Source organism: Elgaria multicarinata, chromosome 16, assembly GCF_023053635.1.
Source record: "Elgaria multicarinata webbii isolate HBS135686 ecotype San Diego chromosome 16, rElgMul1.1.pri, whole genome shotgun sequence".
NCBI classification, from domain to species: domain Eukaryota; kingdom Metazoa; phylum Chordata; class Lepidosauria; order Squamata; family Anguidae; genus Elgaria; species Elgaria multicarinata.
Genome location: NC_086186.1, coordinates 9,842,188 through 9,985,653, shown reverse-complemented (window position 1 = coordinate 9,985,653; position 143,466 = coordinate 9,842,188). Strand labels below are relative to the sequence as shown.

The window sequence follows — 143,466 nt, the reverse complement described above, 5'->3', positions numbered from 1 at the left end:
ACCCCAGATAATCTCCAGGTGCTACAGTGGGAGTTAGAAGTGCCAGGCAAGGGTGACCTTGGCAGGCGCTCCCAGCTCCTTTCCTCCCACCCGAGCCTGGGACAGTGAAGCTCGAAGCCCAATGAAATACACATTCTGGTAGACACAAAAAGCAACATTAAATCAGAACAGAACAAAAAAACATTTCAGACCCCTTGTCCTTCACATCGCCATTCTAAAAAGGGTGAAATGTCTCTCCAAATGCTTACTTACCAGCAGTAAGATCGCTCAGTTAAAATATGGCGGTGTTTTCTGCCCGCCTCCTTTTGCCTTTGGCTCCACCCACCAGTGGAATGTGGCCCTCTGAGAGTTCTCTGGAATGCAATGCGGCCCCCGGGCCGAAAGAGGTCGAACACAACTGACCATTGGTCTGTGTCTATCAAAGGCAGCCTCCTTCCTCCCTTTCTCCTTCCTCATGTCAACGCCAGCCGATTAATAGGAAATGACTGAAGTCAGAAGGAGGGGGGTGAATGCAGTTCTATTAATTATTGAATTCATAGAAAAGGATGCATGAGAGGCCCAGCTTGTGCGGTGCTTCAGCACCCTCGCAAACTCCGACGTCCCATCGCCATGTAGCCTATATTTCCCTGCGACCGCATGCTTTGGCATTCTAATTAATCTCCATTCAGCACTGGAGCTTATAAAATATTCAACACCATCGCATGTTAACCATGCGCCTATAAATAACTTATTTCCTAGGCTCAGCATGGAGCCGCATGGCCCAGGCACAGGATGTTCCTGAGGCATGCTTCTCTCCTACCACCACCACCCCATGAACACTTCCCCCATCCCAACTCTCACTCGCAATGAATAGTTGCAACAAACCTCGCTGGGAAAAAGCCAAACACACCGGCCACGCACCAAGATTCACAACAGGAGCATCCCAGTATGAGTTGAACTCACAAATGAACTTCTCCTCCACAAATTTCTCTAACCCCCTTTTTAAATCATCCAGATCGGTAGTGTCACCACATCTTATGGTAGCAAATTACAAATTTAACAATGCACTGTGTGAAGAAGCCCTTCCTTTTATCTGTCCTGAATCTACCACCAATCTCTCTCACACAGAGAGAGATATACAGTTCCATCTTCCAGGGGGGATATCAGGATTACCCCCAATTTACCCAAAGAATCAATGGGGTGGGAGACGGAGACGTCAAATTTGGAAGTGAAGTTGGGGGGGTTACTTTGAGGTCGAAGTTCACCTTGGCCATGAAAAGGGTTGCTTTTTAAACCAGCGTGGCAGAAAGTTTGAGGAGAGGGAATCCTCCGTGGCCTTTGTTAGCAGCTTGTACAAGTTCATGGAACACGACGACTCTGGGGCTTGTAAAACAGAATGATATCACAGAGACCGGCTCGTAATTGGTGCCTCTGGTGTGAACTTATTGGGCACACTGCAACAACAACAAAAAGTCATACGGCACTCAGAGGAATCTGTACCGACAAGCACTCGGACGAATCCGCAAGGACAAGGCCCTGTAATTGTACGAGAGGTTCACTGCTAAAGATGGCCAATAAACTATCACAGAACCATGTGGTGTTCTAAAGCATTCCAGATAGCCAGATCCGAGTGGGATTTAGGGTCTAATAAACTTACAAGTCACTCCATTAATACAAAAGTACATGTGAAGTCCAAGTGCTGGTACTAACATTCAAAGCCCTAAATGGCTTGGGGCCAGGTTATTTGAAGGAACGCCTCCTCCCATATGTGCCTGCCCAGACCTTAAGATCATCCACAGAGGACCTTCTCCTTGAGCCCCTGCCAAAGGAAGTGAGGCAGGTGGCTACAAGGAGGAGGGCCTTCTTCCCTGTGGCACCCCGGCTGTGGAATGAGCTCCCCAGAGAGGTTCACCTGGCGCCTACGCTATATTCCTTCTGTTTTTATTTTCTCCGTATATTAACACCTAATTTAACTTAAATTTAAACTTTGCTGTTTTAATTCCGTATTTTAACCTATATCAATTTCTGCTGTGTGGTTTTATCCTGGTTGTGCTTTTTATATTGTATTTTGTATTTGTGTTTTTAGACTGTTGGTTGTTGTATTATGCTTTTCATGGTTTTCATTTTTGTGAACCGCCTAGAGAGCTTCGGCTATTGGGAGGTATGTAATAAATAAATAAATCAATAAAGCAACCATGAGCACAGCCTTGGAAGATACAACCCTCAGTAGAAGAAGGGTGTTACAATCCCATGATCCTAAAGGCCAAACTAGAAGTTAAGCTTACTGTATGGCTTGTAGCTCAGAAATGAAGAGCCTATTTGGATCTGGGGTCCAAATTCTCCTTCTCCTCCCCCCGAGACCAATGAAGTGGGCCAGATGGTGCCAGAAGTTGGGGTCACACCAAGAAACCTCACCATTTCCCCCTGGATTCATCCGTCACCCACCCATTCTGCCTTTCCCCATGCAGAGGGAGACTTGGGGCTCATCTACACCAAGCAGGATATTCCACTATGAAAGTGGTATGAAAGCGGTATATAAAAGGCAGGAGCCACACGACTGCTTTATAGTGGTAATGAAGTGCACTGACAACTGGTGGCTCCCATGACCCATCTACACCAAGCAGGATATAGCACTATGAAAGTGGTATGAAAGCAGTATATGGTCTGTGTCAATGGGCCCCAACAGTTCTCAGTGCACTTCAATACCACTATAAAGCAGTAGTGTGGCTCCTGCCTTTTATATATCACTTTCATACCACTTTCATAGTGGAATATCTGGTTGGTGTAGATGAGCCCTTGGAGTTCCTCCAGGTGCCAACTGAGCCAGGTGCCTCCATTGCGCGGAATGTGCCGTTCTGATAAGGGCAGCGGGTGGCCCATGAATGGACTTGGATGGCACATAGTAGGGGAGCAGTTTGGACAATGAAGGGAGCATAGAGGGGGGTGGAGTCTGGTCTCTAATAACAGCAGGGTTCAGCTTTCCCAGTTGGGAAGGTGAGTGGTGCATGAAGCTGACCACTCAACCAACACTGGGAGAAGCCACTCCTTCAAATGCAGTATGAGATCCGTTTCATGCCGCTCTCCACCGCCCCAAGTGCGATGGCAAGTCGCATGCAAAAGAGGCAAGCCCCTGCCCCTGGATGAATCCAAAGAAGCCCTGTGGGCTAAGGGACACCTCCACAGGCAGAATAGACCATGGCCCAGGGTTCCCTATTCCTTTTGAAGCTACCTCTTGGAGTTTCGTTCATTAAATTACAGGTGTGTGGGGTGCAATTTCTATCGCAAATGTGGCACATGGTAAGGGAGGTTTAAATCTACCCTCCCCAGCAACCATCAGAAGTGAAAGGTCCCCTCTCGCACAGCTAAAGGCTTTCAGGGAAAAGTCATCATTGGGGCCAATACAATTTCTTTTTATAGAACCCCCCACTAGCCAGGTGGGATGGGTGATTTCCATTCTGATAGGGGGCTGGGGAGGGATAAGGTAAGGACCCCATCACTGTGTGCAAGGTTGATGGTGGGAACTGAACACAAACACAAACCATAATGTAATTAACGTAAATCAAAGATGGAGCCGCAAGCTACACAATATGTCTAATGTGTCATTTGGACCCAAGACAGACAAATCGACTGTTAGGCAAACAGAGGAGAAGCTGAAGAGCCAGCAAAGTCTCCTCTAACCCTAGGATTCTGTGTAACAGTTGAAAAGGAAACTTGACATTTCCTGAGCAAGTAAAATATGAATCAGCCCCAAAAGGGGAACTGACCCAGTTCACATGACATCATGGCAAATCTTGGGTTATATAACCCACAATTACCAGAGATGCTTCCGGATTCTGTAAACAACCTCCAATCAGCTCAATCGGAATTGTGAGCCTGACATGCAGACCCAGACTGAAAGTTTATTGAGAGGCTAAACAACTCACGGTTAATCCATAGTTTGTGGTTGGGTTAAACACTGGGTTCTGTGCGGTGCAACTGGCATTAAAAGCTGTCAACTGCCTAGGAGAAGGGACAGGAGAAAAGCCAGGGCCTCCGTCCACCCACACTAATGCCAAGTAAGCTTTGGGTAGTGTGGGATGTTTTAACACGCTGTCGAAACACAGCTTCCTGGCCTGAAAATAAGCCAGGGAGCTGATGCATATTTATTTCACGGGGGAGCCCATGGGTCATAGCCTGAGATGGAAAGGCTGAGCCCCAGAGCATGGCTTAGTTGCTCCATGTCCTATGAACCGCATTAATTTGCCATATGTTCGGCAGCCTGCTGTGTGGGTTACCGAGCGCGGCATTTCAGCGACCCGGAGATGCCACTGGAAATCCGGCACTTCCCTTGGATTTTAAATGCCCACAGCCTGAGCCGCTTCCCCAGAGTCGCTTCCTTGCATAAAATGGAGGGGGGGTTAGAGAGAGAAATGTTACGCAGAGTGCCCAGGCGGGTAATGGAAGGAGATTGTTGTGCTAATTAGCTCCAGCCACACCTCACTGTGGAAAGGACTGAAGCCCAGGCATGCAAAGGAGCCCTCCGCCTTCTTGATAGGCTGCAGTGCTGGGCTGAAAACAGAATGGAATTTAATAGGGATAAATGCCAAGTTCTACATCTAGGAAATAGAAACCAAATGCACAGTTACAAGATGGGGGACACTTGGCTCAGCAATACTACAAACGAGAAGGATCTTGGAATGGTTGTGGATCGCAAGATGAATATGAGCCTGCAGTGTGATATGGCTGCAAGAAAGGCAAATGCTATTTTGGGCTGCATTAATAGAAGTATAGCTTCCAAATCACGTGAGGTACTGGTTCCCCTCTATTCGGCCCTGGTTAGGCCTCATCTAGAGTATTGCGTCCAGTTCTGGGCTCCACAATTCAAGAAGGACACAGACAAGCTGGAGCGTGTTCAGAGGAGGGCAAACAGGATGACCAGGGGTCTGGAAACAAAGCCCTATGAAGAGAGACTGAAAGAACTGGGCATGTTTAGCCTGGAGAAGAGAAGATTGAGGGGAGACTTGATAGCACTCTTCAAATACTTAAAAGGTTGTCACGCAGAGGAGGGCCAGGATCTCTTCTCGATCCTCCCAGAGTGCAGGACACGGAATAACGGGCTCAAGTGACAGGAAGCCAAATTCCGGCTGGACATCAGGAAAAACTTCCTGACTGTTAGAGCAGTACGACAATGGAACCAGTTACCTGGGGAAGTTGTGGGCTCTCCCACCCTAGAGGCCTTCAAGAGGCAGCTGGACAACCATCTGTCAGGGATGCTTTAGGGTGGATTCCTGCATTTAGCATGGGGTTGGACTTGATGGCCTTAGAGGCCCCTTCCAACTCTACTATTTTATGATTCTATGATCCTTACACCTTTTCTGACGAGTCTTGCTTTTAATTCGAACAGCCTTCCCCAACATGGTGCCCTCGGGGATGTGTTGGACTCCAACTCCCATGCAGGTGATGGGAGTTGCAGTCTCGCACGCCTGGAGGACACTGCATTGGGAAAAGGCTGCTTTTTCGCTCATCGGCCAGGGGCATTGGAAGGCCCCAAGGCGCTTTCACTTGGCTGCACCAGCTCAAACTGTGGTTGGGCCCATATCTTGCTCAAATCGGTTGTCTCAGTTTACTTCACAAAACGTACGTTTAGCTATAGTCTGCCTAAAAGCAGAGAGAAAGGATTAGGCACTGCCATTTAGGCTGCTATTGGCCATAGGGAGAAAGAAATCATTAGCACAAAATCCTGGATGTTGTTACAGCCGCTGGTGGACTATTTAGTTAGCAGATCAGTGGTTCATAATTCATGAGGGTCAGTTGGTGTTTCATCAATGGGAGTTACTAGTTAGGAGTCAGTTTCTGCTCACTCTCACTCTCGTTCACTATTCCTCTGTGTGTGGTGTGTGTGTGTGTGTGTGTGTGTGTGTGTGTGTGTGTGTGTGTGTGTCAGGATGAGGCCAGCAGCAGCAGTCTGAGGTGAGCCAGGAATAAGGAAGCCAGGTGAAAAGCAGAAGTCTAGACCAGAGAACAACCAAGCCACATGGGGGCTGGCCCCATCAGGGAGTAAGGGTAGTAGTCAAGACCAGTAGGAATCTGATGAATTTGATCTGTGCAAGTTCCAATACAAGTTGAGCTGATGCACACCTCCTAGGCTAATGTGCAGAACAGAACTTAGTTATCCATCCCCCTTTCACACTCCCCAAACGTCCCTCTGCGTCGCTCGGCTCAAAAGATGGATCACAACACGTTTAGACATGCAAGCTTTGATAGGAAATACATTTCGACATTTGTATTTAAGGATGATTTGAAAGCAAGATGTCATGCAGGTTCCCCACCCCCGTCAAATTCACAGATTAAGGCGGAAACAGCACAGCACAGACTTCTGGGTTTTGATTAAGCTGAGTTCCATGGTTTTCAATGAGTCTAATCTGCTAAGAACGACTAAATTTGGATCCAGCTCATTATCTCTCAGGACCAAAACAAAGTATGATGGTGGAGAAATCATTTGCTACTGCATCTTCTTTAAAAAGCAGCAATAAAGCTATTAATGGCAGGAGCTGGGGAGTTTGGGGAGGATGGCCCATGTGTTTAACCCTTTCCTCCCCCACTACAGTCCCGACAAAGCACAGGTATACTTTCCCCCCATTTTAAAAGTTGAAATACTTCTCCTAAGTCATGATGGGCACATTTACCCCCAGCGAATTTTCTATTTATTCAGAAAGTAACAAATCGGTCCCTTGTGAGCTCAGATGACTGTACCTGTTATTAATACGAAGTCCTGCTCTCTCTCTCTCTCTCTCTCTCTCTCTGTCTCTGTCTCTCTGTCTCTCTCTCTCTCTCTCTCTCTCTCTCTCTCTATATATATATATATAAGATGTTGTGCATGTGCACTATCAAAGAGCATCTTGGGAGCTGTAGTTTGGGAGCGCATGACATCAAGTATCACCATGTTATGTCAGCGTTTCTAATGAGTTGTTTTTTTTTTCATGACCTGTGTGATGATGTCATATAATGTTTACTTGCCGTCACTAATCGCCGGTATGAAGATGGACACCACAGGGTCCTCCTCCTCTTTGTGGAGCTAGAGTTATGGTGGCAGCGGTGAGGGAGACAGCTAAGGAGATTGCATCAAGTAAGTTGCATGCAGTGTCCTAATGCAAAAGAGCTTGGGGCTCCTGCACCTTTAATTATTGTGTGAAAGCAGGAGCTTCCTTCTTCTACACAACTACTGAAGGAGCAATATCCTGGTCCTCTTTTACATCTGATAGACCTTCATTTAGCAGCACATCAAGTTTGGCCCTCCGCCTTACCTGCTTGGAGGATAGCGTTACCTAGGGTGACCATCAGGAAAGGAGGACGAGGCTCTTGCACCTTTAACAGTTGTCTAGGAGAGGGAATTTCAGCAGGTGGCATTTGTACGCATGCAGCACCTGGTGAAATTCCCTCTTCATCACAAAGCTGCAGGAGCCCTGCCTTCTTTTGTATCTGGTCAAGAGGGCAGGGCTCCTTCAGCTTTAACAGTTGTGATGAGGGAATTTCAGCAGGTGCTGCATGCGTACAAATGACACCTGCTGAAATTCCCTTTTCTAGACAAGTGTTAAAGATGCAGGAGCCCTGCCCTCCTTTCCATGTGGTCACCCTGGCATTACCTGTAGGATTACAGAGACCATGTACGTGCTGTGCTTAGGGAAACTGCCATGTAAACCCTAAGCACTGCTCTTATTATCATTGAGGCTATACTGTATGCCCCCTCCCAAAGGGTTACCACCCTGGGGTGTCTGTCAACCTTCACCTGCCCTGCCGGTAGCAGAACCTGGCTGCGGCTTGTGCCAGTCGCCCAGGCGGGCTCCCTTACCTCTTCTGTTATTGCTCTCTTACGCTGCATTAACCTGATAAAGCTGAGGTGCAGAAGAGATAAAATGTGACAGGATCTAAATAGCTTTGTTCTGTTGCTTGGTGTGCTCATTAGACCAGGGTATAGATTTCTCCCCATCACACGGGGTATGTCTCTTTCCACCGACAGTTCCCTAACTCTTGATGTATCTGTGGCATCCTTTTTTATTAACCCAGAGTTTAGACAAACGCGCCTGGCTTCAGGGGAGAAGGCAGCCCGGCTGCTTCCAATGCATAATCAAACCAGGCAACGAAGATTCGGGACAACAAAGAATTGTCAGCAATGGATTTGGCTTCTTGCTGATCTAGCTGGGCTGTGTTTGTGAGGAATCAGTAGGGGGTCATCGCCGGTGAACGCAAGAAGCCACAGGCAAAATTCCACGTTTAGTTCTTTTTCTCTACCCCAAGCTGCGAGTTACCTGCAGAAAATCTTGTCTGCTAATTCAGCCGGTTTGGCTACCCTGCCGTTCCTTCAATCTAACCACATTTGCTAGCTTTCGCTTAAAGATCCAAGATGGCCAACGTGCTTGAATTCAACGCACAAGAATCACAGCGTTTTGTGGTCATTGTTATGGAAAGAAAATGGAGGATCAAAATGCAGTATACAACTTATGTATATAATTATTATTTATTATTATTATTATTATTATTATTATTATTATTATTTCCAAATTTATCTATGAGTTAGCAGATGGAAACATATTGCAAAATTGGTGTCCCCTTTTTTCCCTTATTATCGGTATTTCCTCCTTTGGGACAACGCATAACAGGCTGCATCCATCACTGGGTTTGAACCCCACGAACCCACATGAATCGATGCATCGAGGGTGTTCATATGAATCCTCCTGTAGACAGCTGCTTTGCAAGCTTATGCTGAAAGCTGGGATGGAAATCTTTTCAATAAAAGAACGACTACATCGATAAAATCAGCACCGTCCTCACCACTCCAGTCCAATTCAGTAGGTCGGATGTTTTATACCCCAGTTCTAAAAGCTTCCTATCAGAGGGACAGCATTTTGGCCCCTGCCCAGGCCAGTGTAATAGGATGCATTTGCTAGCTCCCCTCCTAATAGCATGATGGAAAGGAAAGGAAAGGAAAGGAAAGGAAAGGAAAGGAAAGGAACCTCTCGTGCAAGCACTGAGTCATTGCTGACTCTTGGAGGGACACCAGCTTTCGCTGACGTTTTCTTGGCAGGCCTTATAGCGGGGTGGTTTGCCGTTGCCTTCCCCGGCCGTTATTACCTTTCCCCAGCTAGCTGGGTACTCATTTTACCGACCTCGGGAGGATGGAAGGCTGAGTCGACCTGAGCCGGCTGCCTGAAACCAGCTTCCGCTGGGATCGAACTCACCGTGGGGAGAGTTTCAGCTGCAGAAACTGCTGCTTTACCACTCTGCGCCACACGAGGCTCATGATAGCATGATAGCATTATATATATAAAAAAAGACAAAATTCAAACACACACACACACCAGGAAAAAAACCCATTAAAGCAGCCCAAGTAGGCCGAAAACCTAAGGCAGGAAGTTTGGAAGAGATAAGGGAAAGGCATATTTCTCAAGAGGAACCATTTACATTAGGGTGACATCCTTATTAAATTTACAAGGGCTGAGAGAAACCTCCAGCAAAAGCCGTGGTGCATAAAGAGTCCCTTTGCTTTACAGCGATATGTCGTGCAGTAGCCAGCTTCTTCCGTTAAACGTGCCACTCTTAAATGTAACTTCGAGGCCAGGCCAAATCCCATTAGTCTCAGAAAGAATTTAAAATAAATGATATATATTCGATGGCGGGGTTGTGGGGTGGGGGACTGAGGGGGGGGAAGAGCGGGGCAGGAAACGTGAAGATGGAATGAGGAGGAAGGGACTCCGGGTCTTAAATGCTTCCCAGAGGCTCAGTGCAAAGGATCAATGCGCCCTCCTCTGCCAGATGGGTCTAATAGCTTCATCCCATGTACCTGCTTTCCTCGGATTATCCCTGTAGTGCTAAGCTTTCATGGTTGTGGTTGGTTTTGCTACCGGGAGACAGCGATCCTTTGCATGCCAGGAAGTGAGTTTAAGGGGGGAAATGTAAAAAATCATTAAAAATCAACAGATGACCCAATTCGATTCAAAATTGGTATGCTTAAAGCTCTCCCTAATATCTATTACTGTGCCAATTTTGGTGTCTTTATCTTTAAAGCTTACGCAGATGTAAGCATTTCTTTAAAATCCTGCTCCTGCACCCCAGCGGTGGCTCGGAAGATACGCTCAAAAAGTAGGGGCTAAATAGGGCGAATCTTTTTGCTTTGAAGCACAATTAAAGCAGGATACATGGGAGTACTTCACAATCAAAGCAGATTATAAGGTGGAAAACTTCGGAGTCCTTTGCATGCAATTCTCAGTGATTGCACAGTATAACACTGGTGTGATAAAGCTCTAAGGCATGGGTTGTTAGTGGCTCAGAACCTTTGCAATCCAGTGGGTCAGGGGGTAAGGGGTAACCAGCGTTGAGGACATAAGACAGAGTTCTGCGGTGAGCACAACTGGATGTGCATTTGCGAGCTGAGCTGTCGGCTTTTCCCCAAACTCTGAGAACTTTTTTTTTTTTTGCACTTGTGTGTGTGTGCGTGTGTATTGAACCATGATTTGTTTAATGTGTGCAAATGGGTCAGAAATGTGCACAAATTCTAGAAACTGTGGGGGAAATTGCTCACTGCAGACCATGTTGGGCACCGCATCAAGAATTGGGATGAAATCTGGGAGGAAGGTGGGAGGAAGACTTGGAAAAGGTGCCAAACTTCACTTCCCATATGGATTTCTCTGACAGCCTTCTTACAAAGTCACCATAACTGGACCATATGAAAGTGACGACGCTGGACATTGAACCTGGGTCCTTGTGGACACAAAGAGCTTCATTCCATGTACCTGTTTCCCCCGAATTATCCCCTACAGTGCTAAGCTGTCACCGTTGTTGTTGTTGCTACCGGGCGGTAAGATCCTTTGCATACCAGGAAATGGGTTTAAGGGGGGAAATGTAAAAAAAAACATTAAAAATCAATGGATGACCCAAACTGATTCAAATTTGGTATGCTTAAAGACCTCCTTAATATCTATTACTGTACCAATTTTGATGTCTTTATCTTTAAAGCTTAAGCAGATGTAAGGATTTGTTTAATTTTTCTTCAAATCCTGCTCCTGTGCCCCAGTGGCTGCTTGGAAAACAACAAATGATACTCTTGAAAACTAGTAGCAAAATACAGCAAGGCTTTTGCCTTTGAAGCGCAATTAAAGCAGGATGCATGGGAGTACTTCGCAATAAAAGCAGATGATAAGCTAGAAAACTTCGGAGTCCTTTGCAAGCAATTCACAGTGATTGCATATTATAATGCTGGAGTGATGAAGCTCAAAATCTTCGCTCTACCACTGTGCTACAGCCCTGCCTGTATGCAATGCTAGAAAAAGAAGCCAACTTCACAGAGACTACCTTGAACCTCCCATGACTCTGGGAAGAGGGAGCATGAAATAATATAAAGTCCTGCACATGCTCCAGTAAAAGGGGATGCCAAGCAGCATTCTGAAGGTCACCACAGATCCATGGTCAGCTGAGCACAGTGGCGTGGCTCCCTCTTTCGCTCAAGACAACGTCTGATGGCTTTTCCGCTCGTAATTCCGTTTCCCTTGCACCAATGAAAAGTGCTCTCAAAATGCTCCCAGGTGTTATTATCATTCGGAAGCTCCGCGGCTGCTCTGACAAGGCCGGCGCGCAAACAAGGAAGCAAAATTAGAGGCTATGTTAATTATAAGCTTCATTGGAAACAGAAGGGTGCACGGAGGAAGGGATGTTAGGAGCAGGGAGGGAGGGAGGAGAGAAAATCAATGTTAATTGCTAAATGGAATGGAAAGAACGTGATGCAGAATGCCGGGGCGGTGGAGAGGGAAAGCGTGTTGCAAAAGGGTTGGCAGTATCAATAAAATGAAGAGGGAATGGCCAAAAGGTGTTCTCCAAGAGATTGCCCAAGTGACAGGAGATAGTTCATTAAATGCTGCTCCTTCCACCTTCTCTTACTGAGGTGTCAGAGTGTTTTAGCCATTCATTAGCTGAAGAGTGTGTGTGTGTGTGTGTGTGTGTGTGTGTGTGTGTGTGTGTGTGTGTGTGAGAGAGAGAGAGAGAGAGAGAGAGAGAGAGAGAGAGAGAGAGGAGGATAGCTGTGAAAAACTTGGAAGGGTTATTATTTATTTATTTATTTATTTATTGACAATATACCCACTTCACGTCCAAAGATTTCGGAGTGGTGAGCAACAGATAGGATGAAAGACTTGGAGACCTGGGGCTCATCTACACCAAGCAGGATATTCTACTATGAAAGCGGTATTTAAAAGGCAGGAGCCACACTACTGCTTTACGGCAGTATTGAAGTGCACAGACAACTGTTGCGGCCTATTGACACGTGCCATGTACCGCTTCGGTAGTGTTATATCCTGCTTGCTGTAAATGTGTCACGGACCCCAACAGTTGTCGGTGCACTTCAATACCGCTATAAAGCAGTAGTGTGGCTCCTGCCTTATCTGTACAGCACCATGTATATTGATGGTGCTATATAAATAAATAAATAAATAAATAAATAATAATAATAATAATAATAATAATAATAATATACCACTTTCATACCACTTTCGTAGGGCATGCATTTTTCCTTCTGCATGCAAAGCATATACCCTATGAATGCTCCCACTAGGTCCCTTTTCCAGTTGTTGAATATAAACACATTTTGGGTTGGTTGGTTTGCTTGCGTTGGTTTGAGGAATCTGCCATAGGTCATCCTGGTTCCTGACTTAAAGGTACTCATGAAAGTCATTGCAAGATATGTCTGGATTTAATGCTCACTGTCGTTCCTACCTCGAACTGATGTGGAATATGATGCCAATGAATAGGATTACAACTTTCAAAGCATGGGATGTGGGGAGGAAGGATGGACCACATCTCAATGGAAACTTTGCAGAGTAATTCAACTCTATTTATCCAATTTTGGAATCAGTATCCATCAATGATTTGGCATCAATGATAGCCTGATTGTGTGAAGATAAATGCTAGATGTGAATGTAACCCAAGTAATTTTATTTTACTTTAGCAAATATAAAAGGAATCACACACACACGAAAGAAATGAAGAAAGAGAAAGAAAATTATGAATGTCCTCAATTCTTCCAGTACAATTGGCCTGTCATACACAGTGGGTCGCACTCATTTTCCTCCAATAGAGGGCAGTCCTGCACAACCAGAACTCTTGGCAAGAGCGAGAGATAAAGCTAATAATGTTTCCAAGCCAAATTAATATAGAAGGAAAAATGAGATGAAGACTTCACCCGGTGGATCGTTGAATTCCCGTGGCTCCACCCTGGGATATTGAATCGGGAGAGTGGAGCTTTCATCTCAATACTACAAGGAGACAGCATCCAAAGGGTGCTGGTCGGGTTTCCACTCAGACAGCAATGCATTTTTATTGAGATGCAGAGATAAAGGTAATAAAGTGTGTTCCATTTAGGCTGACACACAAATGAGGTTGAAAATGCATTGCCCGGCTGAAAGCACTTACCGGCTGCCACGACTGGAAAGCACAGATGAGCAATAGGGAAGCCATGTCTTACAATAATGATTTTCTTCGCGAGGAAACTTTCGAAAGCCACATTTCCTGGTTACCTCTCCAGCGGAATGGCTAATGGGATAGGGTCATGGCTGGCTGAGGCCGCCTTCACACGCACCTGTGGTCACATAGTAATGCCACTTCCCAGGTGGCAGACCTGTGGAGCTGCTGGAGCTGTGGATAGCTCCCCTGTGTGGTGAACCACTGAACTGCAGTTCTTCAGGAAGTACCTGCAGGCCTTGGACTGACTCCACCTGCCCAGGTTAGCCACTGGATACTCTAGGAATATAAAAGGACTTCCTGTTGCAGTTGAGCCTTGCTCAAAGAAAACAATTTTCCTGAGCTTTGGTGTGTTCCATTATCCAGTGGCTCCAATGTCAGTGGGTCACTTCAAGTTTCAGTCAGAACCAGTCAAAACTCTAAAGGACCTATCCAAGGTGCCCCTCCCTCCCCAAGGGTGCATCTGGCCACAGGTGGGGCTGGAAAGGGGAGAGATGTAACCAGAGTTCTCTATACCTCATGCTCTGTGCCCCATGGTTATACATTCACACCCTGAGAGATGTAACCAGGCTTCTCTGTATCCTGGGCTCTGTGTCCTATGGTTACACACACACACACACACACACACACACTGTAACCAAGGTCCTCTGTATCCCATGTTCTGTTTCCTGTGCTTAGCACCATGCTGTGGAGAGTGTTGCGGGCTGATGATTTTTGCATATCAGGCACAAGAGCGGGCCAAACTGTGTGTTTTCTGGTAAGTTGACAACCTTGTTTTGAGAAGTGGCAAAGGTGAACTAGCACTGAATTCCAGCTTGCTTGCATCACCCAAGCTACTGTAAAATGCTTAAGTGGGATGTACCGCTGAGTAAAAGACTGCACTGTTATCCAGGCTACATTTCGAGTTAACAAATGGTTTGTAAAAGATGTATACCCGATACACCAGTATCAGTCTAAGCATAACTCTTTTTCCCCCTTTCTTTTGTGGGTTTATTTAGAACTTCAAAGGGAAACACAAATAAATGTGTGTGGGAAGAAGTGGAAGCGGAATAGTAGAATGCTGCCACTAAAAACAAAATTGCCCTTTCTCTGCGTAATTCTCCATGAAATTGTTCTGCAGGAGCATATCTCAAGAATTAAGTGGATCAGAAGGAAGTGGGGAAAATTCATTCTTGATTTTCTTTGAATCTTGATTGTGGTTTCATTTCTTCTTCTATTTTTTGGAGCGCCTGGTCCGAAGAATGCTTTTGATTACTGAAAATGAGGTTGGTTGTGTTAAGAGCTGAGGAAGAAAGGATCAGAGACATAGACGATAGAAGGAGTAAGAAGCAAGATTGACCCATAAGATGGCAAAGGTGACAGTGGGTTGGGGGGAAGGTATTGTGTTCAAAAAACATCATCTGCATGAGCTCAAGTGTAGGTTGGCCGTGTACCCAGCTTTACAAAGGACAGTTCTCTATGAGAAGGTCTGTCCAGTCCAAGTTCAAGTGCTGTTGAAGGTGGGAGATCCTGTTCAAAGATCCTATGCATCATATTTAGTTTGACCCGAAGTCAAGCAACTTTAACTTATGTGTAGGCTTTGGTTCCCCTCAGTTATGCTAAACTTAATGCCAGCCAGAAAGCCTCGTCTATTTGCAGCCTTTATCTGTATGTGTTTCCTGTGGTCAAAACAACTTAATGATGTTCTGTTTTGCAGGCCATACTCTATTGCAGACTAGAAATGTGCATGACACACACACCCCGACTCACCACTGAGGCCATTTCGGAGCCTCCAAAATGGCCCTGATTCAACTCGGGGTGCTTTGGGGGGTGCCCGCCTTGCCTCAGCACTGAAGCTGAAGCAAGATTCCCCCAGAAGTGACACAGCTTTGAAGGTTTCTGGGTGCCGGCTGCGTGGTACCACCTTAGATGCAGGCCAAGGCAGGCCGAATCAGCCCGCCTTGGCTCCGATTCAGGGATTGGGTCCGAGGTGGTGCACAGCCCTGTCACAGACCCTTTGTTGGCCAATCTGTCTAATGATTTTACATGATCTTCATAAATTTGACTCTAACAAAAGGCCTAATAATTTGATAACATGATATCCAATTACGCGCCTGACTAGTTGCTGCAAATTACTTCAAAATATTTCAGCAGTTCACGTGCAAAGTAATTGAATCACTTCTGATGTAAAGGAATGCAAAACACCAGCAATTATTTTAATTTACCAGCAATTGTCAGTAAAATGGAAAGACCGTTTGATCACACCTTTTCCTTGTGGTACACACCTGGGAAAAATATCTCCAGGCTTCTTGCTTTAAATGCAGGTGTTGTACATCTGCAGAGATGTGTTGCTACATTTTAAAGAATATTCCCCAAAGTAATCATAAAGTACTGGAAAGCTCACACAAAATATGTAGCTGGTCTTCACCGTCTTCTTTCATTCATATATATATATATATATATATATATATATATATATATATATATATACTATTTCCATGCCATTTTTTAAAATCAAGAATATCCAAAGCAGGGTGTAAGCTAGTCATTGGAAACATCCCCAGATGCCATTGATTCAAAATGGTTGTTGAAATATCTAGTGGTTGCTGAAAGGGAGAAGACAGTGGCTGCAAATCATAGAAAAGGGAGCATACAAGAGAAAAGTAATACTGGAGAAACACTGGCTAATTTGTGTGTGTGTGTGTGTGTGTACTGCAGCCTTCCTCACCCTGGTGCCCCCCAAATGGGTTGGGCTACAATTCCTATCATCCTCAGCCAGCATGCCCATTGGTCATGATGGTTGGAATAATGGGACTTGTAGTCCCACCCATTTGAAGAGTGCCATGTTGGGAAAGGCTGATGTATTGGTATTCAAATTTTGTCATATCCTAATTAGGGCTGTGCACGGACCTCCTGATCTGCTTCGTGGCCCGATCCGGAACTTCCAGATCGGGCCCAATCCTCTTCAGGCCGATCTGCCCGTCCCCCACTCCGCGGAGCAAGATCTGTCACCGTCGCCACATAAACGGTGGCGGCAGCGCCAGGTAAGCCAACCCACCCCACCCCCTTACCTTTGTCAAGTGTCACGGCCTTCAATTGAGGCCCCGGCTTCAAGCGGAAGAGAAGGCTGCGGCCTCTTCTGCTTGAAGCCGGGGCCTCAATTGAAGCTTGCGACGGACAACGATGGACACAGGTAAGCCTCCCTCCTCCCTGCCCCCTTACCTGGCTCCACTACCATCGCCGCAGGGACTGCGGCGGCAGCACCAGATGAGTCTCCCTCCCCCCCCACACTTACCTGCGTTCAGAGCTCCAGATCGAGGTGATCCTCTTCACCTCGATCCGCAGCCTCCCGATTCGGTTCCAGAGGCGAATCAGGCTGCCTCGCTATCACTTCTACGCTCCAAAGCGAAGCGGAGCACAGCACCAATCCTAATATATTGGTATTTATTCTTGTAATGTCTCTTTGCATTCTTCTTGTATGTTGGTAAAGATTTGTTACAAAGTAGCTCTCCTTTGACAAGGCAAAGTAGCTTGATTTTTTTTCTGTTGTTGATGATGAATTTGCCCAAAGAAAAGCACATAAAGCATTTCTGAATGTGAAGAAGTGATGTCTTATATACGTCTTGAATAAAAGCGCGTGTCGTTACCTTTTTTATATAAATTGTTCTAGTTCATATGTATTTAGAACTGATTAAAAAATACTTAATGCGCAGTTTGAAATGGGGCCTACATTTCCCATCTGGCCCGGGCCGATTACCGGCTTTGCCAGGCCCTGATTACCTTCAGTTACCTCCAAGAACCCACTTCTTTTAAGAGCACAGTTACTAGCAAAACTTATTGCATCAGACAGTTGGTAACATGCACTCCTGCTAATGTGATTAGTGTGATTTAATTGAAGGAGGGAAAGGAGGTTGCAGTATGTAGTACAACCTTGCATGCAACCTCCTTTACTGCTTTTAAATTCTATACTGGTTTTAGCTTGATTAATGGTTTAATTTGTTTTTAGCTGTGTATATTTATTGTTTTATATTGTTGTATAATTTTAACTGTATGTCACCCTGAAATATTATTATTAATAATAATAATAATAATAATAATAATAATAATAATAATTCATTTCTTACCCACCTCTCCATTCTGATTGAGACGGGGAACAACAATAAATGACAAAATACATAAAACTGAATTAAAACATAATATACATTGTTAAAAACATCCTAAAAATATTCTAAAAACATCTTAAAATTCCACTGGATAGGCCTGCCAGAAGAGATCAGTCTTTATAGCTTTCTGGAATGCTAGTAGACTGTTAAGTTGACGAGTCTCCTCCGGCAGGCCATTCCACAGTCTGGGAGCAGCAGAAGAGAAGGTCCTCCGGGTAACAGTCGTTAATCTAATTTTTGCTAGATGAAGTAGATTCTTCCCAGAGGACCTGAGTGTGCGGGGCGGAACGTATGGAAGAAGGTGATCCCGCAGGTAGCCTGGACCCAAACCATGTAGGGCTTTAAAGGTAATAACCAATACTTTATACTTTGCTCGGAAACTAATTGACAGCCAGTGAAGAGATTTTAAAACTGGTGTGATATGGTCACGTCCTAGGTGTGCCGGTGACTAGCCTGGCTGCCATATTTTGACCGAGTTGAAGTTTCCAGACTAGGCACAAAGGTAGCCCTATGTGGAGCACATTGCAGAAGTCGAGCCTTGAAGTTACCAGCGTGTGCACTATATTGTAGTGATATAGGGCGGGATACAAATGTTTTAATTAATAAATAATAAAAAATATGCAGGGAAAACTACAATGGATGTAAGAACAAGTTTCTTTAACCTCAAATCTGCGATTCCTATCCCCCCCCAAAAAATTAGAGCAGCCCTGTTGCAAGTCATTTTAACTCACCTGCACATGGTCCCTTGGGATGACAATTGCTTCCAGTTGAAAGAACGAACGACACTGACGTGCTAGACAGAAAGGGAAACTTCTGGGACTACAGACTCAGAACTTGTAGTCCGTATGACCTTAATCTTGAGCAGAATTCATAAGTGTTATTCCACTCACACCTCTGATTTTTTTTCTCTCTTTAGGAATTTTCATCTCCCAGCGTTCCAAACTGCCGCTCTTGGTACCATTTAACATCACAGCTACTGATGAAGGCAGAAGCCAAAACGTTTAGCTCTAAATATACTTTGAAATTACTCTGTTGAGAGCCTGTCTCTCATATCTATATATACTTATGCACATACACAGAAAGCAGTTTACAGATTCATAGCTTCATCCCACGTACCTGTTTCCCTTGAATTATCCCCTACAGCGCTAAGCTGTCAGTGTTGTTGTTGTTGTTAGCTAAATCACACCCCGGGCAGCAGCGCTCCTAAGGTCCTTTGCATACCAGGAAATGGGTTTAAGGAGAGAAATGTAAAAAATCATAAAAATTTAATGGATGACCCAATCCAATTCAAATTTGGTATGCTTAAAGCTCTCCTTAATATCTATTACTGTGCCAATTTTCATGCCTTTAACTTTAAAACTTACGCAGATGTAAGCATTTGTTTAATTTTTCTTTTAACATGATCCGCTTGGAAAACAACAAATGATTCGCTTGAAAACTAGTAGCTAAATACCTCGATTCTTTTCCCTTTATAGCACAATTAAAGCAGGATGCATGGGAGTACTTCACAGTCAAAGCAGATTATAAAATGGAAAACTTCAGAGTACTTCATAATAAAAACAGATTATAAACTGGAAAGCTTCAGAGTCGTTTGCACACAATTCACAGTGATTGCACAGTATAACGCTGGTGTGATGAAGCCTTCAGTGTAAAACAGTAATACATCTCTCTCCTTTTGAAGAAATAAACAAAGCAAAGAACAATTGGAATTGGAGGAAATACTGATGCTTACAACCAGTAACCTATGGGGAGGGGGACATTGGACATCCTAAGGCCGAGAGGTGAGGGTGGGGGAGAGAGTGAATATTCTAGAGCGTTGTGTTCTTCCAACTGCTGTGTGTTTTCTCCAGGGGCCATTGTGGCCGTAAACAGAGAGCGCTTGAGCCAAACGAGAGGGAGGCAAGGATAAAGAGGAAGCAAGGTGGAGGCAACCATGGCTTGGACCACCTGCCGAGGAAGTCTGGTCAAGCGGCGGTACCTATGGTGGGGTTTGGTGTGGCAGTTTAGACAGCGGCTCCCTCTGCCCATGCTTGGCCGCAAGGTGCACCACGTTATTTGGCTGGGCCCAAGTGAAGCGCCAGTGGAAAGGATCGATCCAGCCAGGCCGCAGGACCTCAAAAAGAACCTACAGGTAGGTCACAGGACCTGTGAAGGGGATAGACTCAGTTGAGGAATGGCCCTCACGGAGATGGTCAGCCCAGCTGGGCTATGAAGATAAATGCTCAGGGCCGGTGCCAGGCTATTTTGCGCCCTAGGCAAGGTGAGCTGCTTTCACACACACACCCCACACCCCAGCGTACCACACACACACAAACACACACGGTAGGCAGAGACAGGCGGGGATGGAGACCGCATTACGTTTCCCTCGCCCAATGTCAGAACATGTGTCCCGGCTTGGCTTCGGCTGGGTGGGATGCTGGGGGGGGGGAGAGATGGCTCCACGTTCTGATGTCCAGCTTGCCCGGATGTCAGAACGTGGAGCCATCCCTCCCCCCTCCCCAAGAGTCCTGGCTTGGCTTTGGCTGGGCGCTCACCCAGCTGAAGCCAAGCCAGGACATTGGGGGGGCGGGGACGCTGGGGGGGGGCGGAAGGGCGGCTTCAGAATGCCACGCCTGGAAGCTGCCCTCGCTCAGCTAGAGGGGCTCTGGGAGTGGGAGGGCGACTTCCGGGCATGGCGTTCGGCGCCCCCTTACCTTGGCACTCTAGGCAACCGCCTGACTGGCCTCTATGGCAGCGCCGGCCCTGTAAATGATCCTCCATACACTACCCCCCACAATAGACCATTCTCACAGAAAACTAGCATGTCAGACAGTTGGGCTCTAGCCTAGCAGGCAACATGCTAGTTATCTATGTGTAAGGGCTGTTTTTGTATGGAAGAGCATTCAATCGTGTCAGACACACACACACACATATCACTATGTACCTCTCACTACATACATTATGTAGTATGAACTAGCATAGCCCACAGACTTAGTAGCTCAAGGAAGACCAGACTAGACCGTTTTATTGTTTGTGCGTTTGGCGTGCACATGTTTATTTAGTCACTAGGTGGCAATGGACTTTGTTGCATCTGTGTGGAGTCAGGAGTTGCCCATTGCTGTTCTGTTCTTATTTGAGAGAGAGAGGGAGAAAGAGAGAGAATAAGAAACCCTGTCTTGCTTTCTGACTTGTGTGTCCTCTAAGGGCATGGCTAAATGGGGTGATATCCCAGGGATCATCCCACATGATGCATAGGGGATCCAGGAAGCAGGGACGAATGATCCCTCCCTTTCCCCGGGATATCAGCCTACCCTTTTTTGCGGTCTTTCCACAATCTCGGGATGATCCTGAGACTGTGGAAAGTGTGGCCCACTGTCGCAGTTTGTCCTGGCTCCTTGCAAGTAACCGCGAGGAGCCAGAAGCCGGGCACAGGGCACAGAGCTCCAGGAGCTCTGTGCCCATGGGGGTGGGGTGGGGTGAGCAGGGATTTTTTTTTAAAAAAAACAACAACTTGCCGTTCTCCACATGAGCGCTCATGCGCCCTGTCCCCTGTTTTTTTTAAAAAAAAAAATGGCAGGCATGACATCCTGTTCCTCCTAGGACATTGTGCACCATGTGTAGAGAGAGGGGAGATCTCACAATAACCACATCACGAGATCCTCACCCTTCCATCACACTAGACCAGGTAGGTCTAGCCATGGCCAAAGTCTTCCATGACATAATAAGCAATAGTGGTCAGGGGACAGGAGTGATGAGGAATGTTTGCAGCTCTTTGCCCCCACGTTGCTAGCTGGCTGTCTTTTACCAGAACAGTTTAGTGCAGGGATGAGCAGAAGGTATTTCTGGATTGTTTTGAGAGATCTCTGGCTGACTGCCAGTAGAACAGCAAGAGTTTCTGACTCCCAAATGTCTTACAATAGCAACAACCAAAAGTCATTTCCCCCTCCTAAATTCGTTTACAGGGGAACTCAGGAGTGGAGTTTGGTGTGAAAAGACCTGTGAACTCAGTTCTGGCACTGATCAAACATCCCTTTGCTGAGCTTGTACTCAGAGGCATCCTGTTCCTTGTATTGTAGTGGACGTCAGCCTGCCTAGACCTCTATTTTTCACTGGCTGTTGTTGGTGGACCTCTGAGTTCTAGCAAAAAACAACAACACCAAAATGGATCCCACAAACTGAAAGTGTGCCACCCCTGATTTAATGGGATGACAGAAGGTTTGAACTGGACAATATCCCGATCTAAACACTGGTGCAACGCTGCGGTACCAGCAAGTTAAAATAACCTGGCTCAAAATTGGTTTCCACTTCACACCTTCCTTGCTGGCCTCCAAACATTTAGGGGAATAGGTTGTGTCAGCAAAAAGCAGCTCTTAAAAGAAATGATTTAAGAGATCTGACACTCCACCAGCCTGCTTTGACTGAGCATAATGTGGCCAGCTGCAAATTGCTTTGATTGTTTAATGGACGACAGTGATGAACTGCAAACTAGGAGGAGGCTAAAACGACAGGGACAGATTAAAATAGGTGAAGATGGAGAAGTCAACATTACTGAGGCAATGAGAGGGCAGTGGGTGGACCATGACCAAACTAACAAAATAGCTAAACTGATATTATTCTATTTGCAGGCTGAATTGTAAGAACAGATAGCCCAATCAGTTCTCGTGTGCGTAACAGCAAGGCAAGTCATGAGCTTTTTCTTTAAACGCTTTTAAAGGTGGGAGGTTGTAGAGATAATTGTAGTCTCTAATCTTGCCCGGGGAAACTGGTGTTCTCCCATTAAACACAGGGATAGAGCGGATAGGGAGAATTCTCGCACCCCACTGATGTTGAGGGTATGCCATGTTGAATGCCTTGCAAGAAAAATAAATAAACATAATAATGATAATAGGGTGAGGACCAGGTATTTGGAGACAAGATTGGGGGCAAGTGGAAATTAGAGAAAAGTTCATAAATTTTTCTTTCTCTTTCTTCATGTCTCCCCATTCAGTTTTTTTGCAAGGAGTCCAATAGTGCTGGAATGCCTAAAAGGCCCTGGATGGATACAAGACTCCACCCATGAAACTGACCAGCAGCTTAGCTAATTTCTCTCTCCTGTCCAATCCATTTGCTATTATATCAACCAGCTCAAGACAGTAAGGACTCCCAAAGCTCATGGATGTTTCAGCTAAGATGTTCAGCACATGACAACAAGTCTATTTTATGGTAATGCTTCCTGCAGGGCATGACCCAAGTCTCACCAGATGACACGAGACCAAGGAATAGCTGCCCGGAAGTTTACATATGCCTGTTGCTATTGTTCCAAACTCTGTTCCAGCCAGCTGTGAAGGAAATGGTCCCTGGTATGCGGTCCCTAGCCAGGGCCTGTCATGTCATCCAGCCATCAATCAATAAATAACATTTTGTTCTGAATGCAGTATGGTATCGGCTAGCTACATCACAGATTAAACTATATGCTCCCGACACACCGCCAGTGTTCTTAAAAATATCTCCGGTAGACGCCATGAAGTCTCGGACCTTTCTGATCACCAGTAAATGTGAAGCGCATTGAGCAGGGGGTTGGACTCGATGGCCTTGTAGGCCCCTTCCAACTCTGCTATTCTATGATTCTATGATTCTATAAGAGCCAAGCTGGATCAGACCAAAAAACCAAAATCTATATAAACCATAGTCAGCACAATAATACAGATAAAAGAGAATATGACATCTAAAAACAATACGAAAAGTATCCATCCAAAATAAAACAAAATCTTCACTTGCACCTCACTTCACAGCCTAGAATGAACAGCATAGAAGCAACCTGCAACCACTGGGCCATAAATTATGTCCAAATGCATTAGAAGATGAGTATGTCTTTGACCGGCACCATCTTTTAAAACCCAACTAAGTAAGTGACCATCAGATCACCATGTTTTAAAGCAGTGGATTTCAGGTTGTTGGACTACAACTCTCATCATTCCTAACTATTGTTCATGATGGCTGGGGTGATGAGAGTTGTATTCCAACAACATCTAGTGGCCCTCCAATTCCTCCCGTACCTGCCATGAAACAGGGGCTGAAAATAAATGATTTTATATCCAAACCAAAAGAAAATAATTGCTTGGTCAACATTTAAGTTAGATATATATCTAGTCTCCTCCTGATAAGACACATAAAGAAGAGGTGTATTTTCTTGCATCACTGTATTTGATGACATTGTTTCTCAGAGCTTTTCTACACGAGGCTGTTGATCACTGTATCTACTTTCAGTTTGTCGCAGAATTAAGATCTGAGCTCTAACAATGAGCTTTTCCTTTCCTGCTTTTCCAGTACATAACGTCTAGGTGGCGATGTGCTATAGCAGAATAATGCAAATATATAACTAGAAAACTACCTTTTCTTTCAGAGAAATAATACCCCATTTTCCTACTTTAAAAAAGAGAAACAAAGAAAGAAAAGAAACTGCTCTTAAAAAACAGAAGCAAAACTGAAGCATCATGACATTGTCTAAAGAATCCATGAAAAACCTTGAGTAAGGAATCATGAGTGTAGAATAAATGCCTCATGTAGAAGAGGTCTCAGTTTCTAGTCAAGACATTATTTACCAGGACACTTATAACACACTTTATCAAGAATCTAGGCAACATGAGCCCGTTTCAGGCATTCAAGACCTTCTGTTTTGAAGGAGGGAGGGCTTGCTACTTCTGCCCCCTGCCTGTTCATTTCATGTTCAGGGTAAACTTCTGGAGCTGGGAGCCTCTTCTATCCATGATGGTGCTCTGTGCAATGTAGAACCCTGGTTTTTAAACTGGATGTGGGCTTGACAGGCCTTCAAATAGAGGACTGTCCACTAAAACAGGACACATGGCTACCTTAGTGGGGAGTCATGAGTTCAAATCATGACTCGGACATGAAACAGACTGGAGATTATATATAGATATAAATACAGATATATAATTTCCAAAGGCTTACACTTATTTCCTGATTGTATATTAGGTTGAATTGGGTATTCAGATAATCTTTTAATCTTCCAAAACATTTTGCCTGGAGCCAGAACCAATTTACAATTGATAAAAATCAGCCCCTCACTAAACAGCTTTGCATTTGAGCAATAAACCCTTGTTTACTGTTCATTAAAAATACATCACTCCAGATAAAAATTAATGAACATTTTGAGAAGAGTGTATATGCCAAAAAAGAAAAGAAAAGAAAAGTAAAGGAGGGGGGAGAAGAGAAAAGACCCAGTAAAAAAAACCAGTGGTAATATTTGACCAAGCACCCGATATTAAAATTTCAGAGTGGATGTAACATGATTTATTTAGCTACCCATTTGTAAGGTCATCCTTTTTCTTTTCTTTTCAAAATAGGGAAAATGAATTACAGGAAAGAGTTCGTTTATTTTTTTTGCAGGGGGATGCTTTGAAAAAGCACTGCAAGATTTATTATTATTATTATTATTATTATTATTATTATTATTATTATTATTATTATTATTTATTTATATAGCACCATCAATGTACATGGTGCTGTACAGATTACACAGTAAATAGCAAGACCCTGCTGGGACAAATTTACCCGGATAGACCACATCCACTATGTCGGGCTAATCTCATCTGTAATCATTAGCAACCTTGTATATTGCTAGTCAAGTTGAGAGCCGCCAGGCTAGCGGAAGGGTCCTGCCACCCTTGTTTCAATTCATTACCCAGTTTAATTGCATTTTATAAAGGTTGCTGTATAGAGGGAAAGTCATTAAGGGGAACAAGTGCAGAGAAATGCCTTTCTGCCCCGTCTCAGCTCACAATTGTGTTCACATCTGCTGGAACTCATTTGGCTGGCTCATCCCCCGGGGAGGGACTTCCTTAGATCCAGTAACTGAGCAGAAGATGAGTTTTGAGAGGGAGGTCAACAACATAATTGGGACCATGTGCACTTTCTGTACCTTCTCCCCACCATATATATCATGAGAACACAAGAACGGCCCTCTTTGATCAGACCAAAGCATCCACGGAGTTAGTACAGGTAGGATGGGGAAATCTGTCAATTTCATTTTCTCGCCAGGTAGAATGGGGAAATCTGTCAATTTCATTTTCTCGCCAGGTAGGATGGAGAAATCTGTCAGTTTCATTTTCTCACCAGGTAGGATGGAGAAATCTGTCAATTTCATTTTCTCACCATTTCTTTTTTCAATCTTAAATTCACTTCACCTTAAACTTTGAGAATTACTCCAGTTTCATGTTAGCTCATCCCAAACCCTGAGAATTGTTTTTAAAACATTTCCCTGGAAATCCATAAGCATTTTTGTACACATTTCTTCTCGCATACGCATATTTGGGTCCGTTTCCCCTGCTAATACACACATTTTTGCAAGCATTTTTTCCTAAAATAACACATTTTTAGTGTTAGCTTTTCCCCAGAGTAAGCATTTTTGTGTGCCTGTTTGGGTTGCGAAATTTTAGAGCGATTTTCAAAGGACAACTGGTTTTTGGTTCGAAAGTACGAAATGAGGTATGTTGGCAGCATTATTATTATTATTATTATTATTATTATTATTATTATTATTATTATTACACCATCAATGTACATGGTGCTGTACATAGTAAAAGAATAAAACAGCAATACCCTGCCACATAGGCTTACATTCTAATAAAATCATAATAAACTGGAAACTGAACAAATTTCTCCACCATCCCCAATTCTGGCATCCATTTTCTCCAACTAGATTCCACTCGGAAGCCTACAAGTAAGTCCTGCAAGTGACAATATCGCTTCACACCAACCCATATTCAATGGCATCCTACCTCTAAAACTCGTGGTTCCATAGAGCCATCATGACTAGTAAGTAGGGGTATGCACCAGCCCCCTGAACCACTTCGTGGCCCGATCTGGAACTTTCAGATTGGGCCCGAACTGGTTTGGGTCGATCTGACCCTCCCCCGACCCACTCCGGACTGGATCTCAGAGCGAGATCCAAAGAGTTGGATCGAGATTCTCCTGGCATTTTGCCCCCCTTCCCCACTTACTTGCCTCCACGGCGGAGGCAGGTAAGTGGGGAAGGGGGGACAAAATGGGGGCGAATAAGTCCCCCTCCCCCCTTACCTGGCTCCACTGTCTGCCTCTGCATGGAACGCGGTGGCGGCAGGCAGCACAGCCAGGCAAGGCCCCCCTCCCCCCCACTTACCTGCCTCTACCGTGGTCCGGCGCCAGCTTCAACTGAGGGCCAGGCTCTTCCGGCTTGAGGCCTGGCCCTCAGTTGAAGCCGCCGCCAGACCACAATGGAGGCAAGTAAGCCCCCTTCCCCCTTACCTGGCTCTACCACCGTCGCTGCACAGACTGCAGTAGTGGTGGCGGAGCCAGGTAAGCCCCCTCCTCTGGGCCTCAGTTGAAGCCACCACCAGACTGCGACGGAGGCAGGTAAGCCCCCCTCCCACCACACTTACCTGTGTTCGGAGCTCTTGATCTAGGCAAAGTGATCCGCTTCGTCTTGATCCGCTTCGTCTCGATCTGCAGCTCCCCCGACCCAATTCAGGTCCGCCTTTGGCAGAGGCGAATCTGGCCACTCTGCTCCCACTTCTATGAACCAAAATAGAGTGGAGCACAGCCCTACTAGTAAGAAGTTCTGTGTTATTGGTGTTCTGTAACCAGGGTCATTGAACCTCAGACTCCATGGGCCAAATCTGGACCATATGCCCCCTTACTCTGGCCCTTCCCACACTGCTTGGCTTCACCCCCTTTCTCCTGACCATTGATCATTTTGTGGTTTCCCAGGTGTTTCCCCATTCTTCATTAGGGTGACCATATGAAAAGGAGGACAGGGTGCCTGTATCTTTAACAGTAATGTAGGAAAGGGAATTTCAGCAGGTGTCAATTGAAGAGGGTGAAATTCCCTCTTCATCACAACAGTTAAAGCTGCAGAAGCCCTGCCCTCTTTTGTATCTGGCCACTCTACTATAGCTAGCGTAGCTTTAATTGTTGTGATGTAGAGGGAATTTCACCCACTTCAATTGACACCTGCTGAAATTCCCTTTCCTACATTACTGTTAAAGATACAGGAGCCCTGTCCTCCTTTTCATATGGTCACCCTATCTAAAAGGTTGAAATGCCTCTCTTAAAGCGTAGTTACTGGCAGTACGAGTTTGAAGCTGAAATATGCTGGTATACTTGGCCACAAACACTGCTGGAATGCAGTCCCCAAGAGCTTCTCCCAAATTGAATTCAGCCTTCGGGCAGAACAAGGTTCAACAACCCTGATTTAGCTGCTGGCACTCCATCCTTAATTCTCTCTCTCTCTCTCTTGCTGTTTGGAACAAGGTGAGGGGGCGTGGGCGAAAAAGGTTAATCTGCAAACAAAACACACCAGAAAAAACTTCTAGTCCACTGCATCATCACGACCCATTTCCAGTATGACAGAAAGCAGAGGAAAAGGTATCATTATGTCAGGCCGTAGACCTTGCCGAGTGTTGACAACAGTGCCTGCAGAGTTAAAGTAGGCATCCATTGCTTTTTTTTCCTGAGAAGTAAACAACAGATAATAGATACCTTGCCGAGAGTCGGCTGAAAGGTAATCATTTCAGTATCGCTTGACTGGCAGGCAGATTGCTAGCTACCATGCCATTTCACAAAAGGAACTAGAGATATAATTAATCGATTTTTTTTTCTTAACCAAGTTATGTAACCGATCGTTTCTCATCTTCTTTGCGGGAGTCAGCTATTACAGGGAGGGGGGACATGTTCAGGGGACTTCACTCAGTGCATTTCATAGAATCATAGAATTAGGGTGACCAACTGTCAGGATTTCCCCGGACTTGTCCTGGTTTTTGTTCTTTCCATGGTGTCAGGGGGCATTTTCTATAATTTTCAATAATGTCCTGGAATGACACACCTTCCCCTTTAAGGCTGCCATTAGCATGGCAGGAGGGAATGACATGCTTTCTTGAAGCACATCATTCCCCCACCTCGAGCTCCAATTGAGGTCTTAAAGGGGAAAGTGGGTCATTCGTGGACATTATAGAAAAGGCCCCAATTGGAGTGGATGGTGGTGGTGCAGAATGAAATCCTTTCCCTTCCTCCACTCCAATCGGGTTCTTTAAGGTGGCGGGGGAATAACGTACTTTCTGCAGGACTCAGAAAGCTGCTTCCCCACACACACACTAGGTGTCCTCTTTTTTGGTTTCCCAAATATGGTCACCCTACATAGAATAGTAGAGTTGGAAGGGTCCTATAAGGCCATCGAGTCCAACCCCCTGCTCAGTGCAGGAATCCAACCATAAAATCATAGGGTGCATCAGGGCTGGTGTCAAGGATGGGTGTAGTTGGGCACTTACCAAGGGCCTACTTCCAGGGCCAGTCCTACCATGCAGCATTAGGAAGGGGGCACAGAAGGGGGCAGAGTATGGGGGAAATGGGGCTCTCCCCTTCCAAAGGATCTGCCACTTCCGGATCCTGCTGGCCACCTGCAGGCTTTCCTGGAGGCATCTGGCTTTGCCACAGTGGGAAAGAACATAAGAAGAGTCCTGCTGGGTCAGGCTAAGGATCCATCTAATCTAGCACTCTGTTCAGTGCAGTGGCCAGCCAACTGTTGACCAGGGACCCACAAGCAGGACACGGTCCAACAGCACCCTCCCGCCCCTGTTCCCCAGCTATTGAAGACACTGTGTTTGATGGGCCTTTGGTCTGATCTAGCAGAGCTCTTCTGAAGTTCGAAGGGCTTCAGACTGACCTCAGACTGACTCACATCACCACCAGCTCAAAGCTCCCGCTCCCTGGAGGCATCTCTCCCTTTTCTGGGAACCTCCTTCTTCACGCTCTGGAATGAGCTTTTGTTGCCAGTGAAATTAGGTCAACATGCTGTCCTCATTCCTTAGGAACATAGGAAGCTGCTTTCTATGGAGCCAGTCCTACTCCTTGGGAGTCAAAAACCCTGCCCTCCCTCCACCATCCGCCCCCATCTCCCGACAGATCCCGCTTGCTCAGCAGACGGCGCCTCTCGCACGCTCCAGACCTCTGAAGCGACATTTCTCCCCACATGCAGAGTCTTGGTTTCCCATGTCAAAGATCACCTTGACTTCCATCTCGGCTGCTTTGACATCAGATAAACTGGGAGGAACCATTAGGAGAAAATTAAAATCCTGTTACGAACAAGGATGGTGCCCAGGTAGCCAGGGTCCATCAGCACCGGTGATTGCTCTGTTTACACGTTCCGATGATCTTATGATTAACAGCCCTTTCGCTTCACGCAGCGTCTTGATTTTGTTTGCATGCCCAGGGGGTGGATCAGAGCCTAAAGTGACCTGAAATGGAACCAACAAACCCAAGGGAGATTGGATTCTTGGATCCTCCTCTCTTCCAGCCTGAGATAAATTATCATGGAAACACAACTGCGGGATTGTATTAGCTGCGGTGGATAGGGCTCATATCTCCACAGAGAAACAGAGGGGCTTCAACAAAGCATCAGCATTGGTGACAGGTGAATTCCCCTTGGCTCAGACCCAGTCGGACGCTTGTGCCATCCCTATTCGCTCCGTATTTATGAGTGTTCTCAGTGAGTGTTCAAAGAAAGCTTTTCGGTCCTCTCCTGGCTTGTACTGATCTCCATGGAGGACATCAGCTGGGAATTTCAACCCCTTCCGTTCCCCTATTGACACACACCTGAAAGAGAGGCAAGAGGAGAGGAGCAGAACATGAACCCAGATGCAATCTAAAAAACAGTTAAACCTACGAACCGCACTTACTGGGCAGAGACCAACAGGTTTTCAATAGGACCAAATTTGACTCCAATCCATTCACTCCGGGGTGTTTGCTTGTTAGTTTGTTTTTAACCGGATTGTGAGTGAGGGTCTGCCTTTGAAGGGCAATTGCTTGAAAGGTCGGACGCAAACACTTTATTATTTTCTGAGAAGCAATGCCCATTGGTGCCTCCTCATGTGAGGAGAGGGGGAGAGGATATGGATGGTGCCGAGAATGACTGGAAGGGACTAACTGGAGCCTGTGAGTTTATCCAAGATTTTATTTCTGGCGAGTGCTGCCTGCTTCATGACATCAGCTCTGGTATTTCCAATCCCTGAGGGAAAAGCGGGGGAAGGGGGGAAGAGAGAGGAAGAGAGTGGGGGAATAAACAAGAAAATGACACACCATGGTACAAACTTCTTCAGGGTCCTAAAAGTTGCCCTATCGTCCGGCTGGAAGATTTGCTCACCAGCTCCTCGTTCCAGCCGGAGGAAACCGGTGGCCCTACTAGGTCTTCCCGGACCATGCTTGACTTGGCCTCCGAACCTCTCCCTCTTCCCTTTGTTCGAGCTGGCTCCGTTCCCTCCCCACCCCCCCAGGCGTTTGAGCTGAGAATTGGAAGCAGCAGGGGGAAAATAAATTCAAACACGGTCAGAGTTTAAAGATACAAGATCCTCTGGTAACTTTGCTTTCAACAGGCTGGCTCCCCGTGTCGTGAGAGAACGCAGCACTCCGAGGGCTGGAAGTGTGCCATTTTGGGATGGGAGACGGAATGGATTCCTGGCCTTCCACTCCCATTTTTCATGGGCATGCTTCTGATATGTCACCACTACCACCACCACTTTCCTTCTCAATTGCAGATCATTTCAGGAATCCTCATCTCTTGTATGGGGACTTATACATGTTGTGGAAGAGTCTCCTGCTTAGGCTGAGTAATGGGGCAAATCTACACAGCAAGGCCAAAAGGCAGAGAGTCAGGATGAGAACCAGTCCAAAGCAGGGTTGGGCAATTTGTTGACCTCCAGGCATTTTGGGCTACAACTCTCGTCAGCATTAGCCAGCATCACCAATGGTGAGGGATCATAATGGATGTTGTAGGCAACAATTTCTGGAGGGCCACTAGTTGCCTGCCCCTGGCCTAAAGCAAAACTTAGGTCAAGCCTAAGTGAACGGTCGAAATCAAACCCAAAACAAGAAGCAGAATCCTACGAGGAGGTCAGCAACAGGAGAATCAGTCCAAACAAGATGCAAGGTCAAAAAAGCAACCATAATTCCCCTTGAAGCTGCCCCTGTCCCCATCCATAGGTCCCTCCAGGTCTACCATTGTCGGAGGTTGCAAGGTACTGTGAGCTGAAAGGAAGGCATTTCTCCAGCAGCTAGCAGGTCTCAACTGAATGCCTAGATAGTGAGGTGTCCCAGCCCAAATCCAGATGCAACTACAAACACACACTCTATGCTTCCGTGTCTCCCTACTTCTGAGAAGACACTTGCTTTCAAATAGATCTTTACTCTTGAGAAAGCCTAGTTGTTTGGGGCCCTGAGGCATGTACTTTGCCTCCAGCTAAAAGCCTGTGCCTGCACCTTCTGGCGCTACAACTTTCTCAACATGGGGAGATGCTCAGTCCCCTCCTCTGATACCACAAGTCCACAAAAAACAGTAATAAAGTAAGTTGATTTGAACTTCTTCTAAACTGGTTCTAGCCTGTATTTATTGCCTCCAATACTAAATTGTCATGTTTTCTCTATATGAAACAACTCTGCTATAAGTCACACCAGATTTCCGCACAGATGTCAGTTTCCTTCTTAATCAGTGGTGCCCAGAACTGGACAGAGTTTTCTGGATAACACCTGATGAGAGCAGAATAGAACCTGACCACGGCAGAATTCCTGCCACAAGATGTAGTGATGACCACCAACTTGGATAGCTTTAAAGGGGAAGTAGAAAAAAATAATGAATGACTGCTCATGATGGCAACATATTACCTCCAGTCTCAGGGTAGGTATGTCTCTGTATGATCATTTGCTTGGAACACGAACAGGACGGTGCTGGTGCATTCATGTTTATTTATTTATTTATTTATTTATTTATTTGTTTGTTTATTTACATCCCACCTTTTTTCCTCCAAGGAACCCAAGGTGGCATACATAATTCTCCTCCTCCTCCCCATTTTATCCTCACAACAACAATCCTGTGAGGTAGGTTGGGCTGAGAGTCTGTGACTGGCCCAAAGTCACCCAGTGGGTTTCCATGGCTGAGTGGGGACTAGAACTCAGATCTCCCGACTCCCACTCCAACACCTTAGCCACTACACCACACTGGCTCTCAGCTTGTGACCTTCCCACTGGGGCATCCAGTTGGCTACTGTGCAAACAGAATGCTGGACTAGATAGGTTTGATCCAGCATGGCTCTCCTTATGTTCTGGTGAGTGGTATAGAGCAGCATTCTTTATCAAACCATGTTCAGTTTTAGCAGGGGCATGCTTCCGCAAGCAGATCTTCTACCTTAGAGTGAACCAAAAGACTCCCTTGCCCTAGGTCTGATCCCACACTGAAGGGCCAGACCAGAGGGCCAGTGCCATTTGACATCAGCCTCCAGTAGCAAGCTCTTCTCAGGATCCCTGGCTCCACAACCAATCCAGGAGTGGTCCAGAATGGGAGCGGGGCTTATTTTTTCTAGAGCATCAAAGGCTGAATGGCAAAAAAACAAAATAGCCCTAGTTGATTGGGCAGAATTCAATACATTGAATTCTGCTTGGTGATGGTGGAAATGGTGGATCCCTCATAGCAGGGAGGAGTTTGGTGATGTACTCAATTTTGACCCAGACATTAAAATTTTGGGGGTCTCTGTCATGGAAGGGGTGGGCAGCTGTGAGTTTGGGTTCTGCACAATCAAGTTTAGGGAATTCTGTTCCAATGCCAACTCTTGCAGAAGAATGTTCAATAAACCAGCCAGCTATGTCAGTTCCTCAAATCCCCTTCAGGCTACAGTAGCATATTCATTGATGCAGAACTCAGTCCTCCATGATTGCTAAGCTCTCTTGTTTCCTGTATCCCAAAGGTACAATCTTCAAATTCCATTCAACGAACAAACCACACACCTGGTTGCAATAATTCTGCATACAGCCAGGCCATTTCCATCTCAAGCAGCCTCAAGCAGAGCCATAACCAAACAGGGCTACCTTCAGAGATGAGTGAACATCAGGAATAGAGCTGCATCCATGGAGAGTGTGGCCCACAAATAAAAGATGCAGCAAGGTCCCATCCGCACCCACACATGGCATGCCAGGAGCATACTGTAGGAACCTTTTTCCTGTAATGCAACTCCACATCTCTGGGGTATGTTCCTGAATACAGAAGCTAGCCAGGTCGGTCTCTCCCTTCCAATCAGGAAATGATCAGTTGGGAAAGATCCATGTGATCAGCTCAACCGTATGGTCGCCATATTAAGAACATATGAAGAACCTAGCTGGATCAGACCAAAGGCCTATCTAGTCCTGCAACCTGGTTCCATGGGGCCCAACCAAGCTACCCCTGGGAAGCCCATAAGCAGGACACGAGTGCAACAGCACCCTCCTCTTCATGTTCCCCATTGACTGGTCATCAGAGCATGCTGGCTCTTATGCTAGAGGTAATAAATACCCATCGTGACTAATAAACGTTGGTAGGCTTCTCCTTCCTGAATTTGTCTCATCGTTTCTTAAAGCCATCCAAGTTGGGGACCGTCACTTAATTGTGTTGTAGCAAATTGGTGAGTGGCCCCCTAACCAATTGGGTCCTTCAGTATGGCATAGTGGCTAAGGTGTTGGACTGGGAGTCGGGAGACCCGAGTTCTAGTCCCCACTCGGCCACGGAAACCCACTGGGTGGCTTTGGACCAGTCACAAACTCTGCAGCCCAACCTATCTCACAGGGTTGTTATTGTGAGGATAATATAGAGAGGAGGAGGGTTATGTATGCCGCCTTGGGTTCCTTGGAGGGGAAAAGGCAGGATATGAATGTAATAAATAAATAAATAAATATTCAAGCATTCCTTCCAAACACTCAATAACACCTAAGCATCTAATTCCCTCCACTTCCTCTCTCTCCCCAAGGGGGAAAAATCTTACCACGAGGAAAGGGATGATGTAGCAGATGGCCTACCTGGTCTGCCCTCCTTCCCAAAAGTAAGCAACATGAGTGAGCACTGGTCCAAGCTGGTGGAGAAGCAGAAGTATGAACACAATTAAGGAAGTATAGGATGCTGCCTTGAGCCATCTAGCCCAGTATTGTCAACACTGACAGGCAGCAGCTCTCCAAGGTTTCATTATTATTATTATTATTATTATTATTATTATTATTATTATTATTATTATTATTATTATTTCATCACTACCTGGAGATGTTGGGGATTGAACCTGGGAACTTTTGCATGCAAAGCATGTGCTCTCTATCATACTGAGCCACTGATAGACCTTATCCTTCCCTTACCTATAATAATAATAATAATAATAATAATAATAATAATAATAATAATAATAATATAATAATTAATAATCATCTCTTGTTTGATGCAGATTCCAATATTAGTTAAAGTAATATTAGTAATCTCGTTTGGATTACTGCAATGCGTTACACGTGGGGCTGCCTTTGAAAACGGTCCAGAAGCTTCAACTGGTACAAAACAGGGCAGCCTGTTTACTAACAGGGACTGGCTGGCTAAATCACATCACGCCAGTCCTTTTACAACTTCATTGGCTGCCAGTCCGGGTCTGCGCCCGATTCAAAGTGCTGGTATTGACATTTAAAGCCCTAAATGGCTTGGGGTCAGGTTATTTGAAGGAACGCCTCCTCCCATATGTACCTGCCTGGACCTTAAGATCATCTACAGAGGCCCTTCTCCATGAGCCCCTACCAAAGGAAGTGAGGCAGGTGGCTACTAGGAGGAGGGCTTTCTCCGCTGTGGCACCCCGGCTATGGAATGAGCTCCCCAGAGAGGTCTGCCTGGCGCCTACACTGTACTGCTTTCGTCGCCAGCTGAAGACCTATTTATTCTCTCAGTATTTTAACACTTAATTTTAACTTAAATTTAAATTTTACTGTTCTAACTCTGTATTTTAATCTTATATCAATTTTGCTGCGTGGTTTTATCCTGGTTGTGCTTTTTATACTGTATTTTGTAATTGTGCTTTTAACACGTTGGTTGTTTTATTATGGTTTTAACTTTTGTGAACCGCCCAGAGAGCTTTGGCTATTGGGCGGTATAAAAATGTAATAAATAAATAAATAAATAAATAAAATTAAAGATTCCATGCATATTGAACTCTTGTTTTCTCTGCATGTATAAACTGAGCCTTTCAGTTCATATGGAGAAGATACTGACATGTAAGTGGTGATTTTCTTTCTTTTCTTTTTAACATGGTTTTAGCAAACACAAGAAACATTTCTGAAGTTCAGCTTACTCTTCTTCACGCTGTTTCAGGATGTTTTCTTATGCCTTAATGAGGATTTTGCTCTGAAACATTTTGCTATTCCAACAGTCTGGCCAACATGCTTTCAAACACACGTTCAGAACCTACTGGTGAAGCTGACATGGTAAAACTGGGTGGCTTTTAGGACCCTGCGTTGGAAATGCTCGCAAGGAGTCCTGAAACTTCCCAACATTTTTCAGAGCCTGTTGCTTATTCATTCAGACCAGGAGCAAAGCTGTCCCAGCGATCGGGGGAGAAAGCGCAGCAGCAATGTGAAAGAGAAGAACGAGAGAGAGAGAAACTTTCCCCAGACGCTTTTGAGTTCTACAAAGCTGCATTCCTCGCTAATTCTTCTCCTTCACAAGTTGGACATGAAGCTTGCAGAAGACACCCGGAGCAGCTTAAAAGAAGCCAGGAATGGACAGAGTTGAGATTTATTCACCTAAGGAAGAAGGCAAGGCAGCGAAGAAAGAGAAAGCGCAAACTGCCACAGGAGAACCTCCGGGCTGTTTTTCCGTGACTTCACCTCCCAAACAACATCCCTTGAGGTTGACCCCTTTGAACTTGACATCACCATGACATCTCATGGCTTCTGGGACCTGTGGGCTTTCCTGGGCTTTGGTGTTTTCCTGCTGGTCCATGGGCAGCATCCCCAGGGGGGCAACACGGATAGTGGACACTGGAGGCAGATGATCCAGTGGGAGAACAACGGCAGACTGTACAGCCTCCTGAATTCGGGCTCGGAGTATGTCCCGGCTAGCCAGGTGAGGGCAGACAGCAGCACAAGGGTCATGCTGGCCGACGCCGCCCCAAACCAAGGCAGGAGGGTTCCAGGGAACACTCGACGGCAAGCCCCCACCTTGCCAGTCAGGGCAGGATCTGACACCGTCCGAGGACAGACACGGCATCCATTTGGCTTCGGACAAGTCCCAGACAACTGGAGGGATGCAGCCACCGGAGACGGTACCTCCAACTCCCAACGGCCTTGGTCGCCCACCGCTCGGCAGCGTCAGCTTGGCTCGGCCTCTTCTGCCTCTGCCTCCTCCTTTTCGCATGCCTCATATGGGCAGCTCTACCCCCAGGCCTCTTACCCTCAGCCGCCGTACGTCAACCAGTATGAGACCTACGACCCGCAGCAGGTGCCCCGCGCCTACGACGAGAGCTACACCTATTATCGCACGACAGGAACTGGTGGGGGCGCTGTGGCCGCAGCGGCTGCCAGTGCAGGAGTCGTATACCCTTTCCAACCCAGGGTGAGATATGAGGAGTATGCGGAAGACCAGAGTCCTCACAGAGCACAAGGATACTACCCCACCCAGGAGAGACCCTACGTGCCTGTTCCCCAACAACTTCCACCGGCAGATGGCTTAGACAGAAGATACTCACACAGCCTCTATCATGACGCTGGAACGAACTATGACCAAAGTGTCCAGGACCCTTATGCATCCACCCAGAACCAACAGTCTGTGGGCCAAGGGGTTCCTGTAGCAGACAACTTGCACATCAACCCAGGGTCTCCTGTCAATGCCGGCACCAGGTACGGGAATGAGCAATGGGCAGGACAATATCCTCCATTTCAGGATGTGCCAGCGGAGCCGTACGTTCCTCCTCGCAATGTGGAACCTCAGCCCCCTTTCCGGCCCTTAGACCCCCATGGGGTCCCTAGGCCCGAACCTTACCTTCCCATCCGGAACGCCGAGCCTCCCCAGCAGATTCCAGAGAGCCAAGGTGTTAACCAAGCCCGGGTGAGCGTGGGCAGCATCTACAGACCCAACCAGAATGGACGGGGTGAGTGACTGACCCCATTAACTTCTGGAAGGGGAATGAGCAGGGGATTGTGGGATGGTTCTTTGGCTTAGATCTTGGGGGGGGGGGGGGAGTGAGCCAGAAAAGAACCCACAACTCTCTTTGTTTTTAGCCCTCCCACTCTTCTCAGGTAGTCCAGATAGACAAACTCATATACTTTAGCAATGAGGAGAGACATTGCTCACCAGGCTATGATGCCAAGAATGGATGGTCTTACTGCACGTCAGCACAGATCTCTACCGGGGTTTCTTGGAAGTGTGAAACAGCTATCACATAATGCAACGCTTTGCATCTCCTTCTGCTATATAGGCTGCACCATTAGCATTATCTTATCAATAGTTCATGCCAAGCTGATCATAGGCAGGGACTTAGTATTGTTTGTTTTTGGTGGGGGGGGAGGGTTATATGAAATTGGATTGGGGGAAAGGAACCAAAAGCATGGCACATAGCTCAATGGTAGAGCACCTACTTTACATGCAGAAGGTCCCAGATTCAATGCCTGGCATCTCCATGTATACCTATCGGCTGCCTCCAGCACCTGCTTATGTACACCAGTTGCTGGGGAACACAGATGGGGGGTTCTGCTTGTGGGTTTCCTGTGGGCAGCTGGTTGGCCATGGTGTGAACAGAATGCTGGACTAGATGGACCCTTGGTCCAATCAGGCACGGCTCTTCTTATGTTCTTCAGCTTACATGGACATTAGCCTACCTCATCAAATTCCTGCTATGTTATGGAGAGAGGACACGTTGTTAAACTATGGAATTCCCTATCACATGATATAGTGTTGGCCAGCAACTTGGATGGTTTTAAAGGGGGGGTTGTACAAATTCCTGGAGGCGAAGGCTATCCATGGCTACTAGTCCTGATGTTTATATGCTATTACCAGTACCAGAGGCAGCATGCCTATGTACACCACTTGTTGGGGAACATGGGTGCAAGGGTGCTGTTGTACTCGACATCTACTTGATTACTGCAAGAACAGAATGCTGGAGTTGAGAGGCCTTTGGTTTCTCCAGCATGACTGTTCTAATGTTCATTTCCTGTTGGGCATAACTGGCTCTCAATAAGCCATGAAGCCCTGATTCCCACTGACTTTAACCATGTGGCACAACCTGTGTGATAATCATTCAAGACATTTGCATTGCACTGCAGTTGGGTCACTTGGGCCATGACTGGGAAAACCTCGGAGCTGGCCATGTCTCAGGCCATGTTGTGGCCCAGTTCAGACAGCAATCCCAGTCTATCAAACCATGGTTCATCAGAGGGGAAACAAATCCATGCAGTCCCCTGCCCTTGCCTTCCCTCCTCTCTTTATGTGTTCATCTTTCCATGATCTCATCCTTGCTTGATATCTTGTTTTGTAGAGAGCTCTTAAACCACACTTTAATAGTTTGGACATCACAGTAAACTATGGTTTAACAAATTAAGGCGGCTTCAGCTAACCTGAGAGTACCAAAGAGGGAGCATGGAGCCACAAAATAAACCACAGGTGCCGAACCTTAGGCCCATGGGCCAACCCCAAATCTGGCCCACCTGGAGTTCCAGTCCTGCCCTCTGGGGTTCCCCCTATAGCCATGCCCCTTTCCCCTGACTACCCAATTCTTGGATGGGTTTTGCACAGTTCTTTCCCCATTATAAGTTGAAATGCCTTTCCTAAGGTTTAACTACTTGCAATAAGAGCTGTAAGCTCAAATACGCTGGGATTTGGCCCCCACCAAATTTGCCTTTGTCCTTTTTTGCTTTTGTGATCCCCCACACCACTGAAATGCAGCCCTGAAAGTTTCTCCAAAACTGAATCCAGGCCATAGGCTAAAAAGAGATTCAACACTCCTGCGTTAAACCGTGGTTCATCACACCAGGATAGTTACAGGCCCACTTGGCCCATGAGAGGATGTCAATTCAAGGCATGTGAAGTGTTGTGCCCAAATTGTGCTGGTGCGGTGTGGCCAGCGCTTGGCTCACTTCCTCTTCCCAAAGGCCTTTGCCTCCTGAGTAGATAGTGTCGTGATCCCACATCGCCTCTCGGAATTGTGGGAAATCCCTGTGGTCCAGAAGGATGCCAAGCTCCAAGGTTGTTCTTGAGATTAGACCTGTCCCCTGAGCCCACGCCGTCTTTTGTCCAAGCCACAGCGAACAAAGGGCTAATTTTATGAACTTGACCTCATGTCCTTCTGGCCTGGCTCTGTGCGCTCTGGAGACAAAAGGCAGCCCTGAGCGTGAACATCCTTGTCAGCTCTATCACACAGATGTCAGCTTTTCTCAAATAAAAATGATCTCTGACTCCCTTTTGCTCTGCTGATACTGTCTTTGGCTTTCTCCTCCCTATTTTAGCTTACCCCAGTTGGGAGCGATGTAGAATTTCTCAAAAGTCAAGACCTGGGGAGAATCCAACTGGTCTTCAGATTAGGATATGAAGCTGGGCTAATCACACTTCACTGTTCCTGAACTGAGCATATTCTGGCTAGGCTCTTACTTGGGATGCTGGAAAAAACTGCAACGGATTCAAGTGAATTTGGTTTTTTTTTAATGAAACTGACCTGCAGGTTCTGATATGTACTCTGCAAAGTTTACACAAATACAGTGGAGGTTGGTGGCTCCAATTCCAGCGGGGCCATGCATCCACTCTAGGTTCCCATCAGAATCAATGCTTTGCACCTTGGATAGCTCCTTTCAAGTTCTGAGTGGTTCTCACTGAAACTGGGAGCGGAATTACTGCCCCACTGACACCGGAGCCTCCAGGCTCCACTAGGACATAGACACAGCAGGATCTGAGTGGAGGGTCTCATTAATGTGTGGAGCTGTGGGGTGTGAGTGGCCATGATCCACGCATTATCTCCAGAACTGCCATTTGCACCCCCATCATAATGCTTGCGCTACCTCCAGGAGCAGAGGCAATACCGGTTGCTGTGGAACATGGGTGAGAGGGTGGTGTTGCATTCATGTCTTGCTTGTGGTTTCCTGGTCAACAGCTGGTTGGCCATTCTGTGAAAAGAATGTTGAAGTAGACGGACCCTTGGTTTCAGCCAGCATGGCTCTTTGCATGTTTTGATGTTCACTGCAGTTTTCAGCACTGTTCTGTAGAGGAAATTTTGTATCCAGTGTTGTTTTTTGCTCTGTTTGTATATTCCAAGTTATTTGTTTTCCCCATTGTGTTTATTAACCTAGCCACTGGGGAGCTGGGCTCTTGCAAAGAGCTCCAGATTGATCCAGCAGGCCTGCTCTTGCAAAGCTTATCTTGCTTCTCTAAATCACTAGGAAGCTTTCTTCAAAAAAGCGGAGGGCGAGGGGTAGAAGAAACCGATCAAAGCAAAACTGCAGAACAGTGGATAAGAGAAGACAGAGCTAGGGAGCAGAGGCCTGACATTGGAAATGTACTAATTTAAAAGAAAACACAGCCTCCCACAAGCCATGCTTGACCCAATGACCAAGAGACGCATCCCGCCCAGAGCTGGCTTTCCCCTCCTTTGCTGCCTCCACATGTCTCTGATTAGATTTATTTTCATTTTATTTCTGTATATGTACGGTGGTCACTTAGCAACAGCTCAGCTTAGCATGTTTGTCTTGGATTCTCACCGGGGTTTTGATTCACGGCGTGGGCGTCGGGGGGGGGGGTGATTTCCCCACCGCCATCTCTTCCTTTCCATTTACGAGGCTGTTTGAATCCCAGGCACACTGGGATGATCGTGAGATCACCCGGCCTCTGGCCTCCTCCCCCCCCCCGGTGACACTGACCCTAAGGATCACCCTTCCGTCAATTTCAGCAGAGAGGAATCGCCGAGGTCTCGTCCCCAGGCAGCCTGCCCTAAAAGATTCCTTGACAGTTTTGATGGAAGGGAGGCATGGGACGAAGGGGCGGATCTACACCCCTTGGCAGCTTTTCCATTTGAGTAATTCATTTCTGGATTATCGGAAATTCCCTGTGCGGCTTCAATTACTGAAATCCTTCTCTTATAAACAATGTTTGCATAGCATGGCTAGCCCAGGAGAGCTGTCCATTCCACTTAAGAAGGGGCTGTGCTTAACGTGCCCAGATGTTCCCAGACTGTAGAGGAAATGGACAATGCCCAAGGAGTGTTTCTCTGGGACTGGTAGGGGGGCCCTTCCCACAAAAGTTTTGAAACCGTAAGAACACTGGAAACTGCCTTCTTCTGCCAAATCAGACAACTGGTCTGCCTAGTTCAAGATCACCAACACTGACCAGCAGCAATGGTGCTCCAGGATTTCCAGCAGGAGTCTTTCCAAGCCAAACTTAGACTGAACCTTCTGCATACAAAGTAGGTGCCCCACCACTGGGCTGTAGCCCCTCCAGTCAGTAGCTTCAGCATTGTTTAGTTCCCTTCTGCAGAAGTTTCTTTCATTTCTGTCTGCCTTATAGCCAGGGCTGGTGGCATGGCATCCGATCTTCTAATACCAAACCCATTCTCCGAGTGCCCATTGTTATGTCAAAATGGCACCATCCACTCACAAGCGGGAGGTTATTGGCCATGTTGGGAGAACCCTCAAGGTTTGTGGAAGGACCAAAAAAAGTCCCTATGGGAGGGGGTGACCCAAATCAGTCCAACGAGGCCTGAACATGCTCAGTGGCCACAGAAAATTGAGAAAGAGACGTCCACGCGTGGACACTTTGGTGCTCACAGATGCCACGTTGGAGACCTCAGGGATTAGACCAGCCTTCCTCAACCTAAGAACCTAAGAAGAGCCCGTCTAGAAGAGCCCAAAGGTCCATCTAGTCCAACACTCCGTTCTCACAGTGGCCAACCAGCTGTCGACCAGGGACCCACATGTCCCCCAGCAACTAGCGTATACAGGCTTACTGCTGCTGATTCTGGAGAAAGCACCTAGCCATCAGGACTAGTAGCCATTGATGGCTTTCTCCTCCAGGAATTTATCCAATCCCTTTTTAAAGCCATCCAAGTTGCTGGCCATCACCATATCTTGTGGTAGTGAATTTCATAGTTTAATTTTGCACTGTGTGAAGAAGTCCTTCCTTTTATCTGTCCTGAATCTACCACCAATCAGCTTCATGGGACGACCCCATTGGGTTCCAGTATTATGGAAGAAGGAGCAAACTGTCTCCCTAGCCACAGCCTCCACACATGCATAATTTTTTACACCTCTATCAGGTCTCCACTTAGCTTCCTTTTTTCCAAACATGGTGCCCTCCAGAGGTTTTGGACCACAATGTCTAGCATTCCTGACCACTGTCCATGCTAACTGGGGCTGATGGGAGTTGAAGTCCAAAATTTCACCAAGTTGGAAAAGACTGATATAAATGACGCCAAATCCTCCCCCATCCCCATGTATTAAATCACTTAGTCATGAAGATTAAGTCATAAATCACTTAGTAATAAAGATTCCTTCCCCTGAACCACTGATGATCAGTTATGAGGAACACAAAGTTGTGGGGGAGGAGAGATCACATTTATTTTATTTTTTAAGGGAATTGCTCAATTAAAGAAACGGTTTCTTCCACCCCTCCCTCCCAATCACCCTCCTTTGACTTCTCTTAATATAAGAATCCTCAGCGGATTACATCAGCAGGCATGACCAAGCATAGAGACAGGAAATGAGAGCCAAAGCAGTGACGTGATTCCTCCGGGGAGAACAGCCTGAGAAACAAGAAGGCATTGTTCCTTTTCTGCTCTTGGAAAAACATATCAGGGGTCAATGGTGCTCCCATGGAAATCTGCGGAGGGGTTCTGGGGTTTTACGGGATCAGAGTTCGGCTGACTTTAGCCATGCGCATTCTGCTTAATGTTTTAATTAGAAACCTCATGGCCCATTGTGTGTTTCATATTTACATGGCAAGATCATGGTCAGTGTCTCTTCACCATGAAGGCATAAGTAATCTTGGCCCTGTGTCTGCATCAAAACAACTCATACGAAAATAGCATAGGGATACCTCTACATCTGTCAGGTTCAGCTTCTCTCTTTCATTGTTCTAGTCTTAGGTTTGTTTCATCCTGTCTCCACATCAGTTGGAGATCTATTTATTTTTAAAGGTTTGCATGAAAACATGTATGCATTTTCGCATGAATTTCTCCTACTATGCATATGTTTGAATGCAATGATGCCTAACGTATGCATAATTACAAGTCATTTCCCATAATGTCATACATTTTAATGTGATTTTTCAATAATATATGCATTTTTGTGCACAGGTTTCCCTACTATATACATTTTTGTACACATTTTGTGAATTGGAGACGTGCATTGCAAAATTTGGAGCAGTGCGAATTTCAAAAGAAAACTGAAATTCGGTTCATACAAAGGTTTGAAAGAACAAAATTACGTAAGCACATTCAAATGCAATCTGAACCTTTTTCACCCCCATAAGATGCTGAAGTGGACCTTTGTGATTGAAAGTAACATCAGGCAAACTGAAATTTTTGTTTTCAGTTTTCATAGCTTAGGGAACCACATCAGTACCATTATGAACATGATATGTTTGTGGAGTCCATACACCAGGTAACATATTTCTGTTCTGGCTTTGCTGTTGCATGCCTACAAGTCTGATGTGATTGTTGTTTGCTTAAATGGACATCAACTGACTCTAAAGGTCTTTTGACTTATTAGTGAGTTAACCAAACAAAAATGTAATAAACAAATGGGGGGGTGTCCGTGCACTTAATTTGGTGAGATTCTCCTAGGTTTGATTTAATACTTATATTGCGTGTGAAAATGTAGGGTGTTGGATTTTTTAAACTGGAAGATAAGAGAGAGTAGGGTGGGGGGGAGAGAGATTATAGGAGGAGGTAAGTCACCAAAGGTCCACTAGCTGGGAAGCTGAGTTACATGAAAACGCTGATTTAATCAACTCCAGAAGAACAGCCAAGTGGTCTTGGACAGTATATGGCTTCTATTTGCCAATACCCAAAAAATCAGGGTAGGCTTAGCTAGGCAGGCTAAAAATGAGCACCACAGAACAGCCACTTCCTGCTTTGAAAATCTTAGGAAGAAATTCTTAGAAAGAGGACAATCCCGCTGGGACAACTCCTCCTGGTTCATCTTTAGATGGTTGATTTTGCACCCTACATCACAGAGCTCCCATTAACCAGCCCCTCACTCTCTCCAGGCCTTCCTGACCTCGTGCCTGATCCAAACTATGTCCAGGCTTCCACTTACGTCCAAAGGGCTCATCTCTACTCCCTCCGTTGTGCTGCAGAAGAAAAGTGTCTTGCCAGGTGAAGCTCTCCTTCTTTGTGTACCTTCCTTGTTCTTTTCTTCCTGTCTCATGAGTCATTTCCTGCCTCATGGGTCACCTATTTCATTGATCTTACTCAGGAGCGTAATTTTGGATCACTGCAGGAAAGATTCTTGCATTCCAGGGTTTTTTTTGGGGGGGGTTGATGCTCTCAATAGGTGCCCCTCCCTGAATGCACCCACTTCCTCACCGTTATTGCCACAGCCTGTTTGGGTGCCTCTTCCTCTGCGCCTAATCTACACAATAACCCAGAGGGAGAGGGGAAATCATACTGAGGTTGATTCGGCTACTTCTTTCTCTTCTCTCACTGCTTGCTCACCTGAAGAAGGCAGGTGAGCAGACAGAAACAGCAAGGGACAGCAGCAGTAGGGTTCTGAGGATTGATAGGGTGCCCCCTACTGGATCATGGTCTCAACAGGGGTCCAACAATGCTGACCTTTGATATCAGCAGTGGTGTAGTGGAGGCAGAGCTCACAGGAAAGCAGCACCAGCACTTTTGTATTAGCAGGGCCACTGACCTCACCTGCCTGCCCCTCTCAGCATTCATTGTTCCCTCTGGATTTGGCTGCAACACTCACAGTAGCTGGGATGCAGGGGAGTGAACATTCTCAGCAAGAGTATATCTTTCATTGATAGAATGCAAAGTATTTGGGATGGCTTCGTCTTGAATGAACAATAAGGACCCATCAGCTTTACAAAAGACCTGCTAGAATTTGTCTGCTGATACGAATTGATGGAGCCGACTCAATTTTTGTAGACTCCTGGGGGCAGGGGGCGGCTCTGGGTACTGTCATGATGATTGCCTGCATTTCAGCATTTGCTACTAGCCACTGGTCCTATTTCTTGTCTCTCGGATTTTCGGGGAGGGAATGCAATATTGATTAAGCGGTGTTTTACGATGGCAGTTTCACACTGCTGTACTGTAGATGAGGAAACCAGTAAGGTTCCCTCCAGATAGTTCAAACTTCAACTCCCATCAGCCCCAGCCAGCAAGGCCAATAGGAATGCTGGGAGTGGTAGTCCAAAACATCTGGAGGGCGCCAGGTTGGAGGAAGTCTGGTCTTCCATTGGAATTTCAATCGCCACTGCAAGCCAATAGGTCCAGAAGGTCATCAAAATACAGAGAACAAAGAAAATGTAATTTTGATGGAAGTACTGAGAAGGTTGGTGTTGTGTGCCTATGTGTGAGTTTATGTATGGAGAAGGTCACCCCTGGTTTTGACCATGTCACATGGAGAACTGGAGTGTTAATTCCATTCAAAAGCAAGTCTCCAGCATTTTTGGTTAGGGAGAAACCTTGGAAACATCTTCATGTTTCCCTCTTCCCTCCATTCCTTCTATTTTACCCCTTTCCCTGCCAAAAACAGTAAAAATAAAATGCAATCACCAGCTCCAAATTATTTTAGATCTAGCAGCATTGCAAAGACTCCCTGCGCAATCATCCTATGTACTTTCTCAGAAGTAGTTCTCAGTGAGACTCAGGGCCTCCTCAGTCCCACAGTAATTCTGTACAGGATTGCAGCCTAAAGAGGAGGAAGCTGCATGAATGTTCGAAAGTATGTGAAGTGCATCGCTCCCGCTAACAGCAAACGCAGGTGGCGCGTGCCAAGAGAAATTGAGCCAAACCGGGACCGCAGAAGAGCAGGAAGGAGGTGTCAGTATCAACAGGCCTGAGGGGAGCCTTGAGTTTTTAAGAAGTACAAAACCCACTTTAAAAAGAAAACCTAAGTGGAGCAAAAAAACGAAAACAAAGCAACCCAGTGAGTATGCTAAATAGCCATGGAATGTGCATTTTGGAAATATGTTTCCTTGCTAGGGCGTTGGGAGTTCCTGCAGGCTGCCACGTCTCGCCTCCAAGCTTGAGTTGTCAACTGGCCGGAAAAACAAACCAAAAAAAAAGCCTAGCCGGTTTGGGACCCTTAAAACAGAGGTTTATTTGAGGGAGGGAGGGAGGGAGATGTTAGTTGTAGCTTAGCCTCTTCTTTCCCCTTTAATGGAACTGTCTGGGGACAGGCTGCAGCTCAATGGAAGAGCCCCTTCTTTGTAGTCAGAGGGTTCTGGGTTCAATCCCCTGCATCTCCAGTTAGCAGGTGATGGCAAAGTCCTCGGCTGGAAACCCCACACAATCGCTGCCAGTCAGGGCAGATGGAGAGGCTGTTATAAAACGATCTCCTCTGTTCCTGAGATGCAGAACTCAACAGGTGATGCTTTCCCTGGTATGGGACTGAGCAGGACGGCCTGGTAACTCCGATGTCTCAGGAAGCTATCTGAGGTGTACCTTGGATGGGTTTGGAGATGTACATTTTCACTGTGGAAATTTTTCAAACGCCAATAACTAAGCAGAAAATATCCCAACCTCCTTCCACCTTGGAGAGCTCCTTTAGAGTTCTAACTGGTTCTGGCTGAAACCTGGAGCAGATTCACCACCAGCCTCCCCTGGGAGGTGGTATGATCACCTGATGAACTAGCCCTGTTTAAAGACACACAGCCACAGGGGCTGGCTGCAGGTTTGGCAATCCTATGTCCGGCATTCGCACCTGGGGCTGGCTCTTTTTTCTTTTCTTTTTACAGAAAGCAACCTTCCTATCCTTCTGACTCACTTTTTGCCTTCTTCCAGCACGGCCTATACCCCTGAAGCAACAGACTACGATGTCCGGGTACTGTTGCGCTTTCCCCAGCGAGTGAAGAACCAGGGCACGGCCGACTTCTTGCCCAACCGGGCTCGTCACACCTGGGAGTGGCACAGCTGCCACCAGTGAGTCAAGGGGCATTTTTGGGATCATTTGAATGGCCAGAGGTGGGGATAGAACATGCAGATATGTAACCAGGGCTCTCTGTATCCCGTGCTCTGTGTCCCATGGTTAAACACACCTTTGAGAGATGTAACCAGGGTTATTATTTATTATTATTATTATTATTATTATTATTATTTATTACATTTCTATTTATTTTATTTATTTATTATTTATTACATTTCTATACCGCCCAATAGCCAAAGCTCTCTGGGCGGTTCACAAACATTAAAATAGTAAGACAACCAACAGGTTAAAAGCACAAATACACAATACAATATAAAAAGCACAACCAGAATAAAAACCATGCAGCAAAATTGATATAAAATTAAAATACAGAGTTAAAACAGTAAAATTTAAATTTAAGTTAAAATTAAGTGTTAAAATACTGGGAGAATAAAAAGGTCTTCAGCTGGCGACGAAAGGAGTACAGTGTAGGTGTAGTTCTCCATAACCTGTGCTCTATGTTTCATGGTTACACACCCACCCAAGAGATGTAACCAGGGTTCTCTGTACCCCATGCTCTGTGTCCCATAGTTACACACACCTTTGAGAGATGTAACCAGGGTTCTCCGTATCCTGCACTCTGTGTTTCATGGTTACACACCCACCCAAGAGATGTAACCAGGGTTCTCTGTACCCCATGCTCTGTGTCCCATAGTTACACACACCTTTGAGAGATGTAACCAGGGTTCTCCGTATCCTGCACTCTGTGTTTCATGGTTACACACCCACCCAAGAGATGTAACCAGGGTTCTCTGTACGCTGTGCTCTGTTTCCGATGGTTACATACACCTTTGAGAGATGTAACCAGGGTTCTCTGTATCCTGCACTCTGTGTTTCATGGTTACACACCCACCCAAGAGATGTAACCAGGGTTCTCTGTACCCCATGCTCTGTGTCCCATAGTTACACACACCTTTGAGAGATGTCACCAGGGTTCTCCGTATCCTGCACTCTTGTGTCCCATGGTTACACACCCACCCAAGAGATGTAACCAGGTACTCTGCATCCCCTGCTCTGTGTCCTATGGTTACACCTCCTCATACAGGGCAGTTCCAGGAGGCCTGGGGGGTTAGCAAGATGCTCCTAATGGACCCTGCTTAGTAGATCCACCTCCTTCTTGCCACCGTCATGCCTCTGCCCATTTGTTTGACCTTTTCCTCTGTTCCTGATGCACTTGGTTGCCAAGGAGTGAGCTACATGAGTGGAGGGCTCCTAGCATGGATCACTCAGACAGCGATGCAGGCCCTGTGCTGCACATGCGAACTCAGAATGCAACTCTGGGTGCAGAATTTATTATCCCAAGATTCAATCTGGTTCCAATTCCTGTTTTTCTTTCTCTTTTTTTCTCGCTCTGTCTCCCTTCTTTCTATTAATAATGTTATGTTGATTTTCAGCCCCACATGGACAACCCCACCAAAAATAAAAAGGACTTCTAAGCCAGGTTTGAGGGAGGGTTTTTGGCAAATTGCCTTCTGGTACATACAAACATAAAAGTAGCCCTGCTGGATCAGACCAAGGGTCCCAGTCCAGTATTCTGTTCACACAGTGGCCAACCAGGGATGAACAAGCAGGACATGGTGCAACAGCACCCTCCCACCCATGCTCCCCAGTGCACTACACCAGTGGGCATCCAGTCGCAAGCTTACCTACCTGGTGGCAGCAGATACAAGAGTCCACTTTAAATCCCCCATAATGCCCGGGAGTGACATCATGTCAGAGGCATCGTGGGAAATTTACAACGGCAGTTCTCAGGCCTAGCTGTTTGTTGCGGGAGGCCCGGGGCAGGTGTCAGGGCTGGGAGGCCTCGCTTGGGCCCGTGTGCTCTCCCAATGGCTCCTAGTACTTAGGGCTGCAAAGACAGGTTGAACTCTTAGGCACCGTTTACTCCTTCCCCTTCTCCCCATCCATAGGCATTACCACAGCATGGATGAATTCAGCCACTATGACCTGCTGGATGCTGCCACAGGCAAGAAAGTGGCAGAGGGCCACAAGGCGAGCTTTTGCCTGGAAGACACCACCTGTGACTTTGGGAACCTGAAGCGCTACGCCTGCACATCACACACCCAGGTGAGGGCTGGCAGGGAGGGGCTGCTCTGCCCCAGGACAGGTCATCTCCCTGCTGTTGACCATCAGCAAACCAATGATGGAACTAAGCCATGGTGAAGTGCAGCCAGGGAGGAATCCGCACGTCGTTCTCAGGGCGCTTCCATCCACCCCCAGTGCACGCCGAAAACGATCGTGTAACTTGCCTGTAAAAGAGATGAGGAAGAAGCGTCCTTCCCGGTGGCGCCACCACCCAACTCCCTCCTCGCCGGCCGGCTCGGAGAGCTCAGCAGAAGAAGGCGGAGTGGAGAGCAGAAGAAGCTCTCCACCCCACCTTCTTCCCCCGAGCTCTCCATCCCAGCCAGCGAGGTCTGTGGGTGGCGGCAGCGGCGGCAAGGACGCCTCTTTCTCGTCTCTTCTCCAGGCAAGTTACACGATCGCTTTGGGGCCGCACTGGGGTTGCTTAGAAGCGGTCTCAGTACGACGTACGGATTCCCCCCTTGACTCACAAGGATGCAGCACTTTTTTATTTAGCAGGGACACCAATACCATCTGCCACCTTGCTCAGACATCCCCCTTCTCTCTGAGTTGTCCCAATGTAAGAAGAACCCTTCTGGATTAGACCAAGGGTCCATCTGGTCCAGCACTCTGTTCACACAGTGGCCAACCAGCTGTCTACCAAGGACCAACAAAGCAGGATAGGGGTGCAACAGCACCCTCCTACCCATGTTCCCCAGCAACTGGTGTATACTACAAGCATACTGCCTCCGATACTGAAGGCAGCACATAGCCATCAGAGCTAACAGCCATTGATAGCCTTTTCCTCCAGGAATTTATGCAACCCCCTTTTAAAGCAATCCAAAATGGTGGGCATCACTGCATCTTGTGGTAGTGAATTCCATAGTTTAACTATGCGATGTTCGAAGAGGTCCTTCCTTTTATCTGTCCCGAATCTCCCACCACTCAGCTTCATGGGATGACCCCATCGGGTTGTAGTATTATAGAATACTAGACCAAAATTGACTGCTTCATCATTGTTCTTAGGGCAAAAATCAATGTGCTTCTAGGTTCCAGTGCCCTGTTCATGTTTGGCTCCATCCACCAATGCAATTATTTATTTATTTTGAAGGGGGGGAATCTACAGGAGATCCAGACATAGATTTCCCGATGTCATGTCTACATCGACTGCTGGAAGGAGGGATTTCCCCAGCTCTCCTGCCAAAGATTCTTCTAATAGGTGTATCAGCCAATGGTGCCATCTGAGTAGGAAATTAGGGCAGAAGCTGAGGACCCCACTCTACAGAATGAGCAAGAGGGCCCCCAAACACAGCATGGGAGAGTTATGACACTCTGATGTAAGAAAAGGGCAGTGAAGGCCAATGGCTCCTATGTCAGTTGGGCCAGGAATCCTCTCTGAGTTTAAAGTCAGAACTCTAAAGAGCTATCCAAGGTGCTGAACCCATTTGGGGGCTAGGTTTCAGCACGTTGTATAGCTCCTTCAGAGTTGTGACTCAAACCCAGTGTGGATCACTGCCTCAGTGACATAGGAGCCACCAGCCTCCACTGATAAAGGGCTAGAAAGAGAAACCTTCCAACACCACCCCAAGAAGACTACTATGTCCAGAATCTGAAGTCTGACTTTGAATTTAAATCTAACCTGGGATTTTCTGTACCCACCACTCACAACAAAGACACAAGTCACGTCTTTTCTTTCATTTCAGGGTTTGAGCCCTGGCTGTTACGACACTTACAATGCTGACATTGATTGCCAGTGGATTGACATCACAGATGTGCAACCTGGGAACTATATCCTAAAGGTAAGTTGTCTCTACGCTGGAGTTCAAAATGGCCCAGGACAAAACCAAAAGCCGTCTCTGGCATTCTTTCCAGTAGGTCTCTACTTTGGCAGAAATATTCAGTTGGGGGGGAGGGGTGGGGGGGATCTTTTTGACTTTGTTGTCGGCATTTGAAAAATTTCATAGCCAAAACGTACCTCCCCAAATACATCCTTTGGGGAGGAAGGGAGAATTTCAGTCTATTGATGGCTGTCTATAACAGGGGCAAGGGGAGCTCTTTTAGTCCATTTTGAAGAAGCACTCGGGGGCTGCACTTGGTGGGTGGGTGGGGCTAAAGGCAAAATGGGGAGGGGCAGAAATAATAATAATAATAATAATAATAATAATAATAATAATAATAATAATAATAATAATAAACAGTTTTCTACAGCTTTCATTGCCAGTAACTAAACCTTAGGAGAGTCATATCAAACTGCAATAAAACTGGAAAGACACCAAACAATTGGGAGGTATGGCAGCCCTCTGGCAAACCCTACAGGACTGCATTGGGAACTCAAGATGGCAGGATTTGGCCCCTGGGCCTGAGGTTCCCCACCCCTGGTATACAGGGATGGCCCCAAATATTTTGCTTCCTGATGCTAAGAGCGGGGTGCTCACTTCCTCCTTCCACATACAGAAGCTGTCTAGGCTGGCAGACGATTCTTACTTCCATGCTATGGGGTGGGACAGCATCCTACCCCACACTAGAGGGCAGGAGGCAAGTTCAGAGGATCCAGAACAGGCTCCCAAAGTGCGCGCGCACACACCCTGTTCTCCAACAGAGGGAGCTGCCACCAATCCCCCAGCATCTGCCACCCCCTCTGCTCAAGGGCAGGGCCGGCTCTGCAACCACGTCTGCTTGCTTTCTGTCTTTTGCAACATGCTGCTTTTGCAACATTCTTTGGCCAGCCAGCCCTGCAAACACTTCTGCTTGCTTTCACGCTTTTGTGGCACGCTGCTTCTTTTTTACACTTCAGGAGATCACAGCTCCCCTGTTCTCCATCCCAAAGGCTGACTTCCCCCTCTCTCTTTGCCCTCCCAGGTTCAAGTGAATCCCAAATACATCGTGATGGAGTCCGACTTCACCAACAACGTGGTGAGATGCAACGTCCACTACACCGGGCGCTACGTTGCCACGACGAACTGCAAAATCTCCCAGTAAGAGTTCCGGGCCAAGGATCCCTTCCCGTACATTTTGGGGGGCTGAGCCGAAGGTGGTTTGCTGAACTCGAGTTTGGTTTGGCAGGGGAGTTGCTGACACCCTCGGGGGAATGGGATTGCCCGTTTCAAATTCCTGGGAAGCCGTCATGTAGAAGATGGCAAAGCAGTGGCAGCTGGTGTCCATTGGGACTGGTGGAGCAGAGGGGAGGGATTGCCAGAGAGGGGCAGCAGAAGATCATGCATGGCCATTGGCAGCTGAGTGCCATCTATTTCTCTACCACAAGCAGGTAGGGTAGAGGTAGCGGGTTGCCACCCCATTCACCAAAAATATAGAGCCGCCTCCAGGGCGAAGACTTGATCTGTGCTATCCCAGAGGACAGCAGGGGTGTAGTGGTATCCAGGGCTTGGAGGGATGCAGCACAGGGACTTTTTTATTAGCAGGGATCCCGCTGTCATCTGCCACCCACCTGATGTCATCCTGGTTTCCTCTGAGCTTAACCACAAGCCTCCCAGTAGCTGGGGATAAACACATTTCCCCAGTAACAGTATATTGTTCCCAGTTGCGATGCAAAGTATTTTGGGGTGGCTTAGTCTAGAATGTGCCATTAAGGCCAACAGATGAGCAGCACCTGCCACCTTCACACTGTGGCGGACAGGATGCTGGATCAGCTTGATCTTTGGTCTGATCCAGCACAGCGCTTCTGATGTTCTTATGGGAACTTCTCCTGCCCAAACCTGAGAAACAAGAATGACAGGGCCATTGCTATGCCTGGGACCATGGGGCCCCAAATCTATCTCCAGGGGGCCCTGATCTATTTCTCAGAGCCCTGAATACCAGTAGGGGGGTTATTTTCCCTTAGCTCAATTGCCATGCAAGGAGCGATATGCAAGGGGGAATGCAACTCGTAAGGGTTAACCCTCCCCACCCCATGTGATGCAACCCTAGGTCCATGAAAAATTCTCCCCCTACATGAACATTCAGCTTAGGGGGGAAAGGATCCTCCCCATGGGTTTGTGATGATCTGGGTCAGTCTGCAGATTTAACTAAAGAATTTATTTTCTTTGAGAGATTAACAGGCTGGTTTTGCCTCCTGCCAATTTTTTTTGCAATGATTGCAACGTTTCTATATATAGATATAAATCAGGGCATGCAGATTTGTGTCCTCTGTGGGCCTGGACCACTAAATCATTGTGGTCAATGATTCAGCAATCATTCAGCAACACTACAAATGAGAAGGATCTTGGAATTGTTGTAGATCGCAAGCTGAATATGAGCCAACAGTGCAATATGGCTGCAAGAAAGGCAAATGCTATTTTGGGCTGCATTAATAGAAGTATAGCTTCGAAATCACGTGAAGTACTGGTTCCTCTCTATTTGGCCCTGGTTAGGCCTCATCTAGAGTATTGCATCCAGTTCTGGGCTCCACAATTCAAGAAGGACACAGACAAGCTGGAGTGTGTTCAGAGGAGGGCAACCAGGATGATCAGGAGTCTGGAAACAAAGCTCTATGAAGAGAGACTGAAAGAACTGGGCATGTTTAGCCAGGCGAAGAGAAGATTGAAGGGAGACATGATAGCACTCTTCAAATACTTAAAAGGCTGTCACACAGAGGAGGGCCAGGATCTCTTCTCGATCCTCCCAGAGTGCAGGACACAGAATAACGGGCTCAAGATAAAGGAAGCCAGATTCCAGCTGGACATCAGGAAAAACTTCCTGACTGTTAGAGCAATACGACAATGGAATCAGTTACCTAGGGAGGTTGTGGGCTCTCCCACGCTAGAGGCCTTCAAGAGGCAGCTGGACAACCATCTGTCAGGGATGCTTTAGGGTGGATTCCTGCATTGAGCAGGGGGTTGGACTTGATGGCCTTGCAGGCCCCTTCCAAATCTGCTATTCTATGATTCTATGAATCCTTTAAGTGCCAAGCAACACCCCTGACGAACGGGCAAATAGGCCACAGCAGGTGTCCAGAAAGAGAGATCATGGCCAGCTCAGCCACACAGTCACCCTGCTCTCTGGCATTTCCCTTGTGGCTACAAAACTGCAGCTTTGATCTTTTCTTTACGCACATGCACACAGATACTCAGAAGCTCAGTCTTTCTGCCTGTTTTGCTTCCTGGGGTTGACCAGAGCGAGTCTTTTCATGCTTCTTCTAACCACATACAGTGGACAGCCAGAATAAACAGGAGCCTTCCCAGAAGTGTGCTGTGATGCTTGTTGATCTTGACAAAGGAACTGAGGGGGAAAGAGAGAGAGGAAGGGAGTGTTCTGCCCTAAAAAAATTATATAGATGTATCACTATTTTTTTTAAAAAAAAAACTCATTAAAATGCATTTCTAGCCATTTGCTCTAGCTCAGGCTTTGAACAGAGAAGCAGGCAGGCAACCACGGATGATTGAGATGGGTTCTGGAAATAGGTTGGGCCTCAGGGTAGATCTCCCTACAAGACTTCAGATAATGACCTTCTGTCGTAGAAGTGCCAATTCTGGTTCCCCTAAATCATGAGGGAGAAAGATGAATGGACATGAGATGGATCTAGGAATGGAAGAACCAGAGATGCTCAAGCTCACAATGGGTAGAACCCCACTGAAGTCCTACTTAGAGTAAACCCATTAAAATGAATGGGATTTAGTTGTAGGATTTTAGTTGGATTCTACAAACTCCTCTTCAAAGCTGGGCTCACGCCACTTCGTTTTGCGTGCTACGGGTTTTTCTTTTCAGTCGACTGGAAATACCGCACATTTCAAATGGGAAAAGTGAACTGGCTGGAGGAACTGAAAGAAGAAGCTGCAATTTGAGAAGTTCTCCTAGTTAAACCATCATTTTACTGGAGACTTAATTCTGTAGAGCAGAGCAAACTCATGGAACAATGAAAGAACTGAACAAAAGAAACTAACTGGGCATAATCTCTCAATCTTAGATTTTTTCTCTCTCTCCCTCTTTCCTTCTTACAGGTCCTGATCCCAACCAGGTTGGTAGAAGCCTCCCCTTTTCCCCAATCCCACAAAATCCAAATGTCTCTCAAGCTGGTAGTACATGAAGAGGCAGCCACTCGACAGCCATTGGCAACCCACATGAGATGGAAAGGGGGGGGAACATTCCATTGCTTCGTTTTGAGAACACAAGTTAAATGAGAGTTGTCACTTCAAATACTTTTATAAATACTTCGTTTTTAATCTCCGTTTCCTTCAGAAATGAAGACTGTCGATCATTTAGGCGGGTCGGAATGGGAGTCGGGTGCTGTGTGGATGGGCAAAGGAGATGTTCACATTCTTCCTTCCATGAGCAAAAGCTGATGGGAATAGCAATTCGCTCTTACCCCAACACTAGCAACAGGGGCATGTCTACCACCACACCCAAGGACAGTAAGCAGTAAGGCTGTGCTCCATTCTGATTTGGATCGCGACCCGATCCACCTCCTCCAAAGGAGGATCCGAATCGGGTGGGGAAGCTGTGGATCGAGGCGAAGCGGTTCGCCTCCATCTGGAGCTCCGAATGCAGGTAAGTGGGGGGGAGGAGGCTCACCTGGCGATGGTGACGGAGCCAGGGAAGGGGGCAGGGGGCTTACCTGTGTCTGTCGCAGGCTTCAACTGAGGCACAGGCCAAAGCCTGCGATGGACACAGGTAAGTGGGGGGGAGCAGGGCTTACCTGGCTCCGGTGGCAGAGCCAGGCAGGGGGGAGGGGGACTTATTTGGCCCCCATTTTGTCCCCCCTTCCCAATTACCTGCCTCCACCATCCGCCACGGAGGCAAGTAAGTAGGGAAGGGGGCAAAATCTCAATCCGCCCCTCCGGGTCTCACTCCATGGAGCAGGGGAGGGTTGGATTGACCCGAAGTAGTTTGGGCCTGATCCGAAAGTTCCAGATCAGGCCACGAAGTGGTTCGGGGGGGGGGGGGGGTCCGTGCAATGTATTGAGAAAAATAAGCCAGCAGGCAGGCATGCCTACATGCACCAAGAGGACCAGGCAGGGGGCAGCAAGTCTCTGCATCAGGTGGTGATCTATACACTTCACCCTTACACTAAATTACACTACCATTTGTGAACATGAGCATGGAGGCATTGAGGGTACCTCAGTTGAAAATCCCATTTCCATGTCACAACCCCAAAGATGTTCTTACATCTATGATCAGAGCACTAAGCTTGATTGACATTCGTAATGGTAGCAGTCACACCATCAAGGAGGATCTACCATGGAAGAGGTTCTCAGTTGGAATTTCAAATGGATTCACGTCGAGCTGCGCACCAATGACCTCTTTCACATTCTTCACCCGATTTGTGGGCAGAGAAATCAGGGGGGGCTATTTCACCTCATTTCTCCAAGTAGGAGGAAAAATCCTCAACATTTTCTCATAGGGATTGTAGCCCAGCATCTTCTCCGCCCCCCGGATTGTTTGAGTTTTCTTCTGCTCTCTCTCTCTGCAAGCAGCAACAGCAGCAACTGTGTTGGCAACATGGCCACCATTTTGCATCTTCCACAATGCAGATGTGATAGGCGAGTGATGTACCCAGCCCCAGGGAAGAGGTGGAGCAAGTGTTGTGCCTAAATCTGTCCTCCAGTTTCCCGAAAGTACCCCCTCCCCATGAAAAAGGATGCCATTGTTCTGCTTCATTTTCAGGATATTTTAGAATTTATTTTTCAACGGACTTCATCAATGTGATGCAGCTGAGGGTGCTGTGTGTGCCTGTTTTGTTAGACATCTCTCCATTGCTCTGCAGCCTTATGGGAAGAATGACTTCATGATGTCTTCCCCTGGGCTTGAACTGAAGTGTGGGAAGCCAAGTAGGCTGCCAGACACATTATTGTACAACGTAAGACAGGACACATGCACCTTGGTGTCCTCATATGTAGAATCATAGAATCACAGAAAAGTAGAGTTGGAAGGGGCCTATAAGGCCATCAAGTCCAATCCACCTTAAAGCATCCCTGACAGATGGTTGTCCAGCTGCCTCTTTGAAGGCCTCCAGTAAGGTAAACACAAGAAACCCAAACCAAATGCATGCAAATTTCTCTGAAGTTTGCTTTGCCATTGAATCTTTTTGAAAGCAATTCCTTTTCTAGCCATTGGTGTGACTGCTACCAATTCCTTTTTGTAAACCACCCAGAGAGCTTCAGCTATGGGGCAGTACATAAATGTAATAAATAAATAAATAGTGAATGAGAATAGTAAAAAAAAATGTAGGAGAACATTTGTGGCAAAGCACTAGCTTCACTCGTTACAGGGAAAATTGAGTTTAGTACCCTGGAGAGCTCCTTTAGAGTTCTGGCCAGTTCGGACTGAAATCCAGAGTGGATTGGACACCCCACTGACCACTGGCTGTGGGGCCGCGATCCTATGCAGATATAGCCCCATCCAACACATGGGGGTTGCTTTAAATTCCACTTGAGGAATCGCCTAAAGGGGACAGATCTACACGACGGGCTCAAGTTACAGGAAGCCAGATTCCAGCTGGACATCAGGAAAAACTTCCTGACTGTTAGAGCAGTATGACAATGGAACCAGTTACCTAGGGAGGTTGTGGGCTCTCCCACACTAGAGGCCTTCAAGAAGCAGCTGGACAACCATCTGTCAGGGATGCTTTAGGGTGGATTCCTGCACTGAGCAGGGGGTTGGACTCGATGGCCTTGTAGGCCCCTTCCAACTCGACTATTCTATGATTCTATGATTTATAATGGTATTGAAGTGCACTGATACCTCTTGGGGCACAATCCACATTCCATATACCACTTTCATAGTGTTATACCCTGCTTTTAATGCCACATCCAATGTTTTATGTCAGCGATTTGACACAAGGTGTAGATCGGGCCTGTAGACAGCCTTTTCCACTTTACATTTCAAGCCACGTTCAACCTGCGGTTTCCACGGATCCGCTGCTCCACCCTTTCTGAGCCCACCTTACAGACTCTGGAGCAAACATCTCCCATGCTCCCATTCTGTTATGTAAAAGCCACCACTGCCGGAGATACCCGGCGCGGCCCCGTGCGTCGGAACACGGCCTCTCCGGAGATCCGACAGTAATCCTTAAAAAGAGAGCGCAGCCAAATTCCCAAGCTGCAGAGCCTGGGAAAAGCAGGTCAGGGCAAAGACTGTCAAGAATGAGGAGAATGCAGTGGCCAGTTCAGCACATTCCTGGCGGGGTTAACCCTTCGGTCAGGATGGGACAGCAAGCAGCATTCTCCTACACAGCTTCGGAGCGTGAGCAGAACACACATGCACACCCCAAATGGAAGTTTTTAAGATGGGGGGGGGGGATTAGTATATTTACATCACGCCTCTCTCCCCCTCTCGAAAAGAACCCAAGGCAGCTCATGCGGTCCTCCCTTGCATCCTCACAACAGCCCTGCAGAAGAGGTTAGGCCAAGAGTCAATGACCAGCCCAAAGTTCCCCCAGCGATCTTCAGGGCCCAAGTGGGTGACTTGGAAGCCAGGCAGACAGCCGCCCTGCTTCCAAAGCACAACTCAAGAGCATCAGCAGGGATCTGGCGAATGATGCAGAAAACGCAGTCCGTCTCCTTGCTGCCTCTGAACCCAGAGCAAAAGAGAGCTTCAGTTGGAAGTCCCAATTCCCAGAACATGAAAGGGAATTTAATCCACAGAGAAAAGGCAGAGGGGGTGTTGAGGAAAATGGCTGTGGCAGGAGCGTTCAGCCAGATCAAAGGCCTTGCAAAGCACCTTTGGCAACAGAAAACACACCCTCCTCCCTTCCCAGACTCAAAAGCAGCAGGTGTGGAGAGTTTGAAACTTTGGGAAAAGCAAGGTTCTTTTCCCCTGCAAAGAGCAAGCCACATACCAGTCCTAAGCTGCTTAAGTTACAGGCAGATCTACGCCCCAGGCTGCATTTTGCACATACCTCTTGAGTGCAACTGGGAACCCCTTCCTCAGCAAAAAGGAAAAGAAAAAAGTTTGCAGAAATAAATTCATGGAACGCTCAACAGCATTTGCACATATGGAGTCAACTTAGAACCAAATAACATTTGTCCTCCTTACAGCATCTGTTTCTTCTAGCCTCGTATTGTCTACTCCAGACAGAGTTTTCCCCAGGCTTCATTTATTGTGCAATCCTATGCATGTCTACTCTGACGCAAGTCCCACTGAGTTCAGCAAGGACTTACGTCCAAGTAAGTGTATATAGGAGTGCAACTAATTGCAGCTATGAGGAACAGAACATTGGAGGGGGGAGCTTTCACCCAAATGATGCCGTCTAGATTTTTTGGACTCCAACTCCCATTGGCCACACTGGCTGGGGTTGATAGGCACTGTAGTCCAAAACATCTGGAAGCCACCACGCTGGGGAGGGCTGATCTACCACTGAGCCTTGGACACTGACATTTTCTTCAAGAAAAATGTGCCCTGTTTTTAGGGTGACCATATGCCACAGTTTCCCAAAATCCAGACAGTCTAACTGGCCTATCAGAGGGCTTTTGCAACCTGGTCCCCTACAGAGGTTTTGGACTACAACTTCCATCAGCCCCAGTCAGCAAGGCTTCCAAGTCAGGAATGCTGCAAGTGGTCATCTAAAACTTCCAAAGGGCAACATTTTTATTGGGGAAGGCTGAGCTATTATGAAAGTTTGTTTAAATGGTTATCACTCTACCTTAGAGAATGGCTTGCTAAGGCACCCTTTCTCAACGTGGGGCCCTTTAGATGGTCTAGACTACAATTCCCATCATGTCTCACTGTTGGCCCTGCTGGCTGGGGATGATGTGATGATGATATTTATTTGTATCCCGCCTTTTGCTCAATGCTGGGCCTCAAGGCGGCCTTACAAAGTTTAAAATATACATGTGGGGGGGAGGGAAACAAAACCATAAACATTTAAAATACACAACAAAATTATAAGACATTAACATAGATGGAAGGCCAGACTATTCTCCAAAGGCCGGCTGGAACAAAAAAGTTTTAGTCTGCTTCCGAAAGCCCATCAAGGAGGGAGCCAGCCTAGCTTCCCCGGGAAGAGAGTTCCAGAGCACTAGAGCAGCCACTGAGAAGGCCCTCTCCCATGTTCCCACCAAGCGCGCCTGTAAAGATGGTGGGACTGAAAGGTGGGCTTCTCCAGAAGATCTCGAAGCACGAGCAGGCTCATAAGGGAGAATACGTTCTTTCAAACAACCTGGACCCAAGCCATATAGGGTTACACATCTGAAGGGCATCGCATTGGCAAAGGCTTTTTAAGTTTGTTGACTATTTAGCATATTTTTGCTTCCACTCTGTCAGCCAGAAATTCCCAGAGCAGCTTACAAATACCAGCAGCAAGGCAGTCCTTGCCCTCAAATTAACAACCTAAAAGGCACATCACGCAAGGAAATTGGGATGAGGAAGGAATAGGAAGTGGGCAGGGAAAGCAAGCTCAGATGCCAGTGATTAAAGTTACAGTTCTTATCATGATCAGCTTGGGCTGGAAAACAGTTCAGATAGCCTAACAGAATAGCTACCAGCTAGGAGACTTCTGAGGAGAGCCACAGGCAGCTCGGGTCTCAGAATTGGTGACAGGGGGTTGGACTCGATGGCATTGAGCAAGGGGTTGGACTCGATGGCCTTTTAGGCTCCTTCCAACTCTACTATTCTATGATTCTATGACAGAAGAGCTGGCCTATTATTAGTCATCTCTAATAAAGATACTACCCTCTGTGACTTTCGGAGTATGGCTAAGTTTTCTTGTAAAGAGGATCAAGTCTCTTCACACAAAGTGAATATATGGAATCCCCACCAATCAGATAGCCCGACTGCTTACAATACCGAGGTAGCAGCAGCAGCTGTGCTATGTATTTCTTTTTAAAAGAACATATATTTTTATATGGTGTGTTACCACTAAGCGGCAGCAGAGGACAAGCTATCCCTGGAAACTGCCCATTTGTTAACCAGCAAGGCTGGTAGGAAAGGGAATGGTTTAACCTGGCAGCCAGGTTGGTCACCAGTACATCTGGGGGTGAGCATATTACCCCAACATTAAAATCACTCCACTGGCTGCCAATTAGATTCCGGGCAAAGTACAAAGTGTTGGTCATTACCTTTAAAGCCCTAAATGGTTTGGGTCCAGGTTACCTGCGGGGGTCGCCTTCTCCCAGGGCTGACGCTTCCATAGAGGCCAGTTCGGCAGCCACCTAGAGTGCCACAGTGATAAGGGGCGCCAAACGGCGCTCCCGAAAATCGCCCTCCCACTCCCAGAGCTGCTCTGGCCGAGTGAGGGCAGCTTCCGGGCTCGCCGTTCCGAACCCTTCCGCCCCCTCCCCAGCTTCCCTGGCTTGGCTTCAGCTGGGCGTCCGCCCAGCAGCCGAAGCCAACCCAGGACACTGGGGGGCTGGGCGGGGGGCTCCACGTTCTGATTTCCGGCGTGCGCCAGAAATCAGAACGTGGAACCGTCTGACTGCCCTCCCACAGCATCCCAGCTTGGTTTCAGATGGGCCCTTCCAGCCAAAGCCAAGCTGGGGGGGGGATGGATGGAAGTGGAGCTGCCCGCCCCCCCACCCCCCACCGCAGTGTCTTGCCAAGCCAGGAGGACTTCGGGAGAGGGACAGGTAACCTGTCTCCACCTACCTGGGGTGGTAGGGGATACGATGGGGTAGGAGGGGGTGAAAGCAGGTCACCTTGCCTAGGGCGCAAAAAAGTCTGGCACTGGCCCTGCCTTCTCCCATATAGTCCGCCCCGCACACTCAGGTCCTCTGGGGTGAACTTACTTCAGTCAGCTAAAACTAGGCTGACATCAGTTTCCCAGAGGACCTTTTCTTCTGTCGCCCCCAGATTGTGGAATGGCCTGCCGGAGGAGATTCGTAAAATTAACTCTGTGTATGATTTTAAGGCAGCCTTAAAGAGTAGCCTTTTCCGGCAGGCCTATCCAGATCAATGTTAAATCAAGAATTTTTAAGGTGTATTGATTCCTGTTCTAATGTTGTTCCCCACCTCGATCCAAAGGGCGGGGCGGGTAAGAAATAAATATATTATTATTGTTATTATTATTATTATTATTATTATTATTATTATTATTATTATTATTATTATTATTATTATTATTCCTTTCTGGATGTGTTGGGCTACCGTCTTCCTTAGAAAACAGCCGCGCTCGCCAGAGGTGATGCCGGGCAAAGGTGATGTGAGTCGTACTCCAACCCAAGTTGGGGAAAGCCGGTTTAACTGAATGGAAGGTGGATAAACATTTCCAGAGAAGTTGATGACCAAAGCAGGCCTGCAACCCACCCAGAATCTGATTCACGAAGATGCTCTCAAGGAGCCCTTTTGAAGCACCAACAGTGACCTCATACTGAAGAGATTTGCATCATCTTTTCAAGTGCTTCAAAGCACTGCACATGCATCACCTCACTGCGGTCCATACAAAAGCCTTGTTTTGCATAGGCAGTATCAGTGGAGGCTGGTGGCTCGGATGTCAGTGGGGCGGTGAACCCACTCCAGCTTTCCTTCAGAGCCCCTTGGATTGCTCCTTGCAAAGCAACATGAACAGTTCCTTTATAGTTATGATGAATGGTTTTTAATGGAAGTTGTTTTAAGTTTTATTGTAAAGCACCACGATGCCAGAAATGGCAAGGTGGCGCTATAAAAATGTTTTTAAATAAAAAATTAAATTAGAACCCAGAGCGGATTCACCACCCCACTGGCATCCGAACCACCAACATGCACTGGGCAGTAGGATTACCCCCATATTGCAGAAAGGGAAGACTGAAACAGAGAAAGAGAGCTCAAGGCTGAGACAAGGTTCAAACCAGGTACTCCTAGTTGTAGGTCTGTCTCTTGGCCACTATGCTAACCCAGCTCTGAACATGCCAAGCTAAGCCTGTCATGAACTTCTGAAGATGTTCCAACAGCAACCTCACTTCAGGCTCTACACCTTTTCCAACTCTTGTTCATTTCTCCAACTCATGGGTGTTCATTGAACACAGATACACACAATCTTTTTGACCCAGATATACACAATCTTTTTGACCCTAACAGCCACATCCAGTTTCTGCATAAGGAGGCACACACAGACACACCACCACTGGCGGAGTGCATAGTTTCTCCACCACCACTAACAGAGCAGGGAAGCTTTTTCCACCCATGAGTAAGTAGGACTGAATTATTCAGCACACTTTCAAATGGCATCCCAAGTACCAAGCTCTTGTAGAGAGGTAGAAGGCAGCAGTCCTTCAAGGCACGGGTCAAGGTTTGGATCTACCTCCCTCACCCATCACAGAAGGTATTTCAAACCACACCTTTTTGAGCCATCCATTTTATTTTATTGCTTCACCATTTCACAATGGTTCAAGATAGCTCAGGCACTCGCACACCTGTTTTTCTTGCAGGCAAGGAGAAACCCGAAAGTCACGGAGGCCAAAGCGAGAAGAGCAGTTGCTATGGTGAGTGCCATCATGATAAGCAAAGATTTCTCATGGACACCTGGGGGAAGAGAAATAGACAGTGAAGGCAGGTTTAGACGGGGGGGGGGGGGAGTCCTACAACTCCCAAAATTCCCCAGCTGGCTGAGAGCTTTTTTCAGTGTGAACATGCATAGGCTTATACATTGTCCACAGGTGGGTTGGCTGCACACGTCCGGCTTGCTTGGTTAACCTGTATGGGTAAATTTTAAAACTTGATTTTGTTCTGACTTTTATACTGCCTGTTTGGTGCATTCTCTTCCCCTCCTTATTGTTTTATTATGATTTTATTAGAATGTAAGCCTTTGCGGCAGGGTCTTACTATTTATTGTTTTACTCTGTACAGCACCATGTACATTGATGGTGCTATATAAATAAATAATAATTATAATAATCTGACATATTTGGCTGTACTGATGTTAGCCTAGACCTTCAGGGTGACTAATGCATCCCCTGGAGGCAAGTCCTAAAAACTTCACCCTGCGTTTCCATAATGGCAGCTTTCAAAGCAGCCTTTTATTGACTTGTGAGTCATCTAAACTATTTCCAGTTGGAACAAACCTAAAACCGGACCAAACAGCAGTAAAAAATATATATCCAAAAACAAAGTAGTGTAAAATAGAAATCAGAAATAGATTGCAGCCATTAAGGATGCAATCCTATGCATGTTTAGACAGAAAAAAGTCCTCCAACTCCCAGCATTGGTGGGGGCTGATGGGCATTTTACCCCAAAACATCTGGAGGGTGTGAGGTTGGGGAAGTTACATGTCCATGCTATTCAAGGCCCACTGGTCTACGAGCCCAAACTGCTGCAATTCCACAATGGGACTTGCAAAGTCAATCCTGTTCCCTCACCTAGCTTAGGTAAGCTTTCCAGGCAAGTAAAATGGAAAGTATAACCCCCCTTAGAACTTGAGGCTGCTTGATACCAAGTCAGACCCTTGGTTCGTCTAATCTAGTAACGTCATAGAACTCTGGGAGCCACCATGGCTGGAGGTCAGTCTTTTATCTAGCCTAGCGTGACGCACTCCATCCTTCTCCATCCTGTTTTGGACTTATAACTCTCAGGATTCCAGACCATTAGCCATGCTGGCTTGGGCCAATGAGAGCTGAAGACCAAAACATCTGGAGGCCATGAGGTTGGGGAAGGTCTATTCTGACTGGTAGCAGCTCTCAAGAGTCCTTTGCAGAGGTCTTTCACAGCCCTACGTAGAAATGTCACACCCTGAAGCTGGGACCATCAGCATGCAAAACAGGTGATCTAGCAATGGGCTACAGCCCTACCTTGTCCCATTAGGTGAATTGTTTCTTGATCTTCCAGATGATGCCCAGGAGTCCTTTGGACATCCAGGATGACAGGTCCTATCGAGACATCAGCTTCTGCTATTTCCACTGAAGAGTCACCTGTATAGGAAGCAAAGTATTTTCAGTGGGTTTGAGTTGACCTCGGTTTAGTATGTTCCCTCTACAGGGGCAATTTAATTGATCCAGAAGTCGGCATTATAACCAAGGTGTTCTTATCACAGAATTTACCATGCATGGAAGAAGCATCTCTCTGGAAGCGTCCGCCTGCTCCTCTCCACCTGGAATTAATTCTTGCAGGCTGGCCTTCGGGTAACCCACAGTTTTTCGTCTCACAGCAGCTACAAATGTCTACGGTACCTTCAACTGGGGACCAACTGCAGTGAAGAGGAAGGCAGGATTGAGTCACTGTTGCAAACATTGTTCTTTGGTTCCCTCCCAGTATTTGCCATCCATTGTTCTCATTTGCCCTACTCACCTGTTCCTTGCTTTGTTGAAAGAGCAGGCTTTGTTCAAAGGCCCCAGGGGTTGATCAACTGCTGCAACTTTCAAGTGGCAAGTAATGTAGAACTGGAGAGAGAGAAAACCCCGGTAAAGAGAGTAATGTAGAACTGGAGAAAAAGCAGGACTAATCTCAAGAGGGCAGGGATGAGCAGGAGGCAGATTGGGAAAAGTTTCTGGTCTCCCCGTTATTTAGTAGCAATAACTAAAACTCCTTTTGTTTAATGAAATGATTGCTGAAGGAGTGAATTTTTGTGCAAAAGAACTGCAAGTTCTGTTTCAGTGTTCAGGTACTCTGAAAAGAAATTCCTGGGTTGAGCATTTTCTGCGAAGAAGCAAGGTCTTCCTTTTCCAAGGCCATGAAGACTTTCCCTCTTTGTGCCATTATTTTGCCTCTGGCTTGGGCTTCCTGAGCTGCTACTTTGCAACTGACAGCTCTCCAAACAGAGGATACCCTCAAATACAAGATAAGCCTCTGGTAACACTTTTAACGAGTACATCTAGGGGTGAGTATATTACCCCAACATTAAAATCACTCCACTGGCTGCCAATTAGTTTCCGGGCAAAGTACAAAGTGTTGGTCATTACCTTTAAAGCCCTACATGGTTTGGGTCCAGGTTACCTGCGGGGTCGCCTACTCCCATACAGTCCGCCCTGCACACTCAGGTCCTCTGGGGTGAACTTACTTCAGTCAGCTAAAACTAGGCTGACATCAGTTTCCCAGAGGACCTTTTCTTCTGTCGCCCCCAGATTGTGGAATGGCCTGCCGGAGGAGATTCGTAAAATTAACTCTCTGTGTGACTTTAAGGCAACTTTAAAGACTAGCCTTTTCCAGCAGGCCTATCCAAAACAATGAAAAATCAAGAATTTTTAAGATATATTGATTCTATACTAATGTTGTTCCCAGCCTCGATCCAAAGGGAGAGGCAGGTAAGAAATAAATAGATGATGATGATGATGATGATTATATTATTATTATTATTATTATTATTATTATTATTATTATTTAAAATACTGTCAGGTGTAGAAGAGGAGACAGGGCCAGCCTTGCTTTAGTGCCGACCACTAAATCCACTGACCCACCTTAGATCTTCAGAGACCGGGGGGGGGGGGGGGGGGAATTAGCAGGGCTCTGTGTTCCACTCAACCAACCTCTCAAAGACCGCAATGTGCATTGTCTTTTATGCATGGATTATGTTATCCCTAGCTGGAGGAGGAGCTGCAAAGATCTGCTTTCAGCCCATTCAGAAGATTCAAGATCGGTAATTAGTTCCTATGGAAACACTTAGCCTGAACACCCCAGACTAATTCACCTGTACTTTCCCTAACAAAAAGGTATACCAAAGGGCATCTCCAGCAGTAAGCCCAGCTGCATTTACCATTTCCTGTCCAAACCCCTTCCAGTCTTATGACAAGACACTTAAGACCTAGATGTTCAGCACAAAGGTTGAGTGTCGGTTCTGTTCAGTGCTATTATTTCTCATTTAAAATGGAGAAAACTGGGGAAAGGGGCAGAGACAGGCAGACTATAACAACAACAAAAGCCATGCTGGATTAGGCCAAGGGCCCTTCTAGTCCAGCATTCTGTTCACACAGCGGCCAACCAGCTGTCAACCAGCAACCCACAAGCAGGACAGGAATACAGCATAATGGTTTGTGCCCAAATGTAATAGGTAAATGCTCCTTCGTTTTAATTTACTACTCCTTTCTCTTGTTGTAAGGACCATGTTAACTAAGAGTGAAACCATCTGGCTGCTGCATAGGTCCATATTCAATAAATTAGGAGGAAATATTCGTATTCTTTAAGTCACTCATCCTAAGTACTAAATGTTTGTCCATCATGCTTCCAGAGAGCTCAGAGTAGCATATGTGTATCTCTTTGCACACATCACAATTTCATCCTCTTAAGAACCCTGCAAGGTAGGCTGGGCCAAGAGTGCAGGTGGTTTAAGATCCCCAGTGCTGGGAATTGTAGTCTAAAACATCTGGAGTGCATCTCCTTGAGGAAGGCTGGACTAGTTCTTTTTTGGCAGGGGGCAATGTTAAAAAGGAACACAGCATGTAGTCATGGTAAATGCTGCAGCTTCATTTGCAGCAACCAAAAATATAGCCATCTTCTCAGCTATCTAGAGCAGAGCGCCACCAGAAAGGAATAGGGATCCCTACTCTGCCCAGCCGACAAAGCTTGTTATGTTTGACCAGGGTGAGGAACTTGTCCAACGTCTGGAGGGCCATCACAGTTCCCATCACCCTGATGATTGACCATTCGAGATGGGTCTGATGAGAGTTGGAATCTATGATCTGGAAGGTCGTTAGGTCCCCCACCCCTATGTTAGACAGGGTCTCACCAAGTCCTTGATGTCTCCCGCAAACCTGAAGACATCAACTGTGAACTGGAGGGAATCTTGCTTGGATCTTGGAGACACAAAGGCCGAGCTGGAGTCTTCCAATCGCCCATCCACCAGGCATCTGGACACAACACAAGGTAAGCAACATGGCGCAGTATGTTTGCGGCCAAAGAAAGAGACGTTAAATGTTACACCAATGATACCACAGAGAAGAGAGTTCTTACCCATTGTAGCCAATTATCATGTGTTTGGGAGAAGAGCTCGCGTCTGGGCTTAAGGTGGCCACACAGTTGTCAATGAAGAGCCTCAGCATCACGTGGTTCTCAACGTTCACCTCAGCCTGGATGTGCATGGCGTCTCCCAGCTGGTACCTGCTAGAGGTCCTCTCAGCACTCCAATCCTCTGGAAGGTAAGTTTGAAGAGAAGCATCTATGAACATGGACCACCAGTGCAAGAAGGTTTTGCTAAGCCAGGGCTGGGGAGCCTGTGGTCCTCTCAACTCCCATCTGCCCCAGCCAGTGTGGCCAATCAGGCATGATAGTATTTGGAGTCCAAAAATTCTGGAGGGCCACAAATTCCCCATCCTCATGCTAGGCAATGAGTGTGCTATGGGCTGCCATCCCTCTACCAAAGAGGAAGAGGTTTTCCTCCCTGGCAAGATGCCTGTGCCTTTAATAGTTCCAGAACTAATAGCTCAGCAGGTGAAGCTTCTCCATCAAGCTACTGGTCAAGGTACCGGAGCTCTAACAAAGTGCTGAGCAACATCCTTTTCTTCTTCTTCTAGTAAGGCACACATCTGAATGACAACACAGAAAGCTTCCTTATACCAGGTCAGACTATGGCCTGATTCACACCTAACACTAACATCACGGTTTATTTAACTCATGGTTTGTAGCCCTACCCAGGGCTTATCGGGCAGATGATCAAACAAACCATGGTTTGTTTTCTCAATCCCTGGGTTGTTTGTTTTCCCTCCTTGTATCCTAAAAACCTTTACAGGAAACCTCTGGCCCTTGGCACAATTTCAAAAGCCCTCTGCCAAGCAACCAGATCAGACCGCTGACAAGAGCTCTCTGCCACTTCCCCTGGCAGGGCTCTGGGCAGGGCAGGAAGAGAGAAAAGTGGGCAGCCCCAGTCACCACTGACATACAGTTCCAAACGGATTGCCACCCCCATGCTGTGGAAGTGCAGCTCCCTCTCCTTACAGAACCCCCCCCCGCCCCATCCTAAATCCACGGAATGGCTTGTGCTTGTCTCAGGATGCCACCTACCGTTCATCAAACGCAGTGAAAAGGTGAGCCGCTCTTCTGCAGAAATGGTAGAGCTGAAAGGAACCCAGGTTGGCTGGATGGCTTTGCTGCTCACGTTGTCTTTCCTGAGAGGGAGAGGGAGAGAACTCAGTTGCCAAATCAGATCCTTAGAGGAGCAATTCTAGACAAGGAGCCATCTGAGGAATCCCTCACCTCGGATAGTGACACTCAATTGGAACCTCGGCCGGGCTGGTCCTGACGACAACTGGGTTGCTTCCAAGATTTGGGTGGTAGTAGAGGCTTATGCTGTAGACCAGGGAATCCGAGGTCATCTGGAGAGAGATGATTGGTGCCAAAAATAGGTGTGAAGCTGCCTTCTCCAGTCTGGCAGCCCCCAAATACATTGGACTACAATCCCCATCATCAACCAGCCAAGAGAGAAATTATCCACTACTTTGGAAGGAGACATTATTCAACTATTGATTGCAGGAGTGGAGCACCTGTAGTTCTACAGATGGTGATGGACTCCATCAGCCCAATGATCAGGGATAATGGGAGCTGCAGTCCAACAGCATAAGGAGGGCCACGGGCTCCACACCCCTGAACTAGCAGGAGGGGCAGGGGAGTCATCATGCCGCCATACTACAGTTCCCTATTGCTACGTTGTGTTTGACAGCGAAGCCTTTCCATACGAAATGGCACACGGAGCTTGTCTGCACGAGGCATTGATCATGCGTTCATCATTCCCTACTCACGGCTGTTTACAGAGTTCCTTAGACAAGACGCTGCCCTTGGTAAAGGAATCTAGTCAGGGGTGCCCAGAGGAAGGCATCTTCAGCTGTATCACTACACTCCCTGTCCCCTTCAAAATAATTTTTTTTTAATAAAAACCTTAGAAAACCTTAGGGGGGTTGTTTTATCCCTTTCTAAGTTCTAGTCCAGCTCTTCCTCTCCCCTCTCCCCTTGTAACTTGCTGTTTACCCCTCCCTTCTAGCCTTGTCATTCTACCACATCTTCAGCTCACCAGTTCTCCCCCTCTTAGCCTTTCGCCTTGCCCTTTTTCTCTATCCCTTTGCCCTTCCGTTTCTCCCCCTCCCAGCCTCTACCCTATTCATTTATTTAAAACATTTCTCGGCCACCTTTCAGGGCAGAGGCCCTCACAAAGCAGCTTACAGCAGTAGAATACATATTCAAAGCAATAAAACATTAAAAGCAATAAAAAACCTGATCACAATAAAACAGCAAAACAATAAAGCCAACAATAAAACCAGCAAGAACAACAATAGCAACAAGATCATGGGAAGGCCATGGTGAAATAAAATGCTTTTAAGGCCTTCTTGAAAGCCTGCAAGGATGGTGCACGGCGGACCTCTGATGGGAGTTTGTTCCAGAGGTTTGGGGCCACTGCAGAGAAGGCCAAGCCTTTACCCCTTTGCCCTGCTGCTTTCCACTCCCTCCTAGTCTCTGGCCTCAAGATCTCTCTTTCTCACAACCACATTTTAGCTCACTGTTGACTACACAGGCCTCCCTGGAAGCCATCGTGTGACTGGCCTCACCCTCCAGGGAGATCATTTTGTGATTCTGCCCACAGAAGTTTCTCAAATTCCCAAAAATGTGCCCATCAGTCCAAAAAGGTTGGGGACCCCTGGATTAGAGTTTTGGACCTAGAACCCAGACCTCCTGAGTCCAAGTCCCTATTTGGGCCATGGAAACCCACAGGATGACTTTGGGCCAGTCTGTCACTGACTCTCAGCCTCACCTACCTTACAGGGTTGTTGTGAAGATAAAATGGTGAGGATCAAATGGAGCAAAGAGATACCATGCAAGCTTCCTTGTAAGATACAAAAGGAGCAGGCCATAAATGTCAAAACAAAAAAATATATAGATAGCAGCATATGTCTTTCCGCTGCTAATTTACGATAAGACAGAATAACACAGGAGAAAAGCCCTGAAAGCACATTGCATAAGGTCAGCTTACCTGCACAGCGCTGCCACACTCATGGAGCCCAACGTCAAAGATCACCGTGTCTTCTGCAGCATCCAGAGATGTGGGCTGGCAACTCTGAGAGCCCAGGGCCAGGTCAGCCGCTTGGATGAGCCTCCCGGTCCCAAACAGGTCTCTCTTCACTGTTACCACCACCTGTGCCTCCCCACACTGCACAGCCACAGGCTTCAAGTTGGACAAAGCCCTGGGCTGGGAAAGGTCCACCCAAGCCCAGGAGTAGTGCTGAGACGAAGAAGAACCGTAGGGCTCTCTCGCCAAAGGGACCGTTCCAGGAGGGCTCCAACCAAAGTCATCCCGAGCGAAACCATAAGGGTCTGCCTCACTGATGGTAAAACACAAAACACAGCTACAAAAGTAGGTGAAAAAACCCATCCTGCCCCTTGGATCAAACCAGCCCAAGGAAAGATCCTAGGGGCCTTTAGAGGCAACAGGCCAAGCCCATCCACAGCTGTGCTGGGTTCCAGCATATGACAACCCTGTCTTTCCTCCTGGGCCAGCTGCAGAGAAGAAACCCTACCCATGACCCTCAGCTGGAGACAATCCCGGCTCTGCATCACTGGGGCTTCATCCTGAAAACACTAAGGACCGAATACTGAAAACACTTAAGTGTCAAGATGATGCCTTCTGCAGCTGCCGCCGCCCCTTTGCTCCCAGTATCCTGCTTGCAGGTTCCTGGTCAACATCTGGTTGGCCACTGTGTGAACTGAATTCTGGACAAGGTGGACCCTTGGTCTGATCCAGCAGGGCTCTTGTGTCCTAATGGCCATACATTTCAGTAGGGAAGCGTTATAGCTCAGTGGGAGAGCTCCTGTTTTGCATGCAGAAGGTCCCAGGTTTGATTCCCCCCCCCCCAGCATCTCCAGATAAGGCTGGAAAAACTCCTGCCTGAACCCCCAGGGAGCCATTGCTGCCAGTCAGTGTCAACTATACTGGTTGAGATGGACCAATGGCCAAACTCAATCTAATAATAACCAAAACCAAGAGTTAAGGTAAGTAACTATATTTACAAGATCATATCACAAACAGTTAACATCTGGAAAAGACGTTAAACTTGCATATAAACTGGTAACCACCATAGAATATAGAGATGTGCTCTGCTTCTCTTCGGTTCAGAGAAGCAGGAGCGAGGCGGCCTAATTTGCCTCCGGAAAAGGCGTAGGCGAAGAGAGTCGGGGGGGGGCTGCGGATCGAGGCGAAGAGGATCGCCTCAATCCGGAGCTTCGCCTGCAGGTAAGTGGGGGGGAGGGGGACTCAAATGGCGCCGCCATCCATGCGGTGGTGCCAGGTAAAGGAGCAGGGAGGAGGAATGCTTACCTGCATCTGTCGCGGGCTTCAATTGAGGCCCCGGTTGAAGGCGGAAGTGAAGGCCGAGGCCTCTTCCGGCTTCAAGCTGGGGCCTCAATTGAAGCCCGCGATGACAGACACAGGTAAGGGGGTGGGGGTGTGGCTTATCTTGCGCCACCGCTGCTGCCGCCGTCCATGTAGCGATGGCGGTGAAGCCGGATCTCGCTCCGCGAAGCGGAGCAGGAGACGGGCAGAGCGGCATGAAGAGGATCGGACCACAAAGCGGATTGGGGGGTCCGTGCACATCCCTAATAAAATATACACCTATAAACATAGAAATGTTTATAAAAACAAAATGATAAAAACAGGTCAAACGCGTTTCGACAGAGGTGTCTTCTTCAGTGACCCCTAAATAAACAGAGCATATATATATATATATATATATATATATATATATATATATATATATTAATTAGACTGGGCTGACTACAATTTAGACGTGACACATCAGCTGTAGAAGGAGTGAATTGTAGCCAACAGCAGTGAAACTGAGCCTGATGTAATTAGTTCTACGGGAGTGACAATGGCTATCTAATTTTTGGGCCTTTAAATTGGAGTCAGCCCGGTCTAATACAAATATAGAAGCTCTGTTTATTTAGGGGTCACTGAAGAAGACACCGCTGTCGAAACGCGTTTGACATGTTTTTATCATTTCATTTTTATAAACATTTCTATGTTTATATGTGTATATTCAATGGTGGTTACTAGTTTATATGCAAGTTTAATGTATTTTCCAGACGTTAACTGTTCGTGATATGATCTTGTAAATATAGTTACTTACCTTAACTCTTTTTGGTTACTGGCTTGTTTTGGTTAAGGTTTATACCCTTTTCGTATATAATACTGATTCAGTCTAAGGCAGCTTCATCTGTTCCTATCAGAAGCTCTGAAGAGAACCCACCCAGGGGCTCTCTGGACAATTGGGTAGGGTCCCCAATCATAGAGCAGATCAAGTCTACCTTTAATTCTTTTGTCACAGCCCCCACTTTCTCCCCAGATCTCTTTTCTCTTGGTCATGACTGTGGACTCATCACAATGAACCCCACAATCTGTGTCAGCACAATTCTCCTCTCCCTGCAGGTAGGAACATAGGAAGCAACTTCATCCTAAATTTGACCATTGGCCTTCTAGCCTGGTATTGCCAACACTGACTGGCAACAGGGTTTCAGGAAGAATTCCTTTCTAGCTGTACCTGGAGATGCAGGGGATTAAACTTGGGACATTCTGGGTGCAAAGCAAAGGCTCTACCACTGAGCCACGGGCCTTCCCAAGGTAGCGAGAACATGTGGCTAGAAGACTGTCACCAGGACCCATTGGACAGTGTCTGTGATGGAGCGTGTTCAGAGGAGGGCAACCAGGATGATCAGGGGTCTGGAAACAAAGCCCTATGAAGAGAGACTGAAAGAACTGGGCATGTTTAACCTGGAGAAGAGAAGATTGAGGGGAGACAGGAGAGCACTCTTCAAAGACTTAAAATGTTGTCACACAGAGGAGGGCCAGGATCTCTTCTCAATCCTCCCAGAGTGCAGGACACGGAATAACAGGCTCAAGTTAAAGGAAGCCAGATTCCAGCTGGACATCAGGAAAAACTTCCTGACTGTTAGAGCAGTACGACAATGGAATCAGTTACCTAGGGAGGTTGTGGGCTCTCCCACACTAGAGGCCTTCAAGAGGCAGCTGGGCAACCCTCTGTCAGGGATGCTTTAGGGTGGATTCCTGCATTGAGCAGGGGGTTGGACTCGATACCTTGTAGGCCCCTTCCAACTCTGCTTTTCTATGATTCTATGTCACTGATAAACATATTCCTCCCATTCACTGCATAGTATTTAAGAGCTTTTTCCCCTTTGATTTCCCCCCCCCCATTTTTAGGAGGACATTCCTGTAATTGCCGTGTTTTGTTTAATGTGTATGTCACTGCTTTACCAATATGTTCAAACAAAAGAAGGCAGTAGTGTGAATGATCTAATGTATTTAGAGTGCTCAAAGCACACAACTACACAACATACATGCAGTGATAGACAGTAATAATCAACCCCATTTATTTACAAATATATATATAAAAAAACTGATGCATAACACCTGCATGGTCATCAATGTCAAGCTGGTTGCCTAACAAAACTGTGTGTGAAAACTACTCCTGATACAATAATTCTTTTTCAATAATAATTTCCAATGTATAATATACATAAACCACAATCACAGTTTTTAGACACAATACAGTGCTGGTAATGTCATCAGTATGGTACCTTTTTAGACATATATTTAGTATAGGAAGTTCTATTCATTTTCTAGTTCTTATCGGCGTTGTAGATTTTATTTATTGACAGGTCTCCGCGGTTTATTTTCCTGTTTTCACGAGAGCTTCGTCAGAACAAATGCCACGACGAATTGGCTGAAAACCATAAATTATTGTGTGGTCGACATCTCCAAAGGTTATTATGGGGTAGACACCTCCAAAATGAAAAACAGCCGGTCTGCTTGTAACCTGAAAAAACGCGGTGGATTATTACTGTCTATCACTGTATGTATGCTGTGTAGTTGTGTGCTTTGAGCGCTCTATATACATTACTACCTTACCAATAGCATACTTCTATGGTCACGGTGGTGTATGGCAGCCATAAAAAAGTCCTACTTGTGTCACCTCTCAGCCAACGGCCTGGGCCAACAGGGTACCTGTTATGACAGGCAGTAGCTAAATCCTGTCGCTTCTTCCTGTATAATATTGCCAGGATTCGACCATTTTTGTCTGTCTCTTCTGCCAAGACTCTCGTTCACACACTGGTTATCTCTCGGTTGGACTACTGCAACCTTCTTCTCTCTGGCCTTCCTTCGTCTCACATCAGTCCACTGGTCTCTGTCCACCACTCTGCCGCTAAGATCATCTTCTTGGCCCGCCGCTCTGACCATGTCACTCCACTACTGAAATCTCTTCATTGGCTTCCAATTCACTCCAGAATCCAATATAAACTTCTCCTGCTGACCTTCAAAGCTCTTCACGGTCTAGCTCCTGCCTATCTCTCCTCTCTCATCTCACACTATCGCCCCGCTCGTGCTCTCCGCTCCTCTGATGCCATGCTTCTCGCCTGCCCTACGACCTCCACTTCCCTTACTCGGCTTCGTCCTTTTTCTTCTGCTGCCCCTTACGCCTGGAACGCTCTTCCAGAACACTTGAGAACTACAAACTCAATCACTGCTTTTAAAACTCAGCTAAAAACTTTTCTTTTCCCTATAGCCTTCAAATATTGAGTTTGTTCTGACTCTATACTGTTAGCTTCTCCCTACCCGGTGCCTGTTTACACTTCCCTGTGCCTGTTTGCATTCTCCTTCCCTCTTTATTGTTTACTACAACTTATTAGATTGTAAGCCTATGCAGCAGGGTCTTGCTATTTACTGTGTAATCTGTACAGCACCATGTACATTGATGGTGCTATATAAATAAATAAATAAATAAATAAATAAATAATTAATAATAATAGGATTGCGCTTCCGGTATGCCAGAGCCAAAGTTTAAAAAGACATGATGAATCTCATATATGGCTGTGCATGAACACGACCAGCTGGAGGAGGACTGAAAATGAGCATGTGCCAACTAACCACCCTGTGCCTAACAGAGGGACTGTTCAGCCAGGATCCGACGCAAAATATTATGGAGAATGGATCATTGTAAGTGGGCTTCTAGGAGGTGATGGCCACCAATCTGGATGTCTTTAAAAGGGGGCTGGAAAAATTCCTGGAGGCAAAGGCTATCAATAGCTACGAGCCCTGATGGTTGAGTGCTATCTCCAGTATTCGAGGCAGTAAGCCTGTGTGCACCAGGTGCTGGGGGACATGGGTGGGAGGGCGCTGTTGCACCATGTCCTGCTTGTTCATCCCTGGCCGATGGCTGGTTGGCCACTGTGTGAACAGAGTGCTGGACTAGATGGACCCTTGGTCTGATCCAGCATGACTGCACTTCTGATGTTCTTATGTTAAGATGCATCTACTGCAGGGATGGGCAGCCTTTTTGATCCATGGGCAGGTTTGGCAATTTGAGAAACTGTCCTGGGCACCACCACAAAATGGCTGCCATGGGAGGTGCAGTTATTCCCAAAGGACAAATAACCTGCTCAAATGACTGAGCACAAGACAGAGGTGGGGGTCTGAGACACAACACTCTAACAACTCCTTTGATCCCAGGGTTTTCAGCACCCACAGAAGCTTATCTTCTCTCTCTGGATCACCACTCACCCACCCTGTGTCTCTCCCTCTCGTCTTCATTGCCTAAGAATCTCTCTGAGCCCATCACATACCCTGCGGCATTTAATGGGAAATAAAGATGGTGGGTGCCAAGTAAGGTACCTACAGACACACTGCTTACCCTTGATTTGCAGGATCAGGCCCAGAGTTTTTTAAAAAAACACAAATGAACATTGAATGAAAACTGTGAAAGGGGAAAGGCAGTCTTTGTAAAAATGTGCAATTTTTATTGTTTCACTTCAATTCTAGACTATCTAATACCCAAAGCTATCTGGGCCATTCACAAAAAGTTACAACCCGAAAGTATGTGATAAAATAGTTGTGGTAACAGCGCTAGTTGGCAAATGAGTAAGTCATCTATTTTCTACATCAGGGAAAGGCAACCCGATGCCATCTGGATGTTTTGGACTTCAGCTATTGGGTGGCATCAGTAGGTAATAAAATAAGGGCACAATTGGCCGTAAGCCTCCAAACTTCCATCCAAAGCAGAGTTGGAGGTGCATCTCTGTGCTCCTCCCACTCTGCATTTTCACTAGATGGGCTTTTTGCCCATCTAGCTGAGGTGTCAGGGAGGGAAGGTGACTAGTGAGGCCTGGAATATAACATAAGCCATCCTCTCCCCATTCACACAGTCCCCTTTCCCTTCCCTCGGCGGTCACGTGGCAGCCAGTGCAGTTTTCTCCATGCCAGCTGGGAGGGGGTGGGGAGTGCGGACTCCTGGGTCCGAGGTCAGAGCACAGGAATCTGAACTATTCTATGCCCGCCCCCCAAGACTCTGTCCAGGGTTATCGTATTGCTCTCCCCATAAATAGAACTCTCATAAACACTGACCAGTGAGTGTCCTTGTTGACTGGAGCTTATGGGAGCTGTACTCCAAAACCATGTGTGGAGACGGCAACTAAGTGGCCATCCAGATGTTGGGACTCCACTTCCCATCTTCTCTCTCTATGTGCTACACTGGTTAACAGCCACCCAGCAGAAAACATACTGGATTCAGACAACAAAATAACCCATTGAGTATGGGTTAACGTGTTGTGTGAACCTGGCCATTGGCTTCCCTGGATTTCAACACTCCCTGGAGATGGTAGGGATTGAACCCAGGGCCTTTTAGATACAACGCCTGCACTCTACCACAGCACTGTGGTCTTTCACCGAAGCTCCCGTATCCCAAGTCAGACCACTGAGTTCAGAACCAGCCGTCCTGGCTCATGACAGCTCGCCAAGGTGTCAGAGAGGGCTCTTTCCCAAAATGGCCTAGAGTCGCCAGAGACCAAACCTGGGGCCTCGTTCTCACAGAAAGCATCTGCTTTGCCACCCAATCCCCATCTCACCTCCCAGTGCATGGCCTTCTCCAAATAAAGCACACACCAAGGGGAAAGGATTTGTTACCGTTTATTCAGAACTGCATTTTAATACAACACGTTGTTTGGAAATCAGGCAACAAGCCTGAAAGAAGCATTGTATTTGGCATATAAAAAATAATAATAAAGTCAGCCAGACAGTCATGTCAAGTGACCCAGAGGGGGAACTATGTCCCACCGGGGTGGGGGGGAGCCAAGTTGGCGCCCAAACCTGCTGTAAGAACTGAAAGATTCTGCCTTGAAATGAAACACGAGTAACGGTGCAATTCTCAGGACTTACCTTTTACAGCCAGTGTTCCCCAACCCGGATCCCTCCAGAGGCTTTGGACTACAACTCCCATCATCGCTAACCGCTGGTCATGCTGGTTGATGGGCATTGTAGTCCAATGCATCTGGAGGGAGCCAGGTTGGGGGAAGGCCACTTTAAACCTCCAGGAAATAAGAGAAGGGGTAAAACAACTGAGCTAGCAATCCTGCAAGGCAGCGCACTGTGGGACAACTCACACACAGAACACCGGCATGTTCACGAAGAAAGAAAAAAAAGGGGGGGGACCTGATGGGATTGACCTTGAGATCTTACTAGGCCATTGCCAGTTCGCCCTGCAATTCCTGTGTGCCTTCTTGCTTCCTTGGCATAGTTGATGCAATAGCCAATGGATCCCAAGCTGTGCCGTTTTAGACAAGGTGGCTTCAGAGGCAATCTTGATGACTTTGGGATCACAACAACATAAGGCCATCATTACTGTCACTCCAGCTGGAGAACTAGGTCAAACGCCTCCTCCAAGCCAGGAACGGCCCCAAGATCTGGCACGGAAGGAACTGCAAAGCGATGCAGGCTCTGAAATTGCCACGGCTGCCCACCTGCATCTGAACAGGTTGTCAAGGTGATGTCACACCTTTAGATGCTCTCACAGCTTCCAAGTTGGCAGGTTGTCCATGAGCAACCAGGTGGTCAGGGAGTGACACCCAGGACTCATTCCCAGTTCCCCCAACTAAAGCTAGCCCCCCACCCAACCCAACCCAAACCCAACCCTACACACACATATAGATGCCTTATGCAGGCAATCGGGGGATGACGATGACCAGAAAGATTCTAAACTCTGGATGTGAAGTAGTAAGAAATGCTTTAAAGACATATTTAAAAGATCCAACTTAGTAATAATAAAAGAAAGAAAGATGGCTGCGCTGGTTTTGGAGAAAAGACCTTTGCAATGAAGGCAAAGGGAACACAAGGCAAAGGTATAAATGTGTTGTTTCCTAAAGCTATTGACAGTACAGAACCAGCTGCCTCCTCGCACTCTCGTCCTGGACTGTTTGCCTTTGCATGCAATAAAAAACCCCTCAGTTTCTAGTTTAATAAAACATCCAGTTATTAACTGTGACATTTACAAAGGGAAGTGGTTCCACCTCTTTTGTTTTAAAGTTTAGATACTCCCCTTATCCCTCTAATTTTATTGAAGATGCAGACAGGGCCATCCAGCAACATGGGCGGCTCTCTTGTGTCAAGGAGTCACCCATCAACACTTTCCGCATCCCCAAGAACTCAAGCTTCAGACACCTTTGCGGCAACCGCTGCACACAGTGGACAAGGTCTCAAACTCGGAGAGAATGAGACCCCCCCATCTTCATTGCAAGCCTTGGTCCATTCTAGGCCACCGCTTCTGTAGGACTGTGCAAGCGTCCGTCGTCATCCTGGGGGTTAAAAGGCAAACAGAGGGCCCTGATGGGTTCAAGACATCTCTTGAAATATGCTGGAAGGCCAAGACAAAGCAGTGTTTCAGCAACATGGCTTCCTCACTACATGCCACAGCCTTCTCCAGCCCAGGTCCCTCCTGATGTATTCAACTGCAACTTCCATCATTCCCAGCCAGGGGCCAGAATGATAGGAGTTGCAGTCCAAGGGCCCCAGAGTGGAGAAGGACAATGTACCAAATTTGGGCATAGGATCAGAATATCCATCTTGCAAGGGGAGGGGGAGGGTCAAGTTTCCCTTACCCCATCAGTGGATCCTGGCATTCCATCATTGTCTTCCTAAATCCCTGAATGTTGACTCTGGTGTTGAAACCCGCAAGGTTTGGAAGCTTGATGTACCCATCTCAGACTTGAGCAAATATGACAGCCAACTACTTAGTCTATATCTCCAGTTATCAGCAGGCTGATCAGTGCAAATATGAGCTCTTGCAGTGCCCAAACCAGTTTGGCCTTGGCAGATGGCCATAGCCGCTGGCCAACCCCACCCACTGAGTATAAACTCAAATGCTGTCACTGGCCCAGAGAGGTCTGGGTTGTTTCCATCCAAGCCTTTCCAACCATGCACTCCCCCCGCTTTGTGCGAACGTACCTTTTCAACAGTCGTGCGGAATCCTGGGTTATCCAGTTCGAACGTCTCCACGCCTGCTTCGGGGTCATGCACTCTGTTTATTATGATCTTGTCTTTCCGGCCAAGAATCTTTGGCTTAGGAGAAGTGATGAGTTGGTTAAGATAGGTATAGACTAGCAGGTTTCCAAGTTAGAGAGAAAGCACACGTTCCATCACTGGAATTCTAGTGACCAAGCCACAGACGGAGAATGCGTGGCCATGCAGATGTTGCTGGACTGCAACTCCATTCAGCCCCATCAGATTTACAGTCAACAACATCTGTATGGCCACATGTTCCCCACTGTTGGATCAAGCTTTTCACAACACAACACTGAGTTGCTTCTCGAGCAGGGGTGTGGAACATCAATCCTGCGGGCCAAACCCAGCCTGAATGGGATCCAAAGCCAGACCTCTGAGGTTACCCAAAAGGCCATGCCCCCTTCCCCTCGCCCACCCACTTTCCCCCACAGCTGTTTGGTGGTTACCTGGGCTTTGCACATCATCCCCCGCCCCTGTTTAAAAGGTTGAAATACCTCTCTTAAAAGATTTCCCTTTTAACTGTTTGTAGAGCTGGAAAAAGTGCAGAAAAAGGCAACTAAAACGATGAAGGGGCTGGAGCATCTCCCCTACGAGGGAAGGCTACATCAACTGGGACTGTTTAGCTTGGAGAAAAAGGTGACTAAGGGGAGACATGAGAGAGGTGTACAAAATTATGCATGGTGTGGAGAATGTGGACAGGGAGACTTTTTCTCCCTCTCTCAAAATACGAGAACCTGGGGTCATCCCATGATACTGATTGGTGGGAGATCCAGGACCGCCCAGAGAGCTTCAGCTATGGGGCAGTATATAAATTTAATAAATAAATAAAGGAATTACTTCTTCATACAGCGCACGGTCATATTATGGAACTCACTACCACAAGATGTAGTGATGGCCACCAATCTGGATGGCTTCAAAAGGGGGTTGGATAAATTCCTGGAGAAGGCTATCCATGGCTACTAGCCCTGATGGTTGTGTGCTATCTCCAGTATTCAAGGCAGTAAGCCTGTGTGCACCAGTTGCTGGGGAACATGGGCGGGAGGGTGCTTTGCACCATGTCCTGCTTGTTCATCCCTGGCCGATGGCTGGTTGGCCACTGTGTGAACAGAGTGCTGGACTAGATGGACCCTTGGTCTGATCCAGCATCAGGGCCCTTCTTATGTTCTTAGTTCACCCAGAGGACATCCATTATTGGGCTGTTTAGTTATTATATACTCAATAAATGAATGTATATTTAAGTACAACCACCACTACCATCCTGAAAAGCACTAATATAGGACGAGGGAGAACAGGCTTTAGCAGCACATGTGAGAAGGATCTTAGTGGGACACAAGCCAGCAATGTGATGGGGCTGCTAAAAAAAAAAAAGTGACTGCAATCCCAGGCTACTTTAACAGAAGCATTCTGTTCTGCGCTGGTCAGGCCGCGTTTGGAGCACTGTGTCCAGTTGTGGACACCATGTTTTATAGATACTGACGCACTGGAGACATAATGACAGAGGACAGGACTAGGAGACAATGGGTGGAAATTGCAGGGAAGCAAATTTCAGCTAACAGTAGGAGAATTTTACTAACAGGAAAAGCTATTTGAGAGTGGAACCGATTGCCTCAGGAGGTGGTGGGTTGGCCATTGCTGGAGCTATTTAAACAGGAGCTGGACCACCACCATGCTATAGCCACAGGCTGAATTCCAGGTCCTGCATTGAACAGGGGTTAGATTAGATGACCTCAGTCCCTTCCAACTCTATGATTCTATTATCCTATTCTGATCTAAAGCATCAATGACAATAGCTAGTAGGGGTGTGCATGGACCCCCCAATCCGCTTCGTGGCCCGATCCGGGCCCGATCCTCTTCGCGCCGCTCCGTCAGTCTCCCGCTCCACTCCGCGGAGTGAGATCCAGCTTCGCCGTCACTATATGGACGGCGGCGGTGGCGCAAGATAAGCCACCCACCCACCCTGCCCCCTTACCTTCCTCCGTCGCGGGTTTCAATTGAGGCCCCGGTTGAAGCCGGAAGAGGCCTCGGCCTTCACTTCCAGCTTCAACCGGGGCCTCAATTGAAGCCCGCGACGGAGGAAGGTAAGTGTCCCTCCTCCCTGCTCCCTTACCTGGCGCTGCCGCCGCCACATGGATGGCGGCACCGGCAGCGCCAGATTAGTCCCCCTCCCCCCCTTACCTGCAGGTGAAGCTCCGGATTGAGGCGATCCTCTTCGCCTCGATCCGCAGCCCCCCTGACTCTCTTCGCCTCTGCCTTTTCCAGAGGCGAATTAGGCTGCCTCGCTCCTGCTTCTCTGAACCAAAGAGAAGCGGAGCACAGCCCTAATAGCTAGGGAGGTGTGCTTGTACTATTGATGCAAGACAGTCTTACCAGCAAAGCCAGGATGGGAAAAGCAATGAGCGCCAGGGTACACAAAACAATGATGGCGATGCCATAACCAGGGAAGCCCGGGTTTGGAAAGGGAGGCTCCAGCCCATCACCTGAGGGATTAAAAAGGGAAAATCATGTCCCATGTCAAGGGCAGATATTCTCGCAACCAATGTTTCTCTCCCCCCAATACCACCATATTGGGAAATGGAAAACACACACAAAGATGTCTTAAGCAAATCTTGGGACTGGTAGGATTTGGACGCACAGGGGCTGTTCATACAACAAGCTAACCCACACTCAGTGGTTGAGTGCAGGTTATTTTGAACCATGGCTTGTTTGTTGTCCCATGGATGAGTGTGTGGTCTGAACTCGGCATGTTTTCTGAAGGGTGGGTGATTGTGTTGTCCGAATGAAGCCAGACTCATCGATGTGCTTTTTAAATAAGGGCAATGCACAGTACTTTCTACTGGCACGTTTGAGAAAAAGAAAACAAGAACAGCTTTTGGGCACTGTGTTCTGGCCCCACATCGGTTTAACATATATATAAACTCCTTGATCCAACAGCTCCAAGCTTTAGACATAGCAACTAAAAGACTACCCATTCTGTTGTATGCAGACAATGCGGTCATTCTCTCCTTGTCTCAAATAGGCCTTAGAAGAGCCATAAAGGCCCCTGCCCTACATTGCAAGGAGGCCCGATTACAAATCAATTACACTAAATCAACAATTACGATGTTTGCCAATAGCAGCAAGATCCACAGATGGTACATAGATGACAATGAGATAGAACAAGTCTCTTGTTTTAAATATCTAGGTGTCGTTTTCCAAGCTTCTAGAAGGAAAACGGCACAGATCAATTCGATCTCCTCATTTGCCAAGGAAAGTTCAGCGGCCATCCTGAGGTTCTTTCGAACGCGAGGAGGAAATTTTATTCCAGCCGCAGTTAAACTGTTTGTGGCAAAATCGAGAGCGCAGCTATTGTACAAAGCACAATTGGGACCATTTTCCAACTTAGCCATGTAAGAGAAAATACAATCGGGCTTCTCAAGGTCATTATTTCTGACACCAAGAAGTGTCTCCAATGCGACATTACGAATGGAGACTGGATTCATTAGAATAGAAGCTAACGTGTGGCAAATTACTATATTTACCTAGCTTAGACTTAAGCTGACCCCAGCGGGGCTGCTTCCCCTAATTTTACAAGACAATTACCAGATGAAATGGTGGAACATTATCAAAGAGAAACTATGCACATATGGGCTCTCTACAGAACATCTACTAGCCACAGGTTTAGAAAAAGCCAAAGACCTTGTTAAGCAGCGTATATGGGATATTGAACTGCAGAATGATCTAAGGCAAATCCTATATATTTACCGCTCTCCCCAAGATATACAGGGCAGTGGCCCCGCGGCCTGAGCTCCCTTACATATTATAAATACAGGTGGGCATTTACTAGAGCTCGCTGTAATGCTCTCCCTCCCTTCCAAGTTCACAGAAGGCACATATCAAGGAATTCCAGTCCCCCAAAGGTTATGCCCTTGTGATTCAGGTGAGCGCTGGTAACCTCCAAGTTAGATTACTGCAATGCACTCTACGTAGGGCTGCCTTTGAAGACGGTTCGGAAGCTGCAGCTCGTGCGAAATGCAGCAGCCAGATTGATTTCGGGAACCAGAAGGTTTGACCATATAACACCTGCTCTGGTCCGCTTGCACTGGCTGCCTGTATGTTTCCGAGCCCAATTCAAGGTGCGGGTTTTGACCTATAAAGCCTTACACGGCTTGGGACCACAATACCTGACGGAATGCCTCTCCCGACGTGAATATACCCGGTCACTACGTTCAACATCTAAGGTCCTCCTCCGGGTGCCTACTCCGAGAGAGGCTCGGAGTGTGGCAACGAGGGATAGGGCCTTTTCAGTGGTGGCCCCCAGACTATCGCCTGGCGCCAACGCTGCTATCTTTCCGGCGCCAGGTTAAGACTTTCCTCTTTGCCCAGGCATATGGCGGCACATCTTAATCACCCACATGTTTAGTTTTTTAACGGTTTTTAATGCTTTATGTGTGTATGTTCTGTGTTTTAGAAATTTAAATTTTGTATACTCGTTTTTATCTTAATTTCAGAATTTCTGTAAACTGCCCAGCGAGCCCTGGCTATGGGAGTGGTATATAAGCGTAATAAATAAATAAATAAATAAATAAATAAATAAATAAATAAGATAGAGACATCCTCTCAGGTGCTTTTACACTGCTCGTTCTACTCAGAGGCCCGGTCAGGCTTAATCCATCCTCTCCTACAGGATTTTCCAGGTAATACTGAAGAATTTTATACCAAGTTCCTCCTTGCCAATAGAAACCCCTCAGTTACTTATAAGGTTGCTAAATTCTGCCACTTGGCTATGAGGACATAGTCATAACCTATTAACCTCGGAGGACTGTTAAAACTCTGGGAGCTGGGAACTAAGGATCTGTCTGACTTTGTATGGTTGCTGTTGCTGGATTAATGTTGTTCTGGTCTCGGACTGTAATAAAGTGATTTGATTTGATTTGATTTTGGGCATCGTTTCCCTTTCAGCGGACCACCTGAACGGTTCGTACCAGCCTTACCTGCTACAGTAAAGGAGAATGGGTCAACCTGAAAGCTTGATGAATCCAGGTAATCATTTGGACCAACAGAAAGAGAAAGCGTCTGCAGGACATCCTTGCTGGTTGGAGCTGGATGGTGGAATATGGCATCTCCGTGACATACCAGGGAACCACCTCTGTAGTCAGAACAGAGAGAGATGTGCTTAAGAAAGAGCCGGTCTCAGGGTTTGGGATGCTTTCCTAGCAGGTCTAGTCAGCGTTGGCTACCTCGAAACCATTATCTCAGTCTTCAACAGAAAAAGGTGACTTTCTGGCTTCATCCCAGCCATAAATCCTCCAAGACAGCAATCCTATGGTCCTTAGACAGTGTCTGGGGGAGGGGGGGGGAGACTTCTCACAGCCAGTGCAGAGAGAACCGCACCAGCTCACAGTTTTGTGGGAGGGGATGGGGGGGACTGAGGATACAAGCCAATCACCCAAAATGATTGGGGGGTTGGGGGGAAAGAGCCAAAATGTGGCCACCTGGGAGGCTCCAAACGACCAAATCTTGACTCCAGGAGGTCCAGATTTGGCCAGTGGCTCAACGCCCCTGCAGGAGGGCCTCAAGCAAAGACGGCAGCATCGTTACTTACGTGATCTCTCGGATTGCCACTTGCAGGAGGCTTGTGTACTTGCTCAGGATGTGCATTAGCTGGAAAACAACGAAGTTTGCAAGGGGTCACCTCACCTGCTTCAAAGAAGTCATGATTCGAATCCTACGAAAGCCTAGAGCTTAACGCCCCTGAAGTCTCTTCACTGGCTTCCTGTCTGCATCAAGACCCCGTACACAGTCCATTGCATGCCCTTCAGAGACCTTCCTGGGATGGCCAGCTCCTTCTGTCTGCTCCCTCCCATCCATGTTCCCCAGCAACTGGCTCTGATACTAGAGGTAGCACATAGCCATCAGGACGATTAGCCATCGATAGCCTTCTTCAAAACCAAAGCAGCAAGCCACTTATTAGCCATTTTGTGTTGGTGCCCACAGCAGTTTCTCAAATTCCCAAATGCACCCATGGGTCCCAAAAGTTTGGGGATCCATGGAGTGCATAGTTGTTGGAGGTTCTTCCAAGCACTGCCGTTTTGCCTTCCAGCAGGTTTGGGCCTCACACCTACCGTCTCAGAGAGATCCCTCGCAATGTGCTGATGTTCTGCAGAAGAACGGTCCATCATCCTTTCATCGAACACTCGATTGGTTACCAAGAAAGAAACTGGGAAGACCTGGAGGCTGAGCTTTGACCCTGGAAACAGAGAGCATGGACCTGGTGTGAGACTGCGATGTTCCCACCTGTCGTCCACCATCAGGCCAAGAACGACTGAGCCCAAGGATGCAATTGGCAAGTAGCTACTGACCATTGATGGAGAGAGAAGTGAGGTCCACCGAATAGTTTGAAAGCCCCATCAGGACTTCTAGAGCCCAGCCAATGTCCACGTGGGTGTTGGTATTGACGTAGACCATTCCATTGATATCTATGCCATGGTGGGTATTCCTGCACAATAGAAGTTGGGTTACCTTATGAACATTAGGACTATTCCCCTACTACAACCACTACTACTCATTTTACTTTTCTGCCAAGTCAGCAGGTATCGAAACCTGTTGACCAAGGTAATTTCCCTCCCCCCTTTGTTCTAATTCAGGCATGTTGAGCCACAGGCCTGTGGACCAAACCTAGTTGGCCTGGCTGGGGCCCCAAATCTTGTGAGTCCACCCCTTTCCCCCCACTGCCACCCATCACTGTAGCATAAACCCTGAGAGCTTCTCCCAAGTTTAATTCTACCCTCAAGACTGAAAGAGGCAAAACATGCTGTTCGAAGTCAACACCCAGATCTGCTTGAAATGGCCAACCCTACCGGTCTTTGAAAGTCTACTTACTATGCAACACCAACTTAAGAGGTACCCACAAATCCTGCTAAAAGAACAGGAGTTGTGAATTTTTAAGCAGTTTATGCTTAACCAATGCTTGGGTTCCATCAAAGTGCAATATTATGTAAAAAATTAACTCATGTACATACCCAACTTCAGCCAGTGAGATATTCTGCACTGCATACAGAGTTCCAAGCAACAGGATCACCTGCACAGAGAGGAGCCATCATTTTATTTTTCGGGTTGAAGATGTTAACCCCCAGGAGGCACCAGTCAGGTGCCCCCTCCATGGGAGATGGCACACACACCCTCCAGGGTTCCATTGACAGAGGGCCATTGCCCCCTATCCCCTAATGGTTTCCTTCCCCACCCCATTCTAGAATGTATTTTGGCCCCATCCCTGCTGGGAGCCAAAATACCAGCATAATTTAGCTTAAAGCGCTTACTACCAATAATTAAGCCTTAGAAAAGCTAATTCAACCTTTTAGAATGAGGAAGAAAGGGTCAGAGCCTGGGGAAGGTGGCATGGCCTTCAGGGGGGAGGGGATAATTTCCTGTATTGCTTACTTAAAAGATCAAGTTCAAGACATTCATCTTGACACCTTTTCTAAAAGCAGAGCATGTCAGGACTAGAGATGTGAAATCCCGGAAAAAAACCCAGAAAAATTCAGGAAAACCCTGGTGGGGGGGGTTCCGAAGCCTTTTTGGGGTTTTCCGAAAAATTGGAAAAATGTGGGGGGGGGATGAAGAAAAATGGATTACAGGATGTTTTATTTTAGCATGATGAATAAAATGTTTAAGACAAGGTGTTCAGATATTTACTTCTCCAAATGATTTCTAAAAACTGTACAGTATCAGATTATTACAATGTCTGTGCACCAAGGACAAAAAAGTCCTAGGTTGCAAACTGAGACTACAACTCTCAAATGCAAGAGGAAGATGCATTTCTGCCTCTAGGGGGCAGCACTGCTATTGAAGCAGAGACTGAAACTAATAGTGATAGCTATAGGTCAGAAAATGAGTCTGATTAAATTTCATGCATATTCATTGAACCTTGGTGTCCCACCCCCCATTTTTCTCAATTCTTTTTATGGGAATGGGGTTTTTAGGTCTTGACACTGGAGGACTAGCGGACACATAAATAATTGTCTTTGTTATTAACGTTGGTGGTTTCTTCAGTTGTTGTTTTTTTAAAAAAAAAAATTCCTGCTCCTCTTAAACTGGCAGAACCAAAGAGGTTCCTTACAGTTCAGGTGTTCCTAACAGTTCAGGAGCTTGTAGCTCCATTTGTTACCAAAAAAAGTTTAAAAAGTAAATTAAATTAGTAATAATTGTTTGAATACACTACTTTTAATATACCAAATGTAATAATTTTATGCCAAACCAACTTGGGCATAATTTCATTTTATGTTCCTAAAGTAACAAAGTGACTTTCAATCTGTAAAAAGTGCTAATATTGCATTATTTCAATTTTTCTGAAAATTTTCATTTAAAAAAAAAAAAAAAACAGGAAAAAAACCGGTTTTTTCCATGGCTTCAAAATTTCTGGAAATTTTACATCTCTAGACTCAGGACCGCTCTCAGCTTTGAAGAGACCATATTACTGGGAATTACAGGACTTTTTTCTGTCGAATGCATCGACTTGCACCCTTAATGTCTGCCTTTCATTCCTCATTCCTAATTTATGCTACTTTTCACTGCAATCCGTTCTGGTTTTAGTTCCAACTGGAAATAGTTCAGGTGAAAACCACCATCATTGAAATGCAGAGCGATGTTTTCACAGTCGCTTCCAGGGCTAAGCCACTCAAGAAGAGTTGCATCAGTCACTCTGAAGGGCTAGGCCAAAGTCATCAGTCAAATATGTCAGATTTACCTGTACAGGATAACCAAGCAAGTCGGATGAGTGCAGCCAACCCACCCGAGGACAGTATATTCCCAAACTTAAGTCTCCCATGCCTGAAGCCCAAGGACAGGGCTGCCTACATTACCTGGCTTCTCAGGTTTTCTAGATGTTCCCAGCTGATCATGCCACCAAATGTTGATCTAGGCCCCACTCCCAGAACAGTAAAAGATACAGCCAGCTTCTCCGGTTCTAGGTTCTTCAAGCTGAAGCCTAGTGGAAGGAGATACAGGAGCAATCAGGGAATATGCCCAGAAACAAGAGACTTGTTCTAGGTACCAGCTCACTAGTTATTACTGCTATATGGACAATAGGTTTAGAGAGGCAGCTAATGCAATCGCATTAAGAGTGTAGGATTTAGAATAGCGAGACCAGAGTTCAAATCCCTCCCCTCATAACCCATGAAGCTCCCTGAGTTACCTTGGGCCAAGTACTCTCAGCTCAACCTATCTCACAGGGTTGCTGTGAGGACAAAAAGTGGGACCATAGTCCTGAGCAACATGGGCAGGTAGAAAGAAATACAGCAACTTCTTTGTCCATTCTATGTTTCACTAGGGATGTTGGAGAAATATGTTCAGAGTTTGCAGCTCAATGGCTTTCATTGACTCAGCTCTTTGGACTTCAGTCCATTTTAATCTGCAGCAATTTGGGCATATTCACTTCCCCCCCTATCTCCCCCCCCCCGCGTTTGTACAAATTATGGCCGCAATTTGTGCAAACTTCCATAATTTGTGCAAATTATGCAAATCCGCAAAAATTGGAGCTGCAAATCTGTATTTATACAAATTACAGCTGGGTCAATGGACTTCAGGGTGGGGGGAGCCATGGATCAGCCTTCACATGTAAGCAGAGCTGGGCATCCTACAGAATTCCATCAAGCCAAAAGCAAGATGGAGTTGCATGTGACCAATAACCTTACCCATCACTCCAATAGAATGTGCAGAGCCAGCATGCAGCCATTTCATTAGGCAGACTTAAGATGCAAATTGCCAATGGTTTATTTCTTACTGACGCCAATCAAGCATGGATGCTTCAAATATATTTAGGTTCATCTCTTTCTGCTTACGGGAAGGGGAGAGCCAATTCCAAGACCTCAAATAAGTCCATGGTGCTGCATAATACCAATTTTCTGGCAGGCCTATCCAGTGAAAATTTAGGATGTTTTTAGGGTGCTTTAATGATGTTTTATTCATGTATGGTATGTTTTTAATCAGTTTTTAATGTGTATTTTATATCATGTTTTTATACTTATACTTTGAATGGTTTTAGTTTTTGTGAACCGCCCAGGGAGCTTTGGCTATTGGGCGGTATAAAAATGCAAATAACAATAACAATAACAACAACAATAATAATAATAATAATAATTTTCAACTGCCAGCCCACTTCCAGAAATGTGAGATTAAGGGCACAAGCCTATGCATGATTAGTCAGCAAGAAGTCCAACAATTCCCAGAATTCCACAGCCGTGGGAGTTGTCGGGACTCTTTCCCCCCCCCCCCCTATCTAAACATGCATAGGATTGCATGCTAAGTAGCAATTCTAATGATAGCAGCAAATCACTCTTGAAGCAACACCAGATCATTGCCAAGTTACCTGCCGCTGGTGGCCATACGGGCAATGAAAATATGCTAGATTTACAGGTGCTCACCATTGGACCAAAGAGATTGCACGTCCACCCTCCAGTCAAAAAAGGTGTCCATTTTCTTGATCTCCACCTCTGTGACAATCGTACGGATGACGTCCGAGGATGAGGGGACAGGACCTCGTGCCTGGAACACAGCCTCGCTGTCAACCATCACGGAGCCATTCCTAAGGAGGACCCAGAACAATGACCACTTGTGCAAAACATCTGGAAGGTTGGGAAATGTTGAAACACATGCATTCGATAAAGAGTACTTACAAGAAACAGTGAATGTTAGTTTGAAGGAAGGCCTCATAAGTAGACAGTATCTTGTTTAGCTGAAAAGCAGAACATTAAATATGTTTTGTGAAAGAACTGTAAGAATGTAGAGTTCTGACAGCACAAAGTACAGACGGATACACCAAAGGACTTGGCTCACTGTTCCTTCCCCTCCTTCTTCTAACCTGATGGCAAATGTCAAGTTGGATCAAGCACAGCAGTGCTGTTTTCTCCATAAAGCAGCCACATGGGTGAGAATGCTTGCTTAGAGTACAATAAAAGTCCTACAGCTCCCAGTTCAACTGGAGGGGTTAAAAAAAAAATACATGGCCTTCGGAGTACTTACTATTAGCTTCACTTCTTTCTCCAGCTTCTTGTAGCTTTCAGAGGACTTCTTCTCCAAGGATTCTGTATAATCAATTTGGATGAGGCGGAACCACAGAGGCAGAATATGCACCATTGTAAGAGATGATGTAGGTCTACTTAAGATCCGATCCTCTTTCCTCGTTGACCACCGGCTCAGTACAGGAGCCTTGAATGTCAAACCCAGCTGCTTTGTGCCCTGATCATTTTGGGTTACAATCACCGATTTCGCCCCCATTAGCAGTGTTGTGTTGGTCTCCTGTGGGCTGGTCCCTCTGGGGTGGAGAACAGCAGCATCTGTGTTCTTCTTGGCATCAGTTGGCCCCAACGTAGTAACTGAACCCTTTCTAGTCCAGAGTGGTCGGGAACTAGCAGGAAGCCGAGCCGACTTAGTTTGAGAAGGAATAAAGGATGTTGCGATGTTGCTTGTTGTTATGCAAGGGATGCAGCTGCAAACTGTTCTTGCAGTAGGCTTGGACTCACTGGGAAGAATTCTTGGGTTCGTCAACAAAGCTGTTGTAGCAGAGGTATTTAAGTCAACTTCAAGGACCCTCGTAGGTAGATGCGGTGCTATTCTGAATGTACTGCTAGCCACTGACGGAGATGTCGTTGTGGCTTTTGGGTGAGGCCTCCACGCTTCAGCGCTGGACAGCAGTGTGGTGGTAGGCCCTGCCTGCTCTTCCCTAGCCATGTGGCCCTCAGTAGCCTTGATGTACATTTCCAGAGTGGACCCAGGAACACTGGCCCAAGAGGAGCCAAGTGATGCAAAGCTTGTTGAAACCGCCCGGTGGGTTGGAACGACTGAAGATCTCCCCTGTTCTGTTTGACTTGCAAGGGAGGCTGTGGCATGTGTTGGAGTTGGAATGGCAGGTGTCGAAATGGCACGCTTCCATTGAGGGGGAGTCACCTTAGAAAGCTCCATTGTGGTGCCGGCTGTGGGACCTGCTGTGGGCATATCAGCATGCACCATTCCAGCTGAGGTGGCTCCAATGGGCAGCGTAACCCCTTCCGAATCTAGAGACGGGAGAGAAGGCAGCGTAGAGCCATTTCTTGCAGCAAGTGTGTGTACAATGGCATTTGTGGGAGAGGACATTGTTAAAGTCTCTGTTTCAGAAGACTCCTTAGACATCAGAGTAACCCTAGTCATGGCAAGAAGGGTGGAGTTTGGAGAAGGAGATGGTGTTGCACTACGCTTCCTAGGCGAGACTGTCTGCTTACCAGGCAGGTGAGCTTCAGGCTCTGCTGAAATTGAGCTGGCGTCCATTTCTACAGGTGGAGTAGGCCCTGAATCTGTTGAGGGGAGCTCAGAGGAGAAGATTGCAGTCACTCTAGCAGCTGCTGGAGTCTCTTCCTTTCTTCCATAGGATTCAGTGTTGGTCACTGCTTCCGACGAACCAGTTTGGAGAAAGGGGGCACTATAGCCTGTTGCAGTATCTCCAGAACGCAGCGTGCTGAGTGGAAGACGACTTGAAGGCTGCCAATATTGGAAGCTCGTGACAAAGCTGGTGGTGCCACTTTTGCTCTTGGAAATGGTGTCATGGGCAGAAGCAACACTAGGACCAGTAGGTTCTTCCACTACAGAAGACACGTCTTTCAATCCCATCTTGGTTCCTCCAGTCAAGACAGCACTTAGCATGTTGTCAATTGCTGAGGAGACCTCATGTTTCTTTGTAGTACCAAGATACAGAGGTTGAGATGTTGCATCGGAACCTGTAACATGCTCTTTCACATGAGAACTCTGGTAACTGAGAGTCAAGTTGGCTTCTGCAGGAGTGCCGACAGCTGCTGTATCAAGGTCAAGTGGTGTGGTGGCAAAAGGACGGCCAAATACTGAAGTCCCAGCTGCAGATGGATGAGGAATGTAGGTAGTAGTTTCTAAGGCCAACTGGATAATATTGTTACTAGCCACATCAGCTGAAAACTCTGCTTTTGGACTATGAGATGTCATAGGTAAAGTGGCATTTCTAGAAGGCAATTCCGAAGCGGCTGTGGATGACTGAGACTCCAGTACGGTGGACTCCACCATGGATGACTGGTTTGAAGAATTGGTCGCAAAGCTCATCGAAGTTGGAGAAGCATGTGGAGTAACATGAGCTGGGACCACAGCTGAAGGGCTAAGTGAAGGCCAAACAGAAGACTGGGATAGAGTTTCAGGAATGGCTGTACCTGTAAGGAGTCCTCTACCAGCTGGTTCAATGCTACCATGTTCCTGGCCATTATTAACAGTAGTCAGCTCTGAGCGAGTCATCCTTGAACTTGCATCAGAAAACTGTCCATAAGATGCAGCTGAAGGGCCATTGCTGTGCACAGCAGCAGCATGGGCAAAAAGAGAAATGACGGCCAGGATGATTTGCCACGTCTGTCTTTTGGAAATTGTTATCAAGCCCATAGGAAGGCACAAAGTCAATCTCCTGGCTTCTCTTGAGTACCTGGAAGAGGCCAGTTTGCCAGCAGGTGCTCCTGGCTCTTGACTCTTCATTGAAGAACCCCTCATGGGCACGCCACTGCAAAGCAGAAGAAAAGTGACTTATTTCATAGGAAACACAAGGTCTGAGAACATCCATTCACTGAGATAATTTGCAACATACCTATACACCAAGGACATGCAACCTGGTGGCCTCCAGATATTTTGGACTTACAACTCATGATGGTTCTGCATGGACCTATGGCTCAACAGTCTATATACACCAGTTGCTGGGGAACATGGGTGGAAGGGTGCTGTTGCACCATGTCCTGCTTGCGGGGCTGTGGTCAACAGCTGCTTGGCCACTGTGGGAACAGAGTGCTGGACTAGATGGGACCCTTGGTCTGATCCAGCAGGGCTCCTCTTATGTTCTTATAACTGGACTCCACCCAAAGGAGAGCCTTCAGTGTGGTGTCCCCTTCTCTATGGAACTCCCTGCCTCTGGAGGTCAGGCAGGCACCAGAACTGGCAACTCCTGAAAACACCTTTGTTCCAGGAAGCCTGAAAAGCTGCAGTTTTTATTGGTACTGTTTTTAGAAGAAAAATTTAATATGGTGTTTTATTCATTCCATCTTATTATAATTTCAACTTTTATTGTTCACTGCTCTGGAACCTGTTTAAAGGGGGAGTAGGGTATAAGTGTTCTAAAAAAAAACATCTCTCATAAGTTCCAGCCTGCATGGAATGGTATTATAGAAGTTCTAGTCCAAACTATCTAAGAAGGTGCCAGGTTCTCTAGCTCTACTATACACTCTTAGCAAACTCATGCATTAAAGTGTGGGACCTTGTGCAGCCAAAACAGTACTATCCACACAGAAGAGGGGTGTATCAGCAGGCTTGGTAAAACCCCAGGATTTGTAGAAGTTTTTAAAAAAAGGCTTTAGGGAACATCCTACGAGGAAACCAAAAGACAGGCGAATGAGAGACCATGGAACATTAGCTGAACATGGGGGGAACGAAAACCAGATGGGCGGGAACGTAATGGAGTGCTCTGGGAGAGGACACAGCAGGCTGTAACCCTGCACAAAGGCATTTTGCATTGCATCATTTGTTACAGGGCACATTTGAGTATTTCTTTATATCCCACTTTCCTGTTCACTGACCACCCAGAAGAGCTATGCAATAAAAAGCAAATACCACTGACCTTACTCAGCCGGGAGAATTAATAGTAAGCCAGTCTGTTGGCTGGGGTGCTGCTTGTATTTTTTTATTGTGTGTGTTTTAACTGCATTTTTAATGTAGTCGTTTTCTGATTGTTTCAACCAAGTTTATATTTAAAAAGTTAGTTATTATCGTTAGATGCCTTAAGCACCATTTTCTTGGTGGAAAGGCAGGGTATAAATCAAAGCAATAGCCATTAAACAACAACAATACTAAACATGATGGAATAAACATGTTTTCAGATTCCTTCTGGTGAATCTCCACAGGGAAGGCACCATCAGCATTGACACCACCACCACCAAAAAGGCCCCGTCTTTTGTACCCACTTGCCCAACAACCCAGAACAATGGGATCAGAAAGGAGGCAGGTTGATACAAGAGCAGACAGTCGTCAAGGCAACTAGGGCTGCTTAGGGCTTTCAAAAGGCTCAACACAGCACACTTCATATTGAATCCAGAAACAAACAGGTAACTAGTGAAGCCAGAACACGATACTAATTATGTTCTTATCAGACACCAGACCAGAGCCTGGCAGCTACATTTTGTACCAAGTGATGTTTTGAGCTTCTTCCTTATTTTATTTTTATTTATTTATTTATTTATAATGCAGCCCTACAGAGAGCATTTATTTAAAAGATACAGGGCCCAATCCCACACATCCCGAGACAGAAAAAAAAAGTCCTACAAATCCCCAGCCAATTCAAAGAGAGGTGGAGAAGGCAGACGCTGCACAGTCCTCCATATGAAAATGGGTATTGCAGATTTCAATCCCTGGGCACAGGCAATGACTCCGCTCCAGATGCGAGCGCTAAACTCCTGAAGGAGACCGCTTTCGGCCTACTGATCTCCACAATGTCCCCTTTTCCAGGTTCAAGAGTTCAAGGCAAGCAAACACACAGTTCACAAGCACAGAGCGCCCACATTTTCCCCCTTTCAAGAATAGGTACCAAGATGGAAGGACGCTTGCGCTGGAAACCTGGAGTAAAATCCAATTGAAGTCCCACTTAGAGTAGACCCATTGGAACAAACTCAAAGCCCATTCATTTTAATGGCTCGACTCGAAGTAGGACTTACATGGGATTTTACCCCAAACGTGGATTTCTGTGCGTCAGGCCTGTGAACTCACTTCTGACCCTGAAAAACCAACTCCTGGCCCGAACATGTGCTCAGAGGCACGCTTGTCCCTTAGTTCTAAGAGCCCGTTTCCCCGCCCCCCTTCCCCGGAGCCATGATTTGGAGGCCGGTGGAGTTCGGGGTTCTAGGAAAACAAAGGAACGCCCGAGATCTCCGCAGCCCTAGACGGCGCCGAAGTCCATAGGGAGGATTCTCTCCGCGCGCCCACACCTCGAGGCGTGTGGTACAGCCCTCGCGGAACGCTCAACCGCTGCCCCGCAAACCCTAGGATGTCCTCGGCCCTATACTGCACCCAGCGCTCCAGGGCACCCCAAAAACGTCCAAAAGGAGGCTCTTTTCAGCGCGCCCACTCCCCGAGGTGTGTGGTACAGCCCTCGCGGAACGCTCAACCGCAGCTCTTCCTCCTCCTCTTCGCTTTTGGTGCCGCAGAAGGCGGCCCTAAGCTCCGCGCCCTCGACCCATTTTGCAGAAAACAGCGCCCGCGAGGGCCGCGCCGCTCCTTACCTGCGCGCGCTGGACCAAACGCAGTACAGAAAGCGCGCACCCCTGCGCCAAGCCTTCTAGTTATCCCATTCGGCCTTCCCGGGGCGGGGACTGGGAAGCCCCGCAGACGCGTTTTGGTTCTCGCTGGCGCGGCCAATTAGCACCTTTTTGCAGGCGCTAAGTGGGCCCCTCTGGCACAAAGCCAGGCCAGGCCGTCCCTCGAAGGGTTTGCAAAAGGCTGAGAGCTTGGACAGGCTCCTCCCTGAGTGATTCCCTGCAAGGCTCAAGGCCACCAGCCTACGCCCACTTACCCGGAAAGTGAGCCCCACTGAATTCAAGGGGACTTACTTATGAGTAGACACGTATAGGCTTGCCCTAGGTCAGGCCGCATCATGGGATGAAGCAGCAGCACTTTCTATTAAGGATCCTTCTTCCCCAACCCGCTGTCCTCCAGATGTTTTAGACTACAACTCCCAGCATTCTGGGGCTAGGGAGAGTTGAAGTCCAAAACATCTGGAGGGCAACGGATTGGGGAAGGTTGGATTTGAGCTGGTCCCTGTAGCTACGCCTTTAGCAGGAGCATCGACAAGGAACGATTTCTCAAGTTCTGCCATGCAAAGTTTCACAGGCTCACTCATGCAGAGTAGGATGGCTGTTAAATGCACAGGTGTAGTAGCCCAGTGCAGTTATTAGGGTCAGTTGGCAGCTTGGCTCAGAGCCCAAAAGCGAACTAGCTGACCCTTTGTTCTGAGGGTTTCGGCCCTACTGAGTTCGACATAGGGTTGCCAACTTTTTAAAATGGCCCCTGCACCTGGGCCTTTAAGAGCTGCTGAAGCAAGGAGGACCTGAGCTTGTTCAGAGCCATGACCTGAAATGCTGCAGGGGCTGATTTCTGCAGATCAGGCCTCTCTTAAAAGACACAAGAACAGCATGATTTCCCCGCCCCCCATCAGTTGCCACCCCTAGTTCAATAGATCTAGCTCCTAAGTAAATATTGGTAGAAAAGCAACTTTGGAATATTAGCCCTTAAAATGCAGCTGTTGATATGACAGTCCGTTTAGCAGAACCTCTTGACTAGTGTTAAAGTTGGTTTTGTTGGTTTTTACGGAAAGGCGGTATAATAATACATGAAAATAATAATTTTAAAAATCCACCTGACTGGTTGTTCTTGATAGATTTCCTCGGGACCTAATGCATGCAGCCCACCAAGCGCTTTAGCAAATCAGACAGACATGTGGATCGTAGCTGTTATTGCTAAGAGTAATGCAAATCATTCTTTACCACCACCACTCATGTTATCCTCACAATAATAACCCTGTAGGGTAGGTTCGTCAAAGGTCACTCAGTGAACTTCATGGCCAGGTAGAAATTTGAACCCAGTTTCCCCTAGTCCTGATACTGAGTTATCCACTTCACCGCACAGATTCGCTCCTGTGATTGGCCAGTATGGAGGAAGCTGGAGAAAGAAAAGAAAAGAAAAAAATCTGGAGACCAACTGGCGGGCAGGCGGAGAGAGGGGAGAGATTCCTGAGCCTTTAAGCAAAATGTACTATGCAAGGGAGTGATAAGGCTGATCATCTGCTAATTGCTATTGCAAATCCAGGGGCTGATCAAGGGACTGTCTTCAGCTGGTGCAAGAGTTGATGGGGGAAAGAGATCCAAATGTAACAATCGCACAATACATTTCTTAGAACCCAAACAAAGTAGTGAGTTGGGCTTTGGAGTCTCCTGGAAATCTCCCCAAAGCTGGATGTGAATTAAAAAGAAGTGGGGTGAGGGAGTACAGGAGAAACCACATCACGAGACCACATCACGCCAGTCCTTTTCCAGCTTCATTGGCAGCCAGTCCAGGTCCGGGCCCGATTCAAAGTGCTGGTATTAACATTTAAAGCCCTAAATGGCTTGGGGCCAGGCTATCTGAAGGAACGCCTCCTCCCTTATGTACCTGCCCAGACCCTAAGGTCATCCTTAGGGGTCCTTCTCTGCGAGCCCCTACCAAAGGAAGTGAGGCAGGTGGCTACCAGGAGGAGGGCCTTCTCTGCTGTGGCACCCCGGCTGTGGAATGAGCTCCCTAAGGAGGTTCGCTTGGCACCTACATTATAGGCTTTTAGACGCCAGGTGAAGACCTTTTTATTCTCCCAGCATTTTAACAGTCTATAAATCAATTTTAACTTGGTGTTTTAAGTTCGTAATTTTGCATTGCTGCTGTTTTTATCTGGTTGAGCTTTTATACTGTATTTTATATTATGGTTTTATACTGTTGTTTTATACTTTGAATGTTTTTAATTTTTGTGAACCGCCCAGAGAGCTCTGGCTATTGGGCATTATAGAAATGTAATTAATAAATAAATAATAAATAAAAGAAAGATGTTGCTAGTTAATGGCACAGTAGAAGCCCCCCTCTCCCTCTCATTTGTAATATCACTGTGGATTTATTTTTTTCCTAGTGAGCCTGTGCTTTTTGTGATTCAGTTACTGTGGGGATAAGAGAGCTGTATCCGTTCCAGTTGCTGTTGGACTAAAGCGCCCATCATCCTTCATCATTGGCTGTGCTGGCTGGTGAGAGTTGCGCTCCACCCACATCTGGAGGGTTACATGTTCAGCACTCCAGAGTTAGCTCTTTGCTGATTTCGTAGGTCAGTTTCACAGGACATTGGTCCATTTCGCCCAGGATTGTCTTCACCAGCCTGGTGCCATCCAGGTTTGGACTACAATTCCCATCAGCCCCAGTCAGTATGGCCAGTGGTCAGGGATTCTGGGAGTTGTAGTCCAAACATCTGGAGGGTGCTGAGTGGGGTTGAGGTGGTTTACTCTGATGGACAGCTGTTTTCTGACAGTAGTGTTTCTGAGCCCTACCTGGAGATGCCATGGATTGAAGCTGGGACTTTCTGCAGACAAAACATGTGCTCTACCAGTGAGTTACTGCCTCCGCCCAGAACCCTGTAGTTCACTGGTTTTGTCCTGGTTGTGCTTTTTGTACTGTATTTTGTATTTGTCTTTTTAGACTGTTGGTTGTTTTATTATGGTTTTAATTTTTGTGAACTGCCCAGAGAGCGTCGGCTATTGCGCAGTATAAAAATGTAATAAATAAATAAATAAAATCCCGTTGCTGTGCAGCATTTCCTGCCTGAAATGGAGAAGGGACTATATTCTTCATTCCATGTCAGTCTCTTGCAACAAAATCGACAAGAGACTTGTGGCACCTCAAAATCTCACCAATTTACTATGGTAGGGTGACCATATGAAAAGGAGGACGGGGCTCCTGTATCTTTAACAGTTGCATAGAAAAGGGAATTTCAGCAGGTGTCATTTGTATATGTGGAGAACCTGGTGAAATCCCCTCTTCATCACAACAGTTAAAGCTGCAGGTGCCCTGCCCTCTTTTAAATCTGGTCACATGGTGTAAGCTTGCATAGGTTACAACCCACTTCATCAGATGCACAAAACGTTATCCTGGGTAAAAGATTGGGTGGGTGGGTGGGTGGGTGGAGGATAGTAAACCGTGAGGTCAGAGGGAAGTGACATGCATTAAGTACAGACAGTGATAATTACCCTCAAGTGCCTGGTCATCTCAGTGTTGGAGGTGTAACCACCCACAAGCTTAATCTTGTGCATAAATTATGGAACTGCCCACTAGTTCCGCCTTTCTGGCTTGAAGTCCTAACCAGGATCAACAGGATCCTGGAAACCTCACTCAGTGTAAAAGATGGCCATGCCTACGACGATCACATTGTTCAGAGCATTTTCCCCCCAACCTGGTGCTGTCAAGTCCAGCTGGCTGGGGCATTTGGCGAGTTGTAGTCCAAAACCTCTGGATTGGGGAAGAGGGATCTAGTTCAGACAGAACCACTGCTCCACTTTGCTTTGTTGAACTATATTTCAGTGTTTTTAATTTCAGTTTGTTCGAAAACATTGCATCTCGCCTTTCTAGCCAAAAACGGCACTCAACGCAGCGAACAATAAATATATATATAACCGATGAAATTGGCATGACCACCTTAGTATTCGGTAACTGCCTTCCTGGTTAGCATCTTGTTTTGTTGGGGGGTTGGGGAGAGAATTCTTTCCTTGAAGTGTACTGACGGATCCACTGCTCACATCCTCCCTCCCAGTAGAGTATTCCTTTGTGTACTGAAGCAGGTCAATGTTCTCTTCGGCATGGTTCAGACAACACGCTAAACCATGCTGCTTAACCACAAAATGGCTAATGGAATGCCATTCTTTCTCATCATTCTTCAGTTGCCTCCTTCTTACCCCGCCCCCCTTCCTTCCCGGTTGTCCTCTCTCTTCTTTTCTTGTAAATGACAGACTTCTGCACACCTTGGGAATCACCCCAGTATATAGACACCGCTGCCTTATTTGGAGAGGGGTGGGCCGCCGTTGTGCTTTCAAACTTATTAGCATTAAACCACCAGAGAGTCCGCTATTAGAATGAAGACATGAATACACTGTGAAGAGAAGACAGCAACACTCCAGTTCCAAAACAGACATTTTAATCTTGGTGAAGCACCTCTTAGAAATTGTATCCTTACCAAAACAAAACAATTAAATAAAAAATGCAAAACTGGAACTTTATACAATATATACAGCATTAAACATTTGCTTCAAAACAGTCGAACAGTACTAATTTAAATTTTATTTGTTTTTGCCTGGCGAAAGTGTGCAAGGTAAGGAATGGTTCCATCTGGCTTCCCCCTTGCCTGAACTGGCATATGCGTGTGGGGGGGGAAATAATCAAGTAGTTAAAAATGCAGGTGTTGCCACCGTCAGATAACATCACATGGGCGCACGGGGCTGGACGGTGCATCCGTCACCTATGGTTTGCTTAAGATATACGCTTCCTATGTCACCACTTTGCTGTGTTAACGTGTCCTTTCCATGCCTCCCTGGTCTGAATTCTGCCAAGAGCTCATGAAAGCACTGCGTGCGGAACGCCATCAGTTCTTACTTGGAGTATCTACAAACCAAGCACATCCCGTCATCTGATCGATGGCCGAAAGAACCATGGCGAGTTACAAAGTGTTCTCTTCTGCTCCCGATTTCAGCATGTTCCATAACTATCGAACCATCTCCCATCCTCGCCAGGCCTCCAGTTCACGTTGGCAATGCAGAAACTGGCATAACGGTGCTTTTGGTGTAATATTAGGAGCTCTCCCACCCTGCCCCCGTGCCTTCACTCTTCACCTTTTGTTTTTCAGAATAGTCAAGTCACCAGTGGCAGCTTTGTCACCAGCACAAATATTTTTCTTCAAACGTTTTGGAAGGGACCCACAAATATCAGCGTTGTTGGTGTGTTTAAGAGCGCAAGCCTATCATGTTTAGACAGAAAAAATACCCTACAATTCCCAGCATGGCTGGCAGGAGCATGCTGGGAGTTGTATGACTTTTTTTTCCTGAGTAAACATGCATAAGATTTTGCCCGTAAAGAACCTTACCTGCCTATACTTGCCCTTCCAATTTCCTCTTAGATGCAATATAGGCATAAAGCTTCTAAAACTAGCCCTCCCCATGCTGGTGCATTCCACATGTGTAGACCACAACTCCCAGCATGCCCTGGGAGTTAGATTTGTAGTCTAACACGTGTGGAAGGCATCAGGTTGGAGAAAGTTGTTCTAAGTGGTGAGACGACTTAAGCCAACGAACAATCCCAAAAGCTACTTTGAAATGTCACACAAAGAAAGTACCAAATTAGAAGCCTTTTAAAAAACCTGAAGGCAGCAGCAACTCCTTATAAAGGCAAATGTGTCACATTTCTAAAATGTGGTAGTTTAAGCCACAAAAAAATCAGCCATTTTAATTAGAGAAACCAGGTTCTGCCAACATTTTGGTGACAACGCAGCCCTTCAAGCTTATACATATAGGGTGACCATATGGAAAGGAGGATAGGGCTCCTGTATCTTTAACAGTTGCATAGAAAAGTGAATTTCAGCAGGTGTCATTTCTCTACATGCAGCACCTGGTGAAATTCCCTCTTCATCACAACAGTTAAAGCTGCAGGAGCCATGTCCTCTTTTGTAATTGGTCACTCTAGTACAGCTCCTTCAGCTTTATCTATTGTGATGAAGAGGGAATTTCACCAGGTGCTGCATGTAGAGAAATGACACCGGCTGAAATTCCCTTTTCTATGCAACTGTTAAAGATACAGGAGCCCTGTCCTCCTTTTCATATGGTCACCCTAATACATACACACATACAAATACAGGAAAGTTGTTGTGTTTTTAACAAAATCAAGCAGCTGTCCACATCGGTATTAAAACATTAATGTTGTTCTCACAAAGCGCAGATGAAAAGGCAACAATATTTCTGGTCTGATCTCTTCAGATGGCAGGTGGGAATTGACAAGACTGAATGAGCCAGGATACCAAAATAAATAAAAAATGAACAAAAACCCTGCACGTGGCAAGAACACCCTAGTTTGTCAGGAACACTAAACTAGAATCTTTCTCCCTGACATGCTAGCTTTCTACATACAGGGATTTTTTTAAAAAAAAATGTAAGGAGGATTCCATGAGTTCCCAAGCGAGGTGCAGTTCAGAAAATGAATATAACACCTCGGCTTTGAGCAAAGTATAAACAGATGAATTTGGCATACGAGGATCCCACCCACCCACCCCCAAAAAAGAGAAGGGAGAAGGCACTGGATCGCCAAGTACTGAAATTCTTATTTGCAGTAAATCTGATGAGCTGTACTGCCTCCTTGCCAGGCACAATTGGAAAATGACTTTGGCTCCATTCGTATCTCCACCAGTGACTATAATTTTCTTACGCCGTACCTGGAAATGTAACCGTGGGCTCAGAATCTTATTTCCAGAGAGGAGGTCCTGTATGGAACGTTATTTCTAAAAATATAAAGGGGGACCTCTCTGTTGGGAGAGCCACTGGCTGTCAGTTTTGAATTATGGGTGGAAGTTTGGTGATAGAACCGTGTTGTATTGTAGAAGTGCACACATGCGCTTGCGAAGATTGTGTTTGAAATGAATGCTTATTGATCCCGAGCAGGCAGGCTGGTGCATCCTACCCAATTGCTCTTGCAAGCTGCTGAACTGAGCAGGGCAAAACAGCTTACAAGTTACATCCAAACCCAGGCTCTTCAAAATAAGCCTGGATACAAAAGCCAGCTCCAAACCTTGGCTTGTTTTAGGCGTGACAAGCCGGGAATCCCAGTTCAGATGTAAAAACCAGCTTTTCCGCCTTGCTACATTTCTGGTTAGTTTCTAGCTGTTCCTGCTTGCAGGAGGGACCGAGCAAGTGCTGTCGGGCAGCGCACATCAGCACACTGGCACATGGAACGGTAAGCCAGGATTCCGAGGAATTGTGCGGTTTGGGTGAACACCGCCAGCGGCTCACGGTGATGGTGCCCTGCAGAGTTTTGGGGCTAGGATCCCACCCAGTTTCACAGAACGGGAGACCATCCTCAGGTTTGAGGCCGGCTGAACCCGGTGGGCTTGGCAGAGGAGAGAACTCATTTTACAGGAGAACGGATGACATCAGCCCCTTATGGTCTGGGGAGGAGGAGATGGCGAAGGGATGTAGTCAACCCTCAGGCTCCCTTTACCACACCTTCTGCATAAGTCCTTGGTGGCTAGGGAACATGTGGCCCTCCAGATGTTGCTAGACTCCAATTCCCATCAGCCCCAGCCAGCCTGGCCAAGGATGATGGGAGTGGTAGTTCATCAGCATCTAGAGGGCTGCAGCCTCCACACCCACACACACACACCAGCTTTATCCCAATGGTTCCTCCACCTGGGTACCTCGCCCAGGCTTTAACTAGGGAGCCCAACCACTCAAGAGATGCTCTCCCAGTGGGACGCCTGACGCGATTCACAGGAACAATGGTACCGAGGGAGGGACAGAACAGTTCACAAGTTCCCCGTCCTCCCACTACATCCCACACGGGGCTGGTTTGGATGTTCCCCATAGATCCTTCACTGGAGAGGGCCTGTGGACATAGTCAGGTAACAAAGGGTAACTTGCAACCAGCCAGGCAGGTGAAAAACAGACCGCCATGTTTGTGCACGCGTCTGTTGCAAGCAAAGCTCATCTGTGCCCGTGACTTCCTCTATGGGGGAGGGCCGCCATGTTCCGAATGCTCTGGCAAAGCACAGACGCGGCCCTTTCCTCTTGGCCTGGGCAGAGTCAGGTGGCTGAATCTAGCCACCCTTTTCATTACCCACAATGCTTTAGACCTGGCATCGCTCTGATGCATTGTGGGAAATGAAGAGGGTGGCCACAGACGGCCGCCCAGTGCTGCTTGCAGCGCTGCCACCGCATTCATATAAACCTGCCCAGGGCCCACTCACAGTAAAGGAGCAACCCCGTCCCCCTCCTCAAAGCTAGCTGGCCCCACAAAGATGGTTTTTAAAGTACACCACCCAGCCCTCACCGACCAGGTTCCTAGTTCAGCAGCAAGGGGTTCAGCTGGGGAAGCACGGACACCCTGTTGTAACATCGAGCTCCATTTCAAACGTCCCTTTTGTGGTACGGTCTGCGCCACTGCCGTGAGGGGAGATTTCCTGAAGCCAAGCAGAGCCCCGGGGCATTCAGCAATAGCCAGAATCAATAGGGGAGCACCTGAATGGGGCCCTCATCCCCCCTCTCCGAAGTGTGTGGCGTTCAGGCCTGTGCCCGACTTGGGAAGAAGGCGGAAATCCAGGGACATGTTAAGGCTTTCGGCCATCTTGCCTATAGTGTTCCAGTCTGTCAGCAGGATGACTCTGATGGATCATGCTCTCTCTCTCTCTCTCTCTCTCTCACACACACACACACACACACACACACACACACACACACACACACACTCTCGCACTTGCTCACTCGCTCACTCATCCACCTCCAACCAGCCTTTCTTATAGTCCTGCAGAATCTCGAGGTAATATTGCCACTCCGGCTCACTGTCATATTTCACCTCATAAACCGTCTTCAGAGGGTCCTTGTGGCGCTTGTGAACCCGCAGCACCACCCCTCGATACCACGCCTCCGTCTTGTCCTTCTCCTCATACAAGTGCCGGATCCGTTTGCCGACCAGCTCCGGGTACCCGGGGGGCAAAGCTGCGCCCCTCACGCGGCCGGCCCCGCCCTGCCCAAACCTCTTCAGGAGCAGCGAGGGCGGCTCTTTCTCGTTCTTCTTCCCCCCAGACATCAGGACCGGAGGGCCCCGTATGTCCCGGAGAGCGTCCCGGAATTTAATGCGGACCACAGATTTCCGGAGGCGGAGGACCTTTGAGGTACTGGTTGTTTTCCTGGCAACCTTATTGCTCAGTTTCACCTGAAGAGTCCTGGGTAGTTTGCGGATTGGGACGAGCCGTCTCGTAGCACCAGAGCAAAGCGGGAGGCCTTTGGATTTCGGAGCCGCAGGGGAAGCAGCGTCCCCCTCAGGCAGGGTCTTTGCCCCCTTCAATGCAGCATCCCCTGTGAGGGAGAGGGAGGAGGGTCCCTGAGGCGGTCCCTCATCGACTGGTAGGCAGGGTTCAGAGGGCGAGCGGGCAGCCTCACCCCGAGGTGCCACTCCACATTTTTTGCCTTGCTTAGGCCTCCCTCGGACATCCTGGCTAGGGGACTTGGTTGTTGTACCCTGTAAACATCTGGATGCATCCGTTGCCTTCAAGCCAACTGCCGTCGAAGCTTCAGGATTGCTCTTTAGGGTTTCTTTTGCAGGATCACCTAGGAAAACAGAAGAAGAAGAAAATCAAGCACATTATCACCTTCCCTCTATTCCTACCATCTTCGTCTTACATTTTTGGCTCAGAAGGTCACAGCATCACAGAGGTGGGAAAGACCTCCACGGTCATCTAGTCCAACCCACCGCAATGCTCCATGCAGGCTTTGCAATGCAGGAAGCAGCTACAGCCTCTCTGAAAGGTGGCTTAGATACCTCCAATGAAGAAGGGGTCCATCACCTCCCAAAGCCACTATGGAGCAGCCCTCTCTGCTAGGCAGTTTCAGCTAGTGTTTAGATCAGAGCTGGGTAACTTGTGACCCTCCAGTTGTTTTAGAAAATGGCTCCCAGCAGCCCTAGCCAACATGGCCAAAGGTGAGGGATCGTGGGGCTTGGTTAACTTGGAACAAAGGAGGCTAAGGGGAGACCTGATAGAGGTGTACAAAATTATGCCTGGTGTGGAGAATGTGGATAGGGAGACATTTTTCTCCCTCTCCTATAATACAAGAACCCAATGGGGCCATCCCATGAAGCTGATGGCTGGGAGATTCTGGACAGATAAAAGGAAGGGTTGTTTCACACAGCGTAGAGTTAAACTATGGAACTCACTACCACATGATGCAGTGACGGCCACCAAGTTGGATGGCTTTAAAAGGGGGTTGGATCAATTCGTGCAAGAGAAGGCTATCAATGGCTACTTGTCCTGATGGCTATGTGGTACCTCCAGTGGCAGAGGCAGTAAGCCTGTATGCACCAGTTGCTGGGGGACATGGGTGGGAAGGTGCTGTTGCACCCATGGCCAGCTTGTGGATCCCTGGTCGACAGCTGGACTAGGTGGACCATTGGTCTGATCCAGCAGGGCTCTTCTTGTGGTCTTATGGGACTTATAGTCCAAAACATCTGGAGTTGCCCACCCTTGGGTCAGATCAAATACACTTCCTTGCAACTTCCACTCACTGGTTCTAGTCCTGCCCTGCCTCTTCCACCTTCTGCATGAGAACCTTTGAGAAGTTTGGAAGCCACTCATCACGTCCCCCCTAAAGTCTTCTCTTCTCCAGGCTAAACATGCCCAGCTCATTCAACCGTTCCTCATGGGATGCAACGCTCTTCCTGCTTCTCTGCCCCACCACCACCACCACCACCACCACCACCACCATGCCCTTTCAGGCCTACCTCTCACAAATATTATTCTGAAGGCCCAGAGGATTGTGGATGTCTCTCTCTCTATAGATCCAGAAAGCTACTGTGAGCGGCCACGCATGGCCAGCCTCACCTAGTCCACCCAAAAATAATAGTGGAATTTCCAAAGGAGGTTTGAGCTGGCAGCTAATGAGCCCAAGATGCAAAGGGGGGGAAATATAAAAACAGGCCAAAGCCAGAAGAAAGGTCTGGTGGAAAGAGAAAACAAGGAGTCCTATGTGTGAAGCCGGATAACACACACACGCAAATTTTGTTTGGAAGGAAGAGAAGGCAAGAAGACTAACCTGACCTGGTGATTCCATATGGACCTATGGTCCGATTGGAGTCCACCAGGAGTAGAGCCTTCAGCATGGTGGCCCCCTTCCTAAGAAATTCCCTGCCTTTGGCAGTCAGCTAGGCGCCAATGTTGCATTGCTTCCAGCGCCTCCGGAAAACGTTGTCCTAATCTACACCAAGCAGGATATTTCACTACGAAAGTGGTATGAAAGCGGTATATAAGAGGCAGGAGCCACACTTCTGCTTTATAGAGGTATTAAAGTGCACAGACAACTGCTGGGGCCCATTGATACAGACCACATAGAGCTTTCATAGTGCTACATCCCGCTTGGTGTAGATTAAGCCATTGTTTCAGGAAGCTGCAGCTTTTACCAATACTGGGTTTTTAAAAACTGGAATTTTTTAATATGGCGTTTTTATTGTTTTATGCTATGTGTTGTTCACCACTCCGAAATCTTTGGATGAGGAGTGGCAGACAAATATCGTAAATAAATAAATAAATAAATAAATAAGGAGTCCTACGAGTGAAGCCGGGTGACAGGCAAGTTTTATTTTGAAAGACTAATTGAGCCCAGAGCATCCTATGAAAAGGCTCATGTACAATGAGCCAGCTCTCATAGAATCATAGAATAGCAGAGTTGGAAGGGGCCTACAAGGCCACCGAGTCCAACCCCCTGCTCAATGCAAGAATCCACCCTAAAGCATCACTGACAGATGGTTGTCCAGCTGCCTCTTGAAGGCCTCTAGTGTGGGAGAGCCCACAACCTCCCTAGGTATAAAATGTAATAAATAAATAAATAAATAGGTAACTGATTCCATAGTCGCACTGCTCTAACAGTCAGGAAGTTTTTCCTGATGTCCAGACGGAATCTGGCTTCCTGTCACTTGAGCCCATTATTCCGTGTCCTGCACTCTGGGAGGATCGAGAAGAGATCCTGGACCTCCTCTGTGTGACAACCTTTTAAGTCTTTGAAGAGTGCTATCATGTCTCCCCTCAACCTCTTCTCCAGGCTAAACATGCCCAGTTCTTTCAGTCTCTCTTCATAGAGCTTTGTTTCCAGACCCCTAATCATCCTGGTTGCCCTCCTCTGAACATGCTCCAGCTTGTCTGCATCCTTCTTGAATTGTGGAGCCCAGAACTGGACGCTATACTCTAGATGAGGCCTAACCAGTACCTCCGAATAGAGAGGAACCAGTACCTCATGCAATTTGGAAGCTATACTTCTATTAATGCAGCCCAAAATAGCATTTGCCTTTCTTGCAGCCATATCGCACTGTTGGCTCTCTCTTGTTTAAATCTGGGCTGGAACAACATTTCGCTTTCTCAAAGAAGTGAGGGAGACTAAACTATCTCTGGGAGGCAGTATCTTTAATAGCTTGTCACTACTACCAAGGGCTCATCTACACCAAGCAGGATATTCCACTATGAAAGCAGTATATAAAAGGCAGGAGCCACACCAAGCAGGATGCTGTGTTATGAAAGCGGTAGATGGCACATGTCAATGGGCCCCAACAGTGGTCAGTACACTTCAATACCGCTATAAAGCAGCAGTGTGGCTCCTGCCTTTTATATACCGCTTTCATAGTGGAGCAGAGTGGTAAGCGGCAGTTACTGCAGCCGAAACTCTCCCCACGGCCTGAGTTCAATCCCAGCAGAAGCTGGTTATCAGGCAGTCAGCTCAGGTCGACTCAGCCTTCCATCCTTCCGAGGACGGTAAAATGAGTACCCAGCTAGCTGGGGGAAAGGTAGCCGCGACTGGGGAAGGCAACAGCAAACCACCCCGCTACAAAGTCCGCCAAGAAAATGTCAGCGAAAGCAGCCGTCCCTCTAGGAGTCAGCAATGACTCAAGGGCTTTGCGCGAGAGGTTCCTTTCCTTTCCTTCATAGCAGAATATTCTGCTTGGTGTAGATGAGCCCAGAGTCAAACCATGCTGATCCGTCCAACCCAGTATGGTTTACTCTGACTACAATGAGGTGGGGGGTGCAAGGGGGCGCCAAGTGAAAACATGTTAACAAAGCTTTTAATGGTTGAATTCACTAAGCTGGCACAGTGTTTTAACTGTTTTAACAGTTTTACTGCTTTTAAATTATATATTGTTTTAACTTGGTTTATGGTTTAATCTGTTTTTAGCTGTGCATATTTACTGTTTTATACTGTATGCTTTTATCTGTACGCTGCCCTGAGATCTTATTGATATAGGGCGGGATACACATGTTTTAAATTAATTAATTAATTAATTAATTAATTAATTAAATAAAATAAAATAAGGGAGCTTTCTTTTTAAACACCTGCTACCTGTGAACTGGGGAGGGAAGCCAAGGATTTCCTCCTGCAAAAGACATGCTCACTCCCAGGACCCTTTTCTGACACTGTCCTCCTCCCCCCCCAACCCCTCCCCACAACCAACTGTTTGTGAACGACTTGCGTAGCCTCCTCCACCCATTGTCCTCACTGCCTTCGGTCTTCCTCACTCTCTGATAGTCTCCCTAAAAACAGCTGTATGTTAACACGCACCCACACAAAGATTGGATACCTACTTGGAGGCATGCGGGCCCGCCTGTGAACTTGGACCTGGAAAAAATAAAGTTCTTGATAATCATCTGAAAAGACAACAGAACCACTGGCCATAGAGGGGGGCGGCCAGAGCCAATGCAAAGGGCTTGTAGCCCCTCTGCAAAGAGAGGACAGTACACATTCTACAGAGGACGACAGACGTGCCTTATTCTACGTGGGACTCTTTGGCCATCTAGCCTGTTATTTTCTAATCTTGGGGCCCTCCAGGGTGTTTTAGGCCACAGCTAGCCTTAAGGTTTATCCTGGGATCATCCAGGGTTCGCCCCTGCCTGAGCACTGATCCACTGTGTGTCACTTAGATGAACAGGTTTGACCCCTGGATGATCCAGGGTTAAACCTTAGGTCTAGCTATGGCCTAAGACTACAATTCAGCTGTGCTGGTTGGGGATAATGGAACTTGCAGTTCAACATATTTGGAGGGCACTGAGTTGAAGAAAGATGGGGCAGAGGAAAGAATACATGAAACCCTGGGGGGGAGTGGAGACACAATGAATACAAAGGAATGGGAAAGGTGGGCAGGAAACTACAGGAGAAACACACGAGGTGTCAAATTCCTACTTCCAAACCACCAGGATCAGGAGTAAACAACCTGGTGCCCTGCAGAGATTTTGGACTACAATTCCCATATGCCCCTCTGGACTACAATTCCAGCCAGCAGGGATTATGGGAGCTACAGTCGAAAACATGCAGGTTTCCCTACTGTTGCACTAGATACTTTAGAGAAGGGTCTTCTGTCTTTGTGAGATTTAGGTTTTATTGCATCTAATAGGGCAAGCCCTATGCTTGTCGATATAGAAGTAACTCCCATTAGTTCAATGAGGCTTACTCCCAGGTAAGCGGGTCAATCTTAAATCTAACTTCAATGGGAGTAAGGCCTAGTGAACACAGAGAGCCGGTGTGGTGTGGTGTAGTGGTTAGAGTATTGGACTGGGTCAGGAGATCTGGGTTCTAGTCCCCCTTCGGCCATGAAGTTCACTGGGTGACTTTGGGCCAGACATGGACTCTCAGCCTAGCCTACCCATCAAGGTTGTTGTGAGGATAAAATGGAGAGGAGGCAAATCATGTAAGCTGCCTTGAGTTCCTTGCTGGGGGAGGAGGAAGGATCTAAATGTTATCATAATTAAATTTCTAAAAAAATTAAATTTCCCACCACCTGCCGGCTTTAATGTGGGGGTGCTGGAGGCTGGCGCATTGCCTTCTCCTAACCCTACCCCCACTGCCACTAAAATTGCCACCCTAGTGGCAAGAAGCCCAGCGATTCTGCAAGGAAGCGAAGGAGAAAGCAGCTGGGTTTGCAGGCAGAACCGCACCCCCGGAAGCCTACCGTGGGGCTCGTACAACAAGCATTTGGCCCTCCGGTTTTAACAGATGCTGGGGGTTGAAACTGCACCCTTCTGCAGGCAAAGTAGGTGGTCTGCCGCTGAGCCACGGCCCCTCGCCACACACATGTCCCAAAGGAAGGGCCTCCGTCCACTCCTTTCAAAGAATGCAGTCCAAGAGAACCACCGTTTTCATCACTCATTATGAGCGCCATCAGCTGCACTTACCGAGCTGCTGTTTGACACAGTCGTGCCAGTGGAGGTTCAAGAGGTCCGGGTAGATGTCCGGCAGCTGCTTCAACGCCAGCAACTTCAGCATCCGGGAAGTGCAGCTCTTCAGCTCCAAGTCCCTCAAGAGCTTCTCCTCGGACAGGGTGGTGGGACGCAGCTCCACCTTGTGGTCCTGCAGCACGTGATCCACGGAGCCGCCCGGGAGGTGAGGGAAGAGCTTCTCCTTCACCACGTGGATGGGGATGAAGATGGCGCCGGCTCGCACCACGTGCGGGAAAGGGCACTTGCGGGTGAAGAGGAAGGTGTCCAGCTGAGAGAGCAGCTTGTTGAGGTGGACGGTCATGTCCTTGAAGGCCAGCCAGATCAGTTTGCTCTTGGACAGTTTGGGCGCTTCGGAGACTGTCCTGGAGGTGCTCTTGTGCTTGGTCAAGCTCGCCGCCTTCTCTTGGAGCTCTCTGTCGGACTCAGCCTTTTCCAGCCATTCCTTGAGTTGCTCCGGAGAGGAGGCAGACACCGAAGAAGAAATGATGGTACACACAGAAGCGTGCAGGGCAGTGAAATACTGCCTGGGTGAATTCTGCTGGCCGAGAGATTCGTCGTGGGTGGGAAGCAAAACTCGGGCCTCGCCTAGGCCGGGAGAGCCGGCTCGCACGCTTGGAATCAAGGCTTTTGAAGCGGACGGCAGTTTAGCGTTAAACTGCTGCTGCAGAGGTTGAGTTTCAGGCTGAGTCGCCGTTTGTTGTAGGCTTTGCTGAACTGGCGGGCAGGATTGCTGAGTCGCCGTTTGTTGTAGGCTTTGCTGAACTGGTAGGTGGGATTGCTGAGTCACCGTTTGTTGTAGGCTTTGCTGAACTGGTGAGTGGGATTGCTGAATCGCCGTTTGTTGTAGGCTTTGCTGAACTGGTGGGTGGGATTGCTGAGTCACCGTTTGTTGTAGGCTTTGCTGAACTGGTGAGTGGGATTGCTGAATCGCCGTTTGTTGTAGGCTTTGCTGAACTGGTGGGTGGGATTGCTGAGTCACCGTTTGTTGTAGGCTTTGCTGAACTGGTGAGTGGGATTGCTGAATCGCCGTTTGTTGTAGGCTTTGCTGAACTGGTGGGTGGGATTGCTGAGTCACCGTTTGTTGTAGGCATTGCTGAACTGGCGGGCAGGATTGCTGAGTCGCCGCTTGGTCAGAGCCATGTCGCAGAGAGGAATCGTCACCCAGAGCTGCTACTGGGGAGCAAAACTGAAAGGATGGGGAAGACTTTTGCTGCACTGCACAGCCTGCCCCGGCTACACGTGGTTTCAGGATCTTGAATTTTTTGTACAAGAACGCTGCAGAACTGTGAAAATTGCTCCTTCCCCCAGAGAAGCTTTTTAGGGGCACCTCTGATAATTGCAAGTTCGTCTCTAATAAAGAGTCCTGTTGATTAGCCGGCTGACCTCCCATCTCCTGCCCCTTGCCTCCTGAATTTTCCCTTTCAAGGGCCTCAGTCGTCCCAGGTGACATCTGAAAACTGGGCGCTTCCGCCAAGCCTTCCGTTTTAAAGCTGAGGTCTAGCACATGGTCTTCTGGGGCATGCTGCCCAGTCCTGCTGTTCGCACAACCCATCAGGGCTGGCTGACCAGGCGCAGGCTCCTGGGGAGGCAAAAGCTTGACCCTGTAATTCTCCAAAGTCCCGGCACAATCTCCACCCACTGTCTCCAGCCCTGCACAGTTGCTACCCGGGTCCCTTTGACCAACGCCCATCGTTCCATGGCAGGCCGTTCCTTTCCTCCCAGGCTGCAGCACCCCAGATGCTTCCGGCGGCCCTGCAGAGTCTGGCCGAGGCGAACCTTGTCTGCCTGGGCTTTGGCCTGTGTGATGGAGAGATGCCTCCTCTGATCGGCAACTTTTTGGAAGGGGAATCTCCACCGACTCGGTAGAGTCTTCAAGGTACTCTTGGTAAGGTGCCAAGCTAAAGACATTGTTGATAACTGGCATAGGAGGGGAGGAAGGAGATGGGAAGTCCTCAGGTCTTTGATTAGCGGTCCTTGACCTTCCCTCCGGTGACTGCGGCGTACTCTGGAGAGAGGCCCCAGAGCCCTCGGGAACACTTTTCGTGGGATCTCCCTTGGAGCAGGACTCATGGGTTGCAACCGGGCTGTCGGAAATAACGATGCACGGTCCCAATTCAGCTTTGTGATCCCCAACATTCCTCTTCTTGGCTTCAGAGGATGAAGCGGACCTTTGGGTTGCGTAAGAGAGATGCGCCTCCCTGGCGCCGGCCTTTTCCGAATGGCAAAGGACTGACCCGCAGCCGGCCTCTGGCGTCAGCCCAAACCCTCCGAAGAAGCCAGGCGTCCTGTCTGCCGAGTGAAGCGGCTGGAAAGAGTGCGGGTGGGGCACCGCCCGCTGACCCTGAAGGCTCTCGTTGGCCTGCCTCGCAAATCGGCCGCCCTCCCGCCAATCCGGAAGGCCGTCTCCGCTGGGCCAAGAGCCGCACCGAGCGCCCTTCTCCGGCGGGGCGCACGCAGGGGCGGGGGTCTTCTGCAGCGAGTCCGTTTTGGCTCGCGGGTTCTGCTGGTGCTCATGCTCCTTCGAAGACCGGAGGCCAGGAGGGGTCATCGGAGGGCCGACGGCTCTGTAGAGGTAGTTGTCCAGGGGATAGTAACCCCTTGCTGCCGGCGGAAAATAAGATGCTGGAAAAAGCTGAGGCTCCTCACTGTACCTAAAGCCTTTGCAACCGGGCAGAGCAAAAAGGGCGTTGGCTTTTTCAGCCTGCGCGTAGCTCTGTTGATACAGCAGCATTTGCTCATGGGACGTCAGCGGGTAGGAAGTGAACGGGTAGCATGCGGGCGACCTATCTTGGTACACCAGGGTCTGGGGATTGGCCAGCGGGCTGGCAGGAGGTAGCTTAGCCCACGCGCGTTTGCCAGGGCTGCCGCCACGTGCCTCTGGGAAGGTTTTCTGGCCGTTGTACATGGCCGAGAAGCTTCCTTCCGGAAAGGAGGTATTTTGTACCCCTTGGCATTTCTCAACGGCCTTGTGGTAAGGCGAAAAGCTGGCGGGGTTAGCAGCGGTGTCTTTGGGCGACTGCGGGAACCCAGATTCGGGGACCAGGGCTTTTTTGGGCCCGGTGGTGCTGTAGCTGGGGCTGTCCGCACAGCCCGAAGGACCCGACGGAGGCAGGGCCCACTCCAGACCCGGTGGCCGCTTCACCGGGCCTTCCGGCAGCGTTCCCAAAACTAGGGAGCCATTAGGGCTGTAGCTGGAGTCCGCTGTGTAAACGTGGTTCCGATAAACTGGTTTGGGCACAGCCAAGGTTTGGGCGCAGCTCGTTGGCGCTCGGGGAGGTTGCTGGGCAGAATAGCTATGGATCCAGCCTGGCTGAACGAGGCCCGCAGGAGCCATATAGGTAGCCCATCGCTCCTGAGCGGCAAGCAAGTCCTGGGCCGTGCACTCGCTGTCCTTCTTGTGCCTGGGCGTTTGGCTCTGTGCCCCAAAGCTGTCGGTTTCCAGCTTGTACAGCCTGTCGAAGGCTTTCTCCATCCTCAGCTGCTGGCCCAGCCCACCCGCTGCGCAATGGGCGTAAGCCTCCGCAGGAGTCCAATGAGCCAAGGATTTGGGGCCTTCGTGGCACTGTAGCGGGTAAGCGAAATAGGATCCCTTGTAGCCATAGTGGTTTTCCGAGACGTGGCCAGGCAGCACGCTCGATCGGTACAAGCCCGCCGTGAGGACGTGGCCCGGCTCTGCCTCCAGGCGAGGGAGCTTGCTATAACCCACGGTGCCCACGGCCTCCAAGCGTCGCTTTTCTGCCATTAGACGCCCCTCTCTGCCGCAGGTCTCAGATGCGTAGCGGGATAGTGGCTCTGGATGCTCTGAAACAGGAGGAAAGGAAAACCAATCAGCAATCTGGAAACCCTTCACATTATGTTTTGCCAGGCAAGGATTTACTCCCATCCAGAACAACATTCTGTACAGACCTTGCGCAGTGGATCTCTCCCTGAATCGCACAGTTTCCACCTGCTCTTATTTAGCAGCAATAGCAACAGAGACGCATGTCAGTCCCCTTTCCTTTCTTCCATTTCTCCTCTCTCCTTCCCTCTTTTCTGTCTTCCATTTCTCCGCTTTCCTTCCTTCTCCCTCCTTCCCTTTCCTTTCTTCCATTTCTCCGCTTTCCTTCCTCTCCTTCCCTCTTTCCTTTCTTCCATTTCTCCGCTTTCCTTCCTTCTTCCCTCTTTCCTTTCTTCCATTTCTCCGCTTTCCTTCCTTCTTCCTCCTTCCCTCTTTCCTTTCTTCCATGTCTCCTCTTTCCTTCCTTCTCCCTCCTTCCTTTCTTCCATTTCTCCTCCTTCCCTCTTTCCTTTCTTCCATTTCTCCTCTTTCCTTCCTTCTTCCCCTCTTTCCTTTCTTCCATTTCTCCGCTTTCCTTCCTTCTCTCCTTCCCTCTTTCCTTTCTTCCATTTCTCCGCTTTCCTTCCTTCTTCCTCCTTCCCTCTTTCCTTTCTTCCATTTCTCCTCTTTCCTTCCTTCTTCCTCCTTCCCTCTTTCCTTTCTTCCATTTCTCCTCTTTCCTTCCTTCTTCCCTCTTTCCTTTCTTCCATTTCTCCGCTTTCCTTCCTTCTCTCCTTCCCTCTTTCCTTTCTTCCATTTCTCCTCTTTCCTTCCTTCTTCCTCCTTCCCTCTTTCCTTTCTTCCATTTCTCCTCTTTCCTTCCTTCTTCCCTCTTTCCTTTCTTCCATTTCTCCGCTTTCCTTCCTTCTCTCCTTCCCTCTTTCCTTTCTTCCATTTCTCCGCTTTCCTTCCTTCTCCCTCCTTCCCTTTCCTTTCTTCCATTTCTCCGCTTTCCTTCCTCTCCTTCCCTCTTTCCTTTCTTCCATTTCTCCGCTTTCCTTCCTCTCCTTCCCTCTTTCCTTTCTTCCATTTCTCCGCTTTCCTTCCTTCTTCCCTCTTTCCTTTCTTCCATTTCTCCGCTTTCCTTCCTTCTTCCTCCTTCCCTCTTTCCTTTCTTCCATGTCTCCTCTTTCCTTCCTTCTCCCTCCTTCCTTTCTTCCATTTCTCCTCCTTCCCTCTTTCCTTTCTTCCATTTCTCCTCTTTCCTTCCTTCTTCCCTCTTTCCTTTCTTCCATTTCTCCGCTTTCCTTCCTTCTCTCCTTCCCTCTTTCCTTTCTTCCATTTCTCCGCTTTCCTTCCTTCTCCCTCCTTCCCTTTCCTTTCTTCCATTTCTCCGCTTTCCTTCCTTCTTCCCTCTTTCCTTTCTTCCATTTCTCCGCTTTCCTTCCTTCTTCCTCCTTCCCTCTTTCCTTTCTTCCATGTCTCCTCTTTCCTTCCTTCTCCCTCCTTCCTTTCTTCCATTTCTCCTCCTTCCCTCTTTCCTTTCTTCCATTTCTCCTCTTTCCTTCCTTCTTCCCCTCTTTCCTTTCTTCCATTTCTCCGCTTTCCTTCCTTCTCTCCTTCCCTCTTTCCTTTCTTCCATTTCTCCGCTTTCCTTCCTTCTTCCTCCTTCCCTCTTTCCTTTCTTCCATTTCTCCTCTTTCCTTCCTTCTTCCTCCTTCCCTCTTTCCTTTCTTCCATTTCTCCTCTTTCCTTCCTTCTTCCCTCTTTCCTTTCTTCCATTTCTCCGCTTTCCTTCCTTCTCTCCTTCCCTCTTTCCTTTCTTCCATGTCTCCTCTCTCCTTCCTTCTCTCTCCTTCCCTCTTTCCTTCCTTCTCTCTCCTTCCCTCTTTCCTTTCTTCCATGTCTCCTCTCTCCTTCCTTCTCTCTCCTTCCCTCTCTCCTTCCTTCTCTCTCCTTCCCTCTTTCCTTTCTTCCATTTCTCCTCTGTCCTTCCTTCTCCCTCCTTCCCTCTTTCCTTTCTTCCATTTCTCCGCTTTCCTTCCTTCTTCCCTCTTTCCTTTCTTCCATTTCTCCGCTTTCCTTCCTTCTTCCCTCTTTCCTTTCTTCCATTTCTCCTCTGTCCTTCCTTCTCCCTCCTTCCCTCTTTCCTTTCTTCCATTTCTCCTCTTTCCTTCCTTCTTCCCCTCTTTCCTTTCTTCCATTTCTCCGCTTTCCTTCCTTCTCTCCTTCCCTCTTTCCTTTCTTCCATGTCTCCTCTCTCCTTCCTTCTCCCTCCTTCCCTCTTTCCTTTCTTCCATTTCTCCTCTTTCCTTCCTTCTCTCTCCTTTCTTCCATTTCTCCTCTTTCCTTCCTTCTCCCTCCTTCCCTCTTTCCTTTCTTCCATTTCTCCGCTTTCCTTCCTTCTTCCCTCTTTCCTTTCTTCCATTTCTACGCTTTCCTTCCTTCTCTCCTTCCCTCTTTCCTTTCTTCCATGTCTCCTCTCTCCTTCCTTCTCCCTCCTTCCCTCTTTCCTTTCTTCCATTTCTCCTCTTTCCTTCCTTCTCTCTCCTTTCTTCCATTTCTCCTCTTTCCTTCCTTCTCCCTCCTTCCCTCTTTCCTTTCTTCCATTTCTCCGCTTTCCTTCCTTCTTCCCTCTTTCCTTTCTTCCATTTCTACGCTTTCCTTCCTTCTCTCCTTCCCTCTTTCCTTTCTTCCATGTCTCCTCTCTCCTTCCTTCTCCCTCCTTCCCTCTTTCCCTTCTTCCATTTCTCCTCTTTCCTTCCTTCTCTCTCCTTTCTTCCATTTCTCCTCTTTCCTTCCTTCTCCCTCCTTCCCTCTTTCCTTTCTTCCATTTCTCCGCTTTCCTTCCTTCTTCCCTCTTTCCTTTCTTCCATTTCTCCGCTTTCCTTCCTTCTCTCCTTCTCTCTTTCCTTTCTTCCATGTCTCCTCTCTCCTTCCTTCTCCCTCCTTCCCTCTTTCCTTTCTTCCATTTCTCCTCTTTCCTTCCTTCTTCCCTCTTTCCTTTCTTTCATTTCTCCTCTTTCCTTCCTTCTCCCTCCTTCCCTCTTTCCTTTCTTCCATTTCTCCTCTTTCCTTCCTTCTTCCCTCTTTCCTTTCTTCCATTTCTCCGCTTTCCTTTCTTCTCTCCTTCCCTCTTTCCTTTCTTCCATGTCTCCTCTCTCCTTCCTTCTCCCTCCTTCCCTCTTTCCTTTCTTCCATTTCTCCTCTTTCCTTCCTTCTTCCCTCTTTCCTTTCTTTCATTTCTCCTCTTTCCTTCCTTCTCCCTCCTTCCCTCTTTCCTTTCTTCCATTTCTCCTCTTTCCTTCCTTCTTCCCTCTTTCCTTTCTTCCATTTCTCCGCTTTCCTTTCTTCTCTCCTTCCCTCTTTCCTTTCTTCCATGTCTCCTCTCTCCTTCCTTCTCTCTCCTTCTCCCCACCCCCTAAATTAGAAAAGGCCAGAACGTTTTACAGATCACTTTACACACTCAGAGGGCGCTTCCAGACAGACAGCTCTTGGCTTCACCAGTCAAAAGACGTGGTCAAACTCTTCCAACTTCCTCTCCTAAACAGATTGTTTGTAGTAAAAAAAGAAAAAAAGACAGAAGGCTGTGATGTCTGGAAACAAAGACACCCCATAATATTACCTGGCAGGGGAGACACCATGAAGGTGGTTTTCCCCAAGTGAGGCTCATCCACTACACTCGGCGTGTGCTGACCCCATGTGATTTCCCCAAATGTGGGAAACTCAACTGCATAATTTGTGGTGAGAGCCAATGTGGCGTGGTGGCCAGAGTGTCGGACTGGGAGTCGAGATATCCGGATTCTAGTCCCCACTCGGCCATGGAAACCCACTGGGTGACTTTGGGCCAGTCACAGACTCTCAGCCCAACCTACCTCACAGGGTTGTTGTTGTGAGGATAAAATGAAGAGGAGGAGGAGGATTATGTATGTCGCCTTGGGTTCCTTGAAGGAAAAATGGTGGGATATAAATGTAATAAATAAATAAATAAATATTCTGTGAGTAAGGCAGGGAAATAGATCTTTAACAGCCTGGACTAGAACCATTCAGAATCTGGATCTTACAGTCTCACATTCTTCCAGCAGAGGGCGGACAAAGTCAGCTATTTAGGCACCATAATTACAGCAGGCCTCAGAAATAGGTTTACCCATCTACTAAAGTTAGACCATTTTAATCCCGGGAGCATATAATACACAACATACTCTTCCAAGATGGCAATCTTGTGATTTAAAAATATTTTAATGATACTCCAATTAGAGAGTCAGTTTTCTCTGTTTAATATTAAAGAGCCCTACCAAAAGACTGCTCACACAACACACCAACCTATCATAGGTTATTGTGTTGTCTGAATGCAGTGCATTTTCCGCAGGGTTGCTGGTTAATCATGCAGTGTAGTTTATTTTTCTTGAACAAGCCACCTTGGAAAACCCTGGCTTGTTGTTAGGTTGTAAACAAAGCACGTTGTATGGTTAATGAGCAACCCTGCAAAAAACACACTCCACTCAGGCAACACAATAACCCACAGTTCAGTAACAACCCACACTGGCTGGGTTACTGTGTTGTGTGATCCCATCTAGTGAGTTTCAACAAGTCTAGAGGTTTTAATAGAGGTATTTAATAGAGGTATTAAAGGCAAAACTGAAGTACTTTGGCCACATAATGAGAAGACAGGACACCCTGGAGAAGAGGCTGATGCTAGGGAAAGTGGAAGGCAAAAGGAAGAGGGGCCGACCAAGGGCAAGATGGATGGATGAGATTCTGGAGGGGACAGACTTGACCTTGGGGGAGCTAGGGGTGGTGACGGCCGACAGAAAGCTCTGGCGTGGGCTGGTCCATGAAGTCACGAAGAGTCGGAAGCGACTGAACGAATAAACAACAACAAAAAGAGGTTTTTCAGAGCATATATTGAAACATTTTTTAAAAAATATGTTTTGGACATGGCAGGTAGGGAGATTGCTTAAATCCACACAGATTCATCTGTCATTACTCAGATTTTTGATCTTTCTAAAAAAAACGAAACAAGAAAAGCAACATGCAGGCACACACATACACAAATTTATGGGATCTAATTCCACACACCTTGCCCCATCTTTGAAGGAATTCATGTGCAACCTGCATGCAGATTGTATCACAAGAAGACTGCACATCCAGATTTTTTCACTGTGCACCTGTGGCTTCCCAGCACATGTGTACGCACCAAGAATTACATCATTTATATAATTACTTGCCTTGTTCCCTCAGAGGCCTCTGGGGGTAGCTCAACAACATATCTTTCCATGTTTCACCAACACGGAATCAGTCCCTTTGCAACAACTGGAAATCCTCATTGTACAATGTTCAGCAGCACAGCGAACATGGTGGCTACTTCACCCAGATAAATATGGCAAACTTCCCTTGACTTCGAGGCTGAGAACTTTCCCTCCCCTTTAGAACTTAAGAACGTTTCCCAGCAATCCTCACGCACACTAGAGATGTAAAGTATCCAGACGTTTTAAAGCCATGGGGGGGGGGGGGGGGCACACGACATTTTTCCCCAGTTTTTTTTTTTCTGGAGAAAAATAGAAATTTGGGGGGAAATGGAAAAATAAGCAATTTGGGAATGGAAATAAGCCATGGAAGGAATAAAGGAATAACTATGCTGGAAATCATACAGAGAAGGATTTTTTAAAAATTCTCTATGATTCCTTTATTTTATATCTTTTACATCTCATTCCATTTGTTAAAGCTCTGTGTGTGTGCGTGCGTGTGCGTGTCGCACACAAGTGTATAATAAAGCATTTTGCAAACCAGGAATAAATGTATATTCTTTTGATTTTTATCAGACATTTCTGCATCCGCCTTTGCTTCATGCTGAAGGAAGCCAAAACTTTTGATTAAAAAAAAAGTACATGTATGCATTCCTCTTTTGCCCATTGCTTTATCAGAAATATAGATTTTTATTGGGGTTGGCTGCATCTCTCCCGGTTCCAGGATCTGCCTGACTGCATCACTGTTGAGTTGCTTTATCTAGTTTTTTAGACAATATTTTATAAACACACACACACCAACAAATGCAATTCTCCAAGTAACAGTCGGAGCTCTGGGACCAAATCCATACACAAGAGAGAGGTATTGGCTGCCTTGAGGGTACCCAAAGGTTTGCAAACATCCTAGCAATCTTTGGGAAGGGGACACCTAAGGGTGAAGCCCCCCCCCCAAAAAAAAATAGCCCAATGGGGAGTTAACATGCTTATGTGCATGGAATGTTGACTACCCGTTGTAGAGAGACAGAAAGCTGGAGTGGGCAAATGGAATAGAGTATCCCAGAAAGGGGTATGGCTGGCTAGAACACTGAACAGGAGAACTCCACACTGCAACATTTCGTTGCAGGTCCCATTTGACAATCCTCCAATTTTTCAAAGGAGACAAGTCCTTTTCAGGTAATGGCGAGCCTCTACGTTTGTGTGGTTATGAGGAGGCAGAAGGAGACCTGTCTTATACCTTTCATCCCAGGCCCAAAGAAATTATATTTAGGGACTGCAAGCCACTAGCTCATGTACGACATCGAGTTAAACATGGCCTCCGCATTCACATCTTTGCAGCGAGGCATTGTCACTTAAACCAGAATAATAGCAAAAAGCCTAGCTACGAAGAAATCACCCGACAACACGAGGCCCCTATGTGACTTCTTGGAAAGACCCCAAGATGTCTAGCAACCAGATATTTTTGGTGTCAGCTTCTCTCAGAAAGACCAAAATGACCACAAACTGTTGTGTGGGAGGGAGCGACTTTCCGTTTAGCTAGCAGCATTTTTATTTTTTTTATTTTTTAAACAACTTCTCCTTTTTGCTTGGGAATGTCAGATTTTAACTCAACTGAAAACACCTGCTCTCCTCCAAGACTGCAGCCTGTTAAAAACTTAGGGTGCAACCCTGTGCATATTTAGAAGGGGGGATCCTCCCTCCATAGGGTGACCATATGAAAAGGAGGACAGGGCTCCTGTATCTTTAACAGTTGAATTGAAAAGGGAATTTCAGCAGGTGCCATTTGTATATATGGGGAACCTGATGGAATTTCCTCTTCATCACAACACTTAAAGCTGCAGGTCCCCTGCCCTCTTTTAAATCTGGTCACTCAAGTATAGCTCCTGCAGCTTTAACTGTTGTGATGAAGAGGGGATTTCATCAGGTTCTCCATATATACAAAGGACACCTGTTGAAATCCCCTTTTCTATGCAACTGTTAAAGATACAGGAGCCCTGTCCTCCTTTTCATATGGTCACCCTATCCCTCCATGCTGGCTGGGGAAAGCTGAGAATTATAGGGTGTGTTTTCTGTCTAAACATGGATAGGATTGCAGCCTAACCCTAACTACTTTTACAGACCAATCTTAAGTGTGTTTTGTTGGAGGTTAGGTCCCACAGTGTTCAACAGGCCTACTCCCAGGTAATGACTGCAGCCTTAACCAAGTTCCAAAACTATTTCAGCTTGGCCACGCCTGAGAAAAATAGATCTAATGCATTTCTTCTTCTTCTTTACACCCCTTCATTCTATGAATTGAATTCAAACAAGCCACCACAGTTTAGGATGAGTTTTTTTAACACTATCTTGTTGATTATTTAAATTGTTTTGTATGCAAATGTTTATATATTGTATTTAAGGTTTTAATCTTTTGTAAACCGCCCAGAGAACTCTATGACTATTTGAAACAACAATAACACCATAAACTTGGGACTTTAAACTTAAATATCACAGGGAACTTTGGGCATACACAGAAGATTCCCCCCTCCCCCTCAAATCAATGCTGTGGCATTCTAAAATCCAGGAAGCATGCCCTGAGCATCGAGGTACATATAAAGAGAATGCTGTCACATGCAGCAGTCCACAAAAAGAGAACATTCCTAGTTCAAGGTCTGGTGTCGCTGATCGAATGGGAAAATCTTCAAAATATTTGGAAATGTAAACGTACCATGTGAAATTTTGCAATGGTGATCCATTTATATTTGAGAGTCAGTAGTGTCCAGAGAGCTAGGTCTTGAACTAGCAAGACCTAGACTCAAATCTCTATTCATGGAATTGTTTGTTTGTTTGTTTGTTTGTTTGTTTATGTATGTATTTCTATACTGCCCCATAGCCATGGAGCAAATTTTTGGTCAGAGCTACAGGACAAAGGAAGAGAATTAAATCTTCTGACCTTTTGGGGTCGAGGGGCACATTTAGCATTTTGACAGAACAGTAGAGTTGGAAGGAGCCTATAAGGCCATCCACTTTAAAGCATACCTGACAGATGGCTGTCCAGCTGCCTCTTGAAGGCCTCTAGTGTGGGAGAGCCCACGACCTCCCTAGGTCATGGGTTCTATTGCTGTACTGCTCTAACAGACAGGAAGTTTTTCCTGAAGTCCAGACGTAATCTGGCTTCCTGTCACTTGAGCCCATTATTCCGTGTCCTGCACTCTGGGGTGATCGAGAAGAGATCCTGGCCCTCCTCTGTGTGACAACCTTTCAAGTATTCGAAGTGTGCTCTCATGTTCTCCCGTCAATCTTCTCTTCTCCAGGCTAAACATGCCCAGTTCTTTCAGTCTCTCCTCATAGGGCTTTGTTTCCAGACCCATGATCATCTTCGTTGCCTCCAGCTTGTCTGCATCCTTCTTGAAGTGTGGTGCCTAGAACTGGACGCAGTACTCAAGATGAGGCCTAACCAGTGCTGAACAGAGAATAACCAGTACCTCGCACGATTTGGAAGTGCCCAGGGTGCTCTCACAAAATGGCTTCTGTGGGTTGAGGAGCTTGCTCATTTATAAAATGGCTGCCATGGTGAACTCAGAAGACTCGTGGCTGGTCACAGAACACTAATTTCCCAGAAGCCGAACCGGTGAGACTAAAAGAAAAGTATCTTGCCTGAGAACCTAAGACCAAAACACAAAAACACTCTTTTTGACCTCACATAAAAAATGGTCCTGGAGGGCAGCTTTGTTTTTTAAAATAATGCAACAAAGAAATAATAATTTTTTAAAAAAAACAGGAGAGGAAGGAAGCCTGGTGGACACCAAGAGTTCTGTCACATTGGAGACTCCAGAACACACACTCCACAACTGCTATTGAATGGGGAAATAGAGATATGTGATATTGTGCGCGCACGCACACTCACAGACTCTAATTTGGCCCTGCCTGAGTCCTCAGGATGAGTCAATGAGCAAGCCTCGAGAGATCAGACCTTCCCTGACTCCCAACTTACCCCTACTCACCTACTTCCCCCTCAACCCAAACAGTATAGCCTGCAGAGATGGTTGCTTCATCCATGAACTGATTTAACAAGTGAATCACGAGGCCAGAGAAAATTCCTCAGTTCATAGCTGGATGTGAACTACCCTTTACCGGCTTTCCAAGTCCATAAAGAGACGTTAATTACCTTGCTTCTTTCCTAAGGATGAATGGAAATGAACTTAAACCGGTTCTAGGATCATAATATTATGCCTGCCAAATCAATGCATCAAGCAATGAACCACTCGTGAGAAGTTGTTCAATCTCAAAGAAGGGGTGAAGTTACTCATCCTCTTGGCTACGAAAGACTTTTAAGAGCCATCCAGCCAACGTTAAGCACTAAGGCCTTAGCTATACCTAAGGTTTATCCCTGGGGTCATCCCTGTTCTTGTAAATGACACACAGGATATCCCGGGAGCAGGCAGGGACGACCCTGGGATGATCCCGGGATAAACCTTAGGTCTAGCTAAGGCCTAAGACCTACTTCCAATGAGACAGGCACAGGATTGCATTGTAAGTCCCATTTAACCACATGCTTAACTCTTTAAATGGGTCATAAAATTAGCTGAACTGCCTAGCTCAGACCCATGTCCACTAAAGAGGAAAGAAATGTACAAGCACAATGCGAAAACAGTAACTGACAGTAACCGATGTCACAACACACAAAGTTGTCAAAAATGAGACTGAAAAAAATGTCAATTTCGTTGCCAGACTTTTCATTCCTGAAAGCCTCAAGTTTTATGGTAAAACACGCACACACACACACACACATACACACAAACCAACAAATAGTTAAGATCCCCAAAGCTCTAGTTTTATACACCAACGTCACTCAAAACCAACTTGAGCCTGCCTGGAATTATAACTCTCCTAGATGTACACCTGGACCATGTCCAAAGCTTCTGGATTTTCATAACTTTCTATTAGAGCATACGGGCATAAAACCTAATGTCAAAGGCCTGAAAAATGCAACCAATATCCCTGATAATCTGGGAAACTGACCCCATAATTTGAACCTGAGCGCACTGGGTTTTATGCACATGGAACCTAACAAAATGCTTTACTCATGAAAGGATGCCCAGTAGTCTGGCAACCAAAGGCAAATCAGAAGAAAGCGAACAGCCTGGCCGGGAGTGGATGCATTCTCTGCTTCCCCACCCCCCCTCCACATCTAGTCGACCAATTGTCCGGTCCTAAGATTATCATGGATACCCAATATTGGCAGTTTGAGATTACTGTGTTAAATATATTTATGTCAATATCACAGTCCGGGTGGCAAATATAACATAGCCCCCATTGTGGATCCACCTGTCAAAACGGGTTGCTCGTAAAGCATGTCACACATAAAGGGGGAGTGAGTGAGTGGCAAAGCAATGAAAATTTGGGAGAAGGCAGGGAGTGACCCTGGGTTGAAATGCCACATCATCCTTGCATTTGCTTCTCATTTGCACAACCATTTAGTACATCATGACCAAGGCTGACCTATAGGACAGGGGTAGGGAGCCGCTTTCAGGGCAAATTCAATCTCAGAGAAGCTCTCAGGGCCTGGACTCCAGGGGACGGAACACCAGCATATTTTAGCCAAAAGCTCTTACTGCTAGTAATGAAGCCTTTGGAAAGAGAAATTTCAATTTCTTAGAATGGGGGGGAGGGGGAATAGGGTGACCATGTGGAAAGGAGGACAGGGCTCCTGTATCTTTAACTCTTGTGATGAACAGGGGATTTGACCTGGGGCTGCGTGCATGCAAATGACACCTGCTGAAATTCCCTTTTCTCTGCAACTGTTAAAGATACAGGAGCCCTGTCCTCCTTTCCATATGGTCACCCTAGGGGGGAAATGCTGGGAAGCCACCAAATGATCAGCTGTCAGGGGGAAGGGGTTTGTGGCATTTGGAGAACCCCGAAGATTAGGTTGAGACCCCCAAGTAGGTCAGAATTCCCTGCCATCTGAGTCTAAAGTTCAACATGCCTGATTTGTAGTTTAAATATACTTAGGATGCTTTTCATTACGAAGAGCCCTGCCGAGGCAGCTTATATAAAAGCAAACCTAAAAGTCATTGGTGAATTAATCTTTGCCTCTGAGAAAGCAGGGCCACAAACCTTGATATTTTATTTATTTATTTATTTATTTATTTATTTATTACATTCTATACCGCCCAATAGCCGGAGCTCTCTGGGGGGTTCACAAATATACCCGCTCTGTATGTATTTTGGTTCTTGCAAGTGAACTGTATGATGGGATTGGAATAAGGTATGTGCCTGAATGTGTTGTAATGCTAAAACTGTGATATCAGCAAGGAAAGGCTTAATTGGAATTTCTAATTGTCAAGATATAGTAGAAGACAAATAAGCTAGCTTGATAAGGAGGACTGACCCTCCAGGTCAATCTGACATTGCCAGAAGAGTTATGGGCCATCTGTTGATAAGGAATAATGAAGACGTTTCCTTTGATCGGTCTTTGTTTTGCTTTAGAACTTTGCTCACTGCTAATTGGTTAAGATGCTACTGTGTATAAATTTACCTGCTTCTCATACTGCCAAAGGAGAAGTTCTTTGTCTGTAGCACTTTCTCCATACAGCTGCATTACACTCAATAAAGCAGAGTTGCCTTACAACCAAAGTGGATTTTTATCCTTGACACCTATCATGCACCACCTCTCTTCTCCACCTTCCCTGTGTCCCTGAATGTGGAAAGTGGTTTAAATGTTTGTTATACATGTTCTAGGTTTTTCAACAGAAAAAAATATATGAAAAGGTAAAAACAGAAGGTACGAATGGATGCTATCAAAAGATAGACTGGGGACCAGAGAGGACGTGAGACCCGTAAAACCAGTTCTAGAAAGTGTGGGATTTGGGGTGGGGAATGTCTTGGATTAGGACTGGGCTCCTGGAAAGGGAGGGGTTACCGTATTTATACCAATCCAGATTACCTCCAATGATGCTGAAATATTCCCTGCATTACACCTGTCCCACAGGGGGAAAATGTATAGGTACCCCATATGATACTCATATCTTTAGCCCAAGGGAGGGGGGAAAAGGCAGATTAAAGGAAGGGAGATTTCTGTTGGGAAAATGATGGGATGGGAAGGGTTGAAACCCTTACCCGAGGACCAGGATCTGACCCACCACCATCACAGACATGCTTTTCTCATAGGAGATCCAGTCCAAAACCATATATTATCTCCTCCAGCTAGACCCTGGAGAGTGTTGTATACCTTGGGGGAAGGGAGGGGAGCATGATAAAAGGCAGAGAAAGGGAGAGAGGCTTTTAATTTAATTTATTTTATTTTTACTTTATTTATGCACCTGCACCAATCTATGGGAGCACCCTACCACCCCATCATTGAGTTTGATGGCTTGTCACCATAGATGTTCTATAATGCTTTCGCTGGAATTCCATTTCCCAGTTCTCTCCCTCCGCCCCACAACACACTCATAGAGCTCAACCATCCTGCAAGTAAAAGTTCACAGGGCTTTCATTTTGGCAGTTCCTCTTTTTCTCTCCCCCCCCCCCCCCCGGCTTTCTGCTGCACCCCTGACCGCGTCGCAACGTCGATTCCTTATTAAATGACATCACCTGTTGTATAACACTTTGGTCCCTTGTTTCCCGGAATGCAAACCCATTATCAGAAGGGGTTGCGCCATGCATTCAGTTGTGCAACGCACCAAAGCCAATGTTTTCAGAACGGCTTCCAAGGTCGCATTTAGCCAGACCCTCAGGCTGCACACACTTAATATGCGTGGTAAGAAAGAAGACACTGTACCTTTTAGATCTCACATGAAACCAAGCGATCAGTACGTACTGGATTTGTACCCAGCCCAGAAGGCTGGGTACGAACTAGGTATGTGCTCCGCTCCAATTAGAAGCGTAGAAGCAGGAGCGAATTGGCCTGCTCCGCCTTGCCCAGAGGCGGAGTAGAAGCGGACCACGGACCCCTAGAAGCAAGGCAAAGAGAAGCGCCCATTTTCGGAGCGCTCCGATCGCCATCTTGAAACACATTTCGCCCATAGGATTGCATTGCGGAAAAGAAAGGGGGATAACTGTGTTGTTTTTGAAGCTATCTTTCTGAAAATTCTTGTGCTTAGAGAGTCGTGGATGGGGGTCATTTTGAGCCTACTCTCAGCTCTCTGCGTGGTGCGGTTCGTGTGCTAGAATTTTTAAAAAAACCGGCGGGAAAAATACCTTTTCCGAAGGGCTGAGGGGCAGAGTCAACTCCCGGTCATGATCACATGATCCCAAAGTTGGAGGAGGGGATAGGCAAAACAGGTAACTTGGGATTCTGGGAACTTCTCTTTCTTAGTCTGAACGGACTTTTCCCAGTGTTTTTTAAAACAGTAGCCCCTTTGCTTCTTAAAAGACTGGTCACTAGACCAATCAAATTGGCAGCTGCTTCCCCCTCCCCTGGGCACGTCCCCCTATTACTGGTAAAAGACAGATATAGCCTTTTAAAAAAAGTTCTTCTTGTTGTTTATTCAGCAACACTGCTGCTTTTAATTCCACCTCTCCTTCGTTTATTTATTTATTTATTTATTCCATTTTATATGCATTACTGGCTTATCCTTGGCTCACTTCCTTATGCCCCCAGAAATGTCTGCTGCCTGCCTGCCTTCCCTCCCTCCTCCCCTGCCCGCCTCGCAGGGAAGTTGTGTGTGTCTGGCTTTGACTCAGGGGAGAAGTCCTTCCTGCGCTCAATTAGACTTTTGGAAGTTCCAAATCCATTTTTCAAGTGTGGAAGAAGATTCATAGGTTTATCTCTACTCCCCAATTCATGGCATGTTGGGATTTCCTTTGAAATGGCCCCATTGAGATGTCTGCAGGTTTAAGCCCCAACAAAAAACAGGGGATGATGGGATTGCCTTGTACCTTAGCATGATTGTGGGTCTAGATGGCATCTGTGAGTGTGCTCACTTCCCTTTTTTTTATCTGTCCAAATGTCAGAGAACAGTCCACGTCTGCAAATGGGGTGTTGGATTTTCATAAATTCCCCAAAAATCAGGGGATGATGGGACTGCCTTGAGTCTGGGCGTGCGTGTGTATCCCTGGATAAGCTATCATGGTGGTGAGTTTGAGGTTTCTAATGTGCAAATTCACGGAGCTATCGAAAGGGGTGTGAATGGGGTGCCCGATTTTCATAAATTCCCCAAAACTCAGGGAATGATGGGACTGCCTTGAGTCTTGGCGTGCGTGTGTATCCCTGGATAAGCTGTCATGGTGGCGAGTTTGAGGTTTCTAACGTGCACATTGACGGAGCTATCAAAAGGGGTGTGAATGGGGTGTTGGATTTTCATAAATTCCCCAAAACTCAGGGGATGATGGGACTGCCTTGAGTCTTGGCGTGCGTGTGTATCCCTGGATAAGCTGTCATGGTGGTGAGTTTGAGGTTTCTAACGTGCACATTGACGGAGCTATCAAAAGGGGTGTGAGTGGGGTGTTGGATTTTCATAAATTCCCCAAAAATCAGGAGATGATGGAATTGCCTTGAGTCTTGGCGTGCGTGTGTATACCTCCATGAGGTGTCATGGTACCTAACTTGAGGTTTCTAACTTTCACAGAAAAAAAGTTGTATACTTTTTTAGCTTAATGCAAGCCTATGTTGGGGGGGGGGGAAACGGAGCTCCGATCCGGATCCGGAGCTCCGCAGCGGAGCGGACATGGGCGGAGCGGGGGCAGAGCGAAGCGGCCTGATCCGCAAATCACGGATCTGGAAGAGAAGCGGAGCAGGGGGTCCGTGCACACCCCTAGTACGAACTATTAGACGTACTCTTTGACTGGTGCGGTGCCATCCGTTTTATGAAACAGCTGCTTGGAAACTCTGCTAGTGTCTACACCCAGTGGTTCCCCAGATGTTAGACTATAGTTCCCACCATCCCCAGCCAGCATGGACCACCATTGGGGATGATGGGAGTTGGTGGCCCACCAATGACCTGGGCATCCAAAGTTGGGAACCTAGAAACAGGGATCCTTGAAAAATATATCCAAGATCCACAGTACTTTCATTAGGACCAGCCCAAATTCCACAAAAGGACCAGCACAGCTATCTTTGTTTTAGATATATTTGGAGGGGGTGTTATTACATTTCTGCACCACCCAATAGCCAGCGATCTCCGTCCAGTATTAGTATTGCTGTAGTAAGCTTAGGGGAGGGAGCGCAGCTCAGTGGTAGTGTACCTGCTTTACATGCAGAAGGTCTGGGGTTCGATCTCCAGTATCTCCAGGTAGGGCTCGGAAAGAATCCCACCTGAAATCCTGGAGAGCTGCTGCTGCCAGTCAGTGTTGACAATATTGGACTAGATAGACCAAGGGGCTGACTCATTAGAAGGCAGCTCCCTATTTTCCTATTGCCTTCATGCCTCTCCTGGGGTGGTTGTCCACCATCGAAACAGGATGCTGGCCTTTTTTGGCCTCCAATTCCCTTCATCCCCAACCTCTTACCATGCTTGCAGGGGGTGGATGGGAGGTGGAAGCCAATACAGCTGGAGGGACCTAGATTGGGGAAGGCTTGGCCTAATTAAAGCCATGATCTAGCCACACTTCTTAGTCATGACATCTAAGAATGGGAGTGTCATTTTTGGAGGCAGCCTACAGCCCTGAATGGTGGGGAGCAATATGAAGAGCCCAGCATGAACCTACCTGTTCACTACATTCATTATCTAAGGGCCTCCCCCAGGTGCCTCCTCCGAGGGAGGCTCAGAAGGTGGCGACGAAGGAAAGGACCTCCTCCGTGGTGGCCCCCAAATTATGGAACGATCTCCCAAATGAGGCCCATCTGGCACCAACATTATAATCTTTCTGGCACCAACTTAAGACTTGCTTCTTCTCTCAGGTATTGGCAGCATGTGATGAAGTTTTAACCTTGGGTTTATCTTGTTGTTGATAGTTTAAAATTGTTTTAGATATACATGTGTGTCTGTGTGTGCTGTCTGTTTATACGTTTGCATGTGAATGGGTTTTTTTATATATATAATTTGCTTGTGGGGGAAGGCTATTGCATTCACACCCTGTTTGTGGGTTTGTGGTTGGCCTCTGTGGGAAACAGGATCCTGGACTAGATAGACCTTTTGTTTGACCCAGCTGGACTCTTCAACTGATTTTCTCTCTTCCAGTTAAGTCATCGTGAGATAATAAAAATGCTATGGAAACACAGGCAATCGGGTAGTGACTATTTCCAAAATTCCTGGTCAGTGCATGCTAGCTGTCCCAACAGGACTAGCTTAATGCTATCTACGGCTCGTTGGCTCACAGAATCTTGACTTGTAAACATGGCAGTACAAGGAACTGAGTGTCTCTAACTCCACCCCCAGTAGGTTAAGGTGAACCAAAGATCCAGACCACCAACTCAAGGTTGCCTCCTTACTCTATAAGGAGAGTAAGACAGGATACAAAAATTACAGAAAGAAATAGTTCCAAAAGGGCATCATAATGCAGGGACAAAGGAATGTGAATAAGACTCTAAACTACTGTCTCCTTACTAGAATTGCCTCCAGCCTGACCAGTTTAGAGCAGCCGAAACCAAAAAAGGGGAGGGTAGAAGGCAGTTCCCCCAGATGTCTGAGACTACAACTCCCAGAAGCCCCCTGCCAGAATGGCCAATGGTCAGGAATCTGGGAATTGTTGTCCAATTGTTGGCTGGACCTCTCTGACACCGTCACCCACTTTGGTCCATGGTGGCTACTCTGATGTTTGCCAAACTGAGCACTTCCTGAGTGAGTCGAGGCAACAGATGCAAAGGGCAACAAAAAACAATGCTACACTTATGCCTCTGACTAATCTGAAGGCAATGGGAACACAGGAAGCTAGCCCAGTATTGTCAGCACTGACTGGCGGCAGCAGCTGTCCAGGGTTCCAGGCGGGATTCTTTCATCACCCTACCTGGAGAAGCTGGGGATCAAACCAGGGACCTTCTCCATGCCAAACACATGCTCCAACACTCGGAGCTATAGGATTAGCTAGTCAATGCAGGCCACAGATGACTCTTTGCTGAGCAAAGGGGGAAGCGGAGGCGGAGAAGGAGAAACGTTGAAAAGCCAGGGGAAACGCTCGCCATTATTTCAACACGTGCAAAGTCCTTGGTGAGCAATTTCGAAACCACTCGGTGAAGAAAGAAGTGGGCAGCTCGGATCAATACCCTTGTTCCTATTTTTGGATGGGATTTTCCCAGAAGCGCCAACCGGTCGGGAGTCAGGGCAGCTGATCTCCAGAACCAAACGCCGTGCATTGGCAGAGGCCAACTCCGCAAAGGCTAAATATTTGCCGAACGAGGAGTTTCTGGCGCCTCCTTCGTTCCCCACTCCCCCTCGACTCCGAAAAAACAAGAGAAACCAAAAAAGAATCACACCAAAAGAATGTGGTCTCTCCCTCCTCCCCCCCCTATGGTGAATGGAGGGGTCTTTTCCTAGTGCCATCATCACAGATTGTGGACCACCACCACCCCAAAAAAATGACCAGGGGGCCTTGGCACAGACAGAGGCCTCACTTCCTCCACATCTACCAGTAAAGCAGCTGGAAGGGCCCTTTCCCCCACACTTTGAATCATCCAACTGCCATCTTGGAGCCAATCCGGAGGAGCCAACTGGCAGCTAAGTGTCACTCTGGCCACCCCCCAATTGCAGGCAGCTCTCTTGATCCATATCAACAAACCAGTTGTAGCACTTTTATTGCCACCAGGAAGAGGCCTTTTGTCAAGCTAATGGATCTTAATTGCCCATTCCAAACCCAACCAACCCCCAAGGTCATTTGCATGACAACAAGGGAAAATACATTGGCCCTGGTGGGGAAATTCACTCCCTGCCCCGCAGCTCCTGTGAGAATTGCAGCTAAGCTCAGAGGGAAGGCGGGACTGGGGTGTCAGAGGATGTCATTGTCCCTGCTAATAATAATTTAAAAAGCGCTGGCATTGTGTCCCTGTGAGCCCTGGCTCCAAGAAACCTCTGCTAACAAGTCCTTCAGCTGGTAGCTCCAATGTCAGCAGGTCAGTGAATGAATCCGCTCTGGGTTTCAGCCAGAACTCTGCAGGAGCTATCCAAGAAGGCTGGTTGCATCAGAGCCACCAGCCTCCACTGTTCGTCAGGAGAGTTCAGGATCCAGGGTACGGGACAATAATTGAGCTGACCCATCTTGGCACCAGACTTATGGGCCCAGCACAAATTCGTGGTGGATTGGCAGAAGCAGCCTCAGTGCCATGATGAGTTGAGGCCGGTCAAAACAGACAGGGAAGTTCTCTGTCGTTTGTAACATCTAGTGTAAAGGAAAATTGGTTTGGGGGTGTGTGTTTTAAATTACGTACATATATCATGTGTGTGCGTGTGTGTGTGCGTGTGCTTATATATGCACACAGAGTGAGACCTGCAACAAAATGCCAGCCATGATCCCCCTCCAGAATTCTCCATTCCACTTCCTTTCACACCTGATTTCCCATTTCATCAGTCAGTGTTCTTCAGTCATTGAGAACGAAAATCCACATGCATTTATAGAATTCGGAAATAGAGGGAATCGTACCCCCCCCCCATCTCTTCTTAGAGCAACCCTCACAAGGCAGCTTAGAGTGAATAATAATAATAATAATAATAATAATAATAATAATAATAATAATCTATGCATATCTATATTTATAGTAAAAACAATATCAAAAACCAATAGGCTTAGCAGAACAAGAATGGTTTTTATGGTCCATGTGAAGGCTGTAAAAAAAGGGGGTTCAAATACAGTTCTCGGGAGTGGAATGCTGCCTACATGGGGGCCAAAACTGAAAAGGCCCTGTTCCTAGTACCCACTAATCGTAGGACCTGGGTAAATTCATGCGCCAAGAACGTTGCCAAGGGGGAATTAACAGAAGTTGCACAAGGCCATGGTTTTCCCAATGGACTGGGTCCCAACTTAAGTTAGCCTTACTCAAACAAGTTATCTCAAGTGCAAGCACGTTTTTTCTTGCGTTTCTAAAACCTTCGTTCAAAGTCGTACTGTGACTTCATTGCACTTTCAGAGTACAAGGAGGCAAGGCACAAAGTATTTAGGATTGCATATGAAGAAACAGTAAGCTGTTGGTCAGGAATGCCATCTGGTAAAATAATGACAACAGTTCACATTTCCCCTGCCACCAAAGCCCTTTCCTCAGAGAGATGTGTCAAAAATAGCCTAATGGTAAACAGAATAACAAGATCCTAATCATTTATCTAAATCCCAGTTAGCTCAGCCCTAACACTTGGTGAACAGTCTGGCACACTTAACTGTGCTTACTGGGAAGTACACGTCATTTATTCAGTAGAATTTCCTGGAAAATTAGGTTCAGCACTGCAGACATAGGTGGAGTCCATAAAGTCAATTTCCTGGCTCTCAATATACCACTTATGAACACGAAGAGGGGAAATTCAGGAAGCCTGAAGAGCAGGAACGTACAGGGCACAGCAACTATCCTGACGCTATTCCTTCACTGCTCCTGAACTCACCGCGGTGTCATCGTTTAAACCCGGCACTAAACATTTTGCAGATGGGGGACTCCACAAGCAGACATGTTGGGCTACTTTCAAAAGAAAAGGTTCAAACTGCTGAGCAAAGAATACGGATTCTTCCACTTGTACAAAGCGAATTGATGTTGCCGGCCTGGATTCCTGTAGCGATAGGCAAGTCTCATCTATTTCCGGCCCGTGCCACTTGTGCACATTTTTAATTCATAATTTTGTTCTGTATCTGCATTAATTTGCAGATTGAATTCTTTAAAAAAAAATAACCAAAAATCAAAAACCTGCATTTCATTGAGTATTTTGATGTGTTTAAAACTGCCGATTGCTGAGACGCAACATCCGGAGAAGCGCAAAAGCCCGGTGGATCGCTAAGTTCCGATCTGTGCAGCAGTCCGACTGTAGCCCAGGGCTGATCTGGTCATTTCATAATGTGATGCACCGAGTGTGAATTCCTCCAATGCCTCTAGGTTTACATCAACATATGTTGGCCTGGGAAGGGTGTGGGTTGTCTTCGTAACCACTTGTGTACATCCGCAATGCCGCTCCACGACTCGCTCCACGACTCGGTGATAAAGCCCATGGCTTTGCCAGCAAAACATCCCAGGTTTAATCCCCAGGTAGGACTCGAACCATGTGGAACAGCTGTTCATCAGGGTAGACATTTCTGTGCTAGGTGGACCACTGATCTAACCCAACATAAGCCGCTTCCTATAATGTAAAATATATTATTCGACAAGTATCTTGAAAGGGAGAGCAAGACGCTTCTGTCTCTTTGTAGCCGCTGTTATTTACCGTCTAGCAGGTAGAGGTGATGACAGGAAGGTTTTCTGCATACACTGACGTCTGGAACATCTCGAGCACGAGAAAAGGACCATTCAAACAGCTCATCCAGTAAATTAGGACGATTTGTGCTACAGATTACACTGCCCAGTGACCCATTTAATCCAGTATTCTCAACGGGGAAATTAGCAGCTAATCTCAGTTCCCTGGCATACGTGCCTGAATCATACATTGGTTATGCACACATATTAACAGGTTTTCCACAGGCATATTAAAAACGTAGCCCATAAAGAAGCCCTTAAGGCCCGCAGGCACTAAATGAGTATCAAGTAATGTGTTGACTCTGTATGAAGGCCAGGTTCGCATCACATACATACAACTATACACACCTAGATGTTAGACCTGCCCACATTAAGACAGCGGCAACCAAACAAGCCAAGAATTTTCAGAACAAGAAAAAAGCTAAATTCACTAAAGGTTTTCCATAAAGTGTCAGTTCTGTCTTACACAAGAGCTTGGTTACATACATTGGAAATGCTGTCATCCACTTTCATGACCTATTCTGTTTGCTAAGCAGAATATATGGCCTATAAAACACTTCAAAACCTCTTTAACAAGAGGAAAACTCTCCCGGCTGGCAAACCCCATTCACTTTGCTTTTCTTGAGAATTACCTTTTGTCTCACAACAACTGTGTGGCAAGACCCCAAGTCAGGCTGCGCGGCGCACGGCACATTGCCCACTTCACTCCATGCTGCTCTTCACGTCTGTGTGCCAGGCGACGAACCCGACAGGGTTCCAAAGCTCACAAATTTGTTCAAGCTGTTAGAAACTGTCTTCTGACGTGCTGCTCTTTTTCTGGCTTAATACTGTTGGTTACCGCCAGCCTGGCTAAACCGTCTAAACCCTGGCTAAACCGTCTAAACCGTCTGGCAGAATTTGCATAACCATAGACATAATTACTGTGGCGCATAGAACGCTGTAACTACCGAGGGGAATACATCGTACACCAAACACCACTGTCCTGGCATTCTACCACATCTGAAATTAACCTCTTTAAGGAAGATATCCATCTGCCTATCTAAAATGATTTAAACGCCGGCTTTAAGGGTGGAACCCTCTTATAACCAAACACTAACGACATATAAAGAATTTCGTAGTGAACTGACATGACCGACTGCATTTACCTGTCATCAACCAGGTTTTGCGATAATCTTACTGTTGTTTGCAAGGAGAGATGCAACTCTTAACAGTGTGATCCTCCTATGCATGTTTACTCATCAGTAAGCCGCACTGTGTTCAACGTGGTTCAGGGAAATGGGTGCAGGACGGCAGCTAAATTGCATGAGCAATCCCCCCTTGAACAGAGAGAAAGGTGCGTCTGAAGAAAAAGGGAGGCAATTCTGAAAGAAGTGAAGAAAGCAGCCAACCTGTGGTGTGTGGGACAACCATGAAGGAGGTGTCAGAAAAATAAAGAGGCTAATTTTGGCACTGGCTCTGGCCCCTGATCTGCACCCCTGGCAGATGACCTGCAAGGCTATACACTAGACACACATGACATATGTACACAGAGCAGGGAAAAGCCTGGCCATCCCTGAAGCAAAAGCAGTGGTCAACAGGAGAAAGACATGCTGTGCAAGCTTGGTGGTAGAGTACCTGCTTTGCATGCAGAAAGTCTCAGGTTCGATCCCTGACACCCCCAGCTAGGACTGAAAAGAAGACTCTCAAAAGCAGCTGCCAGCCCGTGTAGACAGTATGGAGCATTTTAAAAATCCATCCTGGCGCTTTCCTATGCTTATTTCAGTTACACATCCTTCGACTTAATTACGGTACAGCATGGCATGGGGTACCACTGATGTCTGGAAAGTATACTGAATCAGCCCTACTGAATTTGGGGGGGGGGGGTTAGTTCCAAGCACCAGCATCACCCCAAGCAATTTTACACCTCGGGGAAACGGGACCCAAATACAAAACAGCCAACTAGAAGACTTGGTTCCATGTGCCACAAAAAGCCATCCGCTGCCCCCCTGCTTTCTCTGTGTGCGGTCTTGTGCGATTCCAGAGTGCCCGTCCATGCAGAGAGATGTGGCCCAATTACGCCGTAGCCGCACTGACACCAATGGCATTTCCTAAGCTCTGCTCACCAAGAGCATTTGTGTATGCGAGCTCTATAGTTACGGCAAACATAGGCTTTTGCGGCCGAGGCGCTGCCCACAGGCACACTGGCGGTGCAACGTATAGCTTTTCAACGGACCACGTGTCTGCAGCAGAACCACTTCTCAGCCCTACACTGCACAGGCGCTCATGCGCGCGCAACGCCCACGCAGCCTCCCTATCAACCACACGCTCAACTTGGGCAATCCAAAAATGGCCAAGAAAGGCCGTTCCGGAGCCTCAAGGCCATGATATTTTCATAACCATCCAACAAGAAACAGATGAGCTTGTGGCAAGAAGGCAGAAAGAAGAAACCCACCCAAAAGTCAACCGTGGGGGAAGGGGGGTGGAGAGTGTCACAATATAAAAACACAGAACACTTTGTCAGAAGCAGATGAAAACCAGGCTCCCTCTGGGGTGGGATTGTATTACTCTGGAGAGAGAGAGAGAGAGAGAGAGAAGACCACATTTTGGTTATTTCCTCGGCTCTTTGAAGAAGCTAGTAGATCCTAAGAACTGAGCAATTCTAGGCCCGGTTCTTCAGAAATTTAAGCCCTGCAGTCTTTTCATGGAATTGACAGCCCGTTCAGGCACCCATAGGACCGCAGCCTGAATCTGTGTGAAGCAGCAACAGAGAAATGGACCCCTCCGAGCATGTCCAAAGTTGCTTTACAGCCAGACTCTTCACATCTACATTAGGAGAGAAATTTCCCAGGAGCCATTTAAATATGATAGGGTGCTGGGGGGGGGGGGGGAGGGAGAGATGTTGCTTTTGGATCACAGGGCACCTCAGTGTGGAGTAGTGGTTAGAGTGTTGGACAGGGACTCTGGAGATCCGAGTTCTAGTCACGCCACTTCGGGGACTTTGGGGCCAGTAGCAGACTCTGGGCCTAACCTACCTCACAGGGCTGTGGTGAGGATAAAACGCAGAGGAGGGGCCACGGAAGCAGACCTTGGGCTCCTTGCAAGGGGGATATAAGGGTAGTCATAATAAATAAAATAAATAAATGAGCACTTTTTAAAAACAAACAAACAAACCAGAAGACACAGGAGGTGCAAGTTTTATGCTGGTATCCAAAGAACCTTTCACAGGGATGTGTCACTTTGGCAGCCATCCAAATCCGCCACTAACAGCCCAAACTGTGTCTTTCTTTTCTTTCCCCTCTTCTATGGCTCTGTTTATCGGAGAGGAGACACTCCCCGCCAGCCACCAACCCAAACACGCCCCCCCCCAACCTACGCCGCAGACCAGAACACCTGGGTTCTCTTCCAAGCCCTCCCCCCCCCCCCCCGGTGCAGTGCAGAGATGCAATAAGGGCATAACAATCCAGTTTAGGGAGGGGAGTCCCACTATCCGCTTGACTCGGGGCCACCACCACTTCCCGGGCCAAGCCTGCCCCTACGCGTGTTTTACTCGGGAGTAAGTCCCACTGAACTCCATCGGGCTTGCTCCCAAGGAAGCGTGGCATGTGCTCGCCTGCAGCACCGACCCGAACCCCAAATACACACACACACACTTGCACTGCAATCCTCTATAGGTCTACTTAGAAGCAAGCTCCATCGCGTCCCACGAAGCTAATCCGGTGTAAGGGCGTATAGCTGGGACAGCAGCTTGAACTGGGGAGCCAGCCCTCCACTGGACAGTAAGCGGGGCTTACTTCTGAGTAGACATGCGTGGTTGGTTTCCGCGAGGGGAGGCCAAGCAGTCACATGGAGAAAGGGAGGAAGCCACCGAGGGAGGCAGAGGGCCACGATCCTTCAAGGCGAGGGCGAGACGGGGAAGCGACCGCCGGGGAAGTCCCGGAGGAAGTCCGTCTTACCTGGAGCTGCCGGCGTTGGGCTCCGTCGCTCCCCGCAGGTAAGTTTGCCCCTTGCAAGAGCATCTTACTCGCCCGGGCGGCTGACGAATCACTCCGGGCAGGTCGCCAGGAGCGGGGTCCGTGGAAGGGCGCGTGGATCCGGGCCGCGGGAGGGGGCGCCGTCCCGGCTGAGCCCCGAACCGGTCTCACGGCGGAGTGGCCAACGCGGCGCCGCTCCGCGCGGATCGCAGCCAGCCCAGCGAGCGCCGGATGTCTAGGCGAGGCAGCTCAGCCCCGAACGGCGGCAGGCGAGAGCGGAGCGAATCCGACGCCTTCAATCCGGAGCAAGGGCTAATCCGGATTCACTTCCCTTCTTGGATTACTTTTTCTTTTCTTTTTTAAAAAAAAAATTAACAAAATTACACCCGAAAAGAAAAATGGGGAGAAGGAAAAGAAGGAGGGGAGGGGGGGAAAAGTTGCTTCCTCCCCGCTTTTCACGCGGCAATTCCACCGTCAGGAAGGAAGTCACGCCAGCTTGATCCGGAGCCGCCGCCGCCGCCGCCGCCGGCCTCGTCTGAAACGAACTCTCGCTCGCGCGCAGGCTCGGCCCCGGTCCCTCCTCCCCGCATCGCAGCAGGAGGAGGAAGAGGAGGAGGAGGAGGAGGAGGAAGGAACGAGGGGACGCCCGGAGGATGAGGCGCACGAGGGAGAAGGGTGGGGAAAGGGAGGAGCCCGGAGGCGGAGAGGCGGTGGCCGCGGGCTCCGCGTGGCCGGGCTTCGGGACGCGCCGAGCCAATCGGATCCCGCCCGGAGCGGGGGCTGCAACACGCGGAAAAGAGGCGAGAAGTTCGGCTATAGCGCGAGCAAAGGCGAAGGGAAAAAGTGGGACGCGGAACGGAAGGGAGGCAGGGAGCACACAGCACCCACCTGCAGCTAAATCCCATTATTATTAATAATTATTTATTTATTTATTTATTTATTACATTTCTATACCGCCCAATAGCCGGAGCTCTCTGGGCGGTTCACAAAAATCAAAAACATTCAAAGTATAAAACAACAATATAAAACCATAATATAAAAATACAATATAAAAGCTCAACCAGATAAAAACAGCAGCAATGCAAAAAACTAATAATAATTAACCATCCTCCTCATCCAGTCCTTTCCGACAAGGAGCTGAAGACCAGCGAACTCTATGCAGTTTGCCCTCCACCAATCTGGACGTGCTTTAAAAGGGGGAGGGGGTCGCACAAATTCGTGGAGGATGAGGCTATGTAATAATAATAATTAATAATAAATTTATTTCTTACCCGCCTCTCCGTTTGGATCAAGGCGGGGGACAACCACGAGCAGAAATACATTAAAATTTATTAAAAACATAGTACACTGAATAACGTGTGTAACATCCTAAAATCATCCTATATAGCCTATATCAATGGCTACCACTCCTTCCAGGCCTGTTGCCAGCCTAAAAGTTCAGGGGCCAAAAAGCAGGTGGGCAGTTCATTTGGCTTGCAAGCAAGCCTTTTACAGACAAAATTGTAAACTTTTTTAAAAAATGTAAACAAATAAAATAAAATTAGAGGGCGCAAAGAAACTTTGGGGCAGGGAAGGTTATCCTTCTGTAAACAAAGCTCAATGAAGAGAGACTGAAAGAACTGGGCATGTTTAGCCTGGACAAGAGAAGATTGAGGGGAGACATGATAGCACTCTTCAAATACTGGAAAGGTTGTCACGCAGAGGAGGGCCAGGATCTCTTCTCGATCCTCCCAGAGTGCAGGACACGGAATAACGGGCTCAAGTTACAGGAAGCCAGATTCCAGCTGGACATCAGGAAAAACGTCCTGACTGTTAGAGCAGTACGACAATGGAATCAGTTACCTAGGGAGGTTGTGGGCTCTCCCACACTAGAGGCCTTCAAGAGGCAGCTGGACAACCATCTGTCAGGGATGCTTTAGGGTGGGTTCCTGCATTGAGCAGGGGGTTGGACTCGATGGCCTTCTAGGCCCCTTCCAACTCTGCTATTCTATGATTCTATGATCCAAGAGACCACCCCTGGCTACGGGCCAGAGTCCTGATGGCTATATGCTGCCTCCAATGTCAGAAGCAGTATAACTCTGTTTCTGGGGAACATGGGCAGGAGGGTGCTCTTGACCTCATGCTCTGCTTGTGGGTTTCCAGATTTCTTTATCCCCATGTGCAGTTTGGTTTGGCATGCATAGAATTGCACCCTTAGTAGCCTAGGGGGCCACGTCCAGTAAGCTCTGTGTCTATAGAGTGGGGAGGATTTGAACTCTTGCCTCTCTGCTCTGAGCTGCAGCCCTCCTATACAGGTTTTCCTGGGAGTAAATCTCTCTCACGCTGAGACTTGCTTCAAAGCCAGCATGCATCAGACTGCACAGTAAGCCCTAGCACAGGTTAACCATTGCACCAGACTTGTTCTTCCTCCAAAAGTAAATTGCAGCATGTTGACAGAATTGAGATTTGCTAAGCATGCCTTGGGTTCCAGCCTTAGTTTATTTATTTGGCATGTATTATTTGAAGGATTTTTAGCGTGGCTTTCAGGACACACTGCCCTCCCAAGGTGGCTCACAAGACTCTGGAATGCATGAAAAGGCAATGAGAATTTCAACATTTAAACCATACGCGCAAAACAGATGCGGCTGAAGGTTTTTGCAAGTACAGCACAGTTCAACAAAATGCAGATGGAAATAAATGTGTCTTAAGTTTTATTTGTTTTAAAGCCAACCATGCTGAGGCCATACATATTTGTTCTGTTTAAGTTTATTAATAATATTTATATAGCCCCTTTCCACAAAAGACCCTGGCAGTGAGCAATAACTCAAAACTCACACATAAAAACATTAAAGCAATAACGCCATACTAAAACAGCTCAGGGGACACAGAACTGGTTAGCTTGCCAGAGCGTTGTTCATTACTGGAATTAACCAGGCAATTCACTCTGCAAAATTGAGGAAGAGCCAATGATTTGTCAGCCCTTTCCAGGGTGAGAGGATTCCCAGGTTCTCCTGTATCCTTGT

General features: G+C 47.2%; 3 protein-coding genes and 1 pseudogene across 4 annotated transcripts; 2 read left to right on the top strand and 2 right to left on the bottom strand.

Annotated features, from left to right (window-relative positions):
* Positions 1 to 36,012: 36,012 nt before the first annotated feature.
* LOXL1 (lysyl oxidase like 1) lies at positions 36,013 to 55,614 on the top strand. Its single transcript, XM_063142768.1, has 7 exons — positions 36,013 to 37,519; positions 44,614 to 44,722; positions 47,360 to 47,497; positions 49,451 to 49,607; positions 51,305 to 51,400; positions 52,461 to 52,576; positions 55,535 to 55,614. The coding sequence occupies exons 1-7, from the start codon at positions 36,307 to 36,309 to the stop codon at positions 55,539 to 55,541; spliced, it is 1,836 nt and encodes a 611-aa protein (XP_062998838.1). The 5' UTR covers positions 36,013 to 36,306; the 3' UTR covers positions 55,542 to 55,614.
* Positions 55,615 to 63,840: 8,226 nt separating this feature from the next.
* Positions 63,841 to 91,233, bottom strand: LOC134409740 (zona pellucida sperm-binding protein 3-like). Its single transcript, XM_063142638.1, has 17 exons — positions 91,086 to 91,233; positions 89,526 to 89,650; positions 87,687 to 87,745; positions 87,027 to 87,163; positions 86,790 to 86,914; positions 86,270 to 86,328; positions 85,659 to 85,813; positions 83,056 to 83,165; positions 71,323 to 71,571; positions 69,558 to 69,676; positions 69,366 to 69,469; positions 68,319 to 68,496; positions 68,095 to 68,215; positions 65,724 to 65,815; positions 65,477 to 65,622; positions 65,228 to 65,347; positions 63,841 to 63,965 (listed from the first exon to the last, which is right to left on the bottom strand). The coding sequence occupies exons 1-17, from the start codon at positions 91,231 to 91,233 to the stop codon at positions 63,841 to 63,843; spliced, it is 2,172 nt and encodes a 723-aa protein (XP_062998708.1).
* A 12,329-nt stretch (positions 91,234 to 103,562) lies between these two features.
* Positions 103,563 to 140,579, bottom strand: C16H15orf39 (chromosome 16 C15orf39 homolog). 2 transcript variants are annotated; one of them, XM_063142874.1, is made up of 4 exons: positions 140,447 to 140,579; positions 112,196 to 116,041; positions 110,612 to 110,645; positions 106,513 to 106,601 (listed from the first exon to the last, which is right to left on the bottom strand). In XM_063142874.1, exons 2-4 carry the CDS (start codon positions 115,980 to 115,982, stop codon positions 106,598 to 106,600), a joined length of 3,825 nt encoding a protein of 1,274 aa, XP_062998944.1. In that variant the 5' UTR covers positions 115,983 to 116,041; positions 140,447 to 140,579; the 3' UTR covers positions 106,513 to 106,597. The 2 variants fall into 2 exon arrangements, with proteins under 2 accessions (XP_062998943.1, XP_062998944.1); XM_063142873.1 differs by lacking the exon at positions 110,612 to 110,645 and having other exon boundaries at positions 103,563 to 106,601.
* Positions 119,615 to 119,761, top strand: LOC134409900 (U1 spliceosomal RNA; annotated as a pseudogene).
* Positions 140,580 to 143,466: the final 2,887 nt, after the last annotated feature.

Bases quoted from the DNA above. Each gene is read 5' to 3' on its own strand.
- LOXL1 (XM_063142768.1), top strand. From the start codon at position 36,307: ATGACATCTCATGGCTTCTGGGACCTGTGGGCTTTCCTGGGCTTTGGT. The intron at 49,608-51,304 runs GTGAGGGCTGGC...CTTTCATTTCAG, and splicing joins CCTGCACATCACACACCCAG to GGTTTGAGCCCTGGCTGTTA. The intron at 51,401-52,460 runs GTAAGTTGTCTC...TTGCCCTCCCAG, and splicing joins CTGGGAACTATATCCTAAAG to GTTCAAGTGAATCCCAAATA.
- LOC134409740 (XM_063142638.1), bottom strand. From the start codon at position 91,233: ATGGTTGACAGCGAGGCTGTGTTCCAGGCACGAGGTCCTGTCCCCTCA. The intron at 71,572-83,055 runs GTAAGACTGTCT...TCTTCGTCTCAG, and splicing joins TTCCCATCCTGGCTTTGCTG to CACTACTCCTGGGCTTGGGT. The intron at 65,348-65,476 runs GTAAATTCTGTG...CTTCCTATACAG, and splicing joins AGATGCTTCTTCCATGCATG to GTGACTCTTCAGTGGAAATA.
- C16H15orf39 (XM_063142873.1), bottom strand. From the start codon at position 115,982: ATGGCAGAAAAGCGACGCTTGGAGGCCGTGGGCACCGTGGGTTATAGC. The intron at 106,602-112,195 runs GTAAGTGCAGCT...CTGTTTTCCTAG, and splicing joins CTGTGTCAAACAGCAGCTCG to GTGATCCTGCAAAAGAAACC.